General features: G+C 38.3%; 2 protein-coding genes, 1 long non-coding RNA gene and 1 pseudogene across 5 annotated transcripts in view; 1 reads left to right on the top strand and 3 right to left on the bottom strand.

Annotated features, from left to right (window-relative positions):
• Positions 1–10,763, top strand: part of LOC127660057 (protein phosphatase Slingshot homolog 3-like) — a 20,218-nt gene extending 9,455 nt beyond the window's left edge. For all 3 annotated transcript variants that reach the window (XM_052150120.1, XM_052150118.1, XM_052150119.1), the window contains exons 9-16: positions 1,896–2,024; positions 2,109–2,155; positions 2,244–2,390; positions 2,678–2,878; positions 3,629–3,803; positions 4,672–4,767; positions 8,447–8,542; positions 8,661–10,763. In XM_052150120.1, coding sequence (XP_052006080.1) covers positions 1,896–2,024; positions 2,109–2,155; positions 2,244–2,390; positions 2,678–2,878; positions 3,629–3,803; positions 4,672–4,767; positions 8,447–8,542; positions 8,661–8,810 — 1,041 coding nt within the window. In that variant the 3' untranslated portion in view covers positions 8,811–10,763. The remainder of the gene's footprint in view (positions 1–1,895; positions 2,025–2,108; positions 2,156–2,243; positions 2,391–2,677; positions 2,879–3,628; positions 3,804–4,671; positions 4,768–8,446; positions 8,543–8,660) is intronic.
• A 1,358-nt stretch (positions 10,764–12,121) lies between these two features.
• Positions 12,122–16,062, bottom strand: LOC127660219 (39S ribosomal protein L18, mitochondrial-like; annotated as a pseudogene).
• A 2,684-nt stretch (positions 16,063–18,746) lies between these two features.
• Positions 18,747–20,795, bottom strand: LOC127660087 (uncharacterized). The gene is made up of 2 exons (XR_007972603.1): positions 20,690–20,795; positions 18,747–20,029 (listed from the first exon to the last, which is right to left on the bottom strand). It is a non-coding gene; the product is annotated as an uncharacterized LOC127660087 (long non-coding RNA).
• A 42,394-nt stretch (positions 20,796–63,189) lies between these two features.
• On the bottom strand, positions 63,190–133,113 carry LOC127659557 (platelet-derived growth factor C-like). The gene is made up of 6 exons (XM_052149425.1): positions 132,257–133,113; positions 89,409–89,604; positions 79,112–79,292; positions 66,688–66,895; positions 64,740–64,960; positions 63,190–64,344 (listed from the first exon to the last, which is right to left on the bottom strand). The coding sequence occupies exons 1-6, from the start codon at positions 132,420–132,422 to the stop codon at positions 64,231–64,233; spliced, it is 1,086 nt and encodes a 361-aa protein (XP_052005385.1). The 5' UTR covers positions 132,423–133,113; the 3' UTR covers positions 63,190–64,230.
• Between the last annotated feature and the right edge of the window lie 11,066 nt (positions 133,114–144,179).

Below are 144,179 nucleotides of genomic sequence, written 5' to 3'. Positions count from 1 at the left end.
AAATGCACGGGTGTTTCACAAAACATTATTATTTACTCAGGTCTTTAGAGACCCGGCACATATATCTATCTCAAATAATCCACAAAATACCAAGATTGTGTCAAATAATTTTTAAAAATTTCAAGAAAATGTTAAAATAATAGAATAGAATATATTCTGTTATATTTTGATGTTTTGCAACAAATATAGAACAGGATTCATTAATTCAACACTTAAATTTCATGAGATGCAACTGACTGTCAAACACATATTGAGCTATACATAACACATAATGTACACATAACATAAGCTACACATATGTATTTTCTCAGGTGCTTTTTGAGTCTAAATAGATACATAACTTACATAATTTCAGTATTACACCCAACTTTCAATAGGCAAATCATACTCTCATGTTTTACACTTGCTACAGTTTACTTCCATGTTGTTTCTTAATCAAATAGCAAAGTCAAAACTAAGTCATGTAATTCACTGACACATCTTAAGTAAGAAATAGCATGTATAATACGTGTGTACACACATATGGAATAATGAAAATTCAACATTGTCACACAGAAAATCAATGTGAAACAGTCATTTGTTTGAATATTGTACTAATTTGTCTTGTAATAAACAAAAATAGACATCCTGTGATAGTAAACTTATAGATAGATAAGAAATCCTCATAAAAGTAGGACTTAGAAAGTGAAAAAAAAAAAACCTGGATTCATAAACCCTGACACTTACATATCTAGGGTCTTTAATGACCCTATACACTTTTGGTAATTAAGTATTTATACACATTAAATTTTTTGTAATATTGCCATTTACACTATTCAGAAGATAATGGTTAAGGAATATTAAAGAGTTGTGGGCATAACTCCAAAACATACAGGGATGAAATGAGGTCCTGTGTCATTTAAGACCCGAGGTATGCATCTAAGTGTTAAACCGTCTGTTTTGCCGCTGTTCCTTTTAAGTGATAGTTCACCAATTTTTACATTTTGTCATTTACTCATTTAATCATTTGTCATACATTTAGAATGTTAGCCACAGTCACTATTCACTTTAATTGCATCTTGTTTCTATATAATAAAAGTGACTAGTGACTGAGACTAATATATTGCCTTACATCTCCTTTTGTGCTATACTGAAGACACAAAGTCATATGTGAACAGCTAATTATTACAGCATTCATTTTTTGGGGGTGAATTATCCCTTTAAAACATGCTAATGATATACCAATGAACTCTGTAATGATTTCCTAACATCTTTTATATGTGAAATGAGTGATGCTGTACTGCACCATCCCTCAATAATAACTGCAAAGACAGTATTAATATTGTGCAGAATAATGCCACACAAACTGTTAAAGCTAGGCGGAAATTATTTGGGACCTTGGTAGACGTAGAGTTATCATGTGGGCTGGGTTGAAGAGGTAGATTTGTGTAGTGAACATCGGAGTATGTCTACATAGTAGACTGAAGTCTAGTTTCAAAAGAGCAAGGGAAATAATCTTCTTATTATGGCACCTTTACGGTTATTCAACAGAAGACTCAAGACACACCTTTTGAAGACACCTACTCTAGAATGCAATATGCCTGGGCTTGTTATCTTATTCAGAGAATCTTCATGGTATGCACGTATATGGTATAATGGCATTCAGGCAGTATTTTAGTGGCATTCATTCCATTCATGTTGGTTGTATTTGTTTTTTCGTAAATGTCTTTTGCAAAAAGTGTCTGCTAAGAACGTAAATGTCAAATAAAGATATTCATGGGATATTTCGCGTTTCAATTGATACAAATATTGTTTCAAATTTTAGATTATTATAAATGCAGCTCATGTGAGGAATACATTGAGTAAAGTATAAATGTGTAATTTAGGACTAGAGAAATGTGTATCCATGTTTGTAGGTTCGAACAGCAATGGAGGCCAGAATAGGCATAGACATGAAAGACTACAAAGAATACATTGACAATGAAATGATGGTCACAATGGCTCAGATGGACAAACCCTCCAGAATCTTGGACTACCTTTACTTGGTGAGTGGTGGCATTTGTGTACTATTTCATCCACTATACTATTCGAAAACTAAAGAGTAATTTACGTTTTTTTTTTTTTCAAAGGGTTCAGAATGGAATGCTGCCAACTTTGAAGAACTGCAAAAGAACAAGTACATACATTTATTTTTATCCTATTAAACAAATCTATTCTGCCGCAGACGGTTATAAAATAATTTTATTATTTTAATTTTTTGATAGTGTGGGCTACATCCTGAATGTTACCATGGAGATTGACAACTTTTTCCCACAATCCTTCACCTATATGAATATTAGAGTTTACGATGTGGAGTCGACAGACCTACTCGCACACTGGAACAGCACTTACACGTTCATCGATGAAGCAAGGTGCTCGTTTTCTTCACCTAGTTTCATAAATGGCATGCATCCAGTTTTTCTGTTTGCAGACTTACCTATCTTAAACAATTGTCTGTAAAGGCATCAGTTTACACATAGACGAACAGACGGTATGAAATTCTTATTCTCCTATAAAGTAGTAATTTAGAGAATGTCTGCTGTGAGGCCTACATTTAATTAAGTTTTTACCCTTTTCAACATAACTGTCTAATGCTCATGTTTTATGTTTTATCATTGTTATTTATTTATAAATTTGTTTTGTACCGACAATAATACAGGAAGCGTGGACAGGCCGTACTCGTGCATTGTAAGATGGGCGTCTCTCGTTCTGCCTCTACAGTAATCGCATTTGTGATGAAGCAGCAGGGCTGGACTTTAGATCATGCTCTAAACTACGTCAGAGAACGACGGCCTATAGTGCAGCCAAACGAAGGGTTCCTCAAACAGCTGCAAACTTATAGCGGAATCCTTAATGCCAGGTAACACTTTCCACCTTGTCTCAATGGCAGTTCAAGTCAAATTATTGTTAGTCAGCCATGTATGTACACAAGGGCACAGAAACTGAAACTCACACCCATCTCAAACAGCCACTGCCATACATTATATCTATTAAAGCCTCCCTATAAAGTTATTGAATATACATTCAGAATGGCACACAATATTATATATATATTTCTGTGATGATAAATAGACACCACTCACTAAAAGTTGCACAACAGTGACAACAGTGTACATTTATGTGTTTGGAAAACACATTTATCCAAAGCAATGTACAGTGGATTTCATGTATGTATTTTGCCCATATTTGTATTCTCTGAGAATCAAACCCATGACCTTAACAATAACATACAGTGTTCCTATTGTTCAACTGGTAGAGCATGGCACTAGCAACACCAGCCATGTAGCATACTATTGTTTGAAATGTTAGTAGCACTTTACAATAAGGTTCCATAATGCATGAGGCATCATGTACTAATAATGAACAATTTATTTTTACAGCATTTATTAATCGTTGTTAATGCTAGTTGCTAAAAATACCATTCATTGTTAGTTCATGTTAACTAATGTTGTTAACAAATGTAACCTTATTGTAAAGTGTTACCGAAATGTTTATGTTTATTCTTTCACATGCTATTTTAAAAATAGTCAAGAGTTTATAGTGTAATATGCTAGAATTGCATTCCAAACATAGCAAGAGTTTTGTGAGTGGTCTTCTACGTTTCTTTCAGTAAACAGCGCCACAGTGCCCTCTGGAGGAGGAAGTCCAAACCAGACGTCCGTCAGCCATCTGTTCATAACACACCAGCCACAGAAAGCAGGCATGAACAGAAAGAGGAAGAAGAGGAGGAAGAATTGGAAAGCCCAGAAGAAGAAGAAAGCAGTGAGGAGGAGGAGGAAACGGATGTAAGAGAATACTTCATATAACACTCCTCACAGTTGATGCATTTTCAGAGTCTCTTTAGTTTCTAAATAAGCTTGACCAAAAGTAAAAGTGTTTTACCATCAATGCTGTTTTACTAAACTATTATTATTATAACTTTGTATAATGTCTACCAGACAGTCAAGACATTTTTATTTGTATAGCACTTTACACAACACACATAATTTCAAAGCAGCTTTACAAGAAATCATGCATGAACAAAAAAAAAAAAAAAGAATTAAAGAGAGAACAAAAGATTTAGTGCTGATTTAGATTTATTTAGTGCTGACCCAGTTAGTACAGTAATTCAGATTTGTACTTGCAGATTACATACAGTATAAATATATAAATACAAAATAAATAAATCTGGCACATAAAAATGCATTGCTAAATAAAATGTAAATTTTAAAAGCTAGAAGTTATGTACTTTTAATGAAAATCCATGTGAGCTATAAATGAATAAACAACTTGATGAAAACAATCACATTTAATGCAAAACATTGCTAATTTGTTTATAATATTCAATCCATTCTAAGTGATTATTCCAAGACTATCACAACTCAGTCTCACAATTTCAACAAAACATTGTCTAAGTTAGCCAGCAAGATTCATTTATCTTGGTGTCATATTTAAATCAGCAGAATTTAAAAATGTATTTCAATACATCACAGCAATCCAAATGTTTAAGTTTGCAATTCATAAACTCACATGTACATGATCAATGAATGTGAGACGTAATGACAATGCTGCACTGGCCTAATAGGGCACATGGCAGTTCTATCAACTGGCCCTAATCTCCCTTATACTGTTGAAAATGTTCGTTATTTATTCCTGTCTTTCTCATTCACACAGGTCTTTGATGAGCAGCTGGATGAGAGTGTTCCTGACATGCCTGTGTTAGAGACGGCCACAACAAACCCACTTATTACTGTACAAGATAGTGATAAGGTTAGACCAGTCAGACACCAACTATTTGAATTCATCAAACTCATGTTAAAGGGATAGTTCACCCAACAATTATCTCATCATATACTCACCCTCATGCCTTCACAGATGTGTATGACTTTCTTTCTTTTGCTGATCACAAATACAGATTTTTAGAAGAATGTCTCAGCTCTGTAGGTCCAAACAATGCAAATGAATGTTGAACAAAACTTTGTAGCTCTAAAAAGCACATAAAAGCAGAATAAAATTAACCCATAAGACTCCAGTGGTTTAATATATGTCTTCTGCAGCGATCCAATCGGTTTTGGGTGAGAACAGAAAAACTTTTTTTCACTGTACATCTTGCCATTGCAGTCTCTTGGCACGATAATGATTTCAAGCTTGTAACAATTCCTAGTGCTTGACGCATTCACAGAGTGCTTGATTGCGCTAGGAAGTGTAAACGAGCTTGAAATCATGATTGCCAAGGAGACTGCTGATGTCAAGATGTACAGTGAAAAAGGAGTTATATTTTGGACTGTTCTCACCCAAAACTGATTGGATCATTTCAGGAGACATGGATTAAACCACTGGAGTTTTATGGATTAATTTTTGCAGCCTTTATTTGCTTTTTGGAGCTTCAAAGTTTTGGTCACCATTCACTTGCATTGTATGGGCCTGAGATATTCTTTTAAAAATCTTTGTTTGTGTTAAGGATGGCCCGATACCATTTTTTTCAAACCGATACGAGTATGAGTATTTACATTTGTGTTCTTGCCGATACCGAGTACCGATACCGATATTTCTACTGCAAAAGTAACTATAGGCTCCCAGAAAAGAAGACAGAAGACTATTTTAGAACACAGGTTAGAAGACTGTTTTTATTTTCTTCTCTGCTTGTTTTAACAAGTCTAAAAATAAAAAATAATGAGTAAAATAATAAATGTAGGCAATTTATTTCAAATCAAAAATAAATTATATATATTAATTGTAAACAAAAAAACAAAAAGCCTCAACACTGGCACTGTCTTCACAACTGACAAAATATCAATAAAACGTATTGTACAGTCAACACCGTCAACTCAACAATATATCAATGAAACTATTTGACACCGTCTCCAGCTTTCAATTTAACAAAATTTCAATGTAACTGTTGCGTAGTCTCAATTAAACATTTACATATTTAAATTAAACAACAATTAAACTATTTGGCACATGTGACCGTTCCCAGGTTTCAATTAAACAAACATTTCAGTCAGCAATGTGATCTGAACTAGCTTAGGTACTTTTTGCGAGAATGAAAGGCAGGTTCTTTTTGATGAACAAAATCATCTCTGCATGATCAGCTGTGATTCTGTTTCTGCTTTCATTCACAATATGTGACACTGAGCTGAACAGCCTTTCACTGTCAACACTACTGCATGGTGCTGAGAGGTATCTGGGTGCCATTTTGGCCAGAGTAGGGAACCACACTTCGTAAACTGCCCAGTATTGTAGTGGTTTGTCTTCTCGAGAAATTGTGGGCTCCCCTAGGTATGTCTCTAATTGTGCAGTAGAACCTACTTGAGCTCTGTTTAGCAAGACTGGTGCTTGCTCATCTGCTATTTCATCAAATAAACTGTCCAGGCTGCTGCTTGCCTGGTCCCTGCGTGATTTTCTGGCAGGAGGTCCGTGCAGGTCATGATCCTTCTCTTCTCCAGACGACCTCAACAGCTCACGCATCAGCATCTCCTTGGCATTTGCAGAAGTGTTGGTGTTAGAGAAAAAAAGATTTTTATACCTATAACAGAGGGAGAAAAAAAATTATCTTATCTGACAATAGGTATGTTTGCCTGAATATATGATACCACTTTGGCTATTAAAATAACATAGCCTAATCAAATAATTTATTAAATGAAAAACTAAAATTTACTTTTCAACTCGCTAACTAATGCAAACACACAGACACACACACACACACACAGACCTACCTGGGGTCGAGTAGAGTAGCGATGCTGTAGAGGGGTTGTTCTTCCACATCAGAAAATCGCCTCCTGACAGCTGCAGCTAAGGTCCGTTTCATAGTTTTGATGTCATGGTCATCGTCGGTCTCTCTAGACAGAAATCTCTGCAGTACAGTGACAGCAGGAATCACATCTGCTGCACTAGCATCAGAAGAGCTAACTTTTCGTGTTAACTCCTCAAACGGACCCAGAACAGTCACAATCTTCTCCAGCAGTGCCCACTGGTGAGCCGTGAGATTATCAGGGAGTTCATATTCGGACACAAAAATTCCGAGAGCCCGTTTCTGCTCAATCAGGGACTGGATCATGTAAAATGTACTATTCCAGCGGGTCTGTACGTCCTGCTGTAGTCGTTTTGCAGGCTGACCGATCTCTAACTGAATGTCTTCGAGGCAGGAGTAGACTAGAGGAGAATGATTGAAATGGCCAACGATTTTGCGTCCGATAGCCAATGCATCAGCAACACTTCTCTGTGATAAAATGCCCTCGTGGACCACCAGCTCGAGAGTGTGAGCGGCACAAGGTAGGCTGGGGAGTCCAGCATCATTCATGCCCTTAATCATATTTTTAGCGTTGTCTCGTAGCACAACGTGGACAGAGGTTTTCGGAATGCACCAGGTCTGAAGCATCCCATCGAACGCACCTGGTCTGAAGCATCCCATCGAACGCACCTGCTATGGCTCGGCTGGTGTGCGAGCCCCGGAACGGCTTTGCTTGTAAGGTGGTTTGGCGAAGAGTAAAGTCGTCATCAGTCCACTGCACAGTTAAACTGAGCAGAGTCATTGGGCAGACCCTGCTTGACCAAATATCAGTTGTAAAACTGAAGGCCGAAACGTCACGCAACAGGCCACTGACGTGCTTTTTTACCTCATGAAACACTTTCGGTAGCATAGCGTCTGTAATGTAATGGCGACTGGGAATTTCATATCGCGGCTCTAGTATGCCAAGAAGATGTCGAAATCCTATATTTTCAACAGCCGACAATGGCTGGTCATCAAGTGCAATAAAGTATGCAATTCCCTCTGTTATTTTTAGTGCCCGTGGATTATCTCTGGACATCTTCTCGCGCTTCTGTAAAACCTGTGTTAATGTTGGCTGCTGAGTTGCTTTAGCTTTTCTAAACTGTGTGTATTCAGCGCTATGATGCGTCTTCAGATGTTTAATTAGGTTGCTGGTGTTAAACGATGTACTTTCTTTCCCTCCTCTCGACACCTTAGCTGAACATAACTTACAGTCTGCCTTGCTGTTGTCATTATCCCTTATCTTGAAATGAGCCCAAACCGCCAACATTATACTTTCCTATGGCTCAGTTCACCTCGACAAAGCACTCGCGGCGGCCAGTTTCGTGTCGCAAAATGTACGTGGTATCGGCACTTTTTTATGAGTATGAGTACATGAGGACAGTATCGGCCCGATCCCCGATGCCAGTATCGGTATCAGGCCATCCCTAATTTGTGTTCTGCAGAAGAAAAAAAGTTGTATACAACTGGGATGGCTTGAGGGTGAGCAAATTACAGAATTTTCAGTTTTATTCCTTTAAAGCATACAAGACAAGCAAAGTCTCTCTTGACCTGCTGGACAGTCCATTTTAAAGGCGTTTCATATGTTTCATGCAACTCTTGTTACTTTGTAAATAATGTTTGTGTAAAATAAATATTGACTTGGGTTAGGTTTTTAACTTCTAAAACCCTCTCTCCTAGGTGTCTTCAAGCCCCAGCAGAAGTGGTAGGATGGATCTGTTTTCTCTTATGCAGTCTATACAGCTTGATGATGAGGACAGAGGAATCGATAAAGAGGTGAGAGAAAGAGAGTCTGGATATAATGTAAGATAGATGTATTTTTTCCACTGGTAAAACTAAGTGAACATACATGCAAACGTCCCATATGTATAACTGAAGTATTCCTGTTGTTTAGATCCCTTTCGGTCAGAGGCATTCTCCTGCACAGCGAAGGCGGAGCCACAGACGAAGGGAACTGACACATCAAAAAGCACATGTAGATGTTTCACCTGATCCAAGTAGCAGACAGGCACAGAACAAAAAACCTGATGAAATGGGTCTGTGAAGCTCTTAAAGGGATAGTTCACCCAAAAATCTGATGTTTTGGGTGAATGTTGCTCCGAACCCATATGACTTTCTTTCTTCTGGGGAATGCAAATGAAGATATTGGGCACTGTTTTACTGTTCGCTTCACTTCGTTTCCATACATTGAAAGTGAATGGTGACTGAGACTGGGATTCTGCCTAACATCTCCTTTTGTGTTCAACAGAAAAAAGGTCATACAGGGTTGGAACAGCATGAGGGTGAGTACATGATGACAGAATATTCAACTTTTTAGTGAATTATCTCTTTAAGAAAGGGTTGTGTTAAGGAAAATGGAGGATGAGGAAAAGAAACAAAAATAGGGATACTAAAATATAGGACAAATTTGCACACAAACCTCATTCTTCTGATTGTATCAGTCCAAGAGTCATAGCACAAAAAACACTTGACTTGACAATAAAAATGAGGGAAAATAATTCCTTAAATCAAGTCTTTTAGGTTAATTCACATGGAGAAAACTAAAAATATATATATATATATCATATATTTTCCATCACCTGTCCATCTACCCCAAAACTCATAAACTGGTCAGTTGCAGTTGGATTATTGAAAAATAACTACAATAGCTGGTTTACTTCAGCCACCCCTTTTAAAGTGAGTATTACTGTAATATATGAACTGTTTTATTTAGGGCAGCAATTTTGTTGTTACCTTTTTAAATGTCACCTTGTGCCTTTCTCTGTATCCTTTGCACCTTCATGCTGAGCCATAAAATTAAAAAAGTTTATTTCACAGATTTCAGTATGGTATTATTAGTGTTTAAGACATTTCCTTGGCTGTTATCTCTCATGTCATTCTACTTGAAACACAAAAGATTGCTCTCTCTTACGGAATTATTGTTTTGTGTCATTTTCAATAAATACATAAGTGTGATCTCCCCAATCCTAGTGAGCTCACTCATTTTAGGTTTCCTATGCAATAATCTATTCATCTTTATAGCTGTTTCCTCTTCATGAATGTGAAGCTTTATGCTGTCTATTTAGAGCTTGCTGGATGGTAAAGTGTTTTTAGAGAAAGCAATCAAGGATTGAACCTTGAGCTCCAAACTTGGAGCTACTTACACATATTTTTTAAATTAGACAGATGTGGTCTAAAATGTAATATATATTGAACCTGCACAAAATTCAGGAGATAAAACCAGAGAATTTTCTTAAAAACATGCCACAGTTGATATGTGACTTACTGTAATCAGTCTCTGCCGTCTTATTTAATCATTCTGCATGCCACACTTCTATTGCTTCAGTGCCTTTGATTTAGATAGGTGGACCAGAATAACTACATAATTTGTTGGTTTTAATATACTTGCAGTTCTAACACAAATAACTCCTACATGTGTCCTTAGTTATATGAGTAGTCGATTTGTTTTCTCATCAGCACCTGTGCATGATGTCCTATTTAAGTATTGGACTGTATGCATGCTCTTTGTACTGTATGTGAGCTTGTCTTTGTAAAGCACGTTTCCTTAATATATGTACAATGAATATCTGTATCTGCTGTAAAACACATTTGTTGAAATGTTTATACTGTTCTCGCACAAAGTGCCATTGTTGTAAAACCAAAGTTATGTTGTGGAATGTTCTTAGAATCGATGCACCACTGGCTTGCAGTTACTTCCCACATGAACAAATTAATCTTACATATGTGTATTAGTGGTAATGACTGATGGAGCCCACGGCCTGCAAAGTGCTGATTTTCTTTATGTGTCAAACGTACAATGTGCCACGCCTTATCAACTGAAGTAACCGTGATATGTTTTGTTCTGATTTTACCCAAACTTCCATTGTTGGTCTCAGATGGTGATACATATCAAAGTTGCTATTGCTTTTTTTTTTTCTATTTATGATCTGAAAATGTATCTTTTTAATTTGATATACAAGGTTGTCTGTGCTATAAAAATAAAAAAATAATTTACAATGGGTAATTTGAGATATGTCTAATTCATGCACAGATTTTGCTTTCACAATAGTTTGGTTAAGAAAGGTATTGTCCGGTGAACCATTGACAGAGAAGTGTCCATATGTTACTTCTATTACTAATAATGCTACTGTAAAATGATACTTAAACTGGCGTTTTACAGATACTGCTGGATATAACCATAGCTAGGTATGTTTTTTTCCATGAATATTTCTGTAGCTGTTGATCTGGGAATTCCACACACAACAGTCTCTAGAGTTTACTCAGAATGGTGCCAAAAACATAAAGTGAGTGGCAGATCTGTGAACAGAAATGCCTTGATAGTGTTCCTAATAAAGTCTCAGTATATATATATATACACACACACACACACACACACACACACACACTACCGGTCAAAAGTTTTGAAACACTTGCCTGAAATTTTTCTCAATATCTTAAAAATCTTTTGATCTGAAGGCATATGATTAAATGTTTGAAATTCGTTTTGTAGACAAAAATATAATTGTGCCATCACATTCATTTATTTAATTATAAAACTAAAATGTTATAAAAAAATAAAATAAAATTTTGAAATTGATGACTTGGACCAAATAAAGAAAAGCAGCCAATAAGTGCCCAACATAGAGGGGAACTCCTTCAATACGGTTTAAAAACGTCCCAGGGTGAAACCTCAAGAAGTTGGTTGAGAAAATGTCAAGAGTACATGTCTATAAATTCTAGGCAAAGGGTGACTACTTTAAACAAAATCCAAAATAAATCAAAACTGTGTTATATTTTAGCATCTTCAGTCACAACATAATTCCCATAGTTCCATTTATGTTATTCCATAGTTTTGATGACTTTACTATTATTCTACAATGTGGAGAAAAAAATTTATAATAAAGAATAAATGTTTCAAAATGTTGACCGGTAGTAAATACACACACGCACACACACACACACACACACACACACACACACACACACACACACACACACACACACACACACACACACACATACATACGAAATATAATCCAAACTGGCAATCAGGGCTGGACTGGTAATCTGGCATACAGGGCATTTCCTTGTATGCCGAAGGGGCCGTGTTAAGCTAAAATGAGCTGTCGCAATATGCAGAAATGTCAACAAGTTTTGGGCCAGTTGACATGTAAAATCCGGGCCGATTTATCTTCCCAGTCTAGCCCTGCTGGCAATACGAAGATAAAATGCATAAAAATGTAATATCTTCTGTGCTAGGAATCATTAATCCATAATGGACTCAATGACCACACGGTTTGAATGTAAAAACATAGTTATATTTACAGACAAAATGTCACATTTTAAGACAGTAGTAGTAAAAAATGTTTGCAAAATTTAAAGACATTTTCGTCTTGGTTCACAAAGTGCAACACCACCCTTTTTCATTGCTGTCCAGAATGTCTGATTCTATAGTGGGGGAAAAAAATTATTAGTTCAAGCATTTACGCCATTAACAGTACCTCAATGTATTAGAATGTAAAAAGCGTAATTTAATACAATAACTTACTGCATTGGAGCGAAAATTTCCACGGTACCTCTCAATAAAAAACTCTTGTGACGCCTGCTTCACGACACAGCTGGGCAAGCACCTCATCTACGGCCTGGCAAGATGCAACTGACCGCGTGGAGCCCAGTTCTTGCTTCAAAGCCCACTCCTTTGTGAAGCAAGAGAGTACAGGAACAATCGAGTCATTTGAGAACACCTCAGCTGTGACATGTTGCTGCGATCGACTGAACACAAACCTGAGGAAAGTGAGGTTATAGAACCAAGAGTACTATTTACTGTGGATGACATACAGATATAATTCGGCCCTATATTATCTGCAATTTATCTGCAGACAATATTACATAACTCCAGTTGCAGTGTTAAATGCATGAGTCCTTCAGCGTTTACAAGTTCATCATTTGTTCATGCTTCTAATCCATTTATAACCCTACAGGATTTTTAATGATTTCAAACATGTTCAATATTTTGATACACTAGAAATGCACACAAACCTATAATAATACTGTCTAGAGGGCCACACAGCCTCGATCCTTTACTGCAAGGGCCATCTGTTCCAAGTTCCTACGGTTTCGGTTGACAAATGTTTTATTGATGTCTTCATTATCACTAACCACCGGGTCTGGCTCAGGTGCTGTCCGACTGTATTTCTGAGCTGCTGGGAAGAGACAATCAAAATGAACATCATGTTCTAATTAAACCTACAGATCCCTTGAGAGGTTTCAGCCCTGTGATGTTGTGTTGCATTTGCTCAGTATACAAATCACTTCTGATTTAGAGTGGAGCAGACTCGACTTTTAAACTGAAGTATGTTATTTCTACAATACTAGTGCCACCGAATGGAATTGCAAAAATAAACAATGTTTTCACAACAGATAGCCCCCCCCCCTCCCCCCCAACTAATGCCATTGGTTGAAAAACATTGTTGGGCAAAAAAACATTGTTTTTTTTAATGAACCAATGAATGGCTTACTTATAGTTGTTTCTTCATATTAAGCTGGGATAGAAGAAAATATTTTAACACTGAAAAGTTACATACAGGTGAAACTCGAAAAATTAGAATATCGTGCAAAAGTTCATTAATTTCAGTAATTCAACTTAAATGGTGAAACTAATATATTATATAGACTCATTACAAGCAAATTAAGATATTTCAAGCCTTTATTTGATATAATTTTGATGATTATGGCTTACAGCTTATGAAAACCCCAAATTCAGAATCTCAGAAAATTAGAATATTACATGAAATCAATAAAAAAAAAGGATTTTAAATACAGAAATGTCGGCCCTCTGAAAAGTATAATCATGCATATGTACTCAGTACTTGGTTTGGGCCCATTTTGCATTAATTACTGCCTCAATGCGGCGTGGCATGGATGCTATCAGCCTGTGGCAATGCTGAGATGTTATGGAAGACCAAGATGCCTCAATAGCGGCCTTCAGCTCTTCTGCATTGTTTGGTCTCATGTCTCTCATCTTTCTCTTGGCAATGCCCCATAGATTCTCTATGGGGTTCAGGTCAGGCGAGTTTTCTGGCCAATCAAGCACAGTAATACCATGGTCATTGAACCAGGTTTTGGTACTTTTGGCAGTGTGGGCAGGTGCCAAGTCCTGCTGGAAAATGAAGTCAGCATCTCCATAAAGCTTGTCTGCTGAAGGAAGCATGAAGTGCTCTAAAATGTCCCGGTAGACGGCTGCGTTGACTCTGGACTTAATAAAGCACAGTGGACCAACACCAGCCGATGACATGGCTCCCCAAACCAACACAGACTGTGGAAACTTCACACTGGACTTCAAGCATCTTGGATTGTGTGCCTCTCCATTCTTCCTCCAGACTCTGGGACCTTGGTTTCCAAATGAGATGCAAAATTTGCTCTCATCAGAAAAGAGGACTTTGGACCACTGAGCAACAGACCAGTTATTTTTTTCTTTAGCCCAGGTAAGACGTTTGACATTTGAAGCCCATGTCCAGGACCCGTCTGTGTGTGGTGGCTCTTGATGCAGTAACTCCAGCCTCAGTCCACTCCTTGTGAAGCTCCCCCACACATTTGAATGGCCTTTTCCTGACAATCCTCTCCAGGCTACGGTCATCCCTTTTTTGTGCACCTTTTTCTTCCACACTTTTCCCTTCCACTTAACTTTCTATTAATGTGCTTTGATACAGCACTTTGAGAACATCCAACTTCTTTTGCAATTACCTTTTGAGGCTTTCGCTCCTTGTGGAGGGTGTCAATGATGGTTTTCTGCACAACTGTCAGGCCAGCAGTCTTCCCCATGATTGTGTATTCAACTGAACCAGACTGAGAGACCATTTAAAGGCTCAGGAACCCTTTGCAGGTGTTTAGCTGATTAGAGTATGACACTTTGAGCCTACAATACTGAACCTTTTCACAATATTCTAATTTTATGAGATTCTGAATTTGGGGTTTTCATAAGCTGTAAGCCATAATCATCTAAATTATATCAAATAAAGGCTTGAAATATCTTACTTTGCTTGTAATGAGTCTATATAATATATTAGTTTCACCTTTTAAGTTGAATTACTGAAATTAATGAACTTTTGCACGATATTCTAATTTTTCGAGTTTCACCTGTACTTCAGCTTTAAGTTAAGACCGTATGCTTTTATTCTGGATACTTTTTGATCTGATAGCTAACTTAGAAATGGTAATATTTTATATTCTTTGTAGGTGATTACTACATGTAGTCTTGAATTTAAACATCATCCGACACTAGATCAGAGTTTCCTACTTATTTTCTGCCCAATGTGTTGCTGCTATTTGAAATCCCCTTGTTTCAGGGATTTTTAAATCTGCAGTCTCACCTTAAAGAAAATTCCGGGTTCCATACAAGTTAAGTTTAATCTACACCATTTGTGGCAAAATGCTTATTACCACAAAAAAATATTTTGACTCATCCCTCCTTTAAAAAAACAAAAATCGAGGTTACAGTGATCTATTCATTTACAATAGAAGTGAATGGGTTTAAAGGCAGAAATGTGAAGCGTATACGTTTATAAATAGCCTACACTTGCATTCATTCTGTTAAAACTCATGTATTATTTTAAATGAAAAGTTGTTTAAATCATCTTTTATATAGTGATTTTATGGTTTGTTGACATCACATTGTCAAGGCAAAAGAAAAGTTGTAAAATCGGCCCTGAATATTTATTTAAACTTAAATGTGTGAAATGTGTATTAGATAACAAGAGGTCAGAGAATATACACTGAATATCTTAATTATGTGGTCTTAATTAAAGAGATGGATCAACCCAGCTCCTCACAAATCATGACCAATTCAAATAGTGAAAGCAAAATGTGAAAACAATAAATTGTGGCTATACAGCAGGGCCTAGAAGATACACTTTAGTTTACAGTATGCATTCATTTGGTAACCGTGATGTTGATAAATAAGTCAATAGACAAGTTGCCGAATGCTCGTCTTAGCAAACCCAGAAGGCTAATTTAAGTTACAAATGTATTTCTGTCACCTGTAATGAATCAAATACGTGCATGCATAAGTAAATGAATAAAGTTTTATAGCATGTACTTACATGACTGCAATGAATCCACACAGATGCTGTTGATCTCTGACATTGAACTAGCAGCGCACGAACACTACGGCAAACATCACTAAACAAAGCCATTCATAAGCTTTAAAAACGCCTCAAAATCTGGCGACAAATCTATTTTAGGATTTCTGCACATATAGAGATATCATCACTTTTGGTGTATTATTTAAAACGGTTCACCACTCTACAGTGCGCGGTCGTGTCTAGAAGGGATCCCTCTCTCGTTAATCTCGCGAGATTCTTACACAGCGTTCTTTTGAAGTCGCTCAGCATCGAGGAGCGCTCGTAAAATATAATTTTAAATGATATGTTTTAATTATCAATTCAAGCTATAAAATAAATATTTCCCATAATAAATGTTATAACTTAAGCTCTACTATTTTCGGTCCTGAGATTTTGTTGATCGCTGGAGAAGTAGGCTATCAAATTGTCTGACTGTGTGGTGAAGTGGAAACATTTCGGCTCTTGTTAAACCCCAGGGGCTAGTCTACTAAAATGCAGCATCCGCTCTTCATTGGACGTATATCTTGAGTGTGACATTTGTTTGCAATATTCCACAGGGTTTGTTACATTTCCCAAAGATAAAAGTCTTTATCCAGAATGACAGAATCTGTTAATGTCAATTACAAATCTCAATAACTATGATGGGCATTCCGGCTCTTTTCAGTGAGCCGGCTCGTTCGGCTCAGTTCACCAAAAAGAGCCGGCTCTTTTGACTCGGCTCTTTAAAAATAAAATCAGTTTTGTATTTTTTCAAGTCAAGCAGTTTGCGATAGTTGTTAATTGGGGTTAAAACAATACAATTGTTAAATTATTTAATGAAATAGGACTACTCTACCTTAACCACAATGTATTTGAAAATGCATTTGGTTTGTTATGAATGCTATTAAACATTTGCATTTAAAATATAACTTTTCTTTTTTTATGAGGGCCGCGATCGTCTGTGTTCCGCTACTCCTTTCGGTCCTTGAATAACGTAGATATAACGTGCGAGTAAGGGCAGCCGGTGGACATTCACTTGCCCTCCTAGGGTATATGCCCCCTGTGAGTTGGTGACCTACGCAGACTGCGTAGTATACGTGTAGGGAGCGGCGGTACTGATAATATAATATTGCACCATATCAAAGAAAAATAAATAACAATTAGCAAAACTACAGCATCCCACAAATTTAAATAAATGTAAAAAAAAAAAAAAAAAAAAAAAAAAGAAGGATGCTAATTCACATGCGCATTTAAAGTATAACTTTATTTATAATGTATATAAAAGTGCAGATATGAATGTAACAATTCGAAACGAATTCAATCTGAACAACATAATAATTTGGCTCCGCCCTCCCTCACGCATCTTTGGTTCATTGGTTGCCACTGTGTGTCTGATTGACAGAACAACATGTCGGGCTGTTAGTCGAGACAGTCACAACGAATGTGTGTGTGTGCTTGATCATTTAGGTCTACATTCTTTTATTTCTTTTTTCGTTCTTTGACATTTGTATTTCTAGTTAATTATATTCATTTAAATATTTTAATTCTTCATATCTTAATTATTTTTGTATATCGTTATTAATAGATTCTGATATGCGGAGCCGCCTCCCAATGTTAACATATGAGCCGAGAGCCGACTCGTTCGCGAACGAACCATCACTAATAATAGACGGTGGGCCGAGGGGAGATTTCGTGTTTTCAGACGATCTCTGGGGATGGATTACCCAGTTTTTTATATATAACCACTACAATTCTCAACAAAGCAAATAAAAATTGTTGCCACTCACATACTTTGCACATTACTATAATATCGGTAACTTTCTCCAGGTTATTTTCCCGGCGAATAGAGCAGGCGGCTATGTGTGGGGTCCGACATGCATGACGTTTTTGTTGCCTTCATCCAATAGCGTGCGTGGGAAAGTGTCGGTGTCGCGTTTGTCAACACACTGGCCCGCTGATATGAAGTTGCTGTCTGTGCACATCTTTTCGAGAAGTGCTTTTAGCCCAGGAAAGATTGAACTTGTTAACTCATTTTGCCCACTTATGCTACATATTCAGTTTGACACAAAATGTGAATGTAGAGGTAACGTTATGCATTTTCACTGTTTTTATTTTGTTACCATCTTTTGTCATACGATGTCCTGTCATTTCGTTGTAATCTTTAATACATATACCGTTCTGATTTCACACATTTGATCCATGGTATTGCTTGGAAACACAACATTATAAAAACCATAGGCTATAACGTTAAAATAGCCTAAACATAAAGTTATGAAACTTCACTTTGCCCTCAGCCAAAACGATTTGCCAAGGAACAAATTATAGATTGAGACCAAAGATCGCCCTAGATATACACAAGACGAATTATATCTCATGTTTAACCACTAGACATCAGATCCAGCGGCAAACGTCAGAAGCACTAGCCGAGGTAATGCTGTTCCAGGTGGGGTACATGAGCGCTGAGCGCCTGGATCTCTCACTCCGAAAACGACAGATCAAAATTTTAAATAGGCTCTATCTTTATGAATAAACCATAGATTTGAGCTTTAGACAACTACATTGTCGACTGAAAAACTATTTCTGTACTATTGTACATTTCATGACACAATAACAGTAGTATTTTGAAATTTCGAATTATTTACTAATTATATAATGGCCAAATACAACCAGAAACAAATGTTCAGTCTTGCTTGTGAAAGGTAATTCCTCGAGACCCGTTTTCAATTGTGTGGCGATTTGTACAGCCCCAAGCAGCACACGAAACAAATTTTTCTCAATTCCCGGTATGAAAGTTATGGGAAAGTTGCCCTCCGCAATGTGGCGGCACCTTTGACGTACGCTCCAGCGGGCAATTGGGTGTCTATGTATTTATATCTATGATAAAAACGAGCCAGACAATACTCTTTTTCCCGCACATTTTTACTGTGGAAGAAATGGCAAAAACATGAAGTGCTGCATGCATATATGTGAGGGAAATGGACCCACCATTCCCTTCACAGACATAAGTTGGGAGAAATTTATTAAATCGGTGTTTCTGTGGAAAGACCTTGAATGCAGAGAAAGTCTTATAGCAGAAGAGGCAGTACAGGCATACAAGTTACAAAGCCAGGAACCTACAAACCAGTTCGTCAAACCAGCTAACATTGGCTACCACAGGGAGTGCTACAGCCATTTCACAAATATCACGAAGATAGAACGAGCACAAAGGAGAAGAGAGAAGGCAGTATTAGTTGAAGAAACTGCAAATGAAGGTTGGTATTATATTGTATAGACAGGAGGTGCAGTAAAAGACATACAGTGCAGTATTATATTGTATAGATAGGTGGTGCAGTTTAAGACATTCGGTACTGTGTAGACAGTAGTATACATTTAAGAAAGTAGTATGTTTTACAGTAATATAAATTACATAAATGTGCATAATAGATCATAATAGAAATGGATATGCAGTATGAACAAACACATACAGTTATGTGCAGTGTAGTAGCAGTAACAGTATAATAGTACAAATAATATAGTTATATACAGTAATATTGTGTCCTTGAGCAAGGCACTTAACTCCAGGTTGTTCCGGGGGGGATTGTCCCTGTAATAATTGCACTGTAAGTCGCTTTGTACAAAAACGTCTGCCAAATGCTTCCAGTACAATGCATTATTTGCAAACATGAGAAGTACAAGGTTTGGACACACAGCAGGAAAAGGGTAAAAGAAAAACTAACACAGTGTGAAACACTCCATGCCGGGAAATTGCTTCTCGCCGCTTAAGGGAGAAGTCTCTCCTTCTCCATATCCAAGACAGGGACTTGGTGGCTAGTGAAGCACGGTATCACTTCACCTGCTATCGAGATTATACCCGGTACCTGACCACACAAAAAAATGAGAACAGAAACAAACATATATGAAAATGGATACAAGCACTTCTGCAAAACAGTCATTGAGGAGAGGCTTTTAAAACACAGCGAAGTGCTTCGACTGTCAAAGCTGAATTTGCTATTCAAAAAAACTGTGGAAGAAACGGAGGGAGTGAACATTGCAGCTTATAAGGCACATTCACTTAAGGCAAGACTTCAAAAGTCTCATCACTTCTTGAAATTCCTGAAGGCATCCACAAGCTATCTTGTATATGTGGACAATCTGTCAGCTGATGAGATTGTGCATGAAGTTGCAGTCTCCTCTGCTTCCTCCTCATCTGAAGAAAGTGAAGGAGAAATGACAAGTCAACACAAATGATTCTCGGGTGTTATATCATGCAGCAATGATACTCAAAGAAATCACACAAAAGACATCAAAAAGATCACCAAATGGCCTCCCACAGCAGGTGACCTCACACTGGAAAATGCCCTGACTGTAGAGCCTCACCAACTTTTTAACTTTATTGCATGGACATCAGGAATGTCATTACAACCATCAGATGAACGTGTTGATGTCACTTCAGAGGACAGCAGAAAGATAGTATCCACTTGTTAGCTAGTTAGCCAGCTGAAACTACCCTACTTAAAACGATACCAACGAGACTCTTGCATTCATTTTAATTCCAAAATCTAAACCAAGCTAATCTCATATATATATATATATATATATATATCATACGATCTCTTGCGATCGTATGCAGGAGATTAGCTTGGTTTAGATTTTAGAATTAAAATGAAGGATGCATTAATCTAATAGTAATGTCGTAGTTTTGGTTCAGAGCTGTGACCTAACGTTACACATGCTAGCTACTGCTAGCCAGCTGAAACCACCCTACTTAAAATGACACTACCGAGACGCTTACATACGTTTGAACAACACAGTGTACAAAACATTTTTTTTTTTATAGATATCATATTCTAATTAAATGAATACTTACAATCACAAAAACAATGTCCTTGGCGATGGTCACTGTGCTGCCGCCGCAGATGCTGCTCGTGTCTGACAGCTGCATCATCCGTGTAACAGCTGTTCTAAATAAGCTACATCTGATTGGTTAATAATAATCCTATGTCAGTATCTTGCCACGCTATTGGCTCGACTGATATAGTAGGCAACCGCGTTTGCCTGTATATTTACGGTCGTGCATTATGATTTCGGGGGAAACTGTGCAATAAATGGGAGTGGCAACACTTTTCATATCGTTGAGAATAAAACAACCGTCCCAACTTTACAAATTCAGGTTCTCCCACCAATGGGGATCATCCATTTCGAAAAGTAAAGCAGATACGGGCCCTCGGCCCACCATCTATAACAGTCTAAGGTTTAAAGTAATTTGCCTTAATATGAACTTATGTCAAAATATACACTATCCGAGAAACATGCTAGGCCTATATGAGATTTCAAGAAGACACCAGGTTTTCTTAATAATAAGGAGTCAGAGGCAATTTTCTAAGTGTAAATAGCAACATCGTTGCACTAAGTGCAAATATTGTTAGACAGATAGGCTACTATTTGCACCTTTAATTAAATACTAACAGGGCATCACTAAAGTGTGTTTATTTCGAGTCCCACCCACAGACACCCTACACCCATCACTGCGAGGAAATCAACCTTTATTAATTTTATTTATTATAGCATTAAAGTATTAAAATATTAAGAGTGGAGACAGGAAACAGGATGGAGAAAACTGGGTCAAAATGAGGACCAGAACCCAAGTAATCCTCATGGCAAAAGCACATTCATAACATTAGCACACTAAGACATTACAGAGACACTTGAAGAGCAGTTTGTCTTTGTTTCCACAATACTATTTCAGTGCAAATAGCCACAATAGGCCTATGTGGAAGGTATTTATACATAGTGTAAGTAGTCACTCAGTGTTAATTATAATAATAATAATATTCATAATAATGTTAGATTGTTGATAATATTGAAGTTTCTAATGCCTTCCATCATTAATAAGCTGAGATGAGAACAACAAAAAGCACAAGCGAAAGCATCGTAACCGAATGCGCATGCGCGAAAAATTGACGAGAAAGGGATCCCTTCTAGACACGACCACAGTGCGCCGCCATCTTGATGGATTAATTGTCACCTGAAATGTGTTCCGTGGGGAAGCGTTCTGACGTCGTATAAGTTCCGCTTAAAAATCCTAAATAAGAACAAAGCGACAAAAATAACGACGTTCACTTGATATAACATAACTGTAAGTTAAGATATATTTAAATAATGTGTTCATTATGACCCTTAAATCACTATTTATTGAAATAAATGGTAGAGATCAGATTAGCTGTCCACACGAGGGCACTACGTACTAGTACAAAGAAACATACCCAAGTAACAAAAAGTACAATGGTACTAGCATGTTTTTGGACATGAACCATTGTAATACCGTGGTATTAAGTAAGTTGGCTTTGAGTAGAATACCATGTAAATACCATAATACATGAAGAAGTTACCCTAATAGAGTAGCCTACATCACCAGATGTCTGATGCATGTTTATGATTTAGAATGTTAGTGAATCTGATTTTAAGATGTTTAAGATGATTTTAATTCGATTGTGATGCTTTACAGAGGGAAATATCTAAAAGAGACATCTCGGAGGTGTACGTATGTTATCTGGATAATCATCCAGTATCATCACAGTTAGTAATCTAAGTAGGGCCTACATCTCCGAGATGTCTGTTTTAGATAGTTTCATCTGAAAAACATCAGATTATAATTAACATGTGCTAAACATCTTTTAAAAAAAATCTGATTTACAAACATTTTAAATTACAAATGCCTCAGAGACATTATTATTACTACTTATGTGTAATTGAGATCCAAGAAGAAACGTTTTATAGATGTATTGCAGATAGGCAAACAACTTATATACGTATTCCAGATGCAAGCACACTTATAAAATGGATGTCTATTTGTGCTATCATGTGCTATCAGGGATGGTACTTCACTGTGCCATGCTACCATCACAGCACTAATAGTAATTTACATGAACAATTTAAACAAACTCTATAGCCCATCAGGTTATTCATCAGTAAGACAGCTTGTTGAATATGAACATGTCCTTGACACAGTATTGAAAATTGTAATTTGAATTAAATCTAAGTTAAGCACAAAAATATGCTTGTTTTAATAATAAGTCAAAATAGTGATATTTTCTTCACTTTAGTGATTATAATTTGTGATGAACAAAGATGAAATACAGCCTTACACCTGCTGGTAAAGTTATTTTAAAGTAGCCCTACATAGTTCACATCAAATTTTATTTTTCTTTAAAAATCTCCTCAGTTTATTACAGCCCACTCCTATGTGTTCAGGCAGTAGTGGGCTGACCTCTAGACATTAATGCATTTTCTGCATGGCTTGCCAGTTTAATTTGGCCAATTTATTTGTGCTGCACTTTTAGCATGCTGTGAAGAGGCAGCAACCCTAGATAAAATAAATGGTACTCTAGGCAAATGAACAAGCATACATCTGTAACTAAAATCCTTGCTCTCAGCAAGAACTACAAACTACTAATGGTGAGCACTTTACCCATGAGACCCTTAAGCAGTGGCGTAGCCAAGGGTGGGCTGGTGGGCTTTTTATCCTTTTCACACATCAATGGAGATGATTAATCAAAGAACATTACTTTATTGTAGATTAATTTATGTAAGCTAACACTCTGAGCTATTGATTTTTTACCAGGGGGATATACTACAACCTAAAGAGCCTTTCAGAAGACCAAAGACAAATCTTTACATACTGTACATTCAAAATGAAATTAAATATAACCCTTGCTATTGCTGTAATATTCAGTGCCTCAAGTTGAAATAAAAGAATAGAATGAAACGTTCCAGGTCAATATCCTGGACATGGTGTGTGTATGTATCCAGAAGGCTATTAATTTGCACAAGCACAAACCTTGTCTGCTACCTCCTCTGCAGCTTCATATTGACAGTCAGTGCTCAAACTGAAAATCAATGGGCTTATTAGATACATCAAATGTCAAGGCTGGTACAGTACTAAAGACTGTTGGATATAACCTTTTTTGTTTTCCTCAAATTCTTTGGAGCCAAGGAAAAAATATAGTTTTAAAAACATGGCAGACATGTTTTTGCATAAAAGTTTATCATAAAATGTCAGGTTGAGTTCATTGGCTACATCTAGACTTCATTTCTTGTTATTTCAAACATTTCACCACTCATCTAAGAGGCTTTTCTTATGAACAAACACTTTCTTTCTTACTATCTCACACTATATTACATTCTCAAAACACAAGTCTACCAATATAAATCAACTTGATTCAATATATTTAACAAGAATAACTGTGAGATAAACAGCACACTGTTAACCACAACTTCAGGTTGACATCAATTGAGAGAATAAGAGCACATCATGCCCTAAATGTTCTGCATGTAAATAAGATTAAAGCAGACACATTTTTGTGTACATGAACATAATGAGATTTGTGGTAAACTGGTCTTATTTTTCACTTATCCACTTATCTTTATATTTATATTTATTACATGCACATAATTTATGTTGCTCAAGACATGGTCACAGTAAAGGAAAAATTGATAACGAAAAAGAGACGTGAATGAGCCTGGCTGCAAAACAGAAGTAACACTTATTTCAGAATGTGTTGGAGACGTGTTGCTATGCAACAGGGATTCCAGAACGGTTACCCAGACATGGTTTGACTGTGTAGATGATGGTGTGGGTGAGGAAAAAAGTGACACAGCATCCCACATCACCACATTCACCTTAGCTCTGTAGAAAATGTCAGTGTGCACAACTACACACTATTTTAATTTTGAATAGAGTTGTGATATGCTCAGATCACCAAAACATGTTTGCCCCCACACTATTTCAGTATTTAAGTATAAAAACCCTTATGGTTTACACAGTTTCAACATTCAAAGGTGAAGCTGTTCATTGAACATCAGCACTATTTTCAGTTAGAACCTAAAAAGCAGACAACTACTGACATCTATACAACATTTAGTTCCGGTCCTTGAATCTGATTGGATGAGAGGAGTTCCAAGAACTAACAGCATAAGCACTCAGACACTTTACTGTTTGTCTCATTCCGCTTGTGTTCATGGAATTCCAAACTAACATGTAAGAACAGTAGACGAGTGAGGGCAGTGCAGATGAACAAATGTTATATTCATCCCTGTGATATTAAAGATTTAAACCAGCAGGTGGTGACTAAAGGCCATCTTGTGTGTGTTATTAACAAGTTGAGCTGATGTTGACAAACCGTGTGTCATCAGCAAGTGTACTCTGAAGTACTCTGTAGTCTCTCACTCCATGATCACTTGGATTACTTCTACACTATAGCTGAGAAATCTGAATCAGAATCATCTTTATTGCCAAGTACGCTTACACATTCAAGGAAATTCTCTAGTTGACCAGAACTTCCAGTGCACAGCAATACAAAAACAGCAGTAAGACATAGATAATGATACAAAAAAATAAAAAATAATTATAAACACATGTACACACACACACACATATATAGATACACATATACACATACATGGTGCAATTCTAATACAAATCTGTTATCTGTTATGTACAGTGCAATTTTTATTTTAATTTTTTCCTAAGGAATGAAATGGCAGAAATGGCAGAAGAGTTAGATGTGTTGGATAAATATAAAAAAGATTAAACAGTGTATTGCATATAATTGCTGCTCAATGGGGCAAAATTAACTGGTCATGAGATGAATAACCTGAGGGAAAAAAGTGTTCCTGTGCCTGATTGTTCTTGTGCTCAGAGCTCTGAAGCGTCGGCCAGAAGGCAACAGTTCAAAAAGGTAGTGAGCTGGGTGAGTGGGGTCTAAAGTGATTTTTCTAGCCTTTTTCCTCACTCTGGAAGTGTATAGTCCTCTGTCCTTTGTAGTCTTCTGATGTCTGATTTCGTAGCTGAACCAAACCAGACAGTTATTGAAGTGCAGAGGACAGACTCAATGACTGCTGAGTAGAACTGTTTCAGCAGCACCTGTGGCAGGTTGAACTTCCTCAGCTGGCGAAGGAAGTAGTAGTTGGTGTTCCTCCTAGTATACAATCATCTCCACCGTTTTGAGTGTGTTCAGCTCAAGGTTGTATATATCAATGTAGTTATCACAGTAAAGGTAAACCTGTGGTTCCTTAAAAACGTTCATACATTAGGTTGATTGAATTAACAGAATAACATGTGAAGATTATTATAATTTTTTTTAATTATGCACCATATGCTTGCACAAATGCACACACAGTCATTAAGTTTGTTTTCCCATGACTAGGTTACCATATTTGAATCTTTTGATCTTGATTTTGAGTCTTGATTTCACAAAGATGCAATGTTCAGTGTAACCCTAGGCTAGATATGACTTTTATTATTTATCACCCACTGTCAATATCCCCTGAGAGAATGAGAGATAGGGGAAGAGAGAGAGAGAGAGCGAGAGAAAGAGAGAGAGGAAGACTCTACATCGCTCCTCATCAGTTGTGCCTTTGATCCACCTCCAGAACTCAAGCTTTAAAAGAGAGCATTTTGGATTCTCGTTTATTGTTGCATGTTCAGTACTAACACTGGTCTGAGCAGTTCCACATCACTTTATTCTTGTGCATCATTTACTGAAAAAGATCAGCTGTGCATACCACTTCAGATTAACAGAAGCTTCTGGTATTTTCCCTTTTTTGGGGAATTCTTTTGTGTATTCTATTACATATTTTAAGTATGATTTTAAGTATTTTACTATTAGGCTGATTACCACAGATTACATTCAGAATATTGTTTAAAATCACCCTTGTTCTTCATTTTACAACCTCCCTCTGTATTACACATATAATACAGTGTAATATATTGTTTTTTCTCCAGAGAAATTAAGTGACATACTAAAATATGACCCCTATTTGTAATTTTGTGGGGGGTGGGGGGTAGAGAAGAACATGACTGCTTAAAAATGAGAGGGAGTTCTAATGAGGTAAGTGGCCACTTGTGAGGCTCCCTGTGTAGATGACCCAGTTAAGAGTTTGATCATCCAGGTGTTAGCTTGGCTGCCAAGCCAGCTGGGAGGAGAGAAGTACTTCATCAGCATCATGCCTTTGCCTTTGCACAGAGAATGCTTTTGCCCCCAATAACAATGTATGAATGTTTTTTTTTTTTTTTACAACAGACACTGTTAAATGTTGCACATTCCTCTCATAGACAGATTTGCAAAATGGCAAAGAAGTAAAATGGTCTCTGTAATTATAATACATGAAAATACAAGAAATATGACCTCATATTGGGGCTGAAATTACTATATAACTGTAGTTCAACAGCTGTAATATTAACTACTGTCAAAGTAAATATTGTAAATTATTTTACTATAAATCTCCATGGATGTGAGTACACCTGTGAAAGAACTGAAATGTAGAATTCCAAACTTTAATTGAATATAAATCATTTAATTCTTCATTTGGTATTTTTCTTATTATTTTTGAATGTTCTTTATAAAGAACAAAGTCAGGAATATGCAATACCTATACAATAAGGCTGTAGTACATGGAATGTCCACAGGGAACAATAAAAACAATTCAGAATTTCTCTTTACAATCGCCACAAACAGACCATTGGTTTCTTGACCTATATTTTATCTATTGTAATTCCATCAATTACAAGAATGTGCTAACCACTTTTTATTTGGTACATTTATTTACTGAATGAAAAAGATCATACAACTTGGATGAGACATTTAGTAATTAAATCAAAAGGTGTATGAATTAGTTGTATCTTTGTAGAGTTGCAGAGAAAAAAGTTGCTGGGGCTGTAATGTTGGCTCTGACAATGTGCCATAAGGCCCAATAAATAACTTTGCACTTAAATGTCCTTCACTGAGGTCCAGCCAACAACAAATCATCTGCATTCATCTCATTGAAACATTGAGAGCTCAATATTCCCCTGAAACAAAGGCACTAAATTTAGCACATGAGCAGAGGTGGGTAGAGTTGCCAAAAACTGTTCTCAAATAAAAGCACAATTACTTAAAAAAATTATTACTCAAGTAGAAGTAAAAGTTCTAACATAAATAATTACTTTAAGTAAGAAAGTATCCAATTAAAGGTTTACTCAAGTAGTCAAGTTAAGTCAAGTGGTTTTTATTGTCGTTCAACCATATACAGTTAGTACAGTACACAGCAAAACGAGACAAAGTTCCTCCAGGACCATGGTGCTACATAAAAACAACATAGGACAAACCCAGAACCACATGAGACTACAGGTGAAACTCGAAAAATTTGAATATCGTGCAAAAGTTAATTAATTTCAGTAATTCAACTTAAAAGGTGAAACTAATATATTATATAGACTCATTACACGCAAAGTAAGATATTTCAATTCTTTATTTGATATAATTTTGATGATTATGGCTTACAGCTTATGAAAACCCCAAATTCAGAATCTCAGAAAATTAGAATATTAGCCTTCGAAGAAAGTAGAGACGCTGCTGGGCTTTCTTGCTAATAGAGCTGGTGTTGAGGGACCAGGTGAGGTTCTCTGCCAGGTGAACACCAAGGAATTTGGTGCACTTGACGATCTCCACAGAGGAGCCGTTGATGTTCAGTGGAGAGTGGACACTCTGTGCTCTCCTAAAGTCAACAACCATCTCTTTTGTTTTGTCCACATTCAGAGACAGGTTGTTGGCTCTACACGAGTCTGTTTGCTGCTGCACCTATTCTCTGTATGCCGACCTGTCGTTCTTGCTGATGAGACCCACCACGATCGTGTCATCGTCGATCTTGATGATGTGGTTCGAGCTGTGCATTGCTGCACAGTCGTGAGTCAGCAGAGTGAACAGCAGTGGACCGAGCAAGTAGTGAGTAACTCGTTACTTTCACAAATGACATAATATATGTTAACTCCCCTATATATTCCATTACATTATATGCAATGAACAAGTATTACAGAATTATTATTATTATTATTCATGGGAATTCTGTCATCATTCACCATCATGTTGTTCCAAACCCATATGACTTTCTTTCTTCCATGCAACACAATGTAGATATTAGACCAAGCCACTATTTACTTTCAGTTCATTTCTTTACCCCCAATATTTTAAAAGTGAATGGTGTCAGTCCCTAACGTTCTGTCTAACATATTTTGTGTTCCACATAATGCAAAACATCACAGTGGTTTGGAACAACATGAGGGTAGGGAAATGATGACAGAATATTAAATTATGGCTGAGCTTTAAAGGGATAGTGTGGCAGCGGGGGCGTGGTCAAGCGAACGTCCGGGAGAGAAAGCGGTAAGGGCGCTTGTACCTGAGCTAAATTATGTCTAACACCTGTCTCTAATATCAGTGAGCAAGGGGAGAGCGGCATAAGAGAGCAGCCACAGAGCCTCCAGTAGAGAGAGAGAGAGTCAGAGAACCAGATAAGCCAACCCAATGCACCTATAGTCATTGTGCATACTGTATCAAAGAAAACGACAATTAAAGCCTCACCTGTATTTCCGAAGCCTTGTTTCCTGTGTCCTCCTTCCCTACTTGAAGACAAGTCTTACAGATAGTTTACCTAAAAATGAAAATTATCTCATCATTTACTCACCCTCATGCCATCCCAGATGTGTATGACTTCCTTTCTTCTGCAGAACACAAATTAAGATTTTTACAAGAATGTTTTAGCTCTGTAGGCCATAATTGTGGTGCTCCAAAAAGCACATAAAGGCAGCATAAAAGTAATCCATAAGACTCCAGTAGTTAAATCCATATCTTCTGAAGTAATATGATAGGTGTGGGTTAGAAACAGATCAATATTTGCCATTTTTTGCTAGACAGCATGGGCAAAATGCAGAGAATGTGAATCACCAAAAACACAAGATGAATGTGAAGGTGAGCTGTTTCTCTTTTTCTCATCCACACCTATCACATCGCTTCTGAAGATATTGATTTACTGTAATTTTATGGATTCATTTTATGCTTATTTATGTGATTTTGTTTTGCTTTAAAATGATGCCACCATTGACTTGCATTGTATGGACCTACAGAGCTGAGACATTCTTCTAAAAAACTTAATTTGATTTTAGCAGATGAAAGAAGGTTATACACATTTGGGATGGCATTTGGGTGAGTAAATAATGAGAATTGAAATTTTTGGATGAACTATCCCTTTAAGACCTCTTGTCAGATCTGGATGAATTTGTCAGTAAGAGAGGTTTGGAAGCATTTCTAGTGAAAACGTTAAAATGTCCCACAAGGACATTATATATAATGCTGAAATATAAAACAAAGCAAGATCATGCTTTAGTAATGCCTTCTTTCGCTATTTCATAGTGAAATTTCACTACTATTTCATCGATATTTCAGTGTAGTTACAGCTTTCAGAGTCAAAATAATTTAGATCATTAGTTCTGTACAGCAGTACAGATACTCTCTAAATGCAGATTATGCAGCCTAGGATGTGGGCACCAACCCTGGTCATGGAACACTCACTGTGTCTGAAACCACACCCTATCCACTATATAGTGCACTATTTAGAGTGTCCGCCATTTTGTAGGATTGTCTGAATTCTGAGTGAGCCACTCATTCTTTACTTTTGTTCACTCATTATTACCCACAATACACTCTAATTTCGAGTGTACATTTGATGTACACTCTGTGGCAGGGCGGAGGGCGGGGCCGGGTCGTGATACTACACACCGGTCCCGTATTAGGCTAATTATGCCTCTGTGAGGTTTAAAGGCTGACTGCAGAGGGCCGTGCGGGAGAGAGAGATCGTTAGCGGACATGCCCCGCCCTCCGCCCTGCCACACACTCGAAGACAGGTTAATTGCCCACAATCCACCACGGGGAAGACGTACGAGCTGGGAGTTTACTGCTTCCTTCACTCCTGCAATGTTTTCTTTCATGCTGAATGTATTAAATTACTTTTTGACAAATCATTACTTGATTAAAATAACATAACATATAGATAGGCAAAACATACAGATACATTTTAAAATGTACTCTTTATTTGATCAAATGTGTTTACTCTTTATATTAACGGTATATATAAAAAATGACAAACAGAATAAAGATTTATTGTATTAATATATTATTTAATAAGAATAACAAGTAAGGCCCAAATATTTTAAAAGTTCATATGTGATGTTGTTCCTGTGACAGCCCCAGAGATCCGATGCTTTGTGTATACGTCAGCGTCCGAATTCACTCACTCATTTTGTTCACTCACTGCTGAAATATAGTGCACTAACTGCCATTCACTATATAGGAAATAGTGAATGAGTGAACAATTTCAGACACAGCCACTCTATTTGCCATTCGATCGCCTAGCGCCCACACATCTCTCATGCACGTGCCCCATGCACCTCTCTGTGCATGCGCAGAAATGCTGTCTGTTCGCACTCCAGTTGTCAATCACACGAACAGCAGAGCCAAGGCATTTGTTTACACTTAACTTGGATGTTTACATGGATTTATAGTTAATCCGCCTGAAGTAGCTGCTATAGTTTCCAGTACCCCCACGACAGCATGTGGTAAATGTGTAAATACAGATGATGTGGGACACGGGACAAAGCACACTTATATATTGCTGCACTGATTTAAAAATGTACTCTTAAAAACTGTTGTCATTAGAGCCCATTTACCTAATCACCCTGAAAATTACCATCACATTCACATAACCCGCATTAGCATTAGAGCCAAAACTTAAATTGAAGCTGTGATTTGAAAGCTTTGAAATATCAGCTTGTCTTGGCTGATGAAACTTTTCTTTTTTTCACTGTGCGGCGCAAAGAAAGTGTTTCACTTTGAAGAGTTTGATGCTGCAGCACTGATGACTTGAGTGACAGGTCCACTCTCGTAAAAGTTCCATTCAGTAATCTCTCAATAAATTAAGCATTCATTAAAATTAAACCCAGTAATGTAACGACAGGAACGCCGTTCTAAATTCATTACAAATTTAATTGAGTGAGAGTAAGAAGTACCCACTTTTAAACCTACTCTAAAAGTAACCCCCCAACCCAAAAAAAAGTTACTCAAGTAAACAGAGTAACAGTGTAAATGTAGTGCGTTACTACCCACCTCTGCACATGAGCAGCTCAAAGATGTGCAAAAGAGCTATTTAGTTTTTAGTCCTAAAACTCAAAAGTAGCATTAGCATTGATCCTTCCCTCACAAAAAATCTAGACTCACAAACTTGCCACAATTTCCCTTTCATTATTTTCACATGCAAATGATCTTGTGATTCGCTGTAAAGGTTTGCCAGAAGTTTGGAGCTCTTTGCCGGTAGTGGTGAATTAAAAGTTTGTCAAATTTGTGGCAAGTTTGCAACAACTTTCCAGCAGGTTTGCTAGAACTCTCACATTTTGTAAGGGATGGGTTCTACATTTTTGAAACTTAATTGTTCTACAACATAAAGTAGACAGTCATGCCTCAAACATAAATTGTGAAGCCTTGTGTACTAGAAAAACATTAAGTCACAATGGTAGATCTAACAAGCTAATGCTAATTTTTATCAAACATTCTGCACTAGTTTTAACCCTGATAGCACACGTACAGTAGGTGTCTTTGAGACGTTTATGATTTAGAATGTTTGTAAATCTGAACTTTTTATGATGTTTATCAGATGTTAATAAGAGTGTGCTGCTTTCCAGATGAAACACCTTTAAACAGACATATTGGAGATGTACTTGTGCTATCACATTTAGCAATGCAACATGTTAACAATTAAAAACATTTTTTTTAAAGGAAACAATGTCTTCAAAATTCACTTTTGCAGTATGGCTGTGTGTAATTTCTGTTGTAGTACGAAACACGAAAATCTCTTCAAGTAATGATAACCAAAAATCTTATTGTACTTGAAAATTGAAAACCACTATTCGGGTCATTCTTCATTTGTGGTGGCAAGTGGTGTCCCTCTACTTTACAACAGTTGAAATGAACTTTAAATACCAATAAATTATAAAATGTTTTCATTTTTGTATTCTGTAGGATAAACACAATTTGTGCACTATTAATAGATAATTTTTAGTTTTAAAATACATATTTAATTGAGTTTGAGAGATTGCATTTATAACAAAATATGTATGTTCCCACCATATCTCAGAGAGATATCATGGAATTTAATTACAACAATATAACATTTTTAACAAAAAAAGTGGTTATATTATGAATATAGTTTTTATTTAACATGTACAATTATATTAAATTGTTTTAAAAAATACATATTTTGTAATATTCACGAAAAAAGTAGTGTTCCCCAAATTCATGTCTGTGGTGTTACATCAATGGATGTCAGCCCCTTTAAGAAAAGGGGAAATCTGTTTGGACTACTTCCTGTGTGTAAAGGTCATTGCAGGTGCTGGTTGATCTGAGGGGTGCATGGTGAGTACATTCTTTCTTATTCATTTTCTTAAAGTTAGCTAAATTCCTGACAATTTCATGTGTCGCACTTTATTAGTGTCTGTGGTGTTATGTTGATAACTTGCAGATTTTACATATTTTAATAAAAAATTTGATAAATGCATACTTATTAATATTTCTAGAATGTCCTCTGATCTTGAAATCATCATGATGGCAGCCTCCATTTTAGAAAAGTCTGGATTTAGGCTAATTTTTCTGTGGTGTTACTGTCTGTGGTGTCACTGTCTTTCCTGGTAACACCACAGACTCTTTAGTAACTCCACAGACAATATACCAGTAATGTTGTATTTTTAAATACAATTTCTACCTTTTGTCCACTGTACCTTTCAAGAAAGGGTTTTCCACAACCACCTGGAACTTCTTCAAATCCAAACTTTTATTTGTTAAACCTTTTATGCAATATTATGTCTGTGGTGTTATATTACGTCTGTGGTGTTACTTCAAAACGTATCTGACATTTCTTTCCTTCAGAACCATTTAATCTTATAATTTAATGTTTTTAGACTGTAAAATGGTTTTAATATTTTAGAAGAAAGACTATAAAAGGTAGCACAGACCATTTTTCCTGCCTTTTTTATGTATATACAATTTTTTTTTTTAAAAAGAAACAACTCTTCTTTGGCAAAAATAGGGGACAAGATGAACAATTAAACATTTATTTCAAAAAATGATATTTAAATTATCAATGAAACTGAGTCCTTAAAGTAATGTATTTATTTATTAATTATTACCTAAAGTTGCATATGCCTGTTTATTTAGAATAAATCAAAATTTTACTTCAAATATTGGTAACACCATAGACATAAGTGGTTGTTTCACCAGTGTTTGATTCAAATTATTTAAAAATCTAAACGTTATTAAGCTTCAATTTTAATTGATATAGAATATTAAACTAATTTGAAATGCATAGCAATACATTTTATTAAAAGAAAACAAACAAGCATTTTTACAATTTCTGCCTCTCATTTGCCACCCCAATTGAAGAATGACCCATTCTTAAAAACCATTGGAAATTCCTGAGGGAACACAAGGCAAATTAGTCTTCCCGGTTGGCCTACACGTACCTGCTCTGTAGATCCAGCTGGATCATAATGTTGATAGAAATTCATAGTGTTATACTGCAGAGATGACAGAGAAAATCTGAAATACATGATAAAAAAATTGCTTCTAGAAATGTTGCTGAGGCTGGTGCCTTACTTCAGTTCCACATCCCCGCAAATAAAGAAGGCGAGCATATCTGTTGTAAAGGTTGTGTAACAATACTGCCACTAAAATAGCCAGTAGCTGTAAAGTACAGCCTTGGCAGGAAGAGTGAAATAAAGCCTTTCATTATAGAACTCCATTATCCAGACTGCCTGATCAATCTCTCCAGGGCAGGGGCATAGAGACAGGAGTGTCAATTCTTTCAAAAGCAGTGCAGGCAAACAAAAGATATATTCAATGCATTTTGAAATCCTTTCCAGTTATTAAACACAAATGAATTAATATGTATAGCAGGCACTTGGATTTTAAAAGGATTTAAGAGAAGAAAGCATCAAAACTAACACTGTCTGTGCTTTAATATAAAATAAAAATTTTCCTAATCTGAATTTATTTGTATAAACCCGAGAAATAAGTGTCCCACACCGCACACTTCTGCACTTTTCTACTGCATTTTGCAGTGTAAGATGTACGTAGAGTATACAGAGCCTTCATTACAGGGACAATCCCCCCGGAGCAACCTGGAGTTAAGTGCCTTGCTCAAGGACACAATGGTTGTGACTGTGGGGATCGAACTGACAACCTTCTGCTTAACAGTTCAGTGATTTAGCCCACTACGCCACCACCACTCTACATGATGAACAAGCTCTTTCTGAACTTTTAATTTGGAAATCCATTTATATATTTTTTTATGTGCAAGTGAATGCCATATGCCAAATATATATGTTGAGTGTTTATTTGATTACACAAAGGGCTAAGAACGTATCCTATATTTAATTAGAGTGGTCTCATGATGTGCTGCATTGTATCAGGGGTGGTTCTAGAAGCCTGTCCCAATCCCCATGTGTCCCCCTACTCACAGACCCTTCCTGGTTGGACGATATAACACTCACACTTTTGAATTTTAAAACTGCTTGTTTCATCCTGGTCTAATTCATATGTAATGTGTACCACTTTATTTCCCAGCAGGAACTAAATGGTTGCCACAGTATCTGTGGCCAAAGACAAACACAAATTGACCTGCTGTTTATAAAACATGATAGATCATTCTCTCTAAGAAATTAATATGGCTGCGCATACTTGACAAACTGCCCAGTCTAGATGCTAAGATGAGGTTACTAATGATAATCAAATGAGAGGTCATAAAGACTATAGAGAAATACAAAGCTGACAAATAAAGAGTAAAGCTTCCATCATCAAGTGACATTAATAGCTAATTGTAAACTAATTGTATTTGTAAAGATAAAGTACTTATAGTGTGTCAGTTACTTTCCTTTGGTACCACACCCAAACTCCACCAGAATTATTAGGCATTTCCCCACTGCAGTGAAACAGTTTGTATTAAATCAATAAAAAACATACTACTTTTGATGCTAATAGTCAATTCATATAAACATATTTATGAACTTTGAGTATTTAGTCTGAACTGAAATTCAGAGAATATTGTCTATACTCAGTGAGATATACAACTGTGATATGTACTGCAATTGTGTTATTTTATAGAGTAGGGCAGCTCTAACACCTCCAATCCGGTTTCATTGTCTCCAGGTTTGAGGACTCCAGAGAAACCATTTGCCTAGGGATATATATAAGATGAGTTTGTTTTGGCATAAATAATGTTGTCTTTACACGATATCAGAATTATTGTAAATACGAGTTTTACATATAAGTTGCACATGAACAACCCCTCACATCCTAATTACAATTGGGAAACTCCAAGTTAATTTTGATACCAGAGTTTCTGAGTCAGGAGGAGTTGTAAACTTTCAACATGGCAGAGTAAAGTACAGCTTCTGCAGAAAATGAATTTTTTTTTTTTTTTCATTTTTCTAAATACAGCTAATTGTTAATGCTTGTAGAATCAGTCATATTCTTTTATGTATGTCAGCAGCCATTTGATGCATGTTGTATATTTTCTCACCATGAAAATAGCTTATATTTGATGAACATTCCATTATCGTCAGCAAGCTAACTAAGAAATATGTATTATGGTGTGACTGGTGTCAAAATAAAAGTTCCTCAAGAAAAGTGCATAAAGGAACCTGGTGTCATCCATGTTTCCTGTTCTTTCAGACAACAAAGCACTTGAACGCGATATACTCGTAAAATACCTATCTGAAGTGGGAAGTATAATTCCGATAGCACAAGAAGGCAGTATAAGACTAGCACAGTAGTATGTCATTTCCAATTCATCCATACTTTTTACACCCTGCACTGGGAATGTTTACATGCTGCTTTTAAAAAAAGAAATGAAAATGTAACATTGTTTATGTGGTGTGTGTTTTGACTGTCTGTTGTTGAAGATCTGATTGAATTCCATGACCAAATTGTGCACAAATCCATGTACAGGATTCACATACTTTTTCCAGAAATATAGAGTTATGAAAACTATTGCATAAAAAAGAAGACAGAAATGCCAATCAAAATGAGTTCAGATATTGTGTTATGAGGATTGTGCTGAAAAGAACACATCTTCTTGCTTAAGCTGGGTTCACTGCTGCCTTTGAAGCGGAATCATTCATCTCAGGCTGAAGACAGAGGAGCCAAGAGCCGCAGGCGGCTAACTTGCCTCTTAAAGCTCTAATCATACCTTGGATGTTCTCTTTGCAGCATTTTAAGGGAAAAATATAATTAGGAGGATTGCAATGACACAGGGCTGGTAATTATAGGTAATCAAGATTTAACAGGCAACTTATTTTTTACAGCAAAAGCTAAATAATCCCTCTGAAATTCGAATAACCACAGAAATTATTTAAAGGGTTAAATGCATTGAATTTTCCAATTGTTATGCAAGTTATGTGATGTCAGATTATGTAATGTAGACTCAGATATTACAACTTACAACTTCATAATTTTACTCCAAGCTACATCAAGCAATCGGCTTGATATTGTCTATAGACATGATCATAAACATTGTGCATAATGTAATTGCCCTGTTGTTATGAATTACTTAGAGAGATTACAGCATATTCAAACATACAGATAGCTTACAATATTCCTGTTTGTGCCATACAAAAACTGCTTGGCAAATAAATCTTGTGTTGCATACTCGGAAGTGTTAGTTTTGCATACCTTCTTCCTTTCATGGCAAGCCCTTGGATGTGTGTTGCAAGGGATGCCTTATTTCCATAGCAACACTATCTTAGAGCAGACGGGAAGGTTGGCATGAGAGAAATGAGAGTGGGTGTGTCTATCTAGACAATTCTGAGATAAAAGGATAGTTCAATCAAGGGAATTTTTATATACTGACAGGGTTGGGAGGGTTACATTTGAAATGTATTCCACTACAGATTATATAATACATGCTGTAAAATGTAATTTGTAATGTTTTCCATTAGATTACTCAAGGTCAGTAACGTATTCTAAATACTTTGGATTACTTCTTTAGCACTGGTAGATTGTTTCACTTGTTTTGACTATAAAAACTGAAAAACCTAAATATCTTATGCAGTGTTGTTTCTAAAACAAGATCAATCAAATTGATGTTGTTTTAAGGATTTTTAGATATTTTTTCAGGAAAAAAATACAAAAATTATTTTAAGAATAAGATTTTTGCCCTAATATCAAAGCTCTTACTAGAAAAAATGAATTATGATCCAATGTGAATTTTCTTGATAAAATAAATATGATCGTACCTGGTAACATGTTTATGTAAAATGGCTAGAAATAGCATTTTAGCTTAGCATAATGCTGGCAATTTACCCAAGGTATATTTCTATTTCTTGTGCTCCAAACTTACTTCTCTGTCTGCTTGTATGAATGTAACACATCATAAGAAAGTGTTTCACTGCTGTTCAAATGTATTTTGGATCACATCATTTATATGTATAAATGTTTTTCATCTAAAAGCACTATATATTATATTAAACAAATGACAATAAAATGCAAAGTAATCTCTTCAGTAATCAAAACACTTTTTGTAACTGTATTCTAAATACCAATGATTTAAATTTTAACTGTAGTGGAATACAGTTACATATATTTTGTATTTTAAATACGTAATCCCATTACATGTATTTCGTTACTCCCAAACGCTGTATACTGAGCAACACAGATTTAGACACAATTTAAAAGTGCATTGAAATAGAAATTGACATTTTACAGTAAACAAATATTTTTAACCATAACCCTATGAATGCCTAACATATGGGATGGCAACGATATTGTCATTCCTTAGCTGATCTCAGTGATTCCATCATGCTTAGTTGCCTATTCTTTCTACTCCCTTTTTTTTGTCATTCTCTTTTTTATCCCAATAGTATCATCTGTGCTGTATTACTAAGTTCTGCTTTGGCAGTCACACCCGCATAGCTCAAATATTATGACAGCTTTGATCAAATTTTCTGTCTAGACGATGTGATGAATGGGTGGTCAGATTTCTTGTTGTTGCTATGCCAACATGTAAATCAAATGTCTTATTTGATCTGAAGTGTGTAAATGGTTTAATCATTAAATCTATCATGAGGGCATTCCTGTTGCCCAAATGGTAAAACATGGCATTATCAATACAAAGGTAAATTGTTGTAGTATGTCATTCAATGAATGCAGAAATTAGTACAGATATTATTAGTTTAGTAGTATGCTATTCCGAACACAGCCATCGGCAGTAATACAAAGAACTCAGCTGTGCTTAGAAAAAAGGTGTGGTTGTCGAGGGAAGCAGGGTGTGTGGATCAGTGAGTTTGTCAAGCTTCAGAGGAGGGAGAGAGACATTTTTTGGTATTTTGTAGCAGATGTTTTCTTTGGGTAAGTCTCTTTTGATCTAAATGAAAATTACTTGGGAAGAGTGGTAACTGGTTCATAGTATCAAATACAAATAGAATGAACACACACACATACAGTATGTAAGCACACACATTTTAGTGTGTTGTAAGCAGTCTGTTCCCCTGGTGACCCTTGCCTAAGAGTGCCTTTGCTTTGATCCTACTCAACCTTGGCATTGTTTGGGACTGGTTGGCATCTCTGACTCAACCATGCCAGCTGTTGGTGACTTAGAGGTCTGTTGAAGGAAAGAAAAAAAAATGAATATCAGATGTCATAGATGCTTTGTCTTTGAACAGCAGGAAAATATACATTATTTTAAGGCCTTTAGAAAAGCTATAGTAAGTAAAGTTTAGCAATTAGGCAACAAACAGAATGGATAAGTAATGGTGAAAGTGAAACCAAATAGTAAATTATTACAACATTTTAGAATGTGTGCATTGCACATCTGATAAACATCTTAAAAAGATCAGATTTAAAAACATTCTAAGTCATAAACGCCTCAAAGACATCTGCTGAATGTCTTATTGACATCCGAGACATACTTATTACATACTTATAGTCATATTACAGATGAGCAAACAACATAGAAAAATACGCCTCATACGTTATGTACGTTGTTGTTTTGAAAACTTCACCTGGTGGCAAAGTCACAAAACCTTATCCTGCCCTTAGCCTTCTGACATAATCGGTTCCTGCAAAGAGACCAACAAGCGCTTGGGGCCGGTGCGGAACCAGTTTTAACATACATAATTAAACTAAAAGAACATACATAATTAAACTAAACTACTCTCTCCACATCCCTTCCCCGAGAGTCCTCCCAGAAAACTAAATAATTGCCACATTACTTAACAAATAAATCTCAAAACCTCAGCCATCTACTTACCACTTCCTCAAAAGCTGCCAGCCTCCCCATTTCCACACACCTCTCCAAAAAAGTGGGCACTCCATCTGACTTCCATCCCCTTAAAATTATTTGCCTGCCAATCGTGAGACTGGTCGGAACCCAATTTTTTATGTGAGAATCCCCCAAATTCATGACTGCCCATCATCCAAAATACAGAGTCTGGGAAAAACTTACATTTGAGTGATCAAAACATCACACATCCAACTCTGAACTTTCAACCAAAATTCTTGAATCTTAGTACATCCCCAAACATGTGGATTGTGTCTCCATTTTCTGATTGGCATTGCCAACAGGTGGGTGTGACTTTAAGACTAAGCCTATATAATTTAGAGGGGGTCTAATAGAATCTACGTAATATCTTGAATTGCATAAGGCGAACCCTTGCATCTCTAGATGCAGACTTGACATGTTTTTGAAACCTAGCCCACACCTCCTTCTTCAATACCAAGTTTAAATCTTTCTCCAATAATCTCTTGATAGAGGTTAAAGCTCTGTCCCCCAGACTCTGAATTAACAGGGAGTAATACACTGATGCCACATGACCTTTTCCAAAAGCAGCAATCACCTCTCCTAGAGTATCTGCCGCTTTACGGGGGCATGAGCTACTCCCAAAAATATTACTGAGCAGGTGGCTTAGCTGTAAATACCTATAGAGCTGAGATCTGTGAATCTCAAAGTGTTGAATCAAATTTCACTCACATATACTGTAGGTCACCGAGTGTAGTAACCCTCCTCACAATCCACTCTGACCAGCAGAAAGGGGAACTTTCAATACATGATTTTTAGCCATATGCTCAAGGCAACATGCAAATAAATGTCAGTATTAAACACTCTGGACACTTTTGTCCATATCATGTGCAAATGTGAGATAACAGAGTGTGACTTAACTACTCCGGTTAGCTTAATAGAAAGGCTTTGCAATGTCAAAATAGGGGCAATATATTCCTGTTCAATATAAAACCAGGGAGGGGCTCTCTCAGGTGGAAGCAAACAATGAGCCAAATGTCTGAGACTGAATGCATAATAATAAATCAAAATCTTAGGTAGGCCTAGCCCACCATATTCAATCGACCAATGTAACTTATTAAAATGCAATCTGGGATGTTTACAATTCCAAATTAAAGACTTAGCTAAACTATCAAATTGCTTGAAATAAGAGAGGGGGAAATCTACAGGGAGAGATTGTAACGAGTAGTTACATTTTGGAAAATAAATTATTTTAATAACATTAACCATCCCAATCGTAGATAAATGTAATGAAGCCCACATACCCACATCACTCTAAAACCTTTTAATTAAGGGGTCAAAATTAACTAACTTAATCAGACAAATTTTCTGGGAATTAAATGCCCAAATAATTAATGCCCTGTTTGGGCCACTGGAAGGCGCCTGGCTGGAAAGCCATTACTGTGCAGTACGCTGTCAGATTCTGTGGAGGCAAGGCATATATCTAGTAGGGTCAGAGACAAATAACAAAATATCATCTGCGTAAAGCAAAATCTTATGTGCCATTCCTCATGCCACCATCCCTGGAAAATCATCCTCCTTTCTTATCGTGGCTGCTAATTATTCGAGGGCAAGACAGAACAATAATGGGGAAAGAGGGCAACCTCTTGGCCTATCCAGAGTGAAATGATCTGAAATGAATCCATTTGTTAGTACCGCCGCTACTGGGTGTCTATAAAGTAACTTAATCCATCCAATAAAAGATTTTCAAACCCATATATTTCCAAAATCTTAAAAAGATAATCCCATTCTACCATATCCAAGGCCTTTTTGGGATCAATTGAGATGGCAGCGACTGGAGTCTGATCATTCGTCATAATGTTATCAATAGAGCTACAACCCTGAATCTTCTACTTTGGCGCTCACTCGAAACGAGTATGACTGTCCTCTCAGTCGGGTCATCTTATTTGTGGTTCCTATGGTGGCTGTAAAGGCCAATCCATGATCTACAGATTCTGCTGCAATGTGTGCATTGTAAGATTGAGGTGGTGTGTAGTGGTAGAGCCTTTCCCTGTTTGTCCTTGCGATGTTGCTGCTTTGCCTCTGCGGCACGGTGGAGTTCAGTTTCGTGGTGTGCTGCACCTTCCTGCACTGCTTTTCTCCAGTAGTCCCTGTTCAACGCAAGGTCCTCCCAGTCACCGGACGTGATGTTAAACTTCTTCAGGCTGGTCTTAATATTGTCCTTAAAATGTTTCTTTGGCCCACCGGGGGCTCGTTGTTCTTCTTTTAGCTTGGAGTACAGGATCTGCTTAGGGAGACGGTTGTAGGGCATGTGGATGACATGGCCTGTACATTGGAGTTGGTGCTGCATTATGATGGTAGTGATACTGGGCATATTAGTTTCTTCCAGAATGCTTCAGTTTGTGCTGTCTTCCCAATTGATCCTCAACATTTTTCTTAAGGCTCTTTGATGGAATATGTCCAGGGCTCTCAGTTGTCTGCTGTAGGTGGTCCAGGATTCCGCTCCATACAGCAGAGTTGAGAGAATCACAGCTCTGTAAACCAGGAGCTTGGTTTGAGCCCTCAGGTCTCGGTCATCAAAGACTCTTGTCTTGAGTTTGGCATAGGCTCTGCTGGCACAGCCCAGGCAATGGCTAACCTCAGAGTCTACGTATATTGGCTTTGGAAGAGAGAATGCTTCCAAGGTAGGAGAAGTGGTCCACGCTTTCCAGAGTGGTGTTATCCACTTTGATGATGGGCTGGAGTGATGGCTGGTTGGGTGGTGGTTGATACAGAACCTGAGTTTTCTTGATGTTCAAGGCCAACCCCAGGGCTCTATATGCCTTGGCAAAGGCATTAAGGATGCCCTGGAGGTCTTCAGGGAAGTGTGCTACAATGGCATTATCATCTGCGTATTGCAGCTCCCTGATGATGGTATTCTTAACTTTGCTCTTAGCTTTGAACCTGTTAAGGTTGAAGAGCCTACCGTCAGTCCTACAAAGGATTGGGATCCCCTGTGGCAACTCTTGGCCAGTGAGGTGGAGTATGGCTGCAATGAAGATGACAAATAGGGTGGGTGCAATAATACATCCCTGTTTAATCCCAGTTTGCAGTAAATGGCTCAGATTCAGAGCCAATGTTGCTGAGCACGGTGGCTGACATGCCGTCATGCAGTAGCCTCAGTACATGGATGTATTTGTCATGACATCCATGCCTTGATAGTATGCTCCACAGTGCCTGACGATCCACGAAGTCAAAGGCCTTTGTCAAGTCTATTAAGGCCATGTACAGAGGCAGTCCTTGTTCCCGACACTTTTCTTGTAGTTGGTGAGCAGAAAAGATAGACGGAAGCTGCACTGTTATTCAGGGAGTGCCTCCTCAGATAGTGGTAGCAGGCAGTTGGCGAGGACACAAGCAAGGACTTTGCCTGTTGTTGACAAGAGCGAAATGCCCCTATAGTTCCACATTCAGCCTTGTCCCCTTTCTTGAATATGGTAACAATTTGGGCATCCCGGAGCTCTGAAGGGAGCTCTTCCCTTTCCCAGATCTTGATGAGTAGATTGTGGATATAGTGCCAGAGCCTTGGTCACCCTTCCTTTAAGATCTCCACAGGGATCCCATCAGGACCAGTGGCCTTGTTGTTCCTGAGATTCCTGATGGCATTGTGAACCTCAGTTAGGGTAGGAGGTTCCCCAATGTCTTCTCTGATGGGGCTCTGTGGGATATGATCGGCAATGTCTGGCTCGGCTAAACTGTCACGGTACAGAAGTTCCTCAAAGGGCTCCTTCCAACGTGCGTTGAGTCATTAACTTTTAGAAGAGTCTGTCCATCTTTTGAGCGCAGGGGATTTAAGCTGTGATGGCTAAGGCCATAGACAGCCTTAGTGGCACTGAAAAAGTCTCTGATATCACCTGAATCTGCCAGTCTCTGGAGTTCTAGAGCCTTTTCTGTCCACCATCCCTCATCAATTTCTGAACGTCAGCCTTGGCTCTAGAGTGTGCTGTCCTTTTGGCCTCACATGTTATGTCATTTTGCCACTCTCAGAAGGCTTTTCATTTTCTGGAGATAAGTTGATATCACTGATATCTAACCAGTCCCGATGTCCCGATGTGGATTCGCATGAGCCATAGATGGTGGATTTGAGAAGGCCCCAGTGGTCTTTGATGTTGTCAGGATATTCTTGCTGAAGGCTTTCCACGAGAGCGTCCTGAAGTAGCTGCTTAGTGGCAGTTTCATTCAGGCTGTCAAGGTTCTGTCTTCGCCGGGCCTGCTTCTTCTGAATCCTCATCCTCTTTTTAAATTTGATGGACATTGTGGATCGGATAAGGTGGTGGTCTGTCCAGCAGTTGTCAGAGTCTATCATGGCCCTTATGATGTTCACATCACAGCGGTCCCTGGCTCTTACAATGACATAATCTATGAGGTGCCATTGCTTGGAGCGAGGGTGCCTCCAAGATGACTTGACATTTTTTTTCTGGCGATAGAGAGTGTTGGTTATGACGAGGTTGTGCTGAGCACACTTACTCAGCAGCAGAACTCCATTGGAGTTGATGTTACCAATGCCCTCCTTGCCAATAGTGCCCTTCCAGAGGTCTTGGTCCCGGCCTACCCTAGTATTAAAGTCTCCAAGGAGGATAATCTTGTCCTCCCTGGGGATTTTTGAAAGGGTTTCTTCCAGGCAGGCGTAGAAGGCTTCTTTTTCTTCCTCATCGGAGTCTAGGGTAGGGGAGTAAGCGCTCACTACTGTTGCTGTCTGGTTGTTGACCAAAAACAGATGGATGGTCATGAGGTGCTCGCTGATCCCGACAGGAAGTTCAGAGAGGTGGTTGACAAGCTAGTTGTTGATGGCAAATCCAACTCCATGGTTTCTAGCCTCATTGGCTGGCTTTCCTTTCCAGAAGAAAGTGTAGCCACCTTTCTCCTCCTTCAGCAGCCCTTCACCTGCCCATCGGGTTTCGGAGAGAGCCGCTATATCAATCCGGCATCCCTGCAGTTCTCTGGCAATGATAGCAGTTCGTCACTCAGGTCTATCACTGGAGGCACTGTCCATCAGAGTGTGCACATTCCAGGCTCCAAAATAAATTTTTCTTTGTTTCTGACCGCAAATGGGGTGTTCCCTCTGGACACGGTAATCCAGTCGGAGGTATGAGGCTATTTTTAGGGCACCTTTTCTAGCCCCTTCCTCTTCCATGTGGGGTAAGCAGAGCGGATCCCAAATAGGACTGCTTAGTCATGGGTGTAGCTGCCGAAGAGCTCTTCTGCCTCGTTTCAGGAGCCCAGCGACTGAATCTGACACCCATCGCCTAATGTGCCAGCTCATGACTAGGAACTTGCAGACTACACAAACCTGCCCGTCGCCACTTGCTGGTCTCCATAGGCTTTATCTGGGGTGGCATGGTGGATTCCCTTGTGGAGGACACCTGTGCGTGGCGTTGTTTAACGTGGGGAGGCTGGTGCACAGACAGCCATGTATAAATTATGTCATAACTTAATTGGTTAACCAGAATTTTGGACAATATTTTAATGTCTAGCTGGATCAGGGAAATTGGACGGTAACTCTTACACTCGCTTGGATCTTTGTCTTTTTAAGAATCAGACTGATCTGGGCTTGTGTCATGGTTGACAGAAGCTTTCCATTCTTTAATGATTCCGCATAAACTTCTAACAAAAGTGGAGCCAGTTCTGTAGCATAAGATCTAAAAAACTACACCTGAACTCAAACAGTCCATGTATGGCTATGAGAGTCCCTGTGACAACTTTGGTGTCGGATTGCTCAAGACCGGTGCTTCAATAAAAATTTTATGAGACAGAATTACATAAAAGAAACTAATCTATAAAACAAACTCAAGCCAATATGCAAAATAAACACAAATAACATGTTTATTCATTCACAAAACTCTATCGAAGGTGTGTTCCTCTACAAAACAATCACCAGCTGCTAGTGGTACCAACACAAAAAAATAAAGGCTGTTCAGTTTCCTCGGACAGTCAAGAGTTTATGAGTGAAGCAGATGACTTAATCCTTTCAATGTCCTGCAAAAAATACTTCACAAAACAAACTCCAGCCAATAGGACACATAAGCACAAAGAACGAGCAGATTCATCCACAACTGTCCCGAAGGAGTGTTATTCTACAAAACAAACTCCAGCCACTAGGCAGAACCAACACACAAAGAAACAAAATGGCGCCCAGCTTCTTCAGACAGTCAAGTGTATGTTCAATGAGTCAAGCTCACATGGGGGCCACGTAAGAAACACCAAATGGCTTACTCACCCCATTGTCTCTATGAAAGGCAATGCTTGCTGTGGGCATGTCAATAATTTCCGTCCATCCTTAGTATCTATTCTCAGTTTGGCCCGGAAACATCAGTGCAAATGTGATCTTCCATTGATGTAAGTGCATTCCTTGAATCTATCACGTTTCTCTTTTGTCGAATTCGCAAAGTCTAGGAACAAGAAAATATTGTTGTTTTTCCAAGAAAGCCTTCCTTTACTCCTCGCCTTGCATAACACAAGATCTTTATCAGATGATTTCAAAAATTTGATCCCGGATTTGATCCCCAGAATTGGTCTCCCTCAGCAGATCTCTGAACCGGGACTCTGTGAGCTCTCTCAATTTCCAGCTTATGGCCTGTTATGTCGAGCAGACTTGGAAAGTGCTCGTCTAGGAATTTCACCATATTTCTCCCTTCTTCGTTCTCAAGAATTCCAACAATTCTGACATTATTTTGCTGATTACAATTCTCCAAATCCTCCAGTTTTTCCCAAATGCATTCCAAGTCTATCTTGGATTAGCCTCTAATTCCCACTTCGATGACTCCAGATAATTGATCAGTCTCTCGACATCACCGATTCTTGTAAACAACTCCATTGCAGTAAACGATCAACATATTACAGCAAGATCCACCAGGTCCGTTACGATTTTCGTCAGCATTACAGACATGCTAGCCAGTTGCCGCTTTATTTCTCCCGCTGCACTATCCAAATTGTGTCCCTGGTCTGCGGGCCTGTCTGAGGTATCATCTTGAGCATATAAGTGTCATTTAATATCTCCAGATCCTGAGGATTTTGAATTCTATGACATGTTGACTTCTTAGAACTGTTATGTAGCAGTGTGTATCAAATCTCACTGGTTTATGATACAAAAAGAATAAAAAACGAGCAAAGAGCATAGAGCTCGTCATTCACACGTCTGACCCCTACATGGTGCCACGCAACTTCATTACATTTTTATCTTAGGTCTGTTTTTTCCTATATGAGTCCATTGCCTTTTACCTGAGTTCCTATGTGAGAGCAGGTTATGCAGAGTGATGGTTGAGTTAACATAGTTTCAGAGCATGAACTTGTTCCTATTTAACAATAACCAACAGATTGTTACAGCAGAGCCCATCTGAGCCAATTGCATGCTGGAAAGGAGCAGTGGCTATCCCATAGCTGTTTTAGCCCATTTCACATGCATTCAATCCTCTCATTTATATTTTCCACCCACTTCATTTCCCCCATTTCACTCTTCTCTTGGGTTTTGGCCCTGCACTTGTTATAGTGGCTACTGTGCTTTTCCGGCAGTTTTGGTTTACAGGCAGAAAAGGACAGCATCATGTAGACATGCGAGTACTTGCCAACTCATTTTTTCTTTTTTACCTTATAGAGCACCCACAAGGAAGAGAGCTATTTTAAACTGTAGTGCTTTTCCCAGGAGTTATGCCATCAGCATGACTCTTGAAACACTAACATATTTCATCAGCAAGTGATAATGAGTATTATTACTCTGTTAATTGTTGAAAAAAGGGCACAGTCATGCTGTGTTGTGATAATTCCCAATTCTGTTTTGCAAAAATACGTTCCTTCTGAAAAAATAAATGTTCATCCTAAAGCTAAAATGTAGTAAACTGCAACATTGTATTGGTAGATTTAAGGGTGTTATAAGGGTGATTATAGCTTTTGATTAATTGTGATAAACCTTTGATTATTTCTATATTTCAGTCATGACAACTTTCTGAATAAATTCAAGGTGCTATAATGGATATGGCAAGTTGGTAGGTTTGATCTTGGCAGACTTGATCTGCTTACTCTGCTGCCGAGCAAGTACAAAGATTTTGTAATGCAGCTAGACATACACATAAACTGCTGCACAATTAAACATACATACACACATACCATCAATCCCCTTGAAACAGATCTAGAAGCAGATATAGACAAGTTTTGCCCTGGAGGAGGAGGGCTTCAGAGACAAAACTCCCACAGCACGCTGCACTGAACCCAGCGTATATGCAAACAACTGTCTAATTTAAATGTTATACAAAGAGAGTGCTAATTCTAAGAACATAATTTCTTGAATTTTTTTGCCAGCACAAAATGGAAGTGGGTGTGGTTGGGAGTGTTTGTGTGTATATGTGGTAGTATATGCCGATTACTGTGGGTGTATAGAATGTTAAGGAAGTGGTGCGAATCTCAATTTGCTGTTTTTCTGAGAACCACATCTATTCTCTGCGCAAAATCTAAATACAGTCAATTCATTTGTAGTTTGGGAATTCCATCAGCAGATGATATCAAAGATGCTGTCAATCAGTTTTAATACTAGCCATTATATTCATTATAATTTAACACAGCCTACATCCAATTAGTTCTGACAAACATTACATTTTTCATGCAAATCTTAGGAGCATGTCACAGCAATCATGCCTGACATTCAACAAGGACATACTAGGTAATGCGCAAAACAACTTAAGACACAAATGGTCCATATTTAAATTTTTTCTAATGCATTGCATTCAGTCCATTTACACTACCAAATGTTTATGAACGGGCAGTCTTCATGTATGTCGACGTTGCTTGACGGAACGCAATACATAATTACCGGAGAAGAATATCAGAGTTAAAATGTACTTGACCAATCAAATTTGTGCTTTGTGCTCACTATTTAACTTAAAAAATTCACAGGCATGCCCACCGACTTTGATGACGTATCACTTAGCACTGCGCTTAGCACTTAAGACTTAGTGGTCTTAAAATAGTGCCCTACATGTCAATAGACCTCTCAGCTTGGGCCATAGAGTATGAAAGCCAATTGGCTAACAGATTACATGTTCAAAAGGACCCATCGGCTTGCGCCATGTAGAGTTTCATTACTGTACTCTCTATCACTGCTAATGATGCAGAAATTACACATTTTACCTTTAAACTAGCAGAAACTACAAATCTTTCCCTATTGAGTGACAATCAGAGTAATGACAACAATACATTTCCAAAGCATTGATTTACCTAAACCTCATAGCCAAAACCTGACTGACCTGTATATACTGTATAGTAGGCTACAGGCCTACTTTTTTGATTGTCATGTAAACTGAAGTAAAATGCCATGAGAGGATCTGATCTAGCTTTTAGCTTGTAATTGGAAACCAGCATCTTTACAGCATACACCTGCCTTTCTTTAGAGAATTCTTCCATCAGCTCTATGATCAAACCTCCATTTCACATCAACATGAATAAGAACTGTGATGACATATTTGTCTAACACAGTCTGAAATAGTCAGATCTCACACTAGCCTCGGCACATCTTTCCATCTTCTCCTTAGGGGAATCTCAGGTTGGGTGGGGGTCGGAGCACAATTCCGGTGGCTGATTAAAAAAGAAACCATTCATTTTGTTCCAACTGCTTGTAAAATGTTGAGTGTGACATTTAAAGGAATTCACAAAAGCTATGGCGTATTTGATCTCTTTTCAATCTACTCTTACCAAAACAACCCTTTGAACGATATAGGAATTATTTAGTTTTTCTCCTGAATTCCAATTTTAAAACTACAAAAGTAAAACACAATCCTGAAGGTCATCTTTCTGATTTTGCTTGTGTTCCACATCCATATTTCTTTCTTGCATTATGACCCTGTCATATGAAATGGTGTGATTTGCAGCATAATGACCAGCAATAAGGTACTGTGCACCCATGTTCATTTGTCTTATTTATTCTTGAGACTCATTCCATATGACTTTGCATTCAAACAGCACAGTTTGCCTTGCTCCCAGCAGTCAACATAAATTCACTTTGAAATAAGAGTATTTTCCCACCCAGAATAAATGTCTGCCATTAGGCTGTCCGACTGGCTGTGGCTGATGTGAGATATTACCTTTTTCATGACTTGGGGGACTTTGTTGTCTTCCATATGCCTCTCAATGTCTTAAGAAAGGTCAGTCTGGAGATGCAATCTGCTCTGGAGTACTGTTTGAAATCTATTTCTTTTCTAAAGGTCCTTTAAATCTTAGATAATGCTGGATCAAATTGTGAAAGATAACAAAGGAACATTTTATAGCCTTGTCTTGTCTTTCTCACTATATAGTTACACACTGTGTCCCAAAACAGCAGACATGACATATATATATATATATATAAGTGAAATAATTTAGGCCTATAGGAAAAGTTCACCCAAAAATAAACATTCTGTCATAATATACTCACCTTTATGTTGTTCCAAAACAATACAATTATTTTTTTTCTTATGTGGAACAAAAAAGGTGTTTTAATGAATATCATAGTCTGTCATTTCAATACAATGGCAGTTGATAGCGACTCACTTTAAAGCTTAAAAATGACCCAAATGTACCATAAAAGTAGTAGCTCCAGCATCATATTCCAAGTCTTCTGAAGGCATATAATTAATTTAGTTGAGAAACAACATGGAAAAGATGAAATTTTGGCTTCTCTCATGTGCGCATGAACATACAACAGACATCAACATTTTTGGGGGGTGAACTATTGCTTGGAAGCACAATATTGGCACAGACCCTATCAACCTTTACAAACTCCTTTCTGTACTGAGCGATTTAATGTGTGCCAGAAGTGCTGAACATTGAAACACAGCATAGACCAAACCTGCATCAGAAACAGTGTTTGAATGTCTGTGACCAATTACACCATAACACCAGAGTGTGTTGCTGGAAGTTAGGTAATGCACATAGACAACTTTCTTTTTTAAATATTACCACATGGTAATTCAGTGATGCATTTATATTGGGCTGTTTGATCTTACAAATGGAAGACAGACTTCAAAGGCCTCTTGAGAGAAGACTAAGACATTTGATTTGCAATAAAAAGCCATGGAATCAAGTGTGCTGAGAGGTATTATGTGAGACACCACAGAGAAAAGAGGATCTTTTAAAAACTATTCCAAATATCCAATCTGTAGAAACCATCAAAGTTTGTATTACAAAGTTTTACAATTTATCATCAAAGAGCTCAGAAACACTGTTAGCACTACACCAATATACAGTATAAGAAGACGGGGTTGTCTAATGCTTTGAGGTATGCATCAGCTAAATACTCTACTAGTTTTCAAACTAATTCAAAGAGGTATTGTGAGGCTTTGTAACCTCTTACCACAGAGCGGACCAGTGATTTAGGTCAATGGCATCCAAGAGCAGCACCCTGCCTTGGAGACACTAGACCGTTTGCCTTGGACAGAGGCCATCTAAGTGAAGTTAAGCAAGTTCCACCCTGTTTAGACTCCCACAGAGAAAGAGAGAGAATGAGAATGGTGGGAGAGGGCTTTGGGTGTACAGTGACCTGAAACCTTGACTGAGATCATAGAAAACCAAGACAAGCCTCATTTACTTGTGATGTTTTATACTGCCATTTTGGTTGAGTCTCTTTTGGTAGATTTTTTTTATCTCAAGGGACTAACCTGGAAAAATAATAGTTTAATAAATAATAACAATATAGTCCTCTAACGTTGGTTTCAGAAGATTGCCTTTTATTCTTACACTCACTAAGAACTTTATTAGGAAGACCTGTGCACCTTATTCATGCTACATTATCTAATTATTAGGAACCAGTGTTCCTAATAAAGTGCTACGTGAGTGGATGTTACTTTTTAATGGGACCATGATATGCCTTTTTGTATTATTTTAATGTGTTTCTTAAGGTTCACTTAATATATACGTTTTTTGCACCAGTAAGCAGTCATGTATTTGTAAAACATGATCATTGTCCACAACAACAACCACAAAACACTCTCACAGTGTCTCTGCTACATCTCTGTGGATACTTGCTTATATATTTTGTACTTTCCTGAGAAATATTTGAAGATCTTTTTGTGTCATCTCCCCAGGATGAATCACTTGTTGTATTATTTCTCATTTGTAAGTCTTTTTAGATAAAAGTGTTTGCTAAATTAATCAAATTAAATATATTGTAGATGCCCTTAATGCAAGAGCTGCCCTTGTATATAAAAAAACTATTGTACACAAACCCAAACAATTATTGATAGTCTTTTTCAGAAAATATTGCAGTGTTGTCATACAATCAGAAAATTCATAATATTATGCATTATACACACAAACAAACACAAACATAGCATGGGAAAAGTAATGTCCTACAACTTAAGTGTTTTCTATTACATCGATTGAGGAATGATAGGGTCTGCCTCAACAAATGCATATACACTGTTTATTTCTTAGTGAGTCTGTTGCAAAAACTTTTTACAGTAATAGTTCAATCTATTTTTAAGGTTTCACATTTCTTATGACAATTTTCCTTCAAAATTAATCTAAAAATGAATGAATTAAATAATGCACATATTATGAATTCAGAATAAATGTGAAGTATTTAATTAGACTTAATTAGGATTATGAGCTTTCGAAAACTTTAGAAAACAAAATTCATATTTTTGTTTATAATACAGTTAATTTGTTTTGCCATTATTCAAACTCATTTTACACTTTGCAAAGTCAAGCATATTTAAATATTTCTCATTTAAACCATTTGTTTAATTCATTTAATTCAAATAGCATGTAGAATTTGTTTTCACTTTAAATTAACTTTTTTGACATATATTACATAATAATGCTTCTTTAAAAAGCATTTAAGTATAAAATATTTGTCACAGTGTTATTCAAAATAAAAAATAGTGGATTTACCAAGAACCCATTTCGCAGAATACAAAGAGCAATGGGAGTTATAAAAGCAGACTAACACTCTATATGTGCCATACACGGCATCATCCCCATGCCAAAACGAACAGACATTTCCCTCAGATTAGCCTCCTGCTGGGTCTATGGGTGCTGAATGCACATGATGTATTCATAGTGAATTCTCCTAATGAAGAGGGACGTCTTGTTAAAACTTTCCAGGAGCTGGCTTAGAAGAGGGCGGAAACATCTCCTTTACAAAATGAGATCCTTCCACTGTGTTAAGCATCAGTGGTTTCCTAAATTTGTAAACCTTCGACCATTAAAAAGTAAACTGACCCCAGCTGTTGTTTTTTCTTCTCCTCTCTTCTCCTTTTTTCTCGCTTCTCTGAACAACCACATCACTGGTGTGGATTAGAGGGCCTGAAAAGGGCTGTTTAGATGTGAATGGCACATTTTGTGGACTGCTGATTTGTTATAGAGAAAGTCTTCACATGTGGTTTATGACCCTCTTTTCAGGAAGGTCAAAAAGGAATGAGGGGAAAATGAAGGAAGCCTGCCCCATTCTCCAGCGCCATTCGGTCTGTATGACTAACAAAGAGATGGTCTGTTTGTAATGCTGGGCACTGGGCAGGCTTAAACATGAAAGTGAGGCAGCTTGGGTCAAACTGCACAATGTTAAGATGCAAGGTCACTTGCTTTCTAACATTCTTTGTTTCTCAGGTGTTTTCCAGTCTGATTACTTTCCCCCTCACAATTGAGAGCAAAGGGAACCGATGGGCTGGGACTATGTTCTCATCATTTGGGCTGCTTCTAGGATGACCTATGGTGGATTTGGGTGGTCTGATGAAAACATAGTTCTTAAAAAAGCATGAGTAATTGCAGAACTGACTCCAAAAAGTGATTTCCTGTGAAAAGTGTGCAATTGAACTCAATATTGAAGACTTTGTAAACATTTTCCATGCACATACCGCTTCAGCTCCACCTTCTCGTGATTTCTTAAGGTTCAGTGTCCTGTATTTTTCTCACATGTTACAAAGGCCATATTCACAACACAGTCAAGATCAATAGAAACTCTCACTAAAATGTCTTGTGCAGGGTTCTCTGTATACAGCTGATATATCTAAAAATATTCAATATAATTTTTATAATGCATGTTGACCATTATGCATAAAATGTAAGCTCTAATCTTAAAAAGAAATGTACATTTACATTCACCAGGCCCTCCTCTAAAAACCTAGCCTTCTTTTGGACACTTGGTTCAATAGTTACTTGGTGCTATTCATCAATATCACATAGTTTATTTTTAAAGAGTCTTTATGGTTTGTTGACTTTTGGGTTTCTGGATCACAAATCTGTTACTACTACTAATTACAGCACTTTCAATAACAGTTTAATAATTTTTTAATTTCCATCTGGTCAGAAATGTGTTTAAATACTTTGTTGGGTGGAGACGGATTTGACCTAATGCACTTAAACGAGTCACAGCCACAAGTAAATATAATATCCTTGTCAATCATGCCAGTGGGATAGGCAAAAGGGTAATCCCAGCACCGTAGCTAAATGATGGACTGGAGAGAAAAATACCACAGAGTCCAGTTTGAAAAAGATGCGGTTGAGCGGAGGTTCCTCTTTGGAAAGAATATCAGATATTAGATCTCATTAATATCAGTCTAGCACATTCACACAGGGTCTTTGTGTTTTCATTTAAGTGTGTTATTGTGTGATATTATTTGAACTCTGAAAGCCACTTATACAAAGAATTGAATCAAATGTATTGCAGATGTCGTTGTCTACATTTTAACCCATGAAGACTTTCCATTGAAAGATATACTGTATATCATAAAGGATATAAATCACATGGTAAAGGTCAATTGAAAAAAAAAAACAGGACATTTAAGAAAAGTTAAAGCTGTGGGGTTTGAAATGATTGTATATTTTGCAGATTCTCCTAAATAGTTATTGAAATGAATTAGAGTATTTGTGGATTTATTCATCAGTTCATGGGTTTTTCCTCACCACAAACATTAGCCTTTGGCCAGCCAATGAAGTAACTGCCTGTACGAAGCAGCACATTTTAAATAGAATATCTAGTTTATTTAGTATTCATTCAGCGGTAGGGTTGCTATTCACTTGCTTGCCAACCCATCAAACTTCATCAATCCTTCTTTTACTATTTTCAGATCCAAAAACATCATCCTTTTACCTCTTTGGTGGAACTGAATAACTGACTCTCAACATTCAAACCAACCCTCAAGACATACCTCTTCAATATTTACCTAGTCTGGGTCTAACATAGATGAGCATGCAAAGTCTCCTAACATGAAGTCTTCTTGATCTATGAAGTGGAGTTCTTAATGTGTGTGGTAAATACATATGGTGGGTTTGTAGTCCTCACTAATGCAATATTTAAAGTCCTTCACTATATTTCTGAAAGTGATTTTTATTAGAGAGCAGCAGGGTAAGCAGAGTACTTACTCTCTGGTCAGCAGTATGCATATTGTGTTTGTATGTACTGGGAAACAGCATCTGTCATTGTCAGAGGGTTGTAAGCGTCCAGTAGGCTCAGCTCAACAGGGACTTCCTTTAGACTGATTACCCATGAATCTTGAGGAATGAAGCTGACTTCTCTGTGCCTGAGGGCCATATGGAGAAGGAAACGTGTGAATGTGTGAGATCAGGTACTAGGCAACTTCACATCCACTCTTTCCAATGCATTACTATGCCAGACAAAACGGTGCAGTAAGTCAAATAACTGATAAATGGTGTGTTATGATTTTTTTTCTTCTTAAGAACAACAAGAATTTTGGCAAACAATATTCTGAGCACTGAAAATCCATTCATATGAAATTTTAGAAAAAAATCACATTATTTGAAAAGATTACTGATTATTTTTGTATCTCTTTTTTTGTATTTACTTATTTTTTAAATAAGTAACCAATGCAAGTAAATTCAGGTACTGTTAATAAATCACACATTCTAATTAATATATACAGTGTATATATATATATAGAGAGAGAGAGAGAGAGAGAGAGAGCACAATAAAATACTGTTAAAGGCTATAAGAGAAACATACAGCATTCTATTTGAACCAGTGTCAAAATTACTTTAATGATGTAAAATTCACAACTAGCCTAGGCTTTTGGTATTCCTAATGGGCCCATCTTAGCCCTATACAGAGTAGACATGTCAATTATATTATGGGAGTCAGTGCAAAGGATTAAACCTGCATCAGCACATTGCAAAACAGTGTTGATGCTACAGAATAGCTCTGTTCAGAAGCTGCAGTGTCACATATGATGAAAGCAACCTCCAGTTTTGCAAAAGTGATCCATAGTGCTTTGTTGGCATTGTTCTAAGGCCTCTTTGATTACCAGCCATGCAAGACCTTCACATTACCAGCCCAGATCTTTAACCAACAGGCTATAAATGCTGCAAGCTCACTTGATTGATCTACAACTTTAAACACAAAGCAATTACTTAGGTGCTATGAGGGAACTTGTTAAATGATGATATTGCAGGATTGTAATCACACTTTAAATTTTTTATTTGCTTGGTCACATCATCTCCTTGAGATTTAACCACCAGACCAAACACTATAACCACTGTGATGCACAGTGGATTATTGATTGTGGCCTTGACCTCTCTGCCACCTTTAAATGTCAAAGCTCACTTATATTAGCTTATCTTAGATAAAAAAAAACAGCTTCAAGTGTTAACTTTTTAAGTATGTGCCTCTTTGAAGTGTGTGTATTATTCAAAGTGTAAATGTATATGTAGTACAGCCTTTGCACTGTAACTGTTCTAACTGGCCATGACAGATTAAGGTTCTTCAAGACAAATAGCATTTTCCTTTTTGCAATGAGCTTGGAAATAACTGTCACTTCCTGTAGATTCAGATGTGCTGTTATATTGTCGCTGCTCATCTTCTTTGTACTGATGCATTTATTGTTGTTTATATATAAACACCACAACATCGCTCCTCCGTCCCCCGGCAGATGGTCACAGTTGCTCCGCTGGGGTGGATGGTGGTGGCGAGGACTCTACTGCGGCGTATCCCTCCTCCTTCCCGGGTTTCAGCACCAGTGTAAAGGGATTAATGGAAAGGAGGAGGCGAGAACCAGCTTGAGAATATATATAATATTTTAATAAAAAACATACAAAAAGACAAACACACAAAGGTGTTGGACAGCTGTACGTAAATCACTCTCTCTTGGTTTGCACTGCCATCTTCGGTCAGCCATTATCCCTCTCCAGGGCTAATTAGCCTGATTAGGGGCTGGGTGTGTAGAATCACGACCCAGCCCCGCCCTCCACCCCGCCACATAACTGTATTCTACTACAGTTACAATTTAAATCATTTGTAATTAGAATAAAGTTACATTCAAAATGTGTTTTGATTACTGAAGAGATTACTTTGCAATTTATTGCCATTTGTGTCATTTAATATTTAGTCCTTTCAGATGGAAAACATTTATACATATAAATGATGCAATCCAAAGTGCATTTGAACAGCGGAGAAACATTTTCTTATGATGTGTTACATTCAAACGAGCAGACAGAGAAGTAAGTCTGAAGTAAGTTTGGAGCAGAAAAACAGTAATAAACCTTGGGTAAATTGACAGCTTTATGCTAAGCTAAAATGCTATTTCTAGCCATTTTACACGCATATCATAAGGCACGATCATAATTGTTTATCAAGAAGATTCACGTTGGATCAAAATGTCTTTTTTTCTAGTAAGACATTTGATATTTGGGCAAAAATCGTATTCTTGATAAAAAAGTGTTTTATTGTTTTCCTGTAAAAATATAAAAAAAATCCTTAAAACAAGATCAATTTGATTGATCTTGTTTTAGAAACAACACTGCACAAGATAATTAGGTTTTTCAGAGAATGTATTTTTAACATGTGTATTTTATCTTACTGTACTGGAGTTTTTATAGTCAAAAAATAAATCAATGCTGATGAAGTAATCCAAAGTATTAAGAATACATTATTGACCTTGAGTAATAGAATACGTTTTATTACAATACAATTTACATTTTACACCATGTATTCTGTAATCTGTTGTTGAATACATTTCAAAAGTAACCCTCCCAGCCCTGATTATATTGAAGTCCTTATTCAGTACTTATGCATACAAAAAAACAACAACTGTAATTTATGCATTCAAGGTAAATTATATAGTACTGTATATATTATATAGTCATAAAACAGATCTGTAAAAACTAATTTGTGTGTGAAAGATTTTTTTATATAGTGTATGTACACAAACCATTTGACAGAGTCATATTTCTTTTCAGTAACCAAATTTGACAAGAGAACGTTTTCAAAATATCTCACATGAAGACACAGGCTTCTTCAGTGAAAAGGCAAACTGTCCACATCCTTGTGATTAATGCCACTCAGATGACAGCTCATTACTTTACCCTGGAACCACAGTCAGTTCCTGGAAAACCACAGAGCAAGCACCCTGTAATTAACTAAATGAGACCAAGCCCACAGACAGGCGTTCATACGCACATCCGGTTCAAAGTAATCCATCATCAGCCATCATTTTATTGAATTCTCTATAAATTGACAACAACATACTTTGTAGAAAGTACAGGCAATTGTACTAGTATATTTCATGAATCTGTGTTTGACAGTATGGACTTTCTACAAAGAAGGTACAAAATTAACTGGGCCTGGAAGTTTTTCAACAAATTATCAGTGAAAGGAGGTGCTAATTCTTCATATAATGTTGAGTGTCAACCTCAGGATGTCAAACTAGATATTATATGTATTATATATTTTATTTCTATTCATTTTATATGAGGTTTGAAATTTTTACAGCCCTGTTTAAAACTCTGTAAAAATTTGTGTGATTTTGTATTTTTCTAGGAATAAGTAGAAAATAATCTAAATGAAAAAATATACAAACAATAATAAAAATGTGTCATGCCAAAATCACAATTTTAAGGGAGGAGGTACAGACATATGATGCATTTAAAACTAGTTTATTTTCATGCTTTATTAATTCTATGTTTGACATATTTTATCTATCATATCTAAAAAAAAAACAAACAAAAAAAATAAATAAATAAAAAAAAACAACAACAACAAAAAAAAAAAAACATGGAATTTGTGACTAATGCTGTAAAAAATTTAATTGGAAACCAAAGAGTACTATATTTATAGAATGTACTAACCCTAACCCTAAGTGCCAATGAACTCTACCTAATAGTGACCTTAAACAAACTATAAAGATTATTGGGTAGGAATAATAACAATCCAACATAACACACAAATTACAAGATGTAAAGCCAACAAGAGATGACCAGGACAGTCGGTCACAACATTATTTTGCATCTCTCAGAATGATGAATGCGCCTCATGGAGAATCTAGAGGGAAAATGCATGCTTCACATTTCTGTGTGCTGTTTATCATCAAGGCTTTTCTCTCACTCTCACATAACACATCAAGAAAATCCAGATTCTCATCCCACTTTGTCAGACCTCACAAAAATGAGCCTTTCTTCCTTTAAAGTCTGATGTCTGATTCCAAAGCCTGCTTAGGTTGGCTTGTTAAATTGGTTTGCCATGTGTGAGGGTTCAGTGATCAAAGTATGAAAACAAAGTCACAAAAATATTCCATCAAAGAATAAGAGTCTGACAAAATGACAGGGAAAAAGAAACCAAGTGGATGATGCATTGAGGTATCAGAAATATGGCATGTGCCATTACTGTAGTATCAGACACATTTAAAAAAGAAGATAATAATGTTGCTTGTTTTGTTTACTCAGCTGCTTTTTAATTTGAAATGACATCTTGTTTTGAGCATCATTTTCCGTCAATGTTAATTTTGTGATTAGTGCTTTGTTATTTGTTCTCAGCTTCATCAACCTCATCTCACAGTTGGAGAAAGTTTCAATGTTGTAGTATAACATGACAACTTATCTTATAGCCTTTATCTAAACATAACAAGTATATCTGTTGAAATGTTTCACAAGTTTAGCATTTTTTTTACTTTAAAGGTCCATACTTGGTGTATTGTAAAATTAAGTGTATTCTATGTACTATCATAATATAAATGTTTTCTTTTCCAATTACAAACTCATATTTATAATGTTTGACAACACAAATAAGCATGTGAGATTGGACAAATTCAAAAACTTCACAATCAAAATGATGAAAACTTATATTAACGTGATATATTCAGATTTCCCTTATTGGTTTATACGTATTATCTGGTTTCTCAAGAACAAGTAAAAAGAACATTAAAAGCAATGCCTGTGGACATTTCAAGGAACAGTAGCAAAACAGTAATAACAAAACAAGGGTGCTACTTTATACTTTGTAGGTCACGTGATATTACTAAAAGAAAAGAAAAAAACAATCTTGATATTCTCATGAAAATTATTAGGATATGAAAGGTTAACATTAAAGAAGGTGCACCTTAACCAAACAAGTGTTTGGTATAATTTTAAACAAAAGTTTTCAAATTTGTTAATGATATAGATAAATTCTGAGACTCTCAGCCTTAGAAACTGCTGACAAATCACAAAATTAAAATAAAAATAAAAACTGAGGCAAACATTAACTTGTTTATTATTTTTCTGAATTGACATTATAAACCTCAGGATGTAAATAATGTGGCTGTAAATAAAAACTGTGTTTGTTTTGTTTCCAATCATGTCACCTGTAACTGTGTAAAATTTTGTATTGATACAACAAAGCAATCAAAATTTATAATATTACAAAAATAATTTATCCTAGTGTCCAAAAATGTCTCCAAGTATCCAAAGGCCTCTCCAAACAAATACAAAATAATAATTGTACATACTTACTAATTACACATGCAAACACAACAATGACTAAAGGATTGCATAGCATGCAGACATGATTTTAGTAATGAGATTTCACTGAATGAGTTTCATTCTGTGCCAGTTGAGTCATCATTGATTCTGTGTCATGTACTTGGCGGCATCGCCTGGTGGCCATATGTAATTAGAGTGCTTAAAGCAGTGATACATCTTTTTTTTTTTTAAATGTATTTAAACCCTCTCAATGGCTGATGTAATTAATTATTCATGGTTAGGTTACCCTCTGGCAGTGCTTTGTGATCCTTTGACAACTGCAGATTACTCAAGCAAATCAATGTTTTAAGTGCCACTTGTAAAAACCGCAACAATTTTGCTAATAGTTTAATGGTAAGAGAAACAGGGTACTGGCAGTTCTATGTCCCTTTAACATCTAAAGAATATTTACAAGAACTAACATTGTCTAACATTGTTTTCAGAATACTTTGCCTCAAGTCAACATGACGATCTAATTATGTTAATCAAACAAGTATTTAAAAACACACAAAAAAACAACAAAATGTTTAAATGTCTCTACAAAATGAGTAACTAATACTGAAACAAAATAATATAGAGATTATGAAAGGGGGAAAAAAAAGGATCTTACCTGTCCCAAATTTTGGTTCCAAAAATTTAAACAAAGCAGAATTTGAAATGTATTTACACAAGATTCATCATTTGCATTTTTAGTGTTCTCTACGGTGGCCGAGAGAGCTCAACGTGCTGCAACCTAAAGAAGATGCATGCAAATAGAAAAAAACGCATGCAAATAAAAAAACACCCGCAAATTAAGAAAACATCTTCATCAGTTTCACAACACACGTGTGCTCCAAATACTCACAACACAACCAAATACAGAAATGCGCTGCAAAAGCTCACAACACAACCAAATACAGAAATGCGCTGCAAAAGCTCACAACACAACCAAATACAGAAATGCGCTGCAAAAGCTCACAACACAACCAAATACAGAAGCTGCTGCAAAAGCTCACAACACAACCAAATACAGAAACGCGCTGCAAAAGTTCACAACACAACCAAATACAGAAATGCGCTGCAAAAGTTCACAACACAACCAAATACAGAAATGCGCTGCAAAAGTTCACAACACAACCAAATACAGAAACGCGCTGCAAAAGCTCACAACACAACCAAATACAGAAACGCGCTGCAAAAGTTCACAACACAACCAAATACAGAAACGCGCTGCAAAAGTTCACAACACAACCAAATACAGAAACGCGCTGCAAAAGTTCACAACACAACCAAATACAGAAACACGCTGCAAGTAACACAGACCACAACGGAAATGTTTCCGGGGGAACCAAATAAGTGACGAACCCGGCTGGGACGTGCTTACAGCAAAGAAATGATATTGACAAGAAGTGAAAGCCTATATATATTTTTTTATAAATAAACTATAATATTAAAATAATATTGTAATATATTGTATATAGAAATAATATTATAATATTATATTGTAATATTATTCTTTTTTATAGTTCTTCTACTCTTTGCTTACAGCTCAAAATTCTACTTTATTTTATTTGATTTATTTTAACTTTCTTTTCCGCAAAACATACAGATATTAATTTTTTATGACATACAACTTGTATACAATATACAAAATGTATTAACAATATGTTCAATGTCATCAGAAATGAGAAAAGAACAATGAGCTGAAAACTAAAATAAATAAAAAAAGATAGAGAAGAAGAACATGAAGGAAAGATATTAATCTTTACATTCTCTCCATGGCCCTGAGTTACACTATACAAATTGTTTCATGTTATGTTTAAATTTTCATAAAGAAAAGTTTCATAAGAAGGTCTAGGTAATGTAGGGTCCAATGTTTTAAAGTTGAGACACTGACACACAGATATATAACGGATATATAAAACGCATATTTTAACATTTTTTTTGTAAAGTAAAAATAAATTTATTTATAACCGTTATGTCCTCAGAACAGCTATTCAGCTGATGGACAACATGCTGCGTTGTCATGGGAACATCCCAGGTGAAAATAATTACGTTGGATGTTGTCTTTCATTGCTCCCTTCATCAAGTGCGTTCCAAACGGCTACATAAATGGCACTCTAGTGCCATGCTCACTCCAAAGTCCCACTTGAAGAGCTCTGCCGTCTGCCCTTCGAAGGGAGTAGGGCATAGGGATGCTCACGTGCAATAAGCACGTCCCAGCCGGGTTCGTCACTTATTTGGTTCCCCCGGAAACAATTCCGTTGTGGTCTGTGTTACTTGCAGCGCGTTTCTGTATTTGGTTGTGTTGTGAACTTTTGCAGTGCGTTTCTGTATTTGGTTGTGTTGTGAGCTTTTGCAGCGCGTTTCTGTATTTGGTTGTGTTGTGAGTATTTGGAGCACACGTGTGTTGTGAAACTGATGAAGATGTTTTCTTAATTTACGGGTGTTTTTTTATTTGCATGTGTTTTTTTCTATTTGCATGCGTCTTCTTTAGGTTGCAGCATGTTGAGCTCTCTCGGCCACCGTAGTTCTCTCTTAAATGGAGCCATTGTCATAAGAGTCCTTAGTAAATTATAAACAGCAAATATGTAGTAAATGAGCAAAAGATGTGGACATTTTCCTGTTTAGCTGGTTGTTTTGCTCCTATTTTAAAAAGAAGTTAAAGGACATCCTTATCTTTCCTGAAGGATTCTTTAAGAATTAATAATGGAAAGGTCTGATTTCAATGAATTGATGATAAAGCAGTGGAGTGCTGCTATGTATGATCACAGTGTAATTAATTGCTGTAGGGATGTTTATTAATGAGAGTGTCCATGCAACCTCAAAGTTGTCTTCGGATCTCTGAAAGTGGATGTACAATCTTCCATCTATGAGCACAAAATCTTGAAAGGTCCTTTGATATTTTCAGTTGTGAAAAATAAGCGAAGAGAGAAAAATAATGAAAAAGAAAATGTTGAATTCCACTTGCTCCCCAAGTAACAGCTAATATTTATAAGAAACACAGGAGTCCCATCGAAGTGACAATAATTCAAAGCTCAGTTTGGCTCCTTTCTCCGCTGGGCCTGTCATTTTCTTTCACTTTTCGTTTTATTCACGCACTCATCCAAACCAAATGCACTCACTTCACTTCAGGCCCTCTAGTTATCTTGGAATACAGATCTAATTTTGAGCTCATCTCTTACACATTCTCATTTCCTGAACAGCTCTGTACTCACACACAGACACACACACACACACAAATGACTCATACATGTACATATGGACATTGTAAACAGACCTCTATGCTCAAACATAGAAGTCTGTTCCCAATTTTCCTCCAAATATTCCATGCTATCATATCATGTGGCCAAAGGAAACTTCTTCATGGGTTGATTCTTTATGGATTTGCAAGGCCAAAAAGAATGGAACCGCAGATATAAAAGATATCCATCCCTGGGTTTCATTAGTCTGCAACATGAGGGTAAAAACTCTTTTGCTCAATCGGCACAAAGCAAGAAATATTTCCCTGGGTGCAGCAGAGTCTGTGAGGGGGGGCAGTGTAGCTCTTTCCCAAGGACTGGTTTAGTCTGAGTCATTTTTACACACACAGCTACACTCCTCATGGTGCTCCAATGGGACGTCTGTCAGAACCTTTTGCAGCCCCCGACCCCCTGCTCTGTGTTTCAGCATCAGAACCTGCAAGAAGAGAGGAGAGTGGATACAGAAAAATTCAGAGAAAGAAAGATTATTTAAGCTCAAATTATAATAACTTCACTTACACCACAGACATCATTTAAGTTGGGGTCATGTTGCCTCTTTATCGTACAGTCAATTTGCAATGTTAGTTTATTGGAATGAAAATTACGTTAGGGTGGATTTGAAACTGGAACCCTTTGAACTATTATTCACCAAACAGTAAAAGAACATGCTAAATAAATAGTGAATACTTGAATTAATATTCATGAGCAAAAGTGTCACCATTTCGTGCAGCGTGCCTGTGCACAAACACTCCCCAACACTCCCCACGTGCTACATACACCTTATATGTAATATGTAGAGTGGAGTGGAAGGCCTCTTGTCCTATGTTTTACCTCATGATATTTTTTGGCCACTTTGGTGGGCGTGCACTGGCAATCGTAGCAGTGATGAGAGCAACAGGCGCAATTTCCCCCACAGCGCTTCACCAGCAGGCAGCTGGGCCAGAAGATGGCATCTGTCCTTTTCAGCTCCTCACGCAATGACACGGAAAAGTTCTGTGGAGTACAACTGTAAAGCCGTACCTCCTCACGGAGTATGTTCAGATCCACCACTCCTACATGAACACAATTCCAATAATACCTTTTTTAAATAGTCCAATATTTCAAAAAATAAATTACAGGCGATTATGGTACAATGCTTTAAACACTTTTAGTTTTCTTTCATTTATCAATAAGTGGTGAAAGAAAATAGGTGCTTAAACCTCTTCAAATCTGCGGGGTGCTATGTCGCGTAAAAAGTTTATGCTTAAACTGTTCAAGTCTCCGAATACATCAGCCGAAAGTTAAAATCTTAGAATCGGAACTTTCCATAGATAACCAACACTTCCGCATTTATGTTACATAAAAAAACAAAATAAGGCCTGAAATCATTTACGTTGCAAATCAGCGCCTCATGGAGGTCATGTGGTAGAAATATTTAAATGATTATAAAGGTCTTTCAAATAACACATGATAGACTTATCATATATCAAATGAAAGCTCTCATTCTCAGGAATGTGAATGTATACTATTATTTTGCTCCCCTAATACCACAGTTTGAAAGATTTTGAAAAGAATCACAAAGTGAAATATTATATTTTTATGACATCAAATACAAATGTCACTTTATGTGCCGATCAATGCAGCTGTAAGCACCAAGTAGCTAAAAACTGTATATCTGCTTTTAACTTCAGCAGTTTTCAATGTTTTTTAACTTGTCTGTAAAACAAAACAAAATATATGATCCAGCAGAAAAAGCATGCTAAACAAATCATCAGAAACATATGTTATCGACTATTGATGATAAAATATTCTATATCACAAAGGGGAGGATCTCAGCTTTAAACTAAACTTCTATTACACTCTGAGGTCGAGGTCGAGATATTCAATGAAAAAATTTGACCAATTTTTGTCAATTAGTCCACAGTATGTGTAAATGGTGAGCTTTTAAATTTGAGTGTGAAAAATTGCAGGCAGCAGCCCAATAATGCACCAGACATGAAAAGGTTAACCTTTAAATAATTGTTGAATGCTAACCTCAGGAGGTCAAACTAAATATAATATGATATGCAATTTTGATTTTAGATTTGTGTTATTTTGTAAATTTGTAGCAGTGGGACACAGCTAAATATTATGTTTTTAGTTATACATTTTGGTAATTAGTTCATTAGTTAAATAACTACAACTACAACGATTTGAAAAACAATAAAAAAAATGATTATGTTTTATTTTAAACTTTAAAACAGTACAGAGAAAGTCAAGACCTCTGGCGTGGGACAGCGTTTTAAGGGGTGATAAAAACATGTAATGTGTTTAAAACTACCTACTAATAAATCTAGTTTAATATTATGTTTAATAATAGTTTATCTAACATATCTAACAGGTCTCATATGAAAAAAAAAAAAACATGGGATTTGTTCCTATATTGCTGTCATGTCCTGGGACACTAAAATGTACCCTATTACTGCAATGTGTAAAAATGCTAATGTAATATTTGTCTTTTTTTTGCCAATGTGTGAACGGCTTGTAATGCAACTTAAAAATAAGCCCTTCCCGGACTTCCTATGTTGCATATTAAAGCTTGTTGACTGATTTTCATGCAAAGGGAGAGTTTCGTACATTTGTCCATTGCGTCATTGTTTTGACCGATGCTTGCTCGCGTCCCTATGGAGTGTGTGTGCGAGCATGAGCAACAGGTAGCTGGCTGCAGTTCACTTAATGGTCACCGGTGTCATTAATAACAAGGGTTTCTGAATCTTACATACAGCACCTTTAAAAATAGTTTTAAATACAGGTTCTTTACCTCTGGATTTCTTTTGGTGGAAGAAAGACTTTCCCACCACCTGCCATGTAGGCTTGTAAAGGTCCTCCATGTCCACCTGCCAGCGGTCTGGCTCCAAGTATTTCATCACTTCCTCCATTGTGCTCAAACCAGCTACAGCCTCACTCAGAGCATCTGCACTCTGCATCCATGCAGGCATCAATGCATGTGTCTCATGCTCAGATTGTCTCTGAACACACAGACAAAATATACAGACAAGAAATAATTCATAATGTAGCAGTATTATAGGGATTTTTTTAAGATGACTAAAGTCTCAGCAATTACCAACCACCGGAGTCATGTTCAAGGCATGTAGTATCAAAAAAATGGAAATTATATTTAAGAAGTATGAACACATTTCCACTCCATTTTTCAATGGACGGCGGTCTAAATAGCAGGCAAAAAAAAAACTAAAAGTTTATGTGTTGGTACATTCTCTGCCAGAATAAACTACAATTTATACCAACTAAGCTGTCTCAAATATCTGGCAACGTGATTTAAAAGCTTTTTTAAATTATGAGTAACCCGAGTTGCTAATTCTTGTGTGACTCAGTGACCCTTATTTCAATGCACTCGGCTGAATTTATTCCAAGAGGCTAATAATAATTTATTGAATTAGTAATACTAAAATAACAGTTAATAATGCAATACACAGGTCTCTTATCCCAGGAACAATTAACAAGCCCTCAAAAAAACGTCACCCTGTTTGAACTCTTAATACAAAATTAATACCTTGACATATGCCAGGACAGCAACACTGATACTTATAATGTTGGACAACCTGCAGGAAACCATGAATCTACACTCATTTCAACTGTGCTCCACTGCCTCAGGTACTGTGGGATCTGTCAACATGTCCTTTTTCCAGCAGCTTAATCAGGAATAATAACATAATCCCCCTATGAGTGACATGTCCAACACTACACTCCAAAACCAGGTAACAAGTGAGGGTGTGTTGGCATAGTAACCACTGTGTAAAAGACATGGTGTCAATGAGGGGTTTGTGATTTCTACAGTGATAAAAATATTTATTGCCACCGTGAACAATGCAGTTAATGAGGCCATTAAGACAGAATGATTGAGGGCATTTGAGTCACTACTGGAAATGATGCAGTGGCAACATGTGAAACCTAAGTTCAGTGAAATAATATAAGAGGCCCAAATATCTGAGATCACTTGAGAAGATACTTCTGCATTCCTTTAAACTTATATATTTTTTTAACTATAAAAAATATAATCGTCATAATAATTTGAGTGAAAAGATTACATGAAATTGTTCATGAATTTCAGACTTTCTTAATATTTGGTAGGTTTCCCTTTTGCTTTTAATGCACACTGACATGGACTTCACATGTTTGTACAAAACCTGATAACTAACCTTAATTTAAGAAAGAATTTTAAAGAATCAAGAAAATCTGACCTATAACCAAATGAGTTAACATGGGCAGTGTGACATATTTTCTAACATTTAGTTAGTGACCGATAAATACATATATTATATTGGAAGATGTTTCACTATGCCACTTCACAAAAACGAAATAAATAAATAAATGAAAATATAAGTTTTTCATGTTTGCGGTTTCAGACTGGTAAACACTGGCACTATTTAATTTTCAACTGTACTAGTGCTGCAACTAACTGTTATTTTGATAATCAATTAATCTTCGATTATATTTTGATTAATCGATTAATCATTTAATTGATTTTTTTACTTTATACAATTGTATTTCCTGTAGTTTATAATGAGATAAATAATAAAATAATAAAGGGCCTAAGGATTTGGTTTGATTTACAACACTGAATTCATGATTCTATAATCTCACAAAACTATGAATAAAGCCTGAATCATGAAAAGTAAAAAAAAAAATTTGTATTATTGTTATTACTTTCAGAACATATGCAAAACAGTTCCTTTCCTTTACTTGTAAAATCAAAAGTTATGTTCATTAAATTCATCTGAGATGGAGTGGGACTAAATATCAGCCCAGCATAGAAATATTAATAATTCTGCCAAGCTGAAAAATATCAGGACCCTTAGCATTATTTTACATAATATTCAGAATTATATATAGTTTAATACAGTACAACCATCTGAAAACACAGTGCAGATTCACTCTGGTGTTGAAAAGTTACATCATCACAGTGCTCACTGTATTACATGCACTTACATAATGAGGGGAAAACACCTAAAACACTTAAACCACGCACTTTGGCCTCTGAGACATCAGTGTGATATCCATAAAAGCTGCACCATTGATTACAATGAAACTGAAATTGCAGTATGTTGTTGTTCAGTTAAATCAAAATTATGGTACTCTCTTTTACTGTTGAAACCGGGTTAATTGATGTAGATTCTAGCTTGTTCAGTGAAGTTTAACGGAGACTAGCTTGTGGTAAATACAAACAGGTTTTGAATTCATAAAATATCTACATTATAAAACATAGAACATAATGTTACTGACGGAGCTTCTCTGTGCTCGCCTAAACTAATTGATCATTACATTTGTCATCGAAGATTTTCATTATCTGTAATGATAAATTTTATTGATTAGTTTTTGCAGCACTAAACTGTACTGTTGATTTCAACCACACAAGATGAAAACAACTATGAAATCCTACTGGGACCTGAAAGAAGCAGTTCTGTCAAAGACTCCCACGAGAATCAAAAACTTTTCTTATTTCCAGAGCTAGGTGCTGTTTTAATGACCTCTTCCCTCAAACCCTTACCATCTAAATCCCAAATCTCTTCCTGCGAATCGCAGCTGGGGCTTATTTTCCCCTTCTCTTGATGGAAGTGGTGAAGGGAAGTGATTGCTTGTTTAAACAGAAAGTGCAGGGCTGCCCCTGTGTTCCTGGATTTCCAGTAGCTGATGTTGACCACAGTGAAACAGAATTCTGCTGTTCCAACATGGCAGTCCATTGCCATGGAATGCAGAGCCATAAGTCAGCCAAAGCTTCAAGGGCTAGGCTATTGATTTCCCCACATTTCATCATCATAGGGAACGGATGGTGAAACTCTAACAAGAGGATCTGAAGATAAATATGACCTGGTCTTGTCTAAAGGAACCCCTAAACTTACAAGAAAGAACTATGCTTTTTCATTTTGTTTGACTGTTTATTTCAAATAAATTGTAAAGTTTAATTCACATTAGTGTGGGACCTGTTTTATTGAAAGCACGAGTCAAACCTTCAGGAGGTCAAATCACCAGTGTTTCACAAGTGGTAAAACAAAAGAGGAAATAGGAACCAAGTTTATAGGAAAAACAAACTTTGTTTAAGCCACTGCAATAATAGCTGATACTGTGCTGGTTAAGTAGAGAAGGTCACAACCTATGATGTTTTTGGTGATAAAAGAAAATAAGGCCAAAATATGTTGTGACAGAGACATACTGGAACAACCACTACTGAATGGGAAACCAAAGGAGATTTGCCTCTTTAAAGTGTAACTTTTTCAATGTTAAAATAGATTTGCCTTATCCCAGCTTAATGAGTAGAGACAACTACATGTAATCCAGTGGTATCTTTTCCCCAAAAAGTGTAAATACTGTGGCTCTGTGACATTCGTTTGCAAACTGACCACACTGTGATTTCAGGGACAGCAATTTGAAAGTTCTGCTGCTGTAATCAGTCTGTGCTTACTAAAATTTGAACTGCACCTAGTGGCCGTAGCTGAAAGTGTTGTTGACCAGTTTCTGGATGAAATGTCCACAGGGTGGCACCAAAGACTTTTTAGCAAGTAAGTTCACTGGCAGCCATCTTTGGAATACTCGCATGCAGCTATTTTTCTATGTAAACAAGCAGCATGCAAGGGCAGCTCCTCTCTACTTGAAATGGGAAAAACTAAAAATCTCCAAAATGGTTGGTCAAGTTTACGATCAAAGAACATATCTAAAATCAGCAGTAAAATCTGACAACACTGGTATCTTAAATTGTGCTTCTTTACCTCAGATTACTCTAAAAACAAATTTTTACTAGCATGTATATCTAATGCACATGCGCGTTCTTGAGCTGATTGACAGGTGATGTCTGTATCTAAAAGGTGATTGGCTCTTTTACCTGTCAGGCAGGACTTTTCTACATCCGATGACCGTTGGGCATTCCAATTTCTCCCATTCATTTTAATAGAAGTGTCCCATTTCTGTTAAATTGTTTCTGGTGGCACCAAAGGTGAGTTGTATTTTTAGTTGTAAATGAAACAATACAGTGAACAGGAATGCATATTTTATTTACCATACACCTTCACCCAAACGTCAGTAGAGTATAAAAAAATTACAAAATATGCAACCTCTGTTTGCGCTCACCATTGTTCATCTGTTATAACGCGATTACTTCAGGTTTTCAGGAATCTTGTTTGAAAACAACCATTATTTTTTGCAGTTACATTTAGTGTTGCTAAAGGCACAGAAAGTGTGCAATATACCGTTAAATAATTCAGTTGACAGAAGGTGAACTTTATATGTAGCATGATGTACATGTTATAAAAACATACAGCCATATTTCTCTGCTAGATAGAGACTGACTTTAACAGCAGCAGAGTTACTCACATAAGCTAGCCACAGGCTTTGTTGAGAATGTAAGAGCTAGAAAGTCTGTTATCAAATACACTACACAATACTGCTGTGTTGTAATAGCATACAACCAAACGTTCAAAAAAATTTGTGGATGGAACTCACATCTACAGGCCCCTTAAAAGCAAATGCTTGGTGAACAAGAAAACAAACACAAAGCACTGTGAGTCAGGACTGGAGGAGGCTGGAGCAGCAGTGTTGGAATTGCAGGTTCCAGCTCGACATCCTCCTCCACAAACACTATAAATAGGGCTCCATTCAGCCACACCTTCTCTGATGTGAGCTATGTGCCCGGGAGCCAGCCAAAACACTCCTCTGCAATAACAGAACACTGCTCAAAGAAAACACACCACCTTGTATAAATAAGTCACTCACTTAAACATAGTCCCCACATACAAATATACTTAATGTTATATCTGAAAACAAAATCAAAGGCATTGAAATGAAATTAGATTTCCCTTGAACACAATCAAAACTGCATAAACAAAAAATGTAAAAGTACCAGTTCCATAAGTGATTTATTGAGTCGTTTATATCTCCTTAACCCTTTCGCACATACTGACCAGATCAAACTGGTGTGATTACACTAGGCTATGACGAAATCAGAATCCCATGCTGCATTGCAAAATAAACAATATGGCAGCGTGCATAGTCAGCAAGAGCATCCGCGTTCACATCTTCTATCATAATCAACCATTACAAATATCTAAAAAACACATTATATGTTTAATAATATATAATCTGACCTTCAGTGCATCTGTTATAAAGTGTACAGTAACGTTTGTTTTAATTATAGCATGCATTAAAGAACTCATGGTGGGGGATCCGTCAAACCAAGAGACACTCACGTGTGAAAATGTTAAAGATGCACTCAGTAAGTTTTTGTTTATATTGCACTGACGAATATTGCATTCTTCTTTCATTTATACTGTCATTTATACCACACCAATGATGCAGCTTCACACAAAAGCAATGGATTTCGGTAATCAATGCCTTTGTAAGAATGTCCAATAGTGTGTGAGTGAGTGTGAGTGAGTGTGTGTTGGGGGGGGGGAATGGAAACACAGAGAAAAGATCAGATGGAAATTTTATACTGTATGGAAGTTTTTCTTTTCCTTCTAATGATTCACAGTCACATTTGTCCTATCTAATTTTGGCAACCATTCTCAAAACAGAAGTAATAGATGCAGACGTTATCTAGCAGAGGCAGATAAAGCACACCTTTGTTTAATGGAAAACGAATCGGTTACCTTATGTAACCTCGGTTCTCTCTAGAAGAGGGAACGAGTATTGCGTAAGCTAGCTTACGCTACGGGAAAGATTCATCTTTTCTGAGATATTGAAGCCAAAAAATTATCCTTAATTTTGTATCCATTGTCAACGCAGTGCAGCAAATGCATACCTTGAGTGGGCTAGCTAGCGAGCTCATAGGTTCAGAACTGCTGCAGCCTATAGACGAACTTGAGTGAACTTGCGTCCAATGACGCCCGCGCCGTCACTGCATCAAAGCCCGCCAAAATGGGCATGGCTAGAGTGCATATAAGCGTAAGTTCGTAGGCTGGAACCCTGGTTTTCATTGAATCAAGCGAAAATCGCTCGTGGCGCGAGCACGGCCGGCTACGCAATACTCGTTCCCTCTTCTAGAGAGAACCGAGGTTACGTAAGGTAACCGATTTGTTCTCTTACGAGAGGTTCTCTCGTATTGCGCATGCTAGCTTACGCTACAGGAACCCATTGTCAACGCCATGCGCGCCAAGCATCCACTGCATGAGCCCCGGGGGTGGGGGGACCCGGGGGAGCCCTTGTGAGTGGGGAAAATAATATTTGGCCGGCAAGAGTGCGGGCCAGTGTGTGTGTAATACATAAGCACATAGTGGGAAGGAAAAGACAGAGCGGCGGTGCCGGTCTGTGTGGAATGTGTCCCATCAGTGCAGCTCACCAGGGGAGCTGTAGCGTATTAAACCGCTAGTAGTTTCGCCTGCAGGGCGGGCACTTCCAGATTGTAAAATCTGACAAAGGTGGAGGGGAAGCCCAGCCCGCTGCCACACATATGTCGTGAATGGAAATCCCGCTGGACCATGCCCACGAGGAGGCCATGCCTCTAGTGGAGTGAGCCCTAATGCCTAACGGGCATGGTAGGTCTTTTGACGCGTACGCGGCAGCAATAGCGTCCACTATCCATCTAGACAGTGTCTGTTTCGAGGCGGCGAAACCCTTGGTGCGCCCTCCGAACGAAACGAAAAGCTGCTCAGAGCGTCTGAAAGAGGCGGAGCGCGCAGTATACAATCTCAGTGCTCTGACTGGGCAAAGGAGATTGGCGTCGCGTTCGCTATCGGATGCTGGCAGCAGCGATAGGGAAATGATTTGTGCTCTGAAAGGAGTATCGATCACCTTGGGGACATAGCCGTGTCTATGCTTTAAAATGACCTTGGAGTCACTTGGTCCAAACTCAAGACACGCAGCGCTGACAGACAGCGCGTGAAGGTCTCCCACACGTATAACTGATGACAGGGCAGTCAGAAAAACGGTTTTGAGTGAAAGGTATTTCAAATCCACGGATTGAAGCGGTTCGAAAGGGGGGGCTTTCATAGCTTCGAGAACTACGGAAAGATCCCAGATAGGAACCGATGGGGGGCGCGGGGGGTTCATCCTTCTAGCTCCCCTGAGGAAGCGGATGACCAGCTCGTTTTTTCCCAGTGACTGGCTGTGCAGGGGTTCAGCGAATGCCGCGATGGCCGCCACGTACACTTTGAGTGTGGATGGGGATCTGCCCTTATCCAGCAGCTCTTGTAAAAACACGCGCAGCGACGACACCCCACATGTCCGTGGGTCCAGGTCTCTGTCGGTGCACCATTTTGAAAACACAGACCATTTGGACGCATAGAGTCTTCTCGTGGAAAGGGCTCTAGTGTGTATGATAGTGTTTATTACTCCTTCTGGCAAAGCGACGGGTAGTTGTTGATCACCCACACGTGCAGCGCCCAGCGCTCTGGGTGGGGATGCCAGATCGTGCCGCGAGCTTGAGAGAGGAGATCTGCTCTCACTGGAATGGGCCACGGGGCTGTCAGTGACAGCCGCGTAAGCTCCGGGAACCATGTCTGATTCTCCCAGCGCGGGGCTATGAGGAGCACCGAGTGACGCGTTTCCCTGATCCTCTGCATTACCTGTGGCAATAGCGAGACGGGAGGGAAGGCGTAAAGCGGGCGGTTGGGCCAGTCCTGGGCCAGCGCGTCCTCGCTTTTCGAGAAAAATACTGGGCAGTGAGAGTTCTCTTCTGACGCAAAGAGGTCTATCTCTGCTCTGCCGAATACACTCCATAACTTCTGGACTGTTTGAGCGTGCAGGGACCATTCCCCTGGGGAAATATTGTCTCCGGACAGTCTGTCTGGGCCGTCGCCCTCAGCGAGCGCAGGTGGCACTGGGACCAACTCAGTATGCGTTTTGTCAGATGGAAGAGGTTCCTGGATCTGACACCGCCCTGACGGTTTAGATAGGATACCACAGATCTGTTGTCTGAACGGACCAGGACGTGGTGACCCTGAATGACCGGGAGGAAGCGCGTACTCGACCACTATCATTTCCAGACAATTTATGTGAAGGAGCTTTTCCTGAACTGACCATAGGCCAAAAACCGGAGAGCCCTCGCAGACCGCGCCCCAACCCGTGTTGGACGCGTCTGTCGAGATGACTTTTCGGCGAGATACAGCTCCCATCGTCACTCCCCGCTGATACCATTCGGCCACTGCCCAGGGCTGCAGAGCTGAGATACAGGTCTGAGTCACTCTGATCGGCTGGCGGCCCATGGCCCAAGCCCGGCGAGACGCGCGGGTGTTTAGCCAATGCTGAAGTGGGTGCATGCACTGTAAGCCCAGCTGTAGTACTGCTGCAGCTGAGGCCATGTAACCTAGCATTCTCTGAAATTTTTTCAGAGGCGTGAGGCTGTTCATCTGAAAGGACGCGGCTAGTCGCTGAACACGGCGCGCGCGCTGTGTAGATAAGCGAGCCGTCATCGCCATGGAGTCTAGTTCTATTCCAAGGAAGGAAACTGCCTGACTGGGCTGTAGTGAGCTCTTAGTCCAATTGACTGCAAGGCCCAAACTGTTCAGATGACTGAGGAGAACTGTCCTGTGAGACAGAAGCTCCGTATGTGACTGTGCCAAAATCAGCCAATCGTCCAAATAGTTCAGAATTCGCAAGCCCTGACTCCGCAGGGGTGCGAGCGCCGCATCCATGCACTTCATGAAAGTACGGGTTGCTAAGGACAGGCCGAACGGAAGGACGGTCTTTCTTGGGGACAAGACAATAAAACCCCGACTCGCTCAGAGAAGGTGGCACTCTCTCTATGGCCCTTTTGCACAGAAGGTTTGCTATTTCTGAACGAAGCATGCAGGCTGCTTCCGTGTTCACAGTAGTTTCGAGCCGCGCTCTGAAGTGGGGAGGGTCCGATCGAACTGTAGCAAATAGCCCTGTTTTATTGTGCTTAACACCCATTTGGAAATCCCTGGGATAGCTTTCCACGCTTTGAAGCGTAACGCTAGAGGGTGAATGGCCAAGTCGCCCTGATTGCTGCACACAGCGAGCTGAACAGAATGTGTGAGCGCGCTTACTGTGCTTATGCATGACTGCTCGCAGACAGCAGGGACAGGCTGTTCTGTGAGTGACTTTCCGATTGAGGTGAATGGTGAAAGAGTCACATCTGTGAAGTGATGCGCGAGCATAGTCACGGGCATGGGACTTACATACAGAGAGGTGTTTACTGGCCGTGTGACAGAGCGGGCAGAGAAGGGGCGCGCGCACGGATTCGTGGGCACGTTTATTGACTCTAACACTCGAGCTGGCTGTGCCTGCTTTATGTGAGTGGGCTCTGATAGGGACACGGGAAGTGTAATGCTTGTGTGTAGGGGTGAACACTGGATTGTGGGCACATTTTCTACACATAAGGCATGTTTGCTTTTCACAAAATGTCTTTTGTTTGCCGTGAAAACGGCATTTGAGTGCAGGCAAGCGGGCAGTATCACCGGCTTGTTGGCTGCTGAATCCACCACTGCAGTAGCCTAAGAGAAGGGGACTGACAGGGGGCGAAGCTTTGACGGTGGTCCGGCCGCGGCGGGACTGAGCCGTCGTTTCTTTAACAAAGCTAGGAGGACTTCGGTTGCTCAGGTTTCAGCGCAATCTTAGGCCGAGGCCCGCAGGGGGGCGGCGGTCTGCGGCGGCTGTCTGAGCGCGTTCTAGGGCGGCCGCCCTGTCAACGCTGAGAAGTCTGGCTTTGCTGAGCTGGGCGCTGTGAAGAGGCTCGTGCAGGAGGCTGGTCACGTGGGCAGCCTGCAGAGGAGCTAGCGCGACGAGGCAGGAAGAGATTCATGGCTTGAGTGGCTTTCTGGACTTCCGAAAAATGGTCAACAATGCCACTCACCGCGGAACCGAAGAGACCGGACGGAGAGAGCGGCGCGTTGAGGAACGTGGAGTGCTCAGCTTCTCCCATATCGGCTAGTGTTAGCCATAGGTGTCTCTCGGTCACAGTCAGCACGGCCATGCACTTCCCTAGGGCTTGAGCTGCAGCTTTGGTGGCGCGAAGGTCGAGATCCGTCGTGCTCCTTAGATCTGAAACAGCCTCTGGGTGCCTGCCTTTCTCATCCCATTCCCGGAGAAGGTCCGCTTGGAGGATCTGTAAAACGGCCATGGAATGCAGAGCAGATGCGGCTTGGCCGGCGGCGGCATAGGCGCGGCCAACACAGGCGGAAGTAGTTCTGCAGGCCTTAGACAGGAGCACTGGCTTAGACCGCCATCTCGCGGAGGGCGGGCAAAGGTGTGCTGCTACCGAATCCTCGACCGGGGGGATGGAAGAGTAGCCCCTCTCGGTGGCGCCGTCCACCAGAGCAAGAGAGGTGGAGACGTGGGATCGGTTCCTGGCCGAGAGAGGCGCGTTCCACGATTTAGAGAGCTCGGCGTGGAGTTCCGTCAGGAAGGGCGCGGCCCGGGCCGCGGGCGCCACGCGTCGACGGCTCTGAAGAAAGCAGAGTCGAGTCTGTTGGGAGCCTGTTCAGAGGGCGGTGACCACTCGAGCCCGAGGCGTTCGACGGCCTGTGTGAGGAGGCGCGTTAGTTCTTCCTCGACTCCGGCGCGGGTCCTGCTGGATTCCTGGGCCGAGGAGGAGGCTTGGGAGCCTGACCACTCCTCGCTGTCCGAAGCCATGATGTAACAGCAGCCCTTATCTTCCGCCTCGTCATCCAAGATGGCAACAGTGCGGCCGCTCGGCGGCAACTGCGCGTCCCGGGAGGGCGGGGAGGGTGAAAGCGAGGCTCGAGGGAGAGGCTCCGGCGAGGTAGTCGCTTCTAACACTGGTTCCGGCAGCCTTTGGGAGCGGCGCTTCTTTCTGCGTGGCGAAACGAAAGGCGGCGCGGCGGCTTCGGTTTTGAGTGCTTCGAGTCCAGCCCGCAGGGTCGACATCGGAAGCTCCTCGCAGAGGTCGCATCCGCCGTCAGCGAGGACGAGCTCTGCATGTTCCAGTCCCAGGCAGAGAGCGCAGATGAGGTGGCGGTCTCCGGCGCTGAGAGGGGCGCGGCATGAGGCGCAGGTGGTGCGAGGCATCTTAAAAAAGACGCTCGTTGCTCTTTTTGTGAAGTTCGCTGAGGAACTTGCTTGCTCTAAAAAGGATACGTCGCCGGATGGCGTAGCTCGCAGGATGGCTGAAGGTGGCGAAGACGGCCGGCTTCTTCGAGCGCTGTCCAAGCTTGCTAGATGCCCCTCGAACGGCGACGCGGCTTCTGCAGTTCAGAGATGCGAAGAGCTTCGCTGAATAGATGAAAATCAGGGTTCCAGCCTACGAACTTACGCTTATATGCACTCTAGCCACGCCCATTTTGGCGGGCTTTGATGCAGTGACGGCGCGGGCGCCTGTCACTGGACGCAAGTTCACTCAAGTTCGTCTATAGGCTGCAGCAGTTGCCGCAGAGCAACCTATGAGCTCGCTAGCTAGCCCGCTCAAGGTATGCAGTTGCTGCACTGCGTTGACAATGGATACAAAATTAAGGATCATTTTTTGGCTTCAATATCTCAGAAAAGATGAATCTTTCCCGTAGCGTAAGCTAGCAATACGAGAGAACCTCTCGTAAGAGAACAATGGTACCAATATTCACCAGCGTAGCAAAGTGTTCAGACACGCTCTGAAGGCTCAGTAAACAAATGTAGAGGAAAGTGGAGTCATAAAACTTTGACAGGCATCACACATCAAAGCCAAGCATGTCTATTAAATCATTTGAGGGGAAAATCCTTTTCAAATGTGCCATGTGACGCCTGTCAGGGTGTAAATTAAAGGCAGGAAAGTGAACCACAGCAAATGTGGAAAATACTGTAGCCCGCCCTGCTGTGGTTTTCATCACCACATTAAGTATAACATTGAGGAGAAGGTCTCTGAGGTAAGAATATAATTGCAACTTGAAATGTCCAACGTGTCAGGTCATTTCAGAGGAACAATGATTACAGCAGCAGCTACATGTACACTGTAATAAGATGGGAGTCTCCTCACTCCTGTATTTACTTAAAATCTGTTAAAACATTTTTGTTTATAAAATTTTCTCTATGTAACTAACATAACCTTAAGTAAAAAAAAGAGTAAAGTGGAGTTGCATCTTAACTAAGTTGCATTTATTATGCTTATTATGATCTTCTGCACACTGTATGGTAAATTGCATACCCAGTGTTGACCTTCTCTGATTATTTAAGTTCAAGTGCAGAGATAATTTCATCTAGCAGAGAGTCATTATAGATAATTTAGAGTCAACCCACTCAGTAGTGTTGCATAAGCAGTAATAAGTAGTAGTAAGTGAGTTACTTCTTACCTGTTGGAGCAAAGAGTATTGGATGCAGAATCCTGGGCTGGAGGGGAAGTATTCATCAGAGACAAAGCGGATCAGGATCTGGTTACCCTTGGATACCTGAGGCCCTGGTACCACCTGTGAGCCACACCAGCGACCCAGCACCATCCCTAAAACAGGCTCCTCCACCTCCACATAATCATACCTACAACACCACGGCACACTGTGTTAGGACAAAATCTTCATGAATTGCTATCAAACGTATTCTTGAAGTCATTTACACCAGATGGGGTGATCAGTCCTAAAAGGGATAGTTCACCCAAATATTGCTCTCATCATTTTCTCACCCTCATACCATCCCAGATGTGTATGACTTTGTTTCTTCTGCTGAACACAAAGTAAGATTTTTAGAAGAATGTCTCTGCTCTGTAGATACATATCTTATGGATTACTTTTATGCTGCCTTTATGTGGGATTTAGAGCTTGAAAGGTCTGGTCAACATTCACTTGCGAATATAAATAAATTATATTTGCTGATTGTCACCATTGTTGAGATTTGTATGCTGGGTGGTGATATCTGTACATGCCTACTGACTACACATACTAAAAGATTTCCACTTAGCTCACCACAATCACATTGCAAACACCTTAATTTTTTATGAATAGATATATAATTTTGTTATTATATGTATGATATTGCTACAAATCGCATTTATTGCAATTTATAATCAGATTTTTAGAAACTATCACTCAACTTACCTTATTTTCTGTAATTTTTAACACTATTACATCGGCTGGAAGAAAATGAAATACAACTAAATACAATATATATATATATATATATATATATATATATATATATATATATATATATATATTATTTAAAAAAAAATGTCAATGTGGTCCTATGGTCAGAAAATCTGCCTTCTTTCAAATACTCATAAGCCCTGGCTCTCCTAATTGTTGGCCCAAGTACAGGCTCATAACTGGAGAAGGTGGCCAAAAGGAGGGTAACAATGAAGCCCTGCTGGCAACGTGTGATGAAGCACACCTGATGCTTTTTGTGCCTCATCACCACTGCCATAAATCCAATATCATGTCCTTCCTGTTGGCCACCAGCTGCAGTTATGAGCCTGGACTTGGGGTAGCAAGTGTCGATGCAGTGATTTGAAAGGTGGTAAAATGGTCTGTCACACCTTTACAGTTAATTCATCACTGTCCCGTATCATTCCGTGTGAAGGATTGCAGGCGATTTACAGCTAAGAGGCATCTAAGTGCAAGTTTAATGCTTTGAAGAGCTCCACAGGAAGCAATGGCAATTAGGTTATTTACAAAGGTACTGTAAACAAACACTCCGACACAGAGACAGCGAGGAAAGAGGGGAAAAGTAGAGAGATTATAATATGGGTATTGAGAGAAAAACTGAGCTAAAAGGCTTGGGAGTAAATTAAGTGTGAATTAGATTAATGGGGGACTATAGACATTTAAACTCATTCATTCTATTTATCTTTATCTTCTAACTTTTCATAAGCTACAATAGCTTTGACCTATAAATCCATTCTCCCAAGCATTTAATGAAGAGAATAAGCTATGCACTGAGGCACGGCTAAATGTATAATAACAATCACCCTGATGGCACCTCAGTCCACAGAGAGGAAATCATGAGAGCTAAATGTATCTGTTATTACACTGCAGTGACGCTAAAACATAATGGACTTTGGGATTATGCAGGTATCCCAAATCACAATTCAGCAATGAAGTATTGTTTTGTACTACATTTACTTGAGGGAAATCACAGCTAATCAAATGATATTCAAATTAAATTTACTTCTGGAAAAACTGCACAACTTTATTTAGCTGTACAGTAACTATACCTATTAAGCACATATTCGTCTAAACAAAGTACACACACAGCAAACTCACATACTGATACATACAATAAGGGGGGATTTCACTTAAAAATTAATTGACCTGCCAATGATGTTTAATATTTTCAAGTGCTATATGTGTTGTTTTAGCACCCAATTAACTAAAGGAATTATGCAAATTAGATATTGATGCAAACTTGGTCACAGAATTGGGTTTTTGCAATTTGCGATGAGGTAAACATGAATGAATGCAATGCCACATGTAATCAGAGATGCATGTGTGTGTATATATATATATATATATATATATATATATATATATATATATATATATATATATATAAAAAATATTCATATGTGGTGCTAAAAATTATTTCTATCAGGTACAAGGGGGTAACAAATTATTCACACGTCATCTTTATAAATAGTTTCTGATAAATACAGCATATTAAAAATAAAGAAGTAACCTCCTCTCTCTTTTCTATTTTTGCTCTTTTTCTTAGCCATCAACCAACCTGTAATATTTCAGGTATAGGTCACACAAGTACACTTTTTTTTTTTTTAAATATTTTTTTAAATATTTGCCAAGCATCTGAAAGTTCAATTAAAAGTAATGTTGTCATTTGATAATTTTTTTTAAAATCGTGATTAATCACATTTTATTTTTAGTAGTTAAATGCGATTAATCACAGATTTTGGAAATGCTGAAATGTTACACTATATATACTTATTTTCCTGTCAAAATACAGTTATTTCCATCTTAGGAAAGGAAATAAAACAATATGTAACAATATACTGCTTTATTAACATTTTCAAAACAAAGATTCCACAGTATAAATGGTAAATGGTCTGCACTTATATGGCACCTTTTTAACCTTTACGGTATTCAAAGAGCTTTACACTGTGACTCATTCACCCATTCAAACACATATTCATACATGCAAGGTGCTAGCCTGCCATTGGGAGCAACATGGGGTTCAGTGTCTTGCCCAAGGACACTTTGGCATGTGGAGTCGTGTGGGCCGGGATTCAAACCACCAACCCTACGATTAGTAGCTGACCCGCTGACCTACCAACTGAGCCACAGCCGCCTCTGATAGAGATGCACCAACATTGCACCAATTCAAGTAACATTAAACATTTCCCAATGTTTAAATGGGAGTTTGACTAATTGAAAGAGCTAGTCCCCCCATATGTTGCATATTCATTGCAATGAGCATTTAATCTCTTAAAATCTCATCCTCCACCAGCAATCGTGAAGCTGCATACACGACTCACGTCAGAGAGTAAACGTCATACAAAACTCAATGCCCTTTTCAACTCCACATGAAAAGCAGACAAAAAAAAACCCCCATCTCATTCTGAGTTTTGGTGATAGTTAAGACTTGGTGTGCTTTTGTGGTAATTTAAATGCGCCTTACTTAGACTGAAAAATACCTGATTTCTATCACAAGTCCCATCTGGGCTTGTTTTGTACATAAAATTATGGAGAAAGGACCTCTTAGAATTATTTGGTCATGAAACAGGGAAAAGCTGTAGTGTATGTTTTGATAAGTGTGCGTCAGTCTAATCCATCCGGGCAGACACATGGAAACATTACAAAGGTTCCACTCTTCCAACCAGTGTTTGTGCTGGTTTATGCTCTATTAGTGGTGGATTAAGGAAAATGTATGTGTTAAACTTTTTTAATGAATCGCATGCATTAACACATTAATTCTGACAGCTCTAATTAAAAGACAATTTTTTATGTCTCACAGGGTTGGCACTTTGGTGTCCCACACAAAACACAAAAATGTATCTAGCTACAACAACTACTGTCATAATCACAAAACGATTTACACACACTTCCTTATTAAATAAAGTTTATTTACCACCTACGTTCTGTGGTGGGTAATATGTTATCTGTGCCAGGAAAATAGTACTGACACCAGCGCATTCTATAAAAAAGACTTATTTAGATAGAAAAGAGGTGTTTTGCACTGTAAAGAATGGGAGTGACTTTAAAACCACAAGCTAAAGTGGCACAACTGTTTAGCAAATTCACCCCATAGTCTTTCTACATCTCTCATGACCTTCTTTTAGGCTCAAAATTACAGCCTTTTAGTTTGGCCTGAATAAAGTTGCCTAAACTTCTTTTTTAATAAAGGAAAGAAAAAAACAGCTTGAGTTGAGGTTGTGTTATTCCTGCCTGGATGGACTCAATGTTCCTGCAGTATTTAATAAAGGCTGGTTTCAGTGGCTGCTGCCAAAGCCTGGTACTAATCATTTGATTGGACGGGCATACTTCCCCTTTTTGGCTTTTTGGAGAAATTGTTTACTCTCCGCCTAGCCTGACAATGACGCATCAAACCGCATTCAATGAAAACAACGAGGCCGGTCATGCTTCACACTAAAAAAAGACACACTCGCTGACATGGAGCCTTGATTTTCTGACACATAGTAAGTAAGCCAATACATAGAGGGAAAAGGCCTGGAGGATGAAAGCTCTCTGATGAATCTTTGTATATGGACTCATTGATGTGAGGTGTCTCACAACAATGGTTTCGATTGTAATTCAATATTAGTTATGATAATAGCAATACCAGCTCACACTCTGTTGGGTAAAGAAATATGATACCTTATTGATATTAAAATATATAAACTAGTCAGCTTTTTCTCAATTTGTGTTTCTCTTCTCTCTCAGAACACCCCCACAGCATCGGGATTTGTCTTGTTCCCAATGACACTATAGGCAGATGGCTCATCAATAATGTAAAGTTCTTTCACTAGTACCAGGTTTGTATGCATACATTCACACAAACTATGTGAGAACCTTAAGTAGGACATCCTGTACAGAAGCATGAGAGCCACAAATATCTTCAGGAAAATATGGCACATTATCAGAAAACAAGCATAGATTTTTTTAAATCAAATGTTTAAAAACAAGCTATGTAGAGATTTCAGCTAATTGCTCATGAACTAGTTCAAAAACACCAAATCTCTTTATAGATTTAAAAAATGAAAATATTTACTGTGCTTATTTAAAGGGATAGTTTACTCAAAAATTACAATTCTTTGTTTCATCCTTTATTTTGCACATTATCATCAATTCAAATTTCATTTTTGTTGGCTAGAATTATATGGCATTTTAGTATGAGTAAAACTGACTAAAATGAATAAATATGACATGATGAAATATTGACTAAATTTAAGGGACATTTTTGTAAAAAGACTGTAAAAATGAACACTGGAATGAGTAAATTATGACAGAAGTTTAATTTTTGGGGTAACTAATGTGATGTTTTAAGCAAAGGATGCTTAAAACATCATCACATTAAAGAGGTTTTGCTATGGATTTCAAGTAAACATTATGGCAAAGGACATTGATAAAGACAACAATAGCTTTATTTATTACTTGATCCATTCAAAAACTCAATTTGACAATATGAGGTTCATCAATTAAAATGGAACTATTGAATTATATAGTCTATTGCAATTCCAACGGAACTCCTTATCAATCAATATAAAGCTCAGTATATATATTTGTACCTCAAAACAATATACTGTTGAACACAATACAAAATCCTTATAGTTATCACTATATCTTTTTTTTTTATTTGCCCTTAAAAGACCAAGACAGAATCCAACATTGTAAAATTTCCTAAGAAGTACAGAAAATCCTGCCCAGTATTCTTATCGGCCTGAACAAACAGAAAGGATGATGAGACAGTTGTGTAGTGGCCTGCCTGCTTTCTGGACTGGGCTTTGCTGGCGGCTGTGTGATAGGATTCAGCATGCAGCTTTTATTACAGTTTATTCCAGCACAGCCACTTTGATTAGATCCAAACAGAAGGGTCTTTTTTCTTCATTCAGCTGGCATAAGATCATCATACCGATGTGTATTAATGCCTTTCCCGTACATACTTTTGAAACAGATGTGTGCAGTGTATGGTGGTTATGAATATTTAAAGAAACTAAATAAATTTGTATAAAAAAAGCTAAATACAAATATGTGGCAGGGTGGAGGGCGGGGCCGGGTCGTGATCATACACACCCGGTCTCTTATCAGGCTCATCAAGCCTCTGAGATGGATAAAGGTCGACTGCGGAGGATTGTGCGGGAGAGAGAGAGATAGTTTACGGACATGTCCGTCATGTGTGTGTTTGTGTCTGCTTAAGTTTTATATTAAAAATATTATTTATATTGACAAGCCGGTTCTTGCCTCCTCCTTTCCATTGATCTCTTTACAAAATACAAATAAATTTGAATATTTTGTGTGCATGTGGGTGAATGTAGCCTACATTAAGGGATTATATGCATAAGGGAAAGCATGATTTGAAAGTCTGAATGCTTGTGAACTATTTCAAGAATACAGTTTTTATGAATTAATTATGATTGCTGATTAACTGATTATGATTGCTGATTATTCAGATGATCCCTGTTGTTTATCACTTGTGGTAAATATTTATGAAATTTTGATATTTTATGACCTTGTAACTCACTATTTATTCCCATCGTAAAGTTGTTATATGTTTTATGTTTATGTTATATGTTATATGTTTTTAATTCCTGTAACTTTGTTAATTGTGCTGCTGCCTGTCTTGGCCAGGACACTCTTGGAAAAGAGATTTTTAATCTCAATGAGTTTTCTTTCTGGTTAAATAATAAAAAAAAAAAAATGCAAATTAGTCATATCAATATTTAATGAGAAAACTTCTCCAATGAAGATAATTTAAAGACATTACACACAGTGGCAAGAAAAAGGATTTGAATAATTTGGAATTACCTGCAATTAAGTATAAATTTGTCTTAAAATCTGATTTGATCTTCATCTAAGGATTGAACTATTAACACACAAATTATTAGTTGGAAAACCTTGTATCCAATTAATGAAACGAGATTGGAGGTGTGGGTTAGAACTACTTTGACTTATAAAAAGCACTCAAACATTTTGAGTTTGCTATTCACAAGAAGCATCTGCTGACGTGGATCGTACCTCACAAAAAATGATCTCAGAAGACCTACGATTAAGAATTGTTGCGTTAAGCTAGGGTTACAAAGTTATCTTGAAGAGCTTAGATATTCATCTGTCCACAGACAGAAAAATTGTCTTTAAATGGAGACGATTTAGTACTATGGCTACTCTCCTTAGAAGTGGGTGTCCAGCCAGGATAACTCAAAGGGCACACCGCAGAATGCACAATGAGGTTAAAAATAACCCTTGAGTGACAGCTACAGACTTGAAGGAATAATTGGAACTGGTTAACATTTCTCTTCATGAGTTTTCTATATAAGAAAAACATTTAACTGGCATGGTGTCCATGGCAGGACACCATGAAGGAAAAATGGGAAAAATGTCTTTCATTGGACTGATTGAATTGATGATTGAATTCAACTAAGGTTGAATTGTTTGGAAAAAAACACTAAGCACTATGGATGGTGTAAAAAGGTCACCGCATACAACATAAAAACATCATCCCAACGGTGAAGTACGGTGGAGGGAGCATCATGATTTGGGGCTGGTTTGCTGCTTTGGGGCCTGGACTGCACATTGTGCTTAGTCTTTATGTGACTTTGATGAAGATGACATCACATTTTATGACAAATTAATGCAGAAAACCAGCTAATTCCAAAGGGTTCACATAATTTTTGTTGACACTGCTCTTGTGGCAGATGAGTAAAGCATTGGACTTCAAATACTTGTAATCAAGATTTAAATGTGTGTAACCTTTTTATTGATTGCATATTTAGTGTCAAGACTGAAAGGTAATTTATTCATTAAGGAATGTACATACAGGTCAGGGAGCATTATTAATTGTATTTTTTGTATTTATGAATTGCTTTTTAATATAAAGTAATCATATTATATTAATATATTAAATTGACAGCACAACATTTGCATAGTTATTATCTCAGACTACAAATCCAGTCCATTCAAATTCATTGCTTTCAGACACAAAAACATACACAGACAGAGTTAAACCACACATACCTAAAACAACTCTCTTTAGGTTACATCCTACAACAACTCTACTCTCCTAACCCAAGGCTACAACCACTGATGTAAAAAAGTGGATGAGTAAGTTCAAATTCATATAGGAAAATCTAGGTTTCTGTTCTGTTATGTGCACATTTAAGGGACATTTGATTATTTATGTACTTAAAATAGTTAGAGGAACTGATCTTAGATAAGTGTGATTGCAAAGGGGTCCAAAGCAGTTTTGACTAGTGTGCTGTTAACATAAAGCCACAAGGAGGAGCTCTATAAGTAGCTGGCAAGACAATTTTCATTATTATTTTTTTAAACCCAGTCAACTTGAATATTATATTATTTAAATAATAATAATGTTAAATAAATAAATTATTATAGAAATATATAATTGTATAATAATAATTATCATTATAAATATTATTATTGTAAAATAGTCATTTATTTATGTAATAATGTCTTAACTTACTATGCAGTCCCACTTAGCAACTGGCCTAAAATCACATGTCCTTTTCTGCATATCGCGGCGCTGTTTTGTGGTCCATTCTGCATAACACGGCGGTTCATTTTAGCTTATCGTGGCCCATTCAGCCTGTTTCGTGGCCGACCCACTGGCCCACTCGGTCAACCCCTGATCAGCCCCAAAGTGCGTCGGCCCACCGGAAAATGCACGGTATGCCAGATTACCAGTCCAGCCCTTGCGCTCAGTGCACGATAGCACACTTAACCGGACTCAAAGCACATCTGTCACATCTGGGTTTGTGTGTATGGAGCACAGAAACACACTGAAATCATATGTACAATACAATGAGCCTGTTGTATTTAAGAAAGCACTACACACTACATAAAAAAGCAGTGTACATAGACGCAGCACAGTGGGCAGCACAATGAGACTATTTATTTATTTAATTCAAACGCAGCTCTCGTGATTTGAAAATCGCACTGGGTCATATCGCGATTTAGATTTTATTTTCCGTTAATTGTATTTAAAGGAATAGTTCACCCAAAAATTCTCTCATCATTTACTCACCCTCATACCATCACAGATGAGTATGAATTCTTTTTTCAGCACAACACAAATAAATATTTTTTTAAGAATATTTCAGCTCTGTAAGTCCTCACAATGCAAGTTCCAAAAGAACGTAAAGGCAGCATAAAAGTAATCCATACGAATCCAATGGTTAAATCCATGTCTTCAGAAGATATATTATAGGTGTAGTTGAGAAAAAGATCAATATTGAAGTCCTCTTTTACTATTAATCTCCACTTTTACATTCTTCTATTTATTATTCACACAAATCATATTGCTTCTGAACACATGGATTAAATCACTGGAATCTTATGGATTACTTATTTCTGCCTTTATATACTTTTTGTAACTTCACATTTTTGATCACCATTAACTTGCATTGTATGGACCTACAGAGCTGAAATATCCTTCTAAAAATCTTCGTTTGTACATGTTTGTTAAAAATCAGTGCAATTTGTTTTTTTATAAAATATACTAATAAAAGTATGAATGAAACATGCCAGTAAATTTGTTTGTTTGTTTAAAAAAGGATCAATTATTGTATTGCATTTACACTTCTAAAAAGACTATAAAATGTCATTTAGAATGTCTGTGTAATGTGCCTTTTGCAAGAATTGGAATTAATTTATCTCTAATTCGACATATCTGTTTCATATCTGTAGTTTACATATTTTGGCAATAAATGCATATAAAATGCATTCCTTATTTCCAAATATGTCTTTTTCAAATGTAAGAATCTTTAATGGAACCATTAAGAAAGCAGAATCCTTAAATTCCTCACAATTCACATTCCTACTCATTAATGTGTCAAGCTCTCAAATCTTTTAAATCTTTTCTTCTCTATAATTTCATGCCAGTCTTGATGTAATATTGAAACCCATCTGTCTAAATCAACTGCCATCTTCTGCTTGTGCCAGATGGTCACAGTTTGATATTTCTGAAAAGCAGGTAGTTTAACATCTGTTTTATTTTGTCAGGTACCATGAAGACATGGCAATTATGAAATGTATTTAAAGTTTTTTAATGTTGAGTCCACACGAGTAATAAAGATGACCTAAATAGTCTTTCGGCACTCTGTAAAAAATTTCAACCATCTTGCTTTCAAGTAAAATCCCACTTTGATACTCAAAATTAAGGTGAAATTCTGAAAATTCTGAAAATTGAGTAGAAATTACAGAAAGTATTATAATCCATGTATTTATATAATTTAAATGGATGGGAACAAACATGTTGTTATAATGAGGAATTATTTTCTTTTTTTATATATATATAATTGTGAAATAATTGTGAAAATAGCAACATGTTTCTAGAGCTTGAATAACTGATTTTTGTTAAAATGAATTCAATGTTTAGATATGTTTCTATATGTTTAGATATGTTTCTATATGTTAAGATGGGCTTTCCCCAATGTGCATGTGCAGTGTGGCCAGTGACCAAAGGGTCAGGATGTCTTACTTGCAAATTCCGTCCTCTGCGTCCTCCAGACCAAACTGCTGATCAAAGGACACCTGGATCCTGGAACCTTCAGCGACTGCCACCAGCCTCCACACTATAACTGTATTCCTGGGATATGTGTTGGGGAAGTCTGGACTGTGAATAATTCCATCCCCAGTGACACTGAGGACCTTCTCATGTTGAGACTCTTGAACTCCTACAGAGGTAAACAAAAAGGGTTTATTGCATTGTTTAAAAGCCTGCATAACTCATCAAAGCTGAGCAAAAACAGGTCTGACATATTACGTACAGTCATTTGAGAATACTTAACATCAAATAGGATTTAGCTCCTAGGGTGTTACATCAAGACACAAATAAAATGGATTATGGAGGAAAGTTTATGGAGGCAGTGCACTGTGCGATTTGATTGGGCATGGGCAACAATAAATAATTGATCACACAAAGCAAGCAAAGAACCAAACTCAAGGACTCTGTTTTTGATTGAGAAATTGGTCATTTGAAAATCTGATAATCATATTAAGGAGAAAATAATAGGGAAATGTGAAAATGATTTTGTTTCGTCAATACCATTAAATTAGCCAAAGGAATGATATACAGTTTGCAAACACAGCATATTAAGCCTAATGAACTTCTGTGTATCAACACACTATTTAGCTTTGATGTTGCTTCTCTGTAATAGTTTTCCATTCAAACAGACAGGAAATATCAGTCTCAAGGGGCTATATAAAGTGTTATTTACAGAGGACACTATAGCTGGCGATGACATTTCTAGTTGCAACAGTGAAATGAGTGAAAAATCATGGTTGAAAATCATCGGTTGGGTGGTCAAACCTCAAGAATATATTATCCCGTTACAATCTATTCTACTTTGAAGAGGTCTGATAGTTTTAACACTCTGGGAAAGAACAAGGCCTGAGAAGGAACTTTGCTGTAATTTTGAGCCCAATGCTTCTGGTTTTACAAGGTGGGAGAGGTATGCCAAGACTTTCGTCTTGTTTAAAAGTTCAGAAATTATTACATGCTGATTCACTCTCAACCCTGTTATGACAAGATTTTTTAAATTGTTGCTCCTGAGTGGAAGAAACTAAAATGACTTTCTCAATAAAGCACCCATAAAAACACCCTCTACCTGCAGCTCAGCCAAAGGGTAGAAAATGAGCTCTTAGAACAGAATGCCAACTTCCAAGTCTCCTTCTACAGGTGCTGTTGCACTTGAGCCAACATTTCACAAGAGTTACCACACAGCACAGTGAACGAGGACTAATAAAAACCTACCCTGGATATACTTGGTCATTATAAGTAGAAACAATCAGAGATCAACCAATATTCGTTTTTTATGACAACATTATTTTTATATATACGTAAGTGTCCAATAAACAGATTATTCATCACTAACATCTGAAGGTGGAAAGTCTGATTTACAAGAATAATATTGCGCAGTCAACAAAGAATTTATTTAACCCATTTTATTGCCAAAATAAACTTGCACAAGTCTTTTCACTTAATTAATTTGACTTACGTCTTTATATGAGTTCATCTTTGTTTTTGGCTCCCGAAAATAACGTGACTGTGCCGACATTTTTACAAAATGATTTTACATGGGTTTTCACCAAACTAGTCTCATAGAATGAAAGTTACTAAAACTACATTTTTGCAAACTGAGTTTTATGTGCCACCTTCTATGTTTTGCAGCAGTTTCCTGGTGAAATGAACACTATGCGCTACAACAACTGTCCGTTTTATACAATTTCACACAAATCATGAGTACAACAGCTGATTATGATTTTATAAACACTTATTTTTCAAACTATTACTAACACACTGCTATGTTATAATATTCAATCACTTTTGCTTGCATCATTTGAAAACCATATATTTTATTGCTTGTATTACAAACCCACTTACATTTACAAACATATTCCAACATGATTAGCTTGTGTGGTAGCTTACTTGATAGAGAGTTGGACTTTAGATTCAGAGACTGAGCCTCAAACCCAACCAAGCATGCTTGGAGTGAAAATGAAGCGAAAGTGTCATAGAAGCGACAAAATGAAATGGTTGCTCCAGAAAATTTTCTTTTCATGTCACATTTGCTTTTAGGTTTAGATGTTGGCTTAGGGTAAGGATGTCTGTTTTGTTCGTCTATCATTTATCTTTTAGGACACTTTTGGTGAGGTTTAGGCTAAAGTTCTAGGTTAGGGAGGTACTGTACATTTTACTCATTAAAACATCAATCTAAAATTCACTTTAAAAACCATGTCTGATTACAACATAATTTCACTTGCCTTTGGCGCCCCTGCTGGACATTTCACATCCAAATGTGTAATGAAGCACATAATTTCGGTTTGCAAAAGTGTTGCCATTGTAACATAAATTTAATGAAATCAGGCTGGTTTTTACATATCACTGCAGTTCTAAGATGAAATGTCCACAGAGTGGTGCTAAAATAAATTTTCTCCCAAACAGACAAAGTTTTTAAAGTTAATGCTCTATCTATTTTAAATCAACAAAAATTACCTAACCTTAAACCTAAACCTAACAGATATTGTAAAAGGCAAGCGTAGCATGCAAAATGCAATAGCTGAAGCAACCACATTATTTTGTGAAAAGTGTAAATATTGGTTAAAATATCAATCACACCGATTATGGGTCTATTTCTAGAAATTCACAGAATTCATAGAAAGGAATTTTTGTTTCCTTTCCAATAAAAGTTTATTGAATTCTTCTGGATTGTGTTCTACCTTATCCTGTTGTACTTGGTTCAGAAAAGATGTCTAATGCAAACAGACAGCTGTTGAAATGCAACACCAGTGCTGGTTTTTACAGGCCTGTCACATTCAGAGTCCACTCAAGGGACATGCACACAGATTTTCTTTCACGCTTCACTCACCAAACACACACACACACACACACACACACACACACACACACACACACACACACACACACACACACACACACACACACACACACACACACACACACACACACACACACACACACACACACACACACACATGTTGTGTTTCCATGTTTTATGGGGACTTTCCATAGACATAATGGTTTTTATACTGTACAAACTTTATATTCTATCCCCTAAACCTAACCCTACCCCTAAACCTAACCCTCACAGAAAACTTTCTGCATTTTTACATTTTCAAAAAACATAATTTAGTATGATTTATAAGCTGTTTTCCTCATGGGGACCGACAAAATGTCCCCACAAGGTCAAAAATTTCGGGTTTTACTATCCTTATGGGGACATTTGGTCCCCACAAAGTGATAAATACACGCTCACACACACACACACACACACACACACACGCACACACACACACACACATCAGTCAAGCTGTGTTGCAAAGCCACAGTGTCAATAGCTATTCTCATCTGACACAGTGATGATACAAGATCTTGTATGTCCTTCCCTGTCTATATAAATTCTATGACAACAGAACTATTCACCTAAAAATGTAAGCGGCAACATTTTCGTGTGCCGTAGGATGTGCAGGCATCAATGCTTAGGAGGGGATAAGCTATCAACAAATGACAGTCATTGCTTCTCAAACTGACAACAGATTATTATCTTGTTAGCTGTTGCAGAGCTTAAGGGGATAGTTAACCCAATAATGAAAATTCTCTCATCATTTGCTCATCCTCATGCCATCCCAGATGTGTAAGACTTTCTATATTCTGCTGAACACAAACAAAGATTTTTAGAAGAATATTTCAGCTCTCCATGTGCATACAATGCAAATGAATGGTGACTAAAAGTCTGAAACTAATAAAGGCAGCATAAAAGTAATCCATAAGACTTCAGAGGTTAAATACATATTTTTAGAATAAATATAAGTGTGGGTGAGAAAAAGAATAATATTTAAGTCCATCTTTACAGTAAATCTACACTTCCACTTTCACTTCTTTTTCTTTTGGGGATTCCCATTCTTCATGCACATCGCCACCTACAGGGCACTTAGGTGAATTTAAAGTAAAAATGATTTAAGTATTGATCTGTTTCTCACCCACACTTAACATATCGATTCTGAAGACAGATTTAACAACTGGAATCTTATGGATTACTTTTATGTTGCCTTAAAAATTCAAAGCTTCAAAATATGGATACCCCTTCACTTCACTTGCATTGTATTGACCTACAGAGCTGAAAAAATCTTTTGTGTTTTGCAAAAGAAAGGACGTCATACACATCTGGAATGGCATGAGGGTGAGTAAATGTTGAGATAATTTTCATTTTTGGGTGCACAATCCCTTTAAACATGACAATGTGAACATAAGCCACTATCGATGTGAACACAACTCACCATTGATGTGACCTTTTCATGTTTTTTTGGATTAGGATTGGCAAATGACTTGCTCTACATGGCCAAAAGTATGTGGACACCAAAACACAGATTTGCTTGTTGAACATGACATTTGAAATCCGCAGCCATTAATCCCATGCTTTGTTGCTATAAATCCACTTCTATTAGAAGTTGGAACATTGCTGAAGGGATTTGCTCTTTTTCAGACAAGAGCAACAGTGAAGTCATGCACTGATGTTAGGTGATTGGGCTGGCATTCCTATTCATTAAGATTTTTCTTCACTCTAATTAATGGAATTGTCAAACTTGTTAATTATAAGGTGATGACCACATACATTTGGCAGTGTAGTGCATTTACTCCTCTATGGTCTGCATGACAGGTTTCATCTTAAGCAGCAGTTAATCCTGATGTTTCAGGAGTCAGTGAAAGAGTAATGACTGTGAACCTATGGAGCATTGGAAAGGTCTCGGGGTTAAACCGCTTTAACCCCGAGGTGTGTCCACAACCAGAGATTGAAATCTGATCAAAACAAGAAAAAAAAAAAAAATGAAAAAAAAAAAAGGAATGAACAGGATAGGACAGAGAAAAAAAATCGGTTTAGATCATCAAAATTCAATATGTTTGGCTAAGACTCTGTATATGACTCTGTTAAAATTCTGCAGGGGGAAAGAAGACTGATACAATTTTTCTTTGTAAACATGACAGTGTATACTTTGATGTCTATTTCTCATGATATGATTATTTTCACTATGGGGAGGAGATGTGAAAGTCAATACTCATGCTACTTTTAAACAGACAAAAGTTATACACATCCAAAATGAAACCCACCCAAAATCTGTGCTCGACAAGCAGAAACCTGGCATGCCCTGCAAACAACAGCTTACTAGAAGAATAGACACCTTGTCAGTGCTAGTGAGCTAAATCAAGATCGCTCTTGCTCTCTGGAGTTGAGGAGCATTTTGTGCAAAACATATCCAACCAAAAGAGCCTGCGGCCTGCGGCACGGTGTTGAACACCTTAGATCTGCTAGCCACACAAGCTTAAACCCTTTATAGACTCGGTTATATAAACAGATGATGAGTTGGCTGAAGCTGCCAAAGTTTTTGATGTTTCTTGAAATACGAATGAAAGGACCTTTTTCAGCATTTACTCAGCATGTTACAGCATTTGCACACCTGACTGACAGCTTCTTGTCAGGGTCTGTATTAATGTTTATAATTCACGTAGGATTCTGGTGTTAAGGCAAGCCTTCTCTTATTGAGGCCTATACTGTAAAAAGTGGTAAACTGCAACTGTTATCTTAAAGGGATAGTTCATCCAAAAATGTGAATCCTCTCATCCTTTACTCACCCTCATACCATCCCAGATGTGTATGACTTCCTTTCTTTTGCAAAACACCAAAGATTTTTTGAAAAATACCTCAGATCTGTGTGTCCTTGCAATGCAAGTGAATGGGTACCAGACCTTTGAAACTCAAATAAATCACATAAATGCCACATAAAAGTAATCTATAAGACTCCAGTGGTTAAATACAGATCTTCATAAGCAATATCATAGGTGTGGGTGAGAAACAGATCAAAACATAAAGAAAGTCATACACACCTGTGATAGCATGAGGGTAAGTAAATGAGAGAATTTAAAATATTTGGTGAATTTTTCCAATAAAAAGCTATTTCAACCTGATTTAACCCTTAAAATTAGTTATGTTGGTTTAATCCAATGTATTTATGTTGATTAAGTGACGTTAATATTTTGAGTAAATTTAGCTGTTAATATAAACAAGCCAAAAGTGTTAATTTAGATGTAAACTGTAAAAAGCAAAAACATGCAGTTTTGTGTTCTTTTACCTTAAAGAGCCATTTCTACCCATAACATTACTTTTACTGGTGTAACCTAATGTAGCAGGCTGATTCTGCATGTGTCAAATAAATTTGATTAAAAAAATTAACATGAAATTGATAAAAAATGTTGGGTACATTTAACAAATACATTTAAGAGAGAAGACAACTACTTTATTTTGGGGACATTTTTGCAATTTTGTGGTTAAATTCATGGACACCAATTCAACTAAAAAAATTAAGAAAGAATACTACCTAATTATTTCGGGAAGATTTTAGCAATTTTGTGGTTTACGGACACCAATTCATTTGAATACTGATTTGATTGGCAGACTGGTCGACAGGTGTACATGCCTTAATGATTTGTAATTTCCTTTTATTTCTTAATTGTCTCATTAAAGTTTGAACAGGTGTGTTCAGTCCAGTTCTGGAGCACCACTAACATCGCATATTTTGGAGGGCTCCCTTATTTTATATTCCCAGTTAATGTCGATGCCTTTCCCAGTGAGCTAGTTGAATCATGTGTGTAAAATAAGAGAGACATAAAAATGTGCTGTGTTTTGTGGAGAAAATGTGGACGATAGTCTGATGAAAAAAGGGCATTGATTGTTTATAATACCCACTTTTTTCACCAATTCGCATGGAGATTGCACATAAAGGAAGGATGGTTATGCCATGTTAATTGTAACCTGAAAAAAAATAAAACGAAAATGCAAGATGTGCTTCAGAAACGGTTTGAAAACCAATGTGATCAGACTATACAAATGGTCACTGTTTGCTTTATCTCAGCTTGTGTACATTGAGAAATTTTTTAAGTGAGGCTAGGGTGACCAGACATTCTGATTAAACTGGGACAGTCACGATTTTAACAGGCCATGTCCCGCGTTCCAAATGGAGTTACGTACAGAACTTCCAAAAGCTGTGCTTTTTTATCATTAGAAACTTGCAACAAATAATGAGAGAATCATTAATTCCTGCAGTCTCATAATCAGTAGTGCTGATCTTTCCCCCTCAATGCTCTCTCCCTTTTCTGCTGCTGTCTGTCAGCCCAGTATTTTTCCCAAACTTATTATGATCCATGTGTTCCTGTGCCGATTACATAGTCTAATCTTCTATAAAATGCCCTGAGAAAAAAAAAAAAAAACAGGTAGGTAAAGGTAGTCTGTAAACCTTCAAACATGTTCTTAGGGTCATTCAACCAGGGCCGGACCTAGGGTTTTGGGGGTCCTAAACAAAAATAGTGTATGGGGCCCTACAGGTTTCTAGAAAATTCTAGTTAATTTAGAAAAAATATACGAAATAAAACATACTAAGTTTCATTGATACGGTTGTGTGTTTTGTTGATTAGAGTAATTGATGGGCAAAAAATTTAATAAATGGGGTGGTGGGTGGGGCCCCGAACCAATCACGGGGCCCTAAACAAATGTTTAGGTTGTTTATTGGGTCGGGCCGGCCCTGCACACAACTCCGCAAATGTTTTATGTCACCCTTATTTAACACATCTGATTGAAATCATCAGCTCATTAGTAAAGGATCCATGACCTGATCTGGTGTCAGATAAGGGGGAATTACAAAATATGCAGAGCTGTGGGTCCCCAGGACTAGGATTTAAAACCCCTGGTCTAAAGTGGTTGTTAAAGACCAGAAAATGAAAAGGCCTCTGATAGAGCTTTATGGAGAAGAAAAAGTGCATAAATTAAAAATAAATACATTTGCAAATAAATATCTCTGAAAATAAAAAATGTGTACATATAAATGTATTTTCAGGACCCAGGTAGAAGCATTGACCAGATCAGACAGGTTATATAATATGTTGCTTGGTAATTACCTTGGAGAGGAGGAGTAATTCCAAAAGTTCGAAGTACCTTCAACTTTTGTGAACATCTATGATGTTAAATAAAAAACAAAAAATGCATTAGTACTTTTGTCTATTTAAAAAAAAATACTCAGCCTCATGTCCAAACCAGGATGTGTTTCTCTCTGTGAAACACAAAAGGAGGTGATAGGTACAATACACTAGTAATAGTTTTGAGTAGGTGCTCATTATTGCAACCTGGTAACATTTAACAAAAATGTATCTGATGAACTAAATTTTGTGCACCCCATTCTCATAACAGTTGCATTGCAGACAGTCAGAATGGATTTCATGAATGTAGTCAAAGAGTCACAATGTTGACACTTTTCATAGAAATCAGACAACATATGGTTTACTCATAGTTGTCTCAGAATATTAAAATGAGAAATTTTGAAGTATTTTAACATTAAAAAAAAATATGTGCAACACTTTTTAAAATGCTGACATGCTAGAAATACTTGCAACATGAGAAGTATAAATTGCTTGTGTGTTTGTGTTCTATAGTGCTTTAATACGTTCAGGAAGATCTCCTGCAACACGTAATGAAAATTACTGTCAGCACAATGGGTGAGCAGGAGGACTTAAGCATCAATTATGGAGGGGTGGAAAATATGGCTAAAACCTGTGTGAATCTTCTGGGACTCAGATATGCCCTAAACATCAGCTATCCCAAACAACTGAGGTATCCATTTGAGGCCTTACAGAAGATCTTATAAGAACTGGATGTATGCAAACTATCCATCAAAGTGCAAGCACATCAAAACTTATTTTATAGAGCTTTGCTAGCAAAGTGTTTCTTTGTTTTTCTGGACAAAGTTTTGTTCCAGAATGCACTGAATAGAGGGATTTGTTCTTAAAGTTCAACATTTGAACTTGAATTGATTTTGCAAGACAAGTTGATTGCTGATTAAAATGTTATATTCTAAATTGTTTTTTTTTCCCACAAAAACAAATCTGTTTAGATGTTCTTGGAGATTGTTATAAGTTTATCAGCTAGTGTGGGTATAGTCCAGTCCAGATAGCCAAGTGTCATGTATGACATTTTTGTTTTTACCTTGTCTTTAATGTCTAGCAGATTTATATCATGTATGTGTTCTTTTTGAAAAGTTATTTTAAGATAAAGGAATAGTTCCCTCAAAAATGAAAATTATCTCATAATTTACTCACACATGTACCTTCCCAGATGTGTATGACATTCTTTATTCTACAGAACACAAACAAATCACATACCTCAAATCTGTAGGTCCGTACAATGCAAGTAAATCATGCAAGGTTTAAAAAAGCACAAAAACATCATAAAAGTAATCCATAAGATTCTAGTGGTTTAATCCGTTAAACATTTAAAAATTACACTCCAGTATTTTAATAGCTTTTAAATGATACATTCATAAAAAAAGACTTCTGAAGCTATCTAATCAGTTTTGGGTAAGAATAGACTAAAATAAAACTTGTGATTGCCAAGGAGACTGCTGATGTCATGATTCATCTAAAAAGGAGTTACATTTTGGTTTTAACCAAACTGATTGGATTACTTAAGACATGAATTAAACTACTAGTTACTTAATTTTAGGCTGTCTTTGTGCTTTTTAGAATCTTCGAAGTTTTGGTCACCAATCACTTGCATTGTAAGGACCTACAGAGCTAATTTTTTCTTCAAATATTTGTTGTATTCTGCAGAAGAAAGTCAGTCATACACATCTGATTCCATGAGAGCGAGTCAATGATGAGAGATTTTTCATTTTTGGGTGAACTATTCTTTTTAGAGCAAGCTTGTCATAATAAGACTGAAAACTTACATTGAATTGTTGCCTTAATTCTGTGTGCCAGTAGTGCCACAGTGCCAACCTGCAGTAATAAGTTAATTGCACTAGTTTCACAAATATATTTTTTTATTAAATTACTGATTAAGAAATCTTTGAAACTCTAAAAACTCATCAAATCAAGCAGAAAGGAGAGACAAATATATATAATAAAATAATATATAACAAAGTTAAATGGAAGATATTGTTATAACATACACACAAAATATTTTCTAATATGTTTGATTGTTAAGTCGTTACCAATTCTCTGATGGAGGGATAAGGTGCGATCCTGTTCTCAAAATGCTAGCTTTAAATGACCGTCAGCCTCATGGGCTTCAGTTACATCAACTGTACAAACATGTTTTACCTCAAAACCCCAAGAACAAACCCCATTTTTTCTCCAAACTACATTTTAAAGTGTGCTGCTTTAGTAAAACTGGTGTAACTCATGAACAGAGAGTCACAAAAGCCTGTTCTTAATTATGCTTTTCCCATAAAAATTGCAAACCATTACGCGACACCATTACTACTTTAGGACTCATTATGACTGATCCTTAAACTGTGAGCTTACGTTAGGATTAAGCATGAAACTAATGAGCTCAGAATAGGTCAACTATACATCGCGGCATTCTTCAGTGACAAAAATCCCGAACATAATTTCTTGGGAAAAAAATCTGCTAAACGGTCAGTGGAATTTCAGTAGGAACACAGCTTATTAAGAGCACATTATAAAAGACAATAGTCTTCTAAAATCTAGTTTAAAAGGTTTTGTTAAATTTGCTTTAAACAGTCCGAACATAAAGGATTCTTTCTATACCAGCTGAAGTGCAAAAATAAAGTAGTCGTTGATGTTTATTGACTTAAGAACGTATATTTTAACCACCAAAAGAAGGGTTGTCATTAGAAACTGCACCGCAACCTTGACACTAAGACTTCCTGTTTGATTTTTAAAGTTAGGCTTGGTAGGGATTGAGAGAGTTTCTCTGTGTCTGTACATTGAGATGACCTCATCTAACTGGGTTAAATAATGTCATATAATGATCAGAGGCTTGCCTCCTGGGTGCATTACCTCAAACATGACTTTTCCTTGACCCACTGCTCTCCTCCCTCTCTCATGAGGAGAACGCTACACTGATTAAGGTAGGAAGCTGAGCATGAATAAATAAGGGCTTACAGTGCTACCATTGTGCCTTGTTCACATGTTAGACCTCCGAGTGAGCCCAGAGTTTAAATATTAACCTGGAAGTAGTAGGAACAAAGACAGCACACACACACACACACACGCAAGGTGCACGTGTCTGTATGTGGGCAAACATGCAAACACGAACAAAAACAGAGAGAAACAGGAACACATCACGTTTTAAAAAGCCGATGCATAGTGACACCAACCTAAACAGTGGCTGTGCAAATCACTTTATAAATGTAAAACATCATAACTATATAATGTATGTTTCATAAAGTATACTAATCATTGAGTAAAAGGGTTGTTGGTCAAATATATAAAAAATACAAATAAGAACATATAGACCAGAAAGGGGACTTTTGCACTAATTTTGGAAACCACACTAAATATTTATCTTTAAAATAAAACAGAAATGCAGAAAAAAGTCACTATTGCATGGTTTCTGTTGCAGTAAACACATTCCATTCAAACAAGAGGCCATGCTCTTCACAGTCCATTCTGATCAGGTTTTAAAGGGATAGTTTATCCAAAAATACAAGTTATGTAATTATTTACTCACTCTCATGTTGTTCCAAACCTTTAATAACTTTCTTCCATGGAACACAAAAGGAGATGTTAGATAGTATGTTAGTCACCATTCATTTTCATTGCTTCTTTTGTCCATACAATGAAAGTGAAAACATTTCCTGTTATGTTACATGGAAGAAAGAAATTAATACAGATTTGTCACAATATGATGATAATTAAATTATGATTTTTGGGTAATCCATAACTTTAATAAGCTTGGGGTTTAGAGACTGTAGTAATTACTGCACGTAGGAACAATTATTATGGCAGAATCATCTGAGCACCCAAAAACTTTCTTTCTAAACCTCCCAGTTGTCTGTTGGAAGGCCTTGATGTTCGTATTAATTTCACTTTAGAACGTTCATGGTGGAGATCTACATTAGAGCCTGTAACATAGTTTAAAACATAAAGTGCTAATGTTTCTGATTCCAAGGGACTTGTTCGGCTGCTGTCTCTGTTTCAATCCCACATATGTTGGGAGCTGACTGCAGCCGGCTGGTGAAACTGTACCCCACGCTTACCATTTTTCCCTCTGTGCATGCTGATTTTTCAACCCCTACTTTTCAGTGGCTCTTACATCTGTTCATGATTAAGGGTTTGTGGCGGTAACTACAGGTGCTGTAAATTCCAGTTCTGGCTTTTTCATATTTATTGCTTTAAGGTTTACAGTTGGGCAGCACAGAGAAGTAGTAAGGGAGAAGGAGAGAAAAGGGAAAAACCAAGGGACAGAGAAAAGGGAAGGAGAGTGGGGCAAGTGAGCGCAACACAGCATGGGAATTTATCATACCATTAAAAAATAATTTCGCCTCAAAAGCATTGACATATTTAGAATGTTTCAATCTGGTGTGCAGATGCTCCGCATGGAGAGTCACCACAGGAGTTTGATGCTTTGACTCAATGGATTGCTCAGATCTTGTTGGCCATTTAGCATCACTTAACTGGCCAACTCTTACTTCAACATATTTAGCTAGATTGTGTTTGTGTGTACCAATTTACACCATGGCACAGTTCAATGTTTGATTCTGATTGGTTGACAGATGTCCCAATAGGTCTTCAAGTGGTGGCAGACTATAGATAATAATTTTCTCAGTTTCCTTGAAAGTCCATTGCATCTTCCTCTTTTCTCTGAAGGAGGCCACACCAAGCCAGATAGTGATGGCAGATGAGAGGATGCTTTCTATAGTGACAGTATAGAATTGCACCAGCCTGGGGTAGATGGAACTTTGCCAACTGCTGTAAGAAATACATCCTTTGCTGAGCTTTCTTGTTTATGGTTTATGTATGCATTTACCATTTGAGATCCTGTGTGATTGTAGTTATCAGAAACTTGAACAAAGTGAGGATGACTGGGCAGGGGGAGGAAGTGCAATTCCTGAAGTCGATGTGCATCTCAGTAGTTTTAAGAGCTTTGAGCTCGACGTTGTTCCGGCTACATCAGGAGGCTAGTTGTTGAACCTCCTGGTGGTACTTTGACTCATAACCATTGGTGATGAGACCAATCACAGTAATATCATCTGCAAATTTAATCAACTTCATAGATGCATCACTGGAAACACAGTCATTTGTGTAGATCGAATATAAGAGGTTTGAGAGGACACAACCTTGTGGTGCGCCAATGCTGATTGACCGGGTTTCAGAAATGTTCTGACTCACAAACTGCTTCCTGTCAGAGAGGAAGTTTGTGATCCACATGCAGATGGAGCCAGGTACTTGCAAAATGACGAGTTCCTCTTGTAGAAGCTCAGGGATAATGGTATTAAAGGCAGAGCAGCAATCTACAAAAAGGATCCTGGCATGTGTGTTTGGAGAGTCTAGGTGCTTTAATACAAAGTGAAACCCAATATTAACCGCATTGTCTACAGATCAATTGCTTCTGTAGGCAAATTGCAGTGGGTCCAGGAAATCCTGAGTACTGGATTTGAGAAATCCCATCACCGTCTTTCAAAGGTCTTCATGATAACAGAGGTAAGACCAATGTAGACCAATCTTTGTTTTATTTTTGGGAACTGGGATGATGACTGATGTCTTGAAGCATGTTGGAATAGTTTTCAGCTCCAATGACCAGTTGGATATGTCCGTAAGAATGGGGGACAACTGATCAGCCCAGTGTTTGAGTGTTCCAAGTGCAACCGAGTCAGGGCCAGCATCTTTCTTTGCATTTAGTTTTTTTCCTTGTCTTCTTACTTTTTGTTTTGTGATGATGACTGGAGGGGTGACAGGACTGGGGCAGAGGGCTGGTTGAGTAGTTGACAAATTAGGCACCTGATGGGCCAACTGTCTCTCAAATCTGAAGTAGATCTCATTAAGCTGGTTTGGAAGATGGGGGTCATCAGTACAGGGATGGTTTATCTTTTTGTAGTTTGTAAAGGTCTGAAGACCCTTCCAGACTGAGAAGGAATTATTAGCAAAAAGTTGATTATTCAGCTTATCAGAGTATTAATGTTTGGCAACTTTGATAGCTTTCTCAAAATTGAGTTTTGCCTTCTTGAATTCCTCATTGTCTCATGTCATGAAAGTCTCTTCTTTTTTCCTTGCACAGCTGTCTGAGCTCCGCATTGAACTAGAGGTCGACCGATTAATCGTTGTAGTTGCATTATCACAGCAGAAGGGTTGCTATCATGTCACAATAAGTAAGCATGAATTTTGCAATTACAGACAGTGAATCTGAGACTTTTATTTGTTCTGTTTGTGTATATTATATTTGAGAGGGTTGTCACTCAATGCAGAGAAATAAGTAATAAAAAAGATACCAACGCACTATAGGCTATTGAAGGACTGGCTTTGGTAAGCTCGGACGTTATCGGTTCTGCTGTCGGTACTGGAGAAATTAAGAAAATACATTTATTATTGCTATAAAGAGAAAGTTATTTTATCTCGCCAGCCATTTCTATGTATAATAATATGAAACCATTTGTCTGTGATGCAATTTAGCTATTCGCAGTCAGAGAGAGAGAGAGAGATCTCTGTGCCACAGCGAGCACAACACGAGCCCTGCTTAATGAGTGACGACAGAGGACAGAACTAAACATTCAAACATAGCCTGGTTTAGATCTGTGATATTAGTCTGATTTTATTTTAGATTTCACCTTACAAAGATTTTAAAAAGAATATTTATACATAAGCCGCATTCTGTCTAGCACAACTTCCTTCCCTTCACAGCGCTGCACTAACATTTCTCCCTAAAACTCAAACTTAACATCAGAATCAGCACGATCGGTGATTGTTGTAAAATGCAGTCTAGCTACTGTTGCTAAATTGCGGGACGCGTTTAATAATAAAAAGAGCGCAAGAGATACCGTTCCCAAGGCGGCGCACGCTCCGAAACAGACTGCAACGAGACAAGCAAAGTATAGGCTACTTTGGGTTTCATGTGCGCATCTAAACGATCAACTATACACAAAAATATGTCAAAACGACCGGCTTGGAGATTCACTTAAACACAGTTTATGTTTTAAATGGACGTAGTTATGGAAATAGTTGGGAGAAAATATGGTGTATCAGGAGCCTATTAGACTCAGTCTTAAAGGGGAAGCAGTCTAATAAACATGCTGACGATTGAGCCATTACTGCGAATCAAACAACAAAAGGCAAAGAGAAAATCACTTACAGCTCTTGAATGAATAACTTCTGCATTAATAAGCATTAATCTATCTATGATGAACTATGCAGTGTTATTTTACAATTGATTACTAGATTATTAGATTTATTTTCAGACCACACCTGAACAGTAATGTTAGTAGACCTTCCTGAAATTAAATCACTGTGCCTATATAACGTTTATCATTGTTTAATATATATATATATATATATATATATATATATATTATAACAAAAAGAACCGTTAAGAATACAGTTGAAGTACCGGATCGATAAGCAGTATCGGTGAGATAGTAATACCATTAAAACCTTAAGGATACCCATCCCTAGTTATGCCTGTGCTTCTCTTGGATGCTCTGAATATTGGATTACGTGTGTGGATTGCCCCTTAATTAAAGCTGCATTTGGATCTCAACCTTCGTGTCTCGGAGCAGTTCATAACACCTGCTTTGTTTATTTAATATATTTGTTATACATTATTTATACAATATGTTTTTACATTATACATTTTTAATTTAAGTGTACAAGTGCAGATTGGTCAAGTGTTCAATAAATGTATTTGTTGAGAAATTTTGTCTATCTTAAGTAATTATTTGTGTTACATTATATATTTCAAATAAAAGGTTCAAATAAGAGGTTAAAAACAAGAACATACCGGCCAAAATAAATCGGCCATCGACCGACCCGGATTTCAAAAGATCGGCATCGGCCTGAAAAAACCAATATCGGTCGACCTCTACACTGAACCAAGGTTTGTTGTTGGAAAAGCGGGTGATGATTTTAGTGGGGATATGAAGCTGATGTAAGATGTGTATACAGATGAGTCTGTATACTCATCCAAAATGTGTGTACATGATTTAAACATATCCCAGTCTGTGGCACTGAGGCAATGTTGTAATTCTTCAATTGCTTCAGTAGTCCATGTCTTTATGGTTCTTTTCCCAGACTTCACGGTTTTCAGTTTCTGTCTATATGCAGGAATGAGTTGGATAATTGTGTGATCAGACAGTCCAAGAGGGGTATGGGCAGTGGCATGGTATGTATTCTTGATTTGACTATAGCAGTGGTCCAAAGTTTTTCCCTCTCTGGTGGCACATTTAATATGCTGATGGAATGAGGGGAGATCCAGACTTAAAGTTATATGGTTGAAATCACCAATTAGAATTAATACAGAGTCCAGATATGCTTTTTCAATCTCTGTAACCATGTCTGCTAATACTTGTTGTGTCTGATAAGCATTAGCCAGAGGGGAAATATAAATCCCAGCTAGTATAACAGATGTAAATTCACGGGGGGTGTAAAAGGGGTTACATTTGAGAAACATTACCTCCATATTAACAGAGCATATTTTAGAAATGACAGATATGTCTTTGAACCAACTTTCATTTATGTAAAAGCACACACCACCTCCTTATTACTTGTAGCAAAGATCAGGGACTCGAGCCACTCTGTATAGTTGTAATCCTGGTAATTCCACTGTAGCATCGGAGATCACGTTGTTCAGCCATGTCAGTAGCCAAGCACTAAACCAAAGTCAGTAAAAATTACTTTTTTGTGCTTGCAAGGATTGTGAATTCATCGATATTGTTACAGATTGAGCACACGTTAGACGTTAGCGGAAATCACAGGCCTCTCTTCCTAAATCTGACCAGTGCTCCGTCTTTACATGCAGCTTGGAGAGCTGCAGGAGTGGACTTCAAGAGCAGCACAAATAGATCTGCAGATTGGATTAAAAACTCATCTGGTGCGGTTCACCTGATATTAAGAAGCATGTTCCTAGAATATTGAATCCGAGCTGGGTCGCAATTGACAAAAAATACACAAAAGAACAGACACAGGTTGAGACAAAAAACATTGTGGCTGCCATCTTAGGTGCCTGAGTGCTGAGGTTGAAAGTTTTGCTACTGAAATCAGTCTGTGAGGTCCACGGTTCAAGTCTCAGCAGATCCAAGATCTTTCTGTGTGGAGTTTGCATGGGTTTACTACAGGTGCTCATGTTTCCCTCACAATTCAAAGATATGCAGGTCAAGTGAATTGGAGACTCTATATTGCCTGTAGTTATAATTGAGAGCGTGAATGTGTTTGTCTGTGTGTGCTAGCCCTGAAATGCCTTCAGCCTGAGATCAATGGGATAGGCTCCTGCGACCCCACATTAGACAAGTGGCTAAATGGATGGATGCATGATGTAATATGGACAACAAGAATGCATATTTTATTAATTTTACATTTTATTAATTCTACACCCTAACACAACCCCCAACCATAAACCTAACCATTTATGATGTACATTTTTTATTTTAGAGCAGAGAATGCAACTTCCAAATCATGTTTACCATTGTTTGTGAACATGATTACTTCTTGGTTTCTATGGAACCAGAACATGTGTCTCTGAGGCGACTCGTGCAACTCAGTAGTGCCACAGACAGGGTTGACAAATGACAAATTTGAAATGTTTTTAACATATACTTAATAACATAATAGAAATATATGTAATCAATATCTGTAAAATAATTTAATTCACTTAAGGATTGAAAAAATGAATACACACTAGAATACATTCAAAAAGTGTAAAATATTTTAGTACTTAGAAAGTCCTCCACCATCTTTAAATACTGCATTGACAGCAGTATTTGTGAGTTCATTATGCCATTGATGAAGTACAATCCCCCCACACCTTCAGCACACCTAAATCTGCATATAAGAACTTTACCACCACTGTACATCACTATGGGTACATCCACTTCCCATTGTAATCCTGGTGACGCCATGCATTTTGGATTCCATCACATCCAAAAACAAAAAATTACTTTGGGCTCATGAGACAAGCTTATAGATTCTCAAATGTCTGCACCTTTATCAGCATGGGCCTTGTCAAACACTAAACAAGCTTTTTATGCTTTGGGTTCAGCAGTGCCTTCCTGCGTGGACGACATCCATGCATTCCACTTCTTTGCAGAGTGTTTCTCAATGTGTGAGATGAAACAATCTCTCCAGTTTGGCTTCCCACAGCTTTTGCCAGCTCAGAGGCATGTGCTTGGCATTTCTTAGCAAAAATCGCTCATCGGGAGGTGAAAACTTACAGCGGCTGCAACTGTGTGATCATTTCAGCAATTTTGTCCATTCTTTTTGAATTTCTGTGTTACTTTTGCTACTGTGTTTTGAGTCAATAAAAGTGATTTGCTAATACTCTTGTACCATTGTTCCCTTTTGTGCAATTAAATCACTTTCTTTTTCCATTTAGTTGACGATACTCACCCTCATGTTCCATTTGTTGTCAGCATTGAATCTGAGAGTGATTTAATGAGATAAGTAAAACTTTTACACTTTAAACAACTATGTCTATTTGAGTGTGATTGTTCAAAAATCTGCTGATCATTGTCCCTCATCTAGCACCAGAAAATATTTTATTAACTTTTAAATTATAACTTTCAGGAAGGTGTCCTCATTTTTGCAACATGGCCTTTTATCATTTTGGTAAGAAATAAATATTTTTCTTGTTTGACATGTTTCATTAGTATCTGATAAACCAGAGTTGCTTAAACATTATATTATATATGAACACCAGATATGTCTTATTTGTAAAGAGAGAGAGAGCTGAATTTGTTAGGTTTCAAAGGGGATGTACTCATTTCTGCTGTGTACTGTATGTATGTATATATATATATATATATATATCTTGTGAATCACTTCGTATGATATGTTACAATAAATAAATGCATTTACACAGCAATTATAATTGCGGAAAACAATGTATCATAAGCTCAAAATAAATTAAAATTAAGTAAAAATGTGACTGTATTGATTCTGGTGTACAGCTGACAGCGTGCTGATTAAGACAACAACATTCCGGTACAGTTGCCAGATTTTCACTCTAAGAATCATTATACATGACTAAGACATCGTATTTTTTATTATCTAGTGTCTACCATCAAAACTTTTGGTGAACATATCCAAAAGTATCCCAAAAACCACAACCTGCGATTGTATTTTCAAATGTGCCCCAGTTGGCATGAAACCCTAACAACACTGCTCACGCTTTGTAGCCGCTCTAGGGAAGAGAGAGCGAGAAGAAAAAGTGTGCAGCACGCATCTGCGCTGTTCAGAAAAACAGTCAAGTTCCACACTTAGTAGTGGTCATCAAGGGAGAAGTATTCTAAAAGTATTCTAACATAAATGTTTCTGTTTTCTGAATACAGATGTTCGAAAATGTAATGGGGCTGAATACAGTTACTTCATTTTTGTATACAGCCCAACCCTGGCCACAGAAAGACATGACACATTTGAATCGATGCAAAAATTAAAAAAAAAAAAAAAGGGGATTGGGACATTTGATAGCAACATGTTGATTTCATGTGTCATCATGGTGCTCTCTCTCTCTCTCTCTCTTTCTCTCTCTCTCTCACACACACACACACACACACACACACACACACATGTTGTGTTTCCATGTTTTATGGGGACTTTCCATAGACATAATGGTTTTTATACTGTACAAACTATATATTCTATCCCATGACCCTAACCCTATCCCTAAACCTAACCCTCACAGAAAACTTTCTGCATTTTTACATTTTCAAAAAACATAATTTAGTATGATTTATAAGCTGTTTTCCTCATGGGGACTGACAAAATGTCCCCACAAGGTCAAAAATTTCGGGTTTTACTATCCTTATGGGGACATTTGGTCCCCACAAAGTGATAAATACATGCTCACACAGACACACACACACACTTCAGTAACTGTTAAGAAACAGCCCAAGTCATCATCACTAGTTCTAAAGTGACACGTTCTATTAAGCAAGATTCTTAAACAGTGATGTTAGAAAATAGTTCTACACACAAACGTGTAGTATAATTGCTTCTCGTTCATACATTTTCAATTATTCAATGGCCTTTTTTTTTATTATTATTCTTTAAAATAATTTATTTGCAAGAGGGCCCTGTGGATTGGCCTATATCCATCAAAAATTCCAACAAATTTTGCATATAAATTCTCAAATTACATCATCATCAGTCTTATTCTCCAGGGTCACTGTATTCCAGACAGCAGCAGAATGTCAAGGATTCAGTCAAACCCAAAATCAATAGGCAATGGATTGACAGCATGACTGAACTTCATGACATTGGCAGTCACACACTTATATCCTTTTAAACACAGGTTACAATTCACATTCCTACCTCCCTGAAACCCTTTCACATCCATGCATGCACTCACAGGCACACACACACACACACACACACACACACACACACACACACACACACACACACACACACACACACACACACACACACCATATATATATATAGCACGCTGTCAGCTGTACACCAGAATCAATTCGGTCACAGTTTTACTTCATTTTAATTTAATTTTAACTCATGATAAATTGTGTCCCGCAATTATAATTGCTGTGTAAATGCATTTATTTAATGTAACATATAAAGTGATTCACAATATATATATATATATATACACTCACCTAAAGGATTATTAGGAACACCTGTTAAATTTCTCATTAATGCAATTATCTAATCAACCAATCACATGGCAGTTGCTTCAATGCATTTAGGGGTGTGGTCCTGGTCAAGACAATCTCCTGAACTCCAAACTGAATGTCAGAATGGGAAAGAAAGGTGATTTAAGCAATTTTGAGCGTGGCATGGTTGTTGGTGCCAGCCGGTCTGAGTATTTCACAATCTGCTCAGTTACTGGGATTTTCACGCACAACCATTTCTAGGGTTTACAAAGAATGGTGTGAAAAGGGAAAAACATCCAGTATGCGGCAGTCCTGTGGGCGAAAATGCCTTGTTGATGCTAGAGGTCAGAGGAGAATGGGCCGACTGATTCAAGCTGATAGAAGAGCAACTTTGCCTGAAATAACCACTCGTTACAACCGAGGTATGCAGCAAAGCATTTGTGAAGCCACAACACGCACAACCTTGAGGCGGATGGGCTACAACAGCAGATGACTCCACCGGGTACCACTCATCTCCACTACAAATAGGAAAAAGAGGCTACAATTTGAAGAGATCACCAAAATTGGACAGTTGAAGACTGGAAAAATGTTGCCTGGTCTGATGAGTCTCGATTTCTGTTGACACATTCAGATGGTAGAGTCAGAATTTGACGTAAACAGAATGAGAACATGGATCCATCATGCCTTGTTACCACTGTGCAGGCTGGTGGTGGTGGTGTAAAGGTGTGGGGGATGTTTTCTTGGCACACTTTAGGCCCCTTAGTGCCAATTGGGCATCGTTTAAATGCCACGGCCTACCTGAGCATTGTTTCTGACCATGTCCATCCCTTTATGGCCACCATGTACCCATCCTCTGATGGCTACTTCCAGCAGGATAATGCACCATGTCACAAAGCTCGAATCATTTCAAATTGCTTTCTTGAACATGACAATGAGTTCACTGTACTAAAATGGCCCCCACAGTCACCAGATCTCAACCCAATAGAGCATCTTTGGAATGTGGTGGAATGGGAGCTTCGTGCCCTGGATGTGAATCCCACAAATCTCCATCAACTGCAAGATGCTATCCTATCAATATGGGCCAACATTTCTTTCAGCACCTTGTTGAATCAATGCCACGTAGAATTAAGGCAGTTCTGAAGGCGAAAGGGGGTCAAACACAGTATTAGTATGGTGTTCCTAATAATCCTTTAGGTGAGTGTATATATAACAACATCTACAAATCTCCTCCATTGTGATGTGAAAAGTGTGAAAAGTACTAAGAAATCATATTTAATTTAAACCATAAAATTGTAATCAATTAACAAAAAAAATAAATAAAAAAATATAGCCAGAAATATACTTTAGTGACTGTAAAAATGTAAAATAAATGGATTAAATAAAATGTACTTGGTATTGTGTACTTGTAAGCATTAAATGAAATAGTTTCTTAGCTTTTTAAACTGACAGGTAAAATCAAGAGAGGAGGAAGAGATTTTTTCAAATACTGCGCAAAACAACCCGTTTGATCATATCATTGATAACAATTCATTGATAACAATTCCCTGACTATGTAACGTATCAATTTGTATTGATTAGCTGTAAAAAAAACATCTTCTTAATGAAGTGTGGTAATGAGTAAGTTCAAGTGAAGCTTAGTTAAATCACTTTAAATGCTGTGTGAGCACAAAATTGATGTTGCGTCATCAGTAACTGAATACTGCAGGCACTTCACCAAGACCCGATTAGGATCCTAACAGGCCACCAACTTTCCCTCTCCACAGCTCACAAAATGAGACTCATCCATTAACACATCCTCTTAGAGTGCTCAGTAACATCCACACAAGCTATCGTATGGCTAAACCTACACTGGACTAACCTACTTGGTGGGTGGGTGAATGTATACTGTAAGTGTGTGTGTTTCTGTCTGTGTTTGGAAGGCACTTGCCTGACATGAAATTTGATTCCGAAGTTAGCATGACTGCTCACTCTGTCTGTCAGCTTTTTCCTAATCTCTCACTTTATGTGGTTTATTCTGTTTGACTGCTAAACCTATGACTGTGAGCTTGAGTTCATCAATGTTTAAATGATTATCAGCTCATGTATCAACCAGCCAGTACATTATTTCTTTAAATCCACTTTACTTAAGCTTTATGCCAATTCTAAAATGAACTGCAACAACTGGAAAAATAAAAGCATGTGGAGCGGAGATACATTTGAAAGTCATGAAGGTCCCCATAACCATTATGGTGATCTACAGTTACATCCACATTTTTTCTTTGAAGATTTGTTTTTGTAGGCAAAGCAAAGACCAATCAATTATGGTGGGGAAAATGTAAAATAGGGGAAGTTTTCATAAGCTTATAGTAAGGAGCAGTGTAAAACTTTTATATATATATATATATATATATATATATATATATATATATATATATATATATATATATATATATATATTCATTGTTAAAGGTGAAATGTGTAATTACTGCAGCACTAGAAACACCAAATAAAAATTAAAAAAGATGCTGCTGGCGGAGGCATTTAGTTTAGCATTTACATATGAGATGCACGCTGTCTTGTCAACAGACTACATGTAAAACATTCACCAATGCGGCACTATAATGTGTTATCAAAGATATGTCTCATGCTATGAACAGAATTCATATCCCAAATAGCACACATCCCAGATGGTTTAGATATTTTCATCTGGAAAGCATCACAATCTAATTATAATCTGCTAAACATCTTAAAAAGATCAGATTTACAAACATTCTAAATAATAAACATCGCTAAGACATCTACTCAATGTCTTGTTGACATCTGGTGCATACTTATTAACATACATTTATAGACATATTGAAGATAAGCAAACAATGCAAAATATATTTCTTCCAGATGTAAACACACAAATCAAGTAGATGTCTGGGTGATGAATGTGTGCTATCAGGGATGAGATTAGTAAAAGAAGCTGTTTTAACCACTTGATGATTTAAAGTAATATATTTGCAGTAGATAATGTGCAGTTGCCCTTAAAAAATAGAGAGTTCATGGCAAATTTGCTGCAAACTCACCACTGATTTTTTTTCACATGCCAAAACTCTGGAGTTTTTTGTGAATGTATTACACTAATGCTAACGCTAGCATGTTATACTCCATGCGAATGATCCTACATATGTAATTAAGTTTGCACCAGCTTGGCAACTCTGCACTGATCTCGACTAAGCCAAGAAGTAAACCAGAAAGAAACTGTGGCGTTAAAGATGATTGGTGCATCATGTCCACACCCACATGGACCAATGGCAGTAAGAAGCCAGTACGCAGTTTTCCTTGAAGTTTGTGCATTGTTGCCAACTTAGCGACTTTTCAGACCCCTTTAGCGACATTTTTTAAAAAAAGCGACTAGCGACAAATCTAGCGACTTTTTGGACAAACCTTAGCAACTTTCCAAATTCCAAATATCGCCAGTACTGCAAGCGTGAGGTCTTACTTCCCCGCTGCGTCTTCTCTGTTCAGTGAGCGGCTGATAGGAGCAGCACATTCCGTTGACTGCACGCCAGCGGACATAGACATGAATGAGCTGCGCATGTGCACGCTGTGTTAGCAGGAACCAATCAGTGATCACATATCAGCTGCCTTCTCCTTTGTTTTAATTCAAAACATTTAATTTGACCGTTTTTCGGCTATATACTTATATAAAAACAGTATGAGCACGGTTTAGGGGAGATAACCGTTGTTATAAACTGAAGTAGGCTACAGTACCGACAAATTAGGCAGAATGCAAATACGACGCGATGACGTCATTAATATGCTAATGACGCATGACGTCATCTGGCGACATTTAGCTACTTTTCGAGCAGGCTTTAGCTACTTTCCATTGAAAATAGTTGGCAACACTGAGTTTGTGTCAGTGAGCTGTTTCAAATCACCACAATGATCTCAAAACCACCTTTTTGGTAAGACTTTGCTTGTAACAACCAATGAACACCTGTTCTTTTTTTATGTTGTTAAAGTGAAGGTGGTGGTGGTGTAGTGGTCTAATGCACATAACTGGTAATCAGAAAGTTGCTGGTTCGATCCCCACAGCCACCACCATTGTGTCCTTGAGCAAGTCACTTAACTCCAGGTTGCTACGGGGGGATTGTCCCTGTAATAAGTGCTTTGGATAAAAGTGTTTGCCAAATGCATAAATGTAAATGTAAAGTATATTGGTGTCTTAACATTGATGCTAGCCTTAGCACTACTAATGGTTGTATAAAGATTTCCAAACCACCCATTTTACCCTCTTCTCTAACAAATTCTAATTATTCTAATTCACCGGGCCTCTACACAACTTATTACAAGTAGTGTCATCCAAGAGTCATGCCATTGTTTGAGCCAGAACATGACATGTTGGGCTGCCCAGCACAGTAATATTTTGATACCGTCACAGAGCCGAAATATCTACACCTAAGAACGACTTATACAGTAGTTGTCTCTAAATATTACTGTGAATTGAAACAGGAGATTTAAACATCTAAAATGTAATAAATGTAATAAAAATACACACTTCAAGTTCTCTAAAAACAAGAGACTATAATGTGCTCTCCTCACTGCTGTAAATAGCTCTACTAGATTAACAACAATGTTGCTTCAGATGAATGACTCTATATGGTGAGATACAAGAATTAAAATTGCTCTATTAAATCTGGCAAACAATAGTGGGATTAAAAAGCGCTAAAGCATATTTGTGTCTTTTCTCAAATAAAGCCTTTGTCCATTTTTGTGTACGAAACGGACTTAAAATTAAACTTTTCTGACACATCAGCTGCTTGCATTCTTGTGTTTGCGGTTCTGGCCACACACACACACACAAGTCTTGCTCATGTTGCATGTAGACCACATCCTTTAACAATTTGGCAAGGTCTTCAATTAAGTAAAACATATGTGTTATCCTCTAATAGTTGTCTGGTGTACTGCCTGCCTAATGCTTACTTTCACCACAGAGCTCTGTTTACATAGTTAGACATAGTTTTGGTTCCCTGTAACTTACTTCTGACCAGACAGGCCTTGAATTAGACATGACATCATCTTTGAAATACCAGAAGACAGGCAACAATCACATTAACAGTGTATCTATGACAGGTAGCCATTTTGTGTCCTCATAAAATCTGGGCTCAGTTAAACAACCACTGCTCTCCTTACGAAGAGAAGTATTCTTATTGATACAATGAAGGTATATATCAGATATGCTGTTGAACAGCTTTAGTTTTTATTGGGTTATGTGATACTTTTTGGAAACGTAAAACTCTATTAGCTGGTTATGTGAATTTTAATAGTATATCAAGGCACATGCTTTAACCGGGATTTACATCTGATGAAATGAACGAGTTGATATTAAATTAAATGAACATGACTTCTTTTTAAATCATCAGTCATATGCAGTACAAAAAACTTACCAAAAGTACCATGGTACCAACCTTGGTGTAGCATCTTAATAGTATAAATATAATTTAGAAACATGATAGGCTATACAGTGTATCAAAGTATGGCATTACCACTCAATATCATCACTATAACAAAACCCAGTAGGGGTGAACTGTTCTACAAATGACTAAGCTAATAAAGGGTCATGTGTCTCACAACAAAAACAAATAAATAAAATAAAACATTTGCTAAAGAGCAAGTTCAAGTGAAGCTTACTTTAGCTAAATCATTTTAAACACTGTCTGAGCATGGTTGCGGTTGTTTTGTCATATGTGGATTAACCACAGTAAAAGACCATCAAGTACTGTGATATATATCAAATTACCATTGTATTACCATCACTGTACCAAAAGTGGTACCACCACAGTACTTTTTTTTTAGGTGTGAACACACTTGTTCAATAACCAGTAGCCTTAAACTGGTCCATTAACAACTGAGCAAATTAAGGGCCATGTTTCAGCTTTTTAGAGTTCTCATCACAAAAAAACTAAAATTGTTCTTATAGCTCTTGGACTGTATTCTTATCAGGGTGGGTGGCCACAATGTCTTCAAATCCCTCTAATCTCATTAACCTGCCAAAGTGCAAATCTTAATGGAGGATAAACAACTTTCATATAATAGTAGATTGCTGGCAAGAGAAGACACACAGGCCGCCTCAATGGACAAATTCCATTTCTGCCTGTACTAAGAGCATATGTTCATGCTTTCACTAAACTTACCTCTATCAAACACAAGCACAAACAGGCACATCTGTATCTGGGCCAACACCAGACCAAGCCACAAGACATCTTCTCTTAAAGTAATTTTTTTTTTTTGGTATCACAGCTGTGTTGGTTCCAGGGAATGGTTACGGGATTCTTTGTAATCCCATCTGTGATTTTGGGTGATGTATGCATTTGAGTGTATGTGTTTGTACCACTGGGCTCTATCAAGCTTTACAGAAGAAATGGAACTCTCCCCATCAAAACAGTTAATCTGAAAACACTTTAAAAGTTAAGATGGTAATTGATGTATTCATCAGGTGAATACTTAAGATACAGAATGGGGTCTTTTAAACCAGCACTTTTATTACTGCCAACACATTAAGACATGCAATGCCCAGCTGTTGGTGCCTCTGACTTGTTTAACATATCAGTTGCAAAGCCAAAAATGTTATGCATTTCTTGGCAGGTACACAAATAAACTGTTAAATCCCTGTTGGTGCAAATAAATATTAGGCCTACACTTATGAGACTATTTACTAATGAAGCCATCAAAATAAGCATCCTGTTTCATGAGAAAGGGTCAGACACTCTACCAATATAATTTAACAATCTGAACTCAGTACTAAACATTCACAAAACTACACACACACACACACACACACACACACACACACACACACACACACACACACACACACACACACACACACACACACACACACACACACACACACACACACACACACACACACACACACACACACACACACACACACATGTTGTGTTTCCATGTTTTATGGGGACTTTCCATAGACATAATGGTTTTTATACTGTACAAACTTTATATTCTATCCCCTAAACCTAACCCTACCCCTAAACCTAACCCTCACAGAAAACTTTCTGCATTTTTACATTTTCAAAAAACATCATTTAGTATGATTTATAAGCTGTTTTCCTCATGGGGACCGACAAAATGTCCCCACAAGGTCAAAAATTTCGGGTTTTACTATCCTTATGGGGACATTTGGTCCCCACAAAGTGATAAATACAGGCTCACACACACACACACACACACACACACACACACACACACACACACACACACACACACACACACACACAGTTCACATTCATAGACTCTTTCTTGCTCAAGCATGCATGCATACAATTGGAAGATGGTCCAGACATTCACAATGAACCAGGTGAACTGTCTTTATAAGTCTAAGGCTGCAAAGTACACACGAGGGTTGATTTCCTAGTTTCTTGAACTGGAAGCTATTTTTTCCTCCACAGAAACACAAACCGCAACATTACATTTTAAATGCAACTGCAGTAATAATGCAAACATTCACATACAGTTCTCCTCAACAGTATTAGTCACCAAACAGGAATTGCAAAAGTAATCACTGTTCAAACATATTACAAAAAACTCCCCGTCATCCATTGGTTGTATAAAAAGATATTCTCGTCACAAACTGATGCCATTGGTCGAGCCGATGTTGCTCTGCTGGGTTGGACAGTCCGACTCAAACATACAAAATAATATTTTGATAGTGCTACAAAGCAACAATGTTTACACTTTAAGGTGAATTCAACCTACGGATGGCTTTCTTATAGTTGACTGCATATTTCTTGGGATTTGAGAAATAATTTTAACACACACACACACTTAATGTATTAATTCCATTGCATTTGATCAAGAGGCATCTTTAAACAAATGATGCTAGAGCATTTCTCATTTTCACTTTTCTGCATCAAAGGGTCTGTAACATGAAGCATAGCCCAATGGGAACTGAATTAAGACCCATACTAACTAAACATTAAGGACAGAATAATTAATGTTATTTTTATTTTTTTTATTACCTGGATTAACTTTTTACTCTAACGTTTCCCTGAATCTGCTTTCTCATAATTACAAAACTCTTTGAAATTATTAAATAAATAATCCTGATGCTTTGTATGTGTATTTGTAGACTTTCAACTGCCTACCCACTCCATTAAGCATCAGAATACAGAACAAATGCTCGATCATGTGTGACTTGATAGATTCCCAAATAGCCAATTAAACCATAAAAACAACAGGGTAATGCAAAACATAAAACAAAAAGGAAAAATCGAATTCATCATTTTGGTTTCCATTTATAAAAAAATCACTGCATTGTAATATGTAATATGTTTAATTGTTTACTGTATATTATAGAGAATTGCACCAGAATATTTTATAATACTGTAGGTTTTAATCCCTCTCTAATCTCTTTCATCCTGTCTTTGATCCGGTTTATATGAAGTGACAAGGGCCACACTTTAAAGGTGAATGATGTTGATGATTGATTGTTTTTGATTAGCTGTGTGCACACACTCAATGTGTTACATTCTCCAAAATACACTCATATCTTAGGTACATGTATGCCATGACTCAGGTTCCTCTGAATCTCCATTTTATAAATTCAAAAATGTTTATGTCTTGATGAAATTGTACAAAACAAAATATCAATCCGTCCTTCATCACTTTTGGGGTACTTGTGAACTAACATTTTGAATAACATTTCAGCACAAAACTGCTCCTGGTTTCTTTAAGTACGTGCATATAAACCACCAGGTAGTTTATTTATGAGGTGAGCATAAATCATTCAAGCACAGGTGCATTTCAGAGAGTAGATTAACAAAATTTTTCCAAATTATCTGAAAAAAGCAAAGAAAAAAAAGACACTTTATATAGTTAAATTCCATCATTTCTGCCACAGGAGTGGAGACAGAGATGGTCCCTTGAATTGGTGAGTGATGCTATGCAAAATATGCCCACACACTCAGCAGTGGCAAAGCGATGAATGAAGGCTGTGCCTGGCATCTCATTAGCCAGTGGGGTTTCCGGCCTGAATTAGTGCTGCCATTCCATGGAGCTAATGAGAGGCTTCTTAACAGATGTCTGATGGAAGGGGGTGAGACAATTTCACCTTCAGAGCTTTAAGCCTGATTTATCCCACCTTCTCTCACTCCAGTCATTCTAACATGTGATGCACTTTTCTGATCACCTACCATCCCATTAGCCATGAAATATGTGACAGAGATAGAGTGGGAAAAAGCATAGTCCGATTTAAATAAACTAATTAATCCTAAGGGTTTGATTCAGTGGGGAAGTCAATGGAAGCTGCTGTTTGTCAGTATCAGCATACATTTCACTTATAAGTGGTGTAGTCCTACTACTGTATGTCACAATCCAATGAGAATTTAACAGCCAATTAGGGATTAGACACTGAATTAATGGTGTTCTCAATGCATAATGACTATCCTTCATCCAGTGGCACTGATTATGTAGCACAATCAGATCAGAGGAAATCTGTGACTGTGCATTACAGCACGAAACCACAGGTTCCTTTATTCGTAAAGAAAGGAAAGTTATCCCTGCTTAACACATCTAAGGCTGGTAGCTGTTTTTTGAAACATGGAAGCTGGATTTAATCTGGTCCAAACTGGTTGTTAGCTGTTCCAAGCTGGTTATTAGCTCATCAACCAACTACCACGTTCCAAATACCAGGTGACCACCTTAAGCTGGAAAGACCCGCTGGTAATTGGTTTGTTGCTGCCCAAGGATCTACCAGCAAATGGCCAGCCTTGACCAGCTAATGAACACCTTGCACCAGCTAATGAACACCTTGCACCAGCTAATGACCAGTCTAGAACAGTGAATAACCAGAATGGATCATCTTGGACACTCTTGAATCAGCAAATGACCACCTTGCACCAGCTAATGACCTGTTCGGACCAGTTGAACCAGAGGCCGGTTTCACAAAAATGTCCTTCAGAAAAAAAAATTGTTAAGTTAATATGAAACAGATGTTTGATAATGCATACAGAAAGGAATGTCTCAACTCAGCATTTTCCCTCTTGGACAGAGCTGAGATGTAGACCTATTTCTAACAGGAACATTCTTACAAACTTCTTATAATTTATTCTAAGTGCAATTCTTGACAAAGTTCTCAATTATTTTCTTAAGAACATCTTTTTTTTTTTTCTCTTAAGAATAAAAATACATTTTTTGATCAGCCTGAGTTGACTTGTCTAATAACCTATCACATTCAATACTCCAACACTTGTAAATCGTAACAATAAATGCATTTAATAACCTTTTTTTTTAAAGTAGCGAGCACCTTGCGATATTTATTTTTTTGTAAAGTGTATGAGCTCTTAATGACATTAATCGTCATAGGAGAATTTATGTGCTGCTAACCATTTGATAACTTTAAATTTGATAAGGAGGAAAAGAAAAGAAACAAAAACTTCAGTAGACAAGAGGTTCTTGTTGAGGAAATTACTGCAAGGAAAAGGTTCTCCTGGAGAACTTGATAATTATTCACATTGGAAAGAGGTGGGTAAATTTCTCTGCCGTTTCCAACTCTGATAGGAATGTGAAAAAGAATGTTTTAGCTTTCAAATGTTATAATTATTATGTTTCTATTAACTCTAAAGATTGCGTAGAGAGAGCGCTATATGCAGTGCATCTGTTTGAATTAGCATGATTGGTCACCACATTTAGAAGCTTCAAAACAACATTTATTGTTTGACTATGGTATAACATTTACATGGTTTGAAAGCTGAAAATAAAAATATAATTAGACACAAACAAAATTCAAATTTCTACGTAAACAGTCCATTGCAATAGAACATGTCACATATGAATCAACCCAGTAAATTCATTAAACATCTTACCTTTTAGGATTTAGAACAACTGTGAGGTTATTCCAACTTTAAGATGCTATTTACAATAATTTCTAACAAGAGTTTTTGATATTAAAAAATATTTTTAAACATTTCTTAAGTTAGATTTTAAGAAGAAAATGGTAGTTAAGAATTGTCTTTGTAAGAACATTTAGTGAATCCGTCCCCAGCTACTGTTTCAACACACAGGTACAGTACAAGCTTGATTTTACAGCAACGTATCAGCACTTAACTACAATGTCAATACATTAAAAGCTTTTATTCTGTGTCAATCAAAGTGAATCATCTTGGATCTGGCCTTGCCACCATACACCCATAAATCAGCTCTGTAGTCCATCTTAGCTGACAGTCAGGCTGCTGCTTTTCCTCCATCTGTTGACTGAGAAATGGATCTCCAGTCTCCAGGGAGAACCTGAGTGCCACGCCTGACACCAGCATATGCGTAGTGTGTGCAGAAAACCTATTTGTGCTCAGGCAAAAAGCCAGGCATTCTTTGAATACTATTTGTGATTGAGTTACACACACTGGGTGTGCGACTGGCACATTGTCGTATATCAAATCACAGCATGTGCAAGGAAACATAATGCAATCTGCCTGGCATGGGGACACTGGTGCTCAGCCAGTGAGTCTCACGACAGGTGTGCCACCACATTTTTCCTAATTTTCAGATAACATAACACCAATATTTCACCAGCGGACATTGTGCTGCAGACAGAATAATGATGAGGCTGTTGGACGCCACATTCCAGAATATCTTGGCATTCGATTACAGTTTCCGAGAAATCTAAAGTTCCTCATGAGCAATTACTAAGCAAATATGCTGTCCAAGAAGTACTGATCATAGAGGGTGAGGCCTTTGTAAAAATCTCAAGCCAGGCACAACTGTGGAAAAGACACCGTTTAGCTCACCCTAAAATGTTCTGCCATCATCTATACACCCTTATGTTGTCCAGAATCTGTATGATTTTTCTTTTTACATAGAACATAAAAGCCCAATTTCTCTTTTCCATACGATGAAATTAAATAGTAGCTGGGGTGTCAAAAATCCAAAAAGGACCAAAAACATGTACAGTACTACTTTTTGTTCTTTTTGCTGTTTTCATTGACATAGACAGTGATAAAGAAGACAAAGTGGATAAAATGGAGGGTGGCGAGCCAAATTTGAAATGAATTTGAACAGCTACACATAAGAGCCACCATGCAACTTATCAACCATGTGAACTATCTGCGATGCCACGTCTCTGACATCTCACGTCTCTGTTTACAGAACACAGTCAGTTATCCACATTTTGTGCCATTTTTTGTCATCTCTCAACACTGTAATTGTAATTTGAGCAATTGTCAGTTTTCAGTGAATTCTCAGTATCTAGTGGACAGTTTATAACATGAATAAAACCTAATTTTTTTTACACCACTTAAAGTGGAGGATTGAGGTTTCGTAATCTGTCTTGCATAAAAACAGTAAGTACCTTATAATGACTAAAGAGGCTAAAGGTGGTCAAGTCACCACAGTGTGCTGAAAGAAAAATATTTCAAAATATTTTTTTAGAAGGTCTCTAATGCAAACCAGAACAGCTTGGAACCTGTGGTGGTAGATGACCAGCTTAACTTCATTGCCCACATCTCATCAACCACATTTTCTTGCAGGTTCGCGCTTTACAACATCAGGAAAATCAGTCCTTTCCTGTCTGAATGTGCTGCAAAGCTCCTGGTCCAAGCTCTGGTCATTTTAAGACTGGACAATTGTAATGTTCTGTTGGTCAGTCTCCCAGCTAGCATGATTAAGCCACTGCAGATGGTCCAGAAAACAGCAGCATGTCTGGTCTTCAATCAGCCAAAGAGGGCTCACGTCACCCCACTCTTGATTTCACTTCACTGGTTCCCTGTAGCTGCCCGCATCAAATTCAAGGCTTTGACACTGGCCTTCAGGACAGCCTGTGGAACAGCACCCGCTTACTTCTATTCACTTCTCCAGGTCTCGCTCTCACAAAGTCTATTTCAAGGTCATTTAGTTTCTCTGTTCCTCTGTGGTCAAATGAGCTTCCAACCTCCACACATCTCAACATTCAAGAATCAGCTGAAAACACATCTGATCTGAGAGCACTTAATTCACACTTAATGCAACAACTATAAAAATATTTCTTCTACACTAGCTTCTGTACTACTCAATCTTCTCTTAAAAAGTGGCAGTGCGATACTGCTGATATTGTTGACTTTTGTAAGACAAAAATTTCCTCATTTGTAAGTAGCTTTAAATAAAAGCATCTGCTAAATTACTAAATGTAAATTTCCTCAATTCAGAACCACAGCACAAACACACCAGTCATAATGGCATATTATTTTGCTAATAGAGCAAGTCTTTTTGTGGGCTGGAATGCTCATTTAGTGATCCTCCCAATAATAAACACTGAGGAAACATGCTTTACCGAGTGCAAAGCATATTCCAGACTAATGTCTCTAATAGACTGGCTAACTTGCCAAGTTTGAATATTAATAAAACCTACAAAAATCCTTTAGACTGAATGCCTGCCACTTCGGTAATATTTACCACTCCAAAGCCAAGAAAGCCCACAGAATAATTAAGATTGCATAAAAGCTACATACAAGTCCTTGTGTGCAACAAAGCCAAGATATTAACACAAATTTAGCTTCTATTTTTCATTGACAAGTCCAAAACAGAGTTCTTCCACTCTGCTTTTTTTTTTTTTTTTTGAGAAAAGTGTTTTTTAACAGATGTATATGATGGCTAACCACCCAAAAAGTCTCAGTGAGAATTAGTGAGCTAGTTCATATTCTGTGCACTCACAAAAAATATGCCTTTCCATATGTGCAGCAAAATTAGATAACTAACTGAAAAAGAGGAATGGGGTTAAGCTCAGCTGATTATTGTATTCTGTGTACTCAAAACTACAATACTCAAATCATGGGTACTCAATAGCATGGATCATTATTGATTGTATACCATTGTATACATTGTACTCCTACAACAAAATTAATAGTATCTGAGAGAAGACAGAGAACTGGACAAAAAAGGGAGGGGAACTTTAAAATACCTCTCTGAATGCGAGTGCTGACATCTGCCAAGGTATGTAGACATGCCTTGAAGAGATATGAACCAAGGTCAAGTCATCACATTTACTTGCTGCCAACAATTCTAAGGCCTCTGGAATTCAGTTTGCTCTGAAAACAGGCAATAACCACAGATAGCGTACACCTAAGAGCATAGAATTATCTGTTCCGACAGTGCACTAGCCCTCGCAAACAGTTACAGGTTGTCTACTTGTTTCAGCACAGAGGATTATATGACCTGGGGGCAAGTTTTTGTGAGGGTGACTAAACCCAGTCAAACTGAGCCAGACCCTCACCGCATTCCCCACCAATCAACCCACTTTCAGTATACTGTGCTTAATTATATTAGAAAATAAAGCTACTATGTCATGGATTCTCTAAATTGGAACAAGCTGTTAAGGTCCACTTAAGTTCATGACTCTGTTTATGAAAAAGTGCAGAGAGATCTGTCTTCAAACTGTCTGGGAGTAATGGGTAAAAGAAGAATAAAGAGAGCTAGCATAGTGTTTAAGTAAGAGAGGAGTTAAAGCTTGAGGAAGTGCTGTTGTCTGGGAGCGATTGACACAAGGTAGTGACACAAGGTAAGCTGGACCTGAGGCTAATATGCTCCACCTCTCCTGTCTAGACAAGCAGATAGCCAATGAACTCATGGTCAGTGTCAATGCTGGAACTGGGCTATTTAAAGCATTTTCATTTCTGTTAATAGAGATTTAGTAAAATCCCCCTTAAAAGATTTATGTGATATTTAGATTTTATTGCAAAATTTTCAGATACAGTATTTGCAAATTTACAAGTAGTTTAAGACTGCCGGGTGACTCATCATTAACAGTGCATCATGGGATAATGCAGTCGCTGCAGAGCTTGTTTGGTGCGGTTTGTTTCAGTCATTTTCATATTAGTGGACCGTTTCCCTTCAAGATCATGGGTACTGTAGTTATTCATCAGAAATGTATTGATTTAACAATTGTTTTTAAAAATGAATATGAAATAACACAGACTATTAGTATATTTTTGCTGTGGTACTGAAATTGGTATTGAGAACCTTGAAATGTCACTGGTATCTGTAATGATCACTTAAATTTTGGTATCATGGCAACACTAACATTGGCTATAGCAGTGCAAAGACCATGGGTTTGTTTCCCCCGGGAAAAATTATATTTATGCATTTGGCAGACACTTTTATCCAAAGTGACTTACAGAAGATAAAAGGTATACATTTTACCAGTTCATGCATCCCCTGGGAATCAAACCCACAATCTTGACATAGTTAGAATCATATCAGCTGAGCTATCATAACACACATACTGACAAATGTATATCTTCAATGCACTGTAGTTTCCTTTGGATAAAAGTGGCTGTCTGAAGCACAAACATAAATAAATACGTTTTGAGTGTTTAAAGAGGTGTAAACTTCTTGTCTGGAGACAAGCAAGTAGATTTGGATTATAAAGAGAAAACCCCTCCATTTGTGGTTATGCACATTTGAGTGAAGCCAAAACTCTTTGGTATCATATTTGATGTCAGTGGAATATGAGATTTATAGCTTTTGAAAATCAACTCTGGGCTCAACATTACAAGTGAACTAGTCTGGGGCCAATAACTCCTAGATGTTATTGCTTATCACGGCATATATCATCAAAAGTAAGTGCTTATCAGACAGGAGGAAGCATCTATGTATCACAATTACAGTCTTTTAAATATGATTCCTTTGTTTTCTTTGTTTTAAAGCAGGAACACATGGCCAAAGGTTTTCGCGTCTTTTGGGATTGCCAAAATATTCAAATTTAAAACTGTCCCAGCCCTGATTGTCCACAGCAGGCTGGAGATATTGAAATAACCTTAAAGAGGGTAACAGGGGACCTGATTCCAAGGGAAAAGCAGGGTAGGAAGACCCATTACTGCTCACGGTAGTTGATGGACACTTACTGCCTTGGTGATTTGATCTTGCAATGACCATTTTGGTATGCAAACCATGGATTTCTTGACCTTATATTTCACTGAATTATAGGTATTAGGTTGATGTTGGCACAAGTGGAGTCAGCACAAAAGACAGAAAACATTGAAATTACAGGAAGAAAAAAAAAAAAAGACTGTGACCCAGTTCCTTAAAGAAACACCACAGCCCTGCTGCGGATCCCAGTAAATTGGAGCCCTGTTTGGGGTAGGAATGTACACTCACTGTCCGTCATGACAAACATCAGGCAGGCACTGACTTGCTTACTTGCCAAATCTGTCACATTGCCTTTCAAGTGTGCTGACAGCAAATACATGGACATTGCAACCATGCAATCTTCTCTTCTAGATGGGTGACTGAAAAGAGATTTCCTTTTAAACAAACATAAGTTATAGAGTGTATTGCACATATAATGTCTTCCACTTACCAGAGCTTTTTCCTTTAAAAGGGATAGTTCACCCCAAATGTATAAATTCTGTCATCCTTTTATCACCTTAATGTTTTTCCAAACTCGAATGACTTTCTACCACGAAACTCGAAAATAAATATAAGGGGGGAAAAAATACAGCCTCAGTCACCATTCACTTTAATTTAATATAAAAAAAATATATGTTGAAAGGTGACCGAGACTAACATCCTGCCTAACATCTACTTTTGTGGTCCATGGATGAAAGTCATACAGGTTTGGAACAACATGAGGGTGAGTTAATGATAATATAATTTTTAAAAGGTTATCCCTTTAAATCTGAAGGCCTCTGTGAAAAAGGGCTTGGATAAACTCTTTAACATGGAGTCATTTGTCTCAGCTGTGTGTGTGTGTGTCTATGTGTTTGTGTTACCAGAATGCTTGTTCTATTTCACTGGACTACTGGGTAAAATCATTTTAGTTTGCGTTTGCCAGCTGCTACCCACAGTATATGCACAATTCACAATTGCAGTATAATCTTAAAATGCTATGGCAACTTCTTAACACAACAGGCTGGTAATGTAAAAGGAGTCTGCCAAGCAGGAGCACAGCCAGCTGTCACACAGTCTCAAAGTTCTGGAAACAACTTTCTTCAGGTCTTGACAACAAAGGTAATACCTAAAACATGTAGTTCTCCTTTGAAAATTGGATTGCACATGCAAGTCACATTTAAAATGTTATGAGACACCACTAAAGTGTTTTTCAACCTGTAGACCAAAGTATATAACTACAGGTACTTTTAGCGGCATAATTGTGTATGTTTTTGTTTTTTTTACTAACAATGTTGTTCCTGTAGCTCAAATGGTCAACTGATTTGATTGCCATCTGATTGAATAACCACATTCTATTTACACTTAGCCATGTAAATGTGTCTCTGCCGAACAGATCATCAATTCCTGTGCTATATGCCAATAAAAAGGAGTTCACTTCTGTGATTATGATTATTCTGTGCAGCAAATTTTAAAGATGTGATTTATTATTTGATCCCAAGTGACTTTGACTTTGCGCAGGTATCTGTGTGTGTGTCCGCACTGTGCATTTTCCCCTCTGGGCTTGTCGTAGTTCAGATACGACCACGCTGTGCTTATCTTTAGTGTTTTAGTTTCTTCAACAATCCGCATCAAATAAATTACGAAAAGAGTTCTGTCTCTCCTACAACGTGCATACATTTCTTAATTTGTTATTATTATTGCGTGACGTGAGGCCTAATCAAATACTCTCATGCATTCATGTTTAGCATTATTCCAATATGATCAGCAAAAAATGCAAGTGTAAATACACCCTATGTTTCCTCCTTGTTCATTGTCACACATCCTTCAGCGTTCACAGAAGGCATAATTTACAATCATGTTATTTATTAAATCCACTCAGTAATGACTTTAAGACATTACAGCTTAATATTCTGTTGTGTCATGTTTTTCTGTAAAGCTGCTTTGAAACGATATGCGTTGTGAAAAGCGCTATACAAAAAACAAATGACTAGACATTAAACACAAAAAGATATACATACTGTATGAACTAGGCTTGGGATCGATGGCATTTTAACATATCGAAGATTTTCCCAATGATTATCAATATACAGTATATCTGGATTTTTTTCAGACATAAATAGGGCTCCTCATTGCACAATAGTCTTTATCTTTTCAAACATATTTCTCAACACAACTTTGGTAATGTGTGAGTGGCAGCGTTAATTAAAGGGGGTTGCACACCAGACGCATCTGGCAGACGACATGGCACATTCTAAAATTCAAAACAATTATTTTCTATTAAAGTACTACGCACACACAGCAGGCTTAATGTCTCTGTAGGCTGTTAAAAAATTCTTCAGCGCCACGGAGCTCAACTCGCACAGTTTTCCATCAAATTTGACCCCCTTCGTTATCAAAGGTCAGATTATTTACTCTATTCATGACTGGATGATATATTGTACAAGTAACTTTCATAGTGCATAGAGCATACACAATATATTTTCAGTTACAATTATGTCTTTTTGTGGTTTTACAGCTTGAATGAGAGACAAATACAGAGAAATTGCATAATAAACGTTGCTATTTCTAATCGTTCAGTTTGCACAGTTACACCAGTTTCATACACTAACCTGCAAACTTATCAACATTACTGTTAATTATTGAAGAAAAAAAAAACCTTCGTAAATTTGGACTACCATCAGCTCATTATGTGTGTGCGATCTGCCTTGTCTATGCTGCGACGGGCTTCAGTAAATTTTATGTCTCCCCCTTGTGGTCTCCCAAAGATATTACTTCAGACTCCATTGAATGGAATGCAACTGAAAGTAAACTGAAAGCACACAAACTAGGCTTCTAATTTAAATGTCTGCTGATGTTAATATATCGATGCCTCCAATCTGTCGATAATGTGCCAATCATTAGTCAATATATTACGACATCCCTAATATGAACATGTGAATTCATATTTAAAATATATTAAACAAAAATATTTAAAGCATTTAAAATTTGTAACCAAAATAATGTACTTAAAAGTAATTACCTTAAATACAAGTCTTTAACTGTAATCAGATTACAATAATTTAAAATGCAATTTGTTACATTACTTCTAAACTTTTAACAGTAATTAGATCAGATTACACCCAACACAGGCACTGATAAAATATAGTTAGAATGCACAGTAAGTCACTTTTAGATAAAAATAAAACAATATTACATTATTATATTAGTATAAAGCTGAAAGACAGTTATTTAGACTTTTGCTTGTGCGCTTTCAAGCAATTTGAGACTTTAATCATTACACACACGCCATCCTCTGTGATTTCACTACCACTTAACTGTCTGCTATGTGAGGCATGCTGCATTTCCCAGTTGCTGGTGCACCACATTAACCCCATTCCTAACTGAGTAATCCAGTAATACAGAGCCACGCAGGGCATTCAGTTGCTATTGAGGCTGACTCTCACACGTCTCCGCCTGGGATGTCAGAGGGGTTACAGCAGATTACTGGAGGATAATCTGGCACTAACAGAAAACTGCAGCTGCCTGTCGAACCTACTCTTTGCCATTACAACAAATACAACACTAATGTTTGGACAGAGCAACAGGTGTTAACAGCGATCTGACTAAGGTTCAAGTATTAGTAGTTCCTTCATTAATAGGGTAGGCCACTAGATAAAGAACTCTGTTCTGACATGTTTCTGCTCACTTATCATGCTGCTAATAATATTCATTTACCAACAAAATTAGCTATATGAAACAGTTGCTCTGGAAATACATTTAATATATCTGTTGGATGTTAAACATTTCACAATGTGGTTTTAAAATAAGCTCAGATGGCAGAAATCTTACATAAACTCATTCAGAGTTCAGAATATGGGGATAAATGGGGATTTTAAGCAGATTATACAGTCATTCATGTTCTGCTCTCTGATTCGAAGTTCTAGTACTGGCATGGTTGTACTTTTTTGGCCTTCACAGTAAAAAGTCTAAACTTCAGCATAGTCACTTGTAACAATTATATGTTAATCTTTTGAAGGTCAGGTCAGCGCTGTGACGAGAAGTGATTTTTGATTCACTGGTGGGGATGGAACATTGGAAACATCCATTAGCACAACTTATCAACTAAATACTGCTGCTTACAGTTCACATTATTTAAAGGGATAGTTCACCCAAAAATGAACATTCGCTCATCATTTACTCACCCTCATGCCATTCCAGATGTGTATTACATTTTTTTCGTCTGTTGAACACAAACCAATATTTCTATAGGTACATACAATGCAAATTAATTGTGGCCAGAACTTCGAAGGTCCAAAAAGCACATTCACATTTACGCATTTGGCAGACACTTTTATCCAAAGCGACTTACAGTGCAATTATTACAGGGACAATCCCCCCGGAACAACCTGGAGTTAAGTGCCTTGCTCAAGGACACAATGGTGGTGGCCGTGGGGTTAGAACCTGTGACCATCTGATTAACAGCCCTGTGCTTTAGCCACTACACCACCACCACTCCTAATTTGTGTGGGTGAGAAACTGGTCAATATTAAAGCCCTTAGTTTTTTACTATAAATATCCACTTTCACTTCCACATTCTTCTACTTTGGATTTTGGCTATTTGCATTCTTAGTGCATTACAACACCTACTAGGCAATTTATAGTAAAAAGGGACTTAAATATAGATCTGTCTCAAACCCATGTTTCCAAATATATGTATTAAACCACTGGAGTCTTATGGATTACTTTAATGCTGCCTTTATGTGCTTTTTGGACTTTCAAAGTTCTGGCATTCTTTCAGTTGCATTGTATGGACCCACGGAATTGATATATTCTTCAAATAATATTTGTGTTCTGCAGTCACACACATCTGGGATGGCATGAGGGTGAATAAATGATGAGAGAATTAAAATTTTTGGGTGAACTATCCCTTTAAGGGTTACTTATAAATTGTCAAACCTATTAAACAGAAACTTGAAGTAAAAGCATTAGGACTGTCAAAAGGTTCAAACAATTCATCACAATTAAGCTCATTATTTTGGTAGTGAATGCCAGTACACATTCAGTTCTGTAGGAAAGGAAAATTCCTAAAGAAATCCAGTATAGTTAAAAAGAACACATTTCAATTTCAGTGAAGGGAGACTTTAGTCTCACAGATAGGGCTCTGAGGTTACCAAAGACAAAACAAATATATATTGGCTGAGTGAACCCTCTATTGAGGTTAACCTGAAAAAAGTTGGCCGAGTAACCTTTTAACCTTACCTTAACGTCACATTGCAGCTTCAAAATAAAACCAGCCTCAGATCAGTGGTGAAGAACTGCCTCTATCAACAGCAACCAGAGATGGCTGTGACAGAGCATCTACTGTTATGGCAATTAAAGGGAGTCTGAGAACAAAAATCTCCGTTCAGAGACCCTTGGCAGAGAATACTACCCTATCAAATGGCAACCACATGGGTCTTCCTTGGCACACAACTCTGACCCAAGATGACTAGATATGTTCAAGATCTAATGTGCCAATTCAATTAAATTTGCCTCCATGATAAGATTACAAGATTACGGCACTTTTGAGGGGAAAAAGGAGGGCAGAACAAGATTAGGTACACAAACAGTGTCAAATGGGATGTGTGTCATGTGGACGCACTGAAATCTGACTATTTCAGTATGGCATGCTTGTTTCTGAATAGGAAGGTTTTCATACTTTCATAGGCTTCCTTTCAATAATTAAGATATAAAAAAAGAGATCATATAAACATTGCTTCCATCTAGACATGTTCTATATAGAAACAATGATACAATGAAAGCTCAGAGAAGTGGTTTGAGAATATTTCTACTCTGGTTCACTGCGGACACATTTAGGGGCACTCCCTCATTTAAGTCAACAGAAGTAGTAGTTTACATTTGTTAATGGTGCGCAATGGGCGACATTTTGCTTGTCCCCACCAACTTCTGCACTTAGTTTGTGTTAACTTTCAGAGCAGACAAAGTTGAATGGAAACGATGGCTTTATTTTATTTTTAGTTCACCTGTGAGCATTGGTGGGATTCAGAGGCTAAGAAATTACATGGCCCCAGGGCTCCCCACACTTCATGAATGGAGTCTTTCTGCGATCAGTGAGAAATCCCTCCTCAGGGGACCCAGTTACCAGGAGATTTTTTTTCGACTCTTAAGTACACACACAGATGTGTTTCATGCGAATGAAAGCCTAAAGGTAACGTCAACTTCCTACTAAACATAACGCTGTTTGAACCACATAAAACGTGGCCATTCGTTGCAAAGGTAAACTCAATGTGTCCCAAGAGGTTTTGCAGTTGTCTGCGAGAGCTTTAAGTTGAATGGCACCATCAGAAGTTTGAGAAATCGAAACACCACGCGACTGTTTTAACTTACCATTTTGTTCTTTCGTACTTGCGTGGGTCTTAATGATGTGACTCGATTCCGCCACCGACTCATGCTGATGAAGAGACGATATGACAATCAAGAGAAGCAGCGGAATCATTTGGATAAATGGTGGCTGTCGGTGCTTATAGGCACTTTGTAAGTGTTGTTTCACCATGCAGAAAAAATGTTTCTGAGACGGGTATCCAACTTTGGCCACATCTGTAAGAAGTACGCGCAAAGTAAAGTCCACATAATCCTCATTGGTCAGAGTTCTTTTTTTTCTGCGTTAAGTTCTTTGTGGAAAGTTAGCAGTAAATCATCTATTTAAAGCTGACCGCTGCAGTGCATATTTAGTGTAACTTTGTGAGCGCGCACCTGTTCGCTAAGTTACTCTGTGAAAACTCTCGTGCACAAGCATTCATGAGGACTTTTAAAAATGAGTATTTCTGTAATCTCACTATTTACGAAGCTCTGTCCAAACGCGAAACAAACACGTGATTATTTGCAAAGTGTTCGACTTTCCCCTGCAGAAATACATAGTCCATTAGTTGTACAAAAACATTTCCAAAAATGTTAATTTCCAAACAGTTTAACATGCCACCGACTCTGGGTTAAATACCACTTATAATGCTTCGCGTCCAGCTTTCTGAAGGAAATTAATGTCTTGCGAGGTCTCTGAGACGGTGGCTCCGAATGTTTGACTAGCGCAGACGGCCGACTGGCGACACAACAGGTGCTAGACATAAAGTAAAACTTCGAGGCGGGGACCATTCAGAAGTTGTAGCTGCCGCTGCAGTCGCTTGGAGTGAAATACTATATTTCTCCCATTTGCACCACACCACAAGTTTGTGTGTGTAAGAGAGAGAGAGAGCATATTTGTGTGTGTGTGTGTGTGTGTGTGTAGAGAGAGAGAGAGAGAGAGAGAACATATGTGTGTGTGTGTGTGAGAGAGAGAGACAGAGAGAGAGAGAGAGAGAGAGAGAACATATTTGTCTTTGTGTGTGTGTGTGTGTGTGTGAGAGAGAACATATTTGTGTGTCCGTGTGTGTGTGTGTGTGTGTGTGTGAGAGAAAGATTGAGAGATAGAGAGAGAAAACATATTTTTGTGTTTGTGTGTGTGTGTGTGTGTGTGTGAGAGAGAGAGAGAAAGATTGAGAGAGAGAGAACATATTTGTGTGTGTGTGTGTGTGTGTGTGTGTGAGAGAGAGAGAGAGCATATTTGTGTGTGTGTGTGTGTGTGTGTGTGTGTTTGGGTGGGTCTGTGCTCATTCAAATGATTTCATGCCTTTTTCCCTTTCAAAAAAGTACTATGGCAACCATTGTTTCTGCCAAAATACAGTTATTATTACAGTTGCTGTTACTCATATAAAATCATAGCCTTATAGAGTAAATTGTTGGAATCACCATTACAATAAAAATTGTAAGGGGCACTTCACACCAAACGTGTCCTAGCACTAAATAACAGCACCACGAATCGAGCAGAATGCAGGTGTTTCGCTGTAAACAGTTTAAGTTCTTGACCAGTATTGGGTATGTTACTTAAATGTAATCCACTACAAATTAACAAATACTTCTCTAAAATTGTAATCAGATTACTTTTCTGATTTATCAGTAGGACTAATCACATTACTTATTACTTTAATTTAGTTTTTAATACACTTTTCAAAGAAAAGGTTTTATTTTTTGCTCAACAAATTCAAAATAATGTCTATATTTCTTAAGCGTCTCCTTAAAACTTCAACATCAATGCCCAATTTTCTGACTGGCTAACATCATGCAGCCACTCAGATTCAGCAAACTCAATTAGAAGAGCATTATAAAACAAAATTGCAGCGTTTACACATAAAGCACGTCCAACACCTTGCATCTGAATATATTAAACTGTTCATCTCAAGCACACCTGTTAACACTCAGCACCATAAACTAGCAAACAGTCAAGACATACGAAATACTCATGATTGAAATGGTTTACTTAATTTTTTGAAGTTTTTTTAACTGCCCCCTCCTTCAGTAACAGTTCCTGTGCAAACCTTGAATCATATTGCTCACAAGCAATCCATGCTGACATGAGCCAAAAAACACACATACATAGTCCAAAGAATGCTGAAATTATGCACTCATACTGAAGGCTCATTGAGGCGCAAATACACAGAAGCAGTCGAAGACAACCATCGTCAAAGACATCCATTGTCAAAGATGTCCAATGTTTACAGTAATAGTGAAAAAAATAGTGCAGATAGGCTAAAGAAGGCATCCATGACATGTTTGTGCTCAAAGCAACATGGGCAGAATGAAAGAGAATTGATTCTCTCTTTAAGAGTTGTAACTTGCATATCTAAAAAATAATCCAGAATAGACCAGATGGATCCCCTTAGGTGTTGTTAGGAATAGTTAGCCATTCTAACTAAGTCAAGAGAGCAGGCTCCAAGTGCCTGCTCTCTTGACTTGAACGGCGAGCCAGTGGGCGGGGCCAAAGATGCGATGACAAATGTTGTGGAATGTGTAAATACAAATGAGCAATGTTGTGAAGTGTGCTCACAAGAACGCGAGAGGTCTCAGACATGAGCTTGAGATGTCGACTCAAGAGCCTGGAGTAGCATGAACATCCAAACTATAAAATTTGATGAATGTGTGCAGAGAGGACCAGCCTACCGCATCACAAACTTGCTGCAAGTTACCCCTCTAGCCAAGGCTTTAGAGGATGCGACCTCTCTGGTGGAGTGAGCCCTGATACCTACTGGCGAACTTGACCGCGCACCTCGTAGGCCAGTACAATAACATCCCTCACCCAATGCGACATAGTCTGCTTGGAGGTGGCCGCCCCCCGGTTGCGGCTCCCATGGCAAACGAATAGTTGCCCTGACTTATGCCACTGGCTAGTGCGGTGGACATAAGACTAAAGGGCACAGACTGGACACAGTCTGTGAAGTCCTTGCTGCTCCGGCGTTGCAAATGGCGGGGAGCAGAAGGCTTAGAGAGTGACCTGATGTAGGGTCGCGAAAGGCACCTTAGGTAGGTAGTCAGGATGAGGGTGAAAACTTTCTTTGGTCATTCCTGGGGCAAACTCTAAACAGGCTGGGAAAACAGATAGAGCCTGTAGGTCCCCAATTCTCTTTAGAGAGGTAATTGACATTAGAAAAACCATCTTGAGAGTCAGAAGTCTGTCAGGCGCTGACTCTAGAGGTACAAAGGGGGTCTCAAACAGACCCTCAAGGACTATTACTAAGTCCTATGAAGAGGTCATGGTCCTAGCAGGGGATGCCTCTCAAAGGGCACCCCATCCATCAAGGTGTGGCAAGCCAAAATGTCGGCCACATAGACCCTGAGAGTGGCAGGGCATGTGCATGCTGACAGTTCTTCCTGCAAAAAGTCCAGAACTGAAGCAATCTGGCAGTTAACTGGATCTGCATATGAACTTTTAGTAGAGGGAAATGCATACAGGCACATTCTGGGCCATGTATGCGCCACCGCGTCCAGCCCCGGGGGGCGGGTTACTCAGGGAGAAGTAGAGGTGAAGAGGTCCTCTTCTGCCCTGTAAAATCTCACCCAGATTTGTTCCACTCCTCCTTCGGTATTTTCTGTCTGGACAGTAAATCTGCTCCCACATACGGGCATCCAGGGATATAAACTACCCTGAGTGACAGAGGCTTGCCCTGGGCCCCAAGGAGAATCCGACGTGCCAGAAATTTAGCTGACGTGAACGTGGACCTCCTTGATGGTTTATGTAAGAGACTACCGCTCTATTGCCCACCCGCACCAAGACATGGCAGCCTCTGGAGGAAGTTTTTCAGGGACAGAAATAGAGCCATTAACTCGAGACAACCGAGCTGACGACTCTCACATTCCCCTTGAGCTGGACGACCACTTAAGACCGCTACCCAGCCCGTCAGGGAGGCGCCTGTCGTTAGCAACCTGTGACGACGAGACGCACCTAGAGTGGGACCCAAGGTAAGAAACCGGGGTCTGAACCACATAGAAAGGGAACGAATCCTGCGGCGCGTAAACCTTATTTGCCTTAGGGGACCGGCCCTTGGATGAAACCCCCTGGTTTTAGCCACAGCTGGAACGGTCTCATGTGCAGAAGGCCCGAAGGGATCACCGAGGACGCAGATGCATGAGACCTAGTATTCATTGATACTGACGAGCAGTGCAACCTTGACCTAGCCTGACCTAAATTGGTGTTCTAAATGGAAATGATTCTTGCGGGAGACAATTGTGCCTGCATCGTGATCGAATTCCATATAACTCCCATATATTTGATTCCCCGGGTGGGAGAGAGAACGCTCTCTGACATTAAGTCTCAGACCCCGAGAAACCAGATGAGCTAAGACGATATCCCTGTGCTGAACTGCCAGTTCTTGGAACTGTGCTAGGATCAGCCAGTCGTCTATGTAATTCAGAATGCGGATGCCCTGGAGTAGCAAAGGAGCCAGTGCTGCATCCATGTATTTCATGAATGTGCGGGTTAATAGGGCTCAGCCAAATGGAAGAACCCGATACTGGAAGGCTTCGCCCCCGAAAGCGAACCTCAGGAACTTCCTGTGCTGTGGCGGAATTTCTATATGAAGATATGCATCCATGAGATCAATGTTGACCAGCCAAATGTGATGTTGGGTTTGTGACACGATCATCTTGACAGTTAGCACCTTGGACTTGAACACCCTGACTGGGCAGTACAAGCCTTGAAGATCTAAGGTCAGACGCAACCCCCCACTTTTTTTGGGAACCAGGAAGTATTCGCTGTAATAACCTGACTCTTTCTCTGGAAGGGGAACATGTTCTATGGCCCCTTAGACCAAGATATTTTGCAGTTCTTTTCACAGTAGAAATGCCTGCTCCGGTTTACGGTAGTGGGGATCACGCCATTGAAACACAGAGGGAGGCGAGCGAATTGAATTCTGTAGCCCTTTTCTACTGTTCTTAGGACCCAAATAAAAATATCTGGCAGAAGTTTCCACGCTGCCAGGTACTCTGAGATGGGTATTAATTTAAGACTTCCTGTTGAGGGGGTGTTAAGTGTTCCGCGTCCTGGATTAAGGCAGGCAGCATCGGTACACCCAACTCTTTGTTGGAAGCCTCTATCACCCGAAGCACCAAAGGTGGCGGGAGTAAATAGGTTTCGTGAGGGTATCAGGAGGGCCAAAGAGAATGGTACACGCGCCCCGTCCCGAGGGGAACTACCCCCACAAGGCTGGGTACAAGACCATCAGGGCTTCTTTCTTTTAGAAATCATGACCCTGAGGTCCTGCTTGGGCGGCTGTTGAGGGCGACGAGACTGTCCCCAGTCACCGCAAGGAGGAGCACGACTCGCCACGCTTTGCTTTTGAGCCTTCCTTCTAACAGGATCAAGGCGGTTCTGGGTGGCCGACAGACCTGCCCCCTGAGTGCGGCGAGGGAGGAAATGCCCGAAGGCCTTCTCGTGGCTTTTCGCCTCTTGGAACCTGGAGATAATGTGCTCATGGCATCTCCGAATAGGCCAGTAGGCGAAACCGGGGCATCAAGGAGGAAAACTTTATCCTTGTCCCTGATGCCCGAAAGGTTGAGCCAAAGGTGCCTCTCCACACTGACAAAGGCAGACATAGACCGGCCAATAGCACGGGCTGTTTGCTTGGTCGCGTGGAGAGTAAGATATATGGCTCGACGAAGCTCAGAAAAAATTGCTCGTCGAGCGCAGCACCCACACTCAGGTCATCCAGCAGGTCAGCCTGGTAAGCCTGTAATACAGCCATTGTGTGCAGAGCAGCACCAGCCTGACCTGCTGCTTGATAAGCCCTCCCCACTAAAGTGGAGGTCATCCTGCAAGGCTTTGTGGGGAGAGAGGGCTTTTTAAATGAGGATGCCGAGCCCGGCGAGAGATAGCCCGCAAGCGTCTCTTCGACCGGCGGCATCACTGAAGGTAATTTTTTATTTACCTTCAGTGTACAGAGTGAACTCTGTCTTATAGTTTGGAGCGTTTGGGGGGGTGTTCTCTTGTTCACGTGGCTAACAAGTAGTCCGGTCACACCCTAAGTAACTACCTCGAGTCATTTCTCACCCGCTTTATTATTATGCGTGGAATGTACAGAGGTTCAGCGCCCCCCTCGTGAAACGAAGGCGCACTTCAACGAGAAGGATGAAGTACGAGAAGGATCAGCTGGATCTGGGGAGAGAGCGAGCGATGGGGACGGACCCATCTCTGGCTTCTCAGCCAGATATATGCGAGAGCCCCACGATGAAAGAGTGGCCACTGACTGACGGAAGTAAGCGAGGCGAGCGCGAAGCATTTCGCCCAAAAGTAGATCGCATTGCTCGCACCAGCCCCGCTCCATTGCGAGAGCAGCATGCTCTTCCCCCAAACAAACAAAGCAAAACTGATGCGTGTCCCTCTCGGCAATAGAGTGTAAACAAGGGAACACGCATCGTTTACTCTGATTCTCAGTCATTCTCTCTCTATTTATATATGTATATTTATAGAAAGCAGAGAAAGGAGAAAAGGTTCACTGCGCACTGCCTAACCAAATTCTAACTCCTAGCAGAGGAAAGAAAGTTTGTGACAGGCTTGTGAGACACACACACACACACAGAATGGGCTCTGAAAAAAATGGATCTGACGACACGCTGGTGACGCGTCTATTTATATCCTGGCCACAGGTGCATCCAATGATCTCACCAGCCGAGGCTATAAATTCCGGTCAATGTTCATTGACGTGTTACACACGTATTCACAGCTGGTCACAATGTAGGAGTGTTCCCAAAGCGCTTTTCTCAGCACAGCATCCTAGTGAAGCTTTCAGAGAATGAGTGCCTTTTGACGCAATGAGTCTGCATCAAAGAGTTTGTGTTATTTACTTGGCACCATCTCCTGGTGGCCACATGTAACACTGTGCTTCATTTGAATTATCTAATGATCTAAGCATCTGATTACCTTGTTTGTGGGCTCCTTTGAAATATAATCACCTCATCTAAATATTGACATGTGATATGTTCCATTTATTTTCCATGAAGTTATAAGTGCATTATAAGCAACACCAACATAATTGTCAAAGACATACATATACTTAGCTATTACTTGCTATATTTTTGTCTGTGAGTAAAACAAATAGGCTGGTTTTATTTTACTCTCGAGAGCTTTCCAATAACATATGACACATGGCTATTTGAACAGCTTGATGTTTTATTGATAGCAATAAAATGTGCAGTGCAATCTTTTTTATTTTATTTTTTATAAATTTGTCTAACCAAATTTATAAAAAAAGCACTGGTTCAGTTTTGGTCATAATGCCTGCATGCATTGGAAAGTAGTCCTTCTAAGCTTTCAAACGATACCTATTTTGTCTTGGTCAAGACTGCAAAATTATTCTGTGGGCCCACCCACCGGCCCATTTTAGCCTAAAGGGTTAAAGGGTAGTTCACCCAAAAGAGAAAATTCTGTAATCATTTACTCACTTGCATTCCATCCCATATGTGTATGACTTTCTTTCTTCTGCAGAACACAAATAAAGCTTTTTAGAAGAATATCTTAGCTCTGTAGGTCCAAACAATGAAAGTGAATGGTGGCCAAAATTATGATGCTCCAAAAAGCACATAAAGGCAACATAAAAGTAATCCACACAACTCGAGTGTCATCTGAAGCGATTCAGTTGGTTTTAGGTGAGAACAGACCAAAATATAACTCCTTTTCCACAATAAATCTTGACATCAGCAGTCTCCTTGGTGATCATAATTTCAAGATCAATCACACTTCCTAGTGCCATTTAGTGCTCTGCACATGTGTCAAGCACTAGGAAGTGTAATTGAGCTTGAACTCATGAACATGCATAGAGACTGCAATTACAAAATGCAAAGTGGAAAAGGAGATATATTTTGGCTACCATTCACCTGCATTGTATGGACATACAGAGCTAAGATATTCTTCTAAAAATAAATTTGTGTTCTGAAGAATAAAGAAAGTCATACACATCTGGGATGGCTTGAGGGTGAGTAAATGATGAGAGATGATTTTAAATTTTTGGGTGAAAAATATTCCTTTATGTTATACATTCAGCAACACACTTTTCTCCCTTACAATGACTAATTAGGTCAGAGGTACTCAAGGGGGCGGTACCGCCCCCAGAGGGCATTTAAAGGATGCCATGGGGCGCTGAGAGCAATTTAGTAGAGAGGGGGGCATTAGGTTACAAATGTGGGGCGTTTATCAGTCATAATAATCAAATCTATTGTCAAGTTGCTCTTTGCATTAAAACGTTTTTTGGATGGATTATATCAGTTGGTTCTCAATTATATGGGTTGGTACGTATTTGTACCACGGATAAACTGATTTTGAAGTCTAGCGATGCATCTGAAGTATCTGGTTTAGCAGCGTCAAATACAAAGGCAGAGGCACTACCTCGGCCAAAGCACCTGTATGGCTCTGTAGATGGATACGGCTCAATGGACAGAGCAGCGCGAGTGCAAGTTCTTAATGCTTGAGCTCTTAAACTCACAGCTTTACGAGAATAAGTGAGAAGCAAGACACAAAAAGTGGAAACCATTTTAATTCGGCACAGAATTCTACATCACCACCCTTGAATTAACTATAGAAATGCTAACTGTACTTTAGGCAGAAATACTTTAGATTGATAATAAATATGATTATATCACTACTTCAGAGGCTGGGGTAAGGGAATGAAGTAGGTGGGCGTTCATTATAAAAAGGTTGAAAACCTTTAATACACTAGCTGTTTTAAAGGTAAAATATATATATTTTTATTTTATATATATACACATATATATATATATATATATATATAAATATAAATCAAACATATTCAGATAATTAAAATGCATTACATTCTTGTGGCAGAACAGTTAATCATTGATAAGACAATTCAAAAAGCAGCTTTAGAATACAATGTATTGTTTACTACCATATTATTGAACATAAGCCAATTATTGGCATACAGTTCACAGCAATCCATTTCACAAGTGAATTTGTCAATCAGTTGGAGATTTATTATGAGGGCTTGTTTAAGGACCCGTCAATTTACACCTGCGTCAGACATTTTTTTTTATTAATGCTTACAAAACTTTTACATCTAGATCCAAGAGGTATATTAAAACAAACAACAACAGAAAGGAAAATAAATAAACAGTTTAATAAAAATATCAAATTGTTTACATATTTCAATATACTTTACAGCTTTCTTGTTATTAAAATTGGAAATTGCTCTTAGGTATTGTTGAACCTCTGAATTAAAAATTAAAACTAATGGTTTATAATCACCATACTTACATTTATGAATATAAACTTTGCCAACAAAAGCAGAACATTAATCAAACAATATTCCTTATGAAGAGACATGTCATAGCTAAAAAAATGAATAAAACTGTAACAAGTTTCCAGTGAGGAAGGGACGGAAACAGCAACAGGGTTCAGGTAAGGTTGTTTTTAATTCTCACACACTAATTCACACACTAATATAACACAATAGCTTCTTGGCCTTCGTGTCGGGCTCTCCCCTGGGCTCTGTTGCTGCTGCTTTTTATGCCGCTCTCCTCAAGCTACTGCAATTAGAGACAGGTGTTAGACATAATTTAGCTCAGGTGTGAGCGCCCTTACCGCTTTTCTCTCCCGGACGGGCGCTTGACCACGCCCCCGCTGCCACATACCCCCACCGCCCGACTCAGGCCGGGGCGTCATCCGGCCTGCCTACCACTCCCCCCCATTTCTGGAGAGGAAGTCAGCGGCAGCCATCTGCACCCCCGGTCTGTGGACCACCTTGAACTTAAAAGGCTGGAGGGCCAGATACCAACTGGTGATCCGGGCATTAGTATCTTTCATGCGGTGGAGCCACTGCAGTGGGGCGTGATCCAAGCAGAGGGTGAAGGCCCGCCCCAGCAGGTAGTATCGGAGGGTGAGGACCGCCCACTTGATGGCGAGACACTCCTTCTCTATGGTGCTGTACTTAGTCTCCCTCAAGGAGAGCTTCCGGCTAATGTACAGCACTGGGCGCTCCTCTCCCTCCACCACCTGCGAGAGTACGGCCCCCAGCCCTCTGTCTGAAGCGTCCGTCTGCAAAACAAAAGGGAGAGAGAAGTCAGGTGCATGCAAAAGCGGCCCCCCACAAAGTGCAGCTTTAATCTGTGTAAACGCCTGTTGGCACTGCTCCGACCTTTGGACCGGATCTGGAGCCCCCTTTTTAGTGAGGTCAGTCAGCGGGCTGGTGACATCCGAATAATTAGGCACAAATCTTCTGTAATACTGCCTCACCCCCTTTTTGGTCTTGGGTCTAGGGCGAGTCGCAATCGCCGCGGTCTTGTCAATTTGGGGACGCACCTGGCCATGACCCAAGTGGAACCCCAGATACCGTACCTCCACACGCCCAACCGTGCACTTTTTCGGGTTTGCCGTGAGCCCCGCCCGCCGCAGCGATCTCAGGACGGCCCTCAGATGTTGCATGTGCCGCTGCCAATCATTGCTATAAATGATGATATCGTCTAGATAGGCAGCGGCGTAAGCAGTGTGCGGTCTGAGGATCCTATCCATGAGGCGCTGAAACGTGGCTGGTGCCCCAAACAAACCGAAAGGAAGCGTCATGAATTGGTGTAATCCGAACGCCGTGGTGAAGGCCGTTTTTTCACGGGAAATTGGTGTCAAGGGGATCTGCCAATAACCCTTCGTTAGATCCAAGGTCGAATAAAATCGAGCCGTACCTAACCGATCGAGCAGTTCATCAACACGGGGCATTGGGTACACGTCAAATTTAGACACCGCGTTGACTTTCCTATAATCTACACAGAAACGTACAGACCCATCGCTCTTGGGAACAAGGACGACCGGGCTGGACCAATCACTGTGGGAATCTTCTATTACTCCCATCTCAAGCATCGCGTCCAATTCTTCTCGAACTACTTTCTTTTTATGTTCGGGCAAGCGATAGGGGCGGCAACGTACCACCACGCCCGGCTTGGTCTCGATATGGTGATGTGTGATGTTTGTGCGGCCCGGTAGAGGAGAAAACACGTCTGCAAACTCCTTTTGTAATTCGGAAACCTCTGCGAGTTGGCGCGGTGAGAGGTGGTCTCCACAAGGAACCGGGGTGTTGAGATTGCGGGCTTTGTTTACCTCCGGTCCAAGCTCCGCCCTCTCCGGAACTACTGTTGCCAACGTCACAGAGGCCGCCTCTTCTCTCCACAATTTCAGGAGGTTGAGGTGATATATTTGACGCGCGCCCCCTCTATCGGTACGTTTAACCTCATAATCGAGATCCCCTACTCGTCGTGTGACCTCAAAGGGTCCTTGCCACTTGGCGAGTAATTTCGAGCTCGATGTTGGGAGTAATACAAGCACTTTATCTCCCGGTGCGAATTCCCGTAGCTGAGCACCCCTGTCATACAGCCGGCGTTGGCGTTCTTGAGCCTGGAGCAAATTCTCCTGTGTTAATTTCCCCAGTGTGTGGAGTTTTGCTCTAAGATCAAGAACGTATTGAATTTCATTTTTACTATTAGAAGGTCCCTCCTCCCAAGCTTCGCGGATGACGTCGAGGACCCCGCGTGGGCGTCGGCCGTACAGCAGCTCGAACGGTGAGAACCCCGTGGAGGCTTGTGGGACCTCTCGTACTGCAAATAACAGGGGGGTCGAGCCACCTATCCCAATTCCTAGTGTCTTCGTGTACGAACTTACGAATCATATTTTTTAGTGTTTTATTAAATCGCTCCACTAGGCCATCAGTCTGCGGATGGTAAACGCTAGTGCGAATCGACTTAATGCCCAATAGTTTGTAAAGCTCGCGAAGTGTACGTGACATAAACGTTGTGCCCTGATCGGTGAGGATTTCTTTCGGAATCCCCACCCGGGAGATTATTTTGAAGAGTGCCCCTGCAACGCTACGTGCGGAGATGTTGCTCAGGGGCACTGCTTCCGGATATCACGTTGCGTAATCCACTAGGACTAACACAAAGCGATGTCCGCGTG

This window comes from Xyrauchen texanus, chromosome 19 (assembly GCF_025860055.1).
Source record: "Xyrauchen texanus isolate HMW12.3.18 chromosome 19, RBS_HiC_50CHRs, whole genome shotgun sequence".
Classification (NCBI taxonomy): domain Eukaryota; kingdom Metazoa; phylum Chordata; class Actinopteri; order Cypriniformes; family Catostomidae; genus Xyrauchen; species Xyrauchen texanus.
Note: the sequence above shows the minus strand (reverse complement) of the source record. Positions and strands in the feature narration are given on the sequence as shown.

Coding starts and splice junctions, on each gene's coding strand:
- LOC127659557 (XM_052149425.1), bottom strand. CDS start 132,422: ATGGTGAAACAACACTTACAAAGTGCCTATAAGCACCGACAGCCACCA. Junction 79,293..89,408: donor GCAGAGGACGGAATTTGCAA/GTAAGACATCCT, acceptor GTGGTGTTGTAG/GTATGATTATGTGGAGGTGG. Junction 64,345..64,739: donor TGGCCAAAAAATATCATGAG/GTAAAACATAGG, acceptor CTCTTCTTGCAG/GTTCTGATGCTGAAACACAG.